We start from the raw sequence: 144,179 nt of genomic DNA on the forward strand, positions 1-144,179 counted from the left end.
ACTAGAATAGAAATATGACAAATTTTTAATGTGGAGAATGTATAAAACTTTGTCTAAAACTTTAATAACAAGGAAAAACTCCGTAACATTAGCATATAACCACTTTGTTCATCTTGACTTCTGACTTAATTTAAGAATGAGGTATCAATTAAGTTTTACTTATTACTGTTGTCTAAATAAGCAATTAAAAATATTCAATTATTTGTCATCAAAGTAATCAAGAAAGAACAACGTTGTACCTATGTCTATAATATAGGCTAAAGAACCAAGAAATCAGTTATGAGCTATTGACTAAACATCAGTAACTGACCTTCAAAAAAAAGAAAATCACCAAATTCCCATTGTTGAAATAAATTGGATAGCTACCTTCCATACCAGGGGTGAATGCTAATTATAGTTCATGGTTTGAAATATTATTGATGTTGACTAGTTTTTGTCTCATTGAAGTGTTACATCTAGTATGATATAAAAATAAATATTTGGTCTTTTCCCCTGGTTCCTGGCACATATCTCCTACAACTCTCAAGATCTCCAGGGTGATCAAAGTATCTTTTAAATAGTAATGACATGAGAGGTGGCTGGGGACCCCCAGATAGCTTCAGAATGGGAGTGGGTCACCAGAAAGACCAAGGCACGATGATTAGAGGGTTGGAGTTTTCTGTCCCACCACCTCCCGAAACCACCAGGGAGAGGAAAGGAGCTAGAGAGTAAGTTAATCACCAATTGCCAATCATTTAATCAATAAAGCCTATACAATAAAACCTCCATAATAACCCCCTAAGGGATGAGCTACTAGGCTGGTGAACACATCAAGGTGCTAGAAGGGTAGTACACCCAGAAAGTGCATAGAAGCTCCATGCCACCTTCCTTCCTAGCATACCTTGCCCTATGCATCTCTTCTGTTTCACTGTTCCTGAGTTATGTTCTTTATAATAAACGGGTAATGTCAAGTATTTTTCTGACTTCTGTGAGCCATTCTAGCAAATTATCAAACCTGAAGAGTCAGTCATAGCAACCTTTGATTTACAGCCAGTCATCTCAAGTATGGGTGACCCGATATTTGTGACTGACATCTGAAATGTGGGCAGTCTTTTGGGACTGACCCCTTTAACCCACGGAGTCTGACATTAACCTGTTGGACACGCAACTATTGTCTGGAGAATGAAAGAACTGGTTGTTGGTGGTGGAAAATGCTGAAGATCAAGTATCAAAGATTAGTCTATACAATGCAGCACTTATATTTCAAATAAACTTGGGAAAATGGGATACTGGGATGGATGCTGCTGCTGCTGCTAAGTCACTTCAGTCGTGTCCGACTCTGTGTGACCCCATAGACGGAAGCCCACCAGGCTCCCCCATCCCTGGGATTCTCCAGGCAAGAACACTGGGGTGGGTTGCCATTTCCTTCTCCAATGTGTGAAAGTGGAAAGTGAAGGTGAAGTCGCTCAGTTGTGTCCGACCCTTAGCGCCCCCATGGACTGCAGCCTACCAGGCTCCTCCATCCATGGGACTTTCCAGGCAATAGTACTGGAGTGGCTTGCCATTGCCTTCTCCGACTGGGATGGATACATTATAATAATTACATTTATAACTACACTGAAACAATAAGACAAGAGAAAGAAACATAACAAGCTGTTAGAAGTATCAGATAAGCCAAAAAGTTTGTTCTAGCTTTCTGTAAGATCTTATGGAAAAATCCAAATGAACTTTTTGGTCAACCCAATAAATGTGTTTGAATAGTTGTACGACAAGTGATTTTACCCATTTTTAATTTTTTCATTTTCTAAATATTTCTAAAATGAGCAGATATTATACTTTATTAGTGAGGAAAAAAAATCAAAGCTATATTTTGGATCAGTATGTTTCAACTGTACAGTCCCTGAGAGATTATATGTATGTCCCTGAAAAGATTAGTCTAATTAAATTGTAATCTAAAATAGAGATATTAGCTATGCCATGGTTCTAATCTATTCTAAAGAAGCATAGTGGAAAATACTAATTTGAAGAGGTTAACTTTTTTTGTCTTGATGCTATTAAATAAATCAATACTGTTTAAAAAAAGAAAAAGAAGCTCAAATATCTTAGGCAATGATAAAATAACTGTAAAAAACAATTGGGCAATACTGAATACTGAAGTAGCACATGTTTTAACATGAAAGTCTATCATGTAACTTAAAACAATATTTTATAATTTTTTAGTGGAAGCCAAATGAAAATATATCATTAATTTTCTAGTTGCCAAATGAAAGATGAACTGTGCTCCCCAAGAAATTAAAAAATTTTTGTAACCCAAGTATCTTTATTGAGAAATGTTCTTTGCTTAATTTACTTTTCAGGAATCCCTCTGGCTTACTGTTTCCAATTTGAATTACTATATTTTATAATTTAATTCTTTCTTACATCCTGAAGAAACATTGTTTTAAAAATAGTTTAATGTAAAAAATTTAATCTAAGTTTGCTTATGAAATCTGTGGTCAAACTACCTATTCTACTTGTATTCCTGCAGCTTGACAGCTGGTTTAATAAAATCAAACAAAGAACTATAAAAATTAGAGTTGAAAGGGGCTCTGGTGCTTCCTAGTCTTCCTGCCAGGATTCTTTTTTACCACTTAATTTCTGAACACAACTTGCTATGCAGTAGTATGACTTCCAATTTAAAAAACATATTCTATTTAAATACAGAATATACTTACATCAATGAAACCTAATATGAGAATACTGGTAAACACAGACTTGGTATATTTTCAGTCAAAAGTTAAGAAATTTGGTGTTTTAGTTAGACTCATCATCATAGAGACACACACAGTTTCCATTACATCTTTGGCAAAATGAAAATAATTTTATACAAATACTTTTTCCTATCTAGTACATACTCCAGAGATCAGGAGACCATTGGTTGGGAATGATTCATTTAGTTCAGTTTCCTAATTTTATATATCAAGTGTGTGACTAAAGTAACCAGCTATGTATAAACAACATAAATGAAACACAACCTCAAGTGGACAATTTCCACCAGTGATAAAAATAAGAATGTTTCACACTATAGACATTATAATTTTCTTAAGTCTTTTTTTATTTAGAGATTTTTCTGGTAAGGAGATATATCATAGGAAAGCAATTCACTGGCAGTGAGGTATGTATATATACTCTACCAAAATACTCCTTATTTTAACTGCTTTTAACTTTATTTACATACGAAGAAAAGTATCAATGCATATCCTTGTTTCAACTATAGTATTAGCCATACTACATGAAATGAAATGGTGCTTGCATACAAAAACTGTTATTTGTAAAGGAATCTGATTTCAGATTAAAAGAACTAGCCTGTTTTTGGAAGGAATTTAAAAGGAGAATCACAATTTATCATGACCAAGACATCTGCACCATATTTTCCATTCCTCACAGCACATTTATTTCAGTAATTCCATTATGTCGGTTCTTAGCATGAGCATAGTGTTACACGATTTTCGTACATATAATCACATCCAAAACAAGTTCTAAAATTTAAATTGTAAACATTCTCATCATATGTAGAAATATTCAATTGGTCTATTAAGTTTTGTTAACTGATCAAATTTGGAAGAGACTATAAATGAGAAAGCCTATTCTAAACCGTGTAGTGAGCATTGTTTATTAATTACATTTCTACAACGTTAAATAAAGAGGCAAACCTGTCCTGTAAGCATGTCAAATTTTAGGTAAAACATTAAAAAGAAACAAATCTGTTAACAAAAGGATGTCTTGCAATAAAGAATATTAGATTTTTTAAAATCTATTATGATACAAAAATGTAAAGGGTAAATAGCATCTTTGTTGACAAAGTAGGAGGTAGCATGGATGCACCACTTTATTGTCTGAGAAATGCAACTGGAGTAAAGAATATTTCCTTACCACAAATAATTTCCAGGACTATGTACATATTTCTTTTAGAAATACTTGTTTAAACAAATCTCCCTCTACTTTTTAGTATAAAAAAAAAAAAAAAACCGTTCCATGTGATTTTAAAAAAACACTTACACGTCTAGATAGAATAGTACTCTGCCCTATTTGAGTGAACAGTCTCAAACTATGAAGTACATGATATTTAATGCCCTAAGTTGAGTAAATTTAGTTAGCGGTTCCTGGTATTATACAAAACACTAAATATATACAAACAAAATATAATATCTTATTTTTCAATCCAAGTCTTGTGGGGAATAAACAGAACCATGATTCTGGTAACACTGCAGAACACATAATTTTCCAGTAAGTCTGTCTTTAAGTATCCATGTGCAACAGTTTATTAATAACTGCTTACATGTACTGATCTTTCATTGAGTGAGCACAGTTAACTGACTAAATGTAGCAAACCTTAGAAACACCTCTTCCATCCTATATAAAATATAGAGACTACTTACTGTTTGAAGTACTCAATTTGCTCTGATGTCACTGTCATTCACTTTTCCCCATTTTCCTGCTTTAGTATTTATAAATGGATAGTTTAATGTGGCTTTGAAAAAAACAGACAAAGAATTTCAAATTTACATCCAATTCAAATTTGCTATTTAAAAGGTTTCCTTGTTCTATGAAGCTGCTTCTGCCATTAGTAGAGAAAATGAAGTTTCTGTAATGGAGGCAGGCTTTTTGAGTAGTGATGTGACTTCCACCATGCCAGCTCCAGTCCGTGGAAGATTAGCGTTTACAATGTGTCGTTGTAAGTGCTTAATCCAGTCTTCCTGAACAGACAATGGTCCACGAAAGACTAGGCCACAAAACCTATAGAAGAAGTTGATAACATTTCTCTTAACATGACCAATTAATTCCCTTTACTTAACAGTTTTGTTAACATAACCAATTTCCTTTATTTAAAACAAATTCTCCCCTCCCAAAAAACCCAATTCCCATAAAATTCATAAACACAAAGGGCAAACTTTACACTGAAGATAGTACTTGACAAAAGTTTCTAAATACCTACGAGGTCAAAATGATTAAATGTAATATTAAAACTGCCAATTCATACTAACTCCAGTAATACCTGCAGAGATGGGAACATTACTATGAAAATTAATTAAAAGGTCTTAACACCTACACATCTTAATTCCAAAATGCATTATTTTTTTTTTTTCAAAAGAAAAAAATGCACTCCTCAATTTAGAATTCCTTAAATTGCATTAGGACGAATACGGAAGGAGGTGTGAATGAGTCTGTATATCTACACTCATAAGTACGAGTGGAGAGAAAATATATTTCCAATAAGTAGGAACTCAAGATAATTTGAAAAACATCAAATTAAAGGAAACAAAGAACACGAATAAAACACAACAAAAAAAAAGCCACTTTTACAAATCACAATATCATAGAGGCCCTTCAGTTCAGTTCAGTTCAGTTCAGTCGCTCAGTCGTGTCCGACTCTCCGCGACCCCATGAATCACAGCATAATATAAAAAACTTGATTAGTTGTTGAAGTACAGCATATTATGAGTCATATAAGATTTTAAGTCTGTCTCTGAAAGTTCATTTGTAATTTGATTTTTGAGAATGCACCTTCAGTCAAAAATTTAAAAATCTCAAACAAAATATACATCTCAAAGCAAAATCTGAAGAAACTGAGCAGATTTGGTAATATAGGCATATACCTGCATCGGAGAATGTAAACCTCGTCAGCACCATGAGGTAATGTTAAAAGTTTCTTCTTGCTTCCGGATCTTGACCTTGATTTCTTTTGCTTACAATCTAAGGCTAAAAAGGGGAAGAAAAAGACTTAACATTTCTTATGTATTCTAAGTACACATACATACAGATACTTCTTGGGAGGTCAGACCATCTAAATCAAGTTAGAAAAGGTCTGCATTCATTTGTATTCTCTGAAGCATGCACTAACTTGAAGCTGGTTCTCTAATAGCAGTAATATTATCAGCATATACTCTTCTTGTACTCATTTTTCAAATAATGCTTTACCATACCAAATCAGAACTGAGAAGATAAAACTAAAATAACTTGAAATTACTAAAGTGGTCAATTACCACAGCAATGGCAATCTTCTCTCTTAGAATCATATATACATTATTTTAACATCTGGTTAAATCTTACTTCCAGGGAAACTATAACATCTTATACAAGATCATCAAGTTTGCATTTGATTACTTCTCCATTAATCAGATTTCACATACTTTGAAAACTTAGTAAAAAGTTCAATGCAATTCATTTTGAATTTTACAATAATAAATAGCTCTTAAAATTATAAGCTAGCCCTACATTTGAAAGGACAAAGAATGCTCAACTTTCATTTTTAAACTCAATCTGTATTGTATATACAAGCATAAATAAATATAGATCCAGATTATCTCACATAAGTTAACAAACAGACCACAAATTAAACGATGACTATTTGTTATTATTTTCATTTTATATTTTCTATTTTAAAAATGTGATTAAAAAGGGAAAAATGTTTATGTTAAAGTGCATCAAAATTCTAGTGCTAACTGTTCTTGAAATTTCTGTTACTTGACTTCTCCTTTAATCACTTACTTTAAAAAATCTAATTTAATAAAGAAAAAAGATTTTTTTTAATAGGTAGGAACAGATGGGACACAACATTTTATTCTTTAAATACAACTACACCATTCCTTTGGACAAAGTGATGATAGTATTCCAGGGTGCTGCTGGTCAATTAGCAGGAAGAGATGGTAAGAATTTATCTCTAGGGGCCTAAGGGGGAAGGGAAACAAATGTAACAGAAGAGTTGTCCAAATGAATTTTCTTCTGTTAACCTGTCATGTGAAATGCCCTGGAAAAATTCTAGGGAAGAGAGAATAGGAACTGGCTATTCAATGATTGTGTGAAATGAGTTTTTAAAGTCCAGGTTCCAAAAGAACAGATGCTACTATTACAAAACCAGTAAACAGACTACTGTTTCTTACAGTAGTCAAGTGGCAATGCTAACAGAAATGTCATACAGAAAATTAAAAACCATGAGAAGCCTAAATCTCATTCAAGCCACTGTCTTTTCCTTCCTGTCACTTGCCTCTTTAAAAGAAAAATCTAGGTCTCACAGTCTTTCTCTGTTTATCCTCACAAGAAGAATCTAATAAGTAAAGAACTACAGGAATTCAAGTTAAGTATTTAAGAATGGCTGCTTCAAAGCTGAACATCCAAAATCTGGAACAGAAAAATCTTACAAGGTTCTCATTAGTTAGCTCATTCAAGAGCCTGGCACATGGTAGGAACTCAATGAACACTTCTGCAACGAAAAATAAAGAAAAACCCAGTAATTTAACCTTTGACATTTAAAAGGCATATGAAAAGAAATTTGTTCTACTACTGTGTAATATATACTATAGTTCCTGTAGAACACTTCTGCATCATTTGTTTAAATGAACATGTTGCTAGCAGTCACACTTTTCTTCACTTGCCAGTCTAGCTTGTATGTAGAAACTAGGTTTTTCACAACCAGTAGAAAGAATGAGGTAACACATACTCTAATCAGCACATTCTTCTTCCTAGTTGCTTTGGTGACCAATTTGAATTTAGGTGAATTTCAAATAAATTCATACACTACAAGAGTTTAAGGAACTCAAAAAGGGCTAAGTGCTACTAGATGTCAGCGCCTCTTTTCCTATCTATAAGGTAAACCAAACACAATCCCTGTCTCTGTTACATGGAACAGGGGAACCATTTGGTGTATCATGAGATTACAGCTAGAATCTTTGATGAGCTTCCTGGGTTGTCAAAATGGCCACATTATATTCAAATTTCTTCTAAAGTGTAAATAAATTACTGTAGGATACAAATAAAATATATTGTAACAATCCTTTAAATATTTGTTCACAGAGTGCTATGTTAGGTGTGTAAAGCAAATTGAGGGAGAGGGATAAAGAGTAATGGGGAAGTATGTAAAAGAATGATTTACTAGTCAGTTATAAAACATTTAAGTTACATTTAGATGCTGTGACACTTTAAAAAAATGGAACTGGAAATATTTACTCAGAGGTGTAGAAATGTTTTTCACTTTAACAGAAGGAAACAAGAATTTTTCTGACTTTTGATATTATGTGAATTCTAGAAACTCTGAAGTTTAAGCTGTCTTATGAATGATCAGATCTAAATTTTAAATGAGAATATCATATTTTTGTTGTAATTAATATTTGAAGGTATTATGACTTGGGAAAGTAGGACAACTCTGTCAGCATATTATTGAGAATCTCTAGTACTTAAGAGTTCTAAGTAAGTTTAGGGAATAACAAGTATTAGGAATCCTTGGAAACTTGTCCATAAAGTTAAAATATTAAAAACCAGGGGCCTTTGGTAATTACACCTAAATATCTTTATTATCTTAATATCTCCATCATCACTTTAAAATTTCTTATCCCCTGAAATGTCATTTATGTTAGAACATAAAATATGAATACATTTAACAGAAATTTTTTTTTCTAATAACAACATCCAACTGTCACCCCTACAATACTGTCCAAAATTTTAGAAAAATGTGTAAGAATATTTAACATATTATAAATATGCACACAAAAGGGACATCGATATGGTAATCTCTACATCAAAAAGATGATTAACGCAAAATGTTCCACTAAATGAAAAAGATGATGTACAAACAAGACAATTACACAAATGTTCTCAAAACAGATTTTATTACATCTCAAGGGAAAAGCCATTTCATTCTGGACTGCTCCAGAAATCATTAGAACAAAACAACATCACTAACAGAAGTCAGTTTTAGTATAATGGGGCTCATCAATATTTCTGACAAGAAACTAAAAGTTTATTGAAGTCATTTATATGAATAATCTGCCAAATAGATAGTTATATTAATACAAAGGCTTTCTTTACAATACAATTTTATTTGCCCTTATTTGTTACTGTCAAAAACCAAACCAGACATATACCGTTTTTCTGTTTCAAAGTATTTTAAATCTAGCATTGTTTGTATACTTGAAATTTACAAAAAATACTAAATTAGTTTTGGAAATTCTTAATTTTTTCTCCTTGAGTATAACTGCTTCTTCAGAAATGAATAAACCCAATCACTCAAATCTTCCTATGTTTGAAGTGATCAATTTTAACCATTAGACTATAAAAAAAACTTTGCAGTTATCTAATTTATAAAGGATCCACATTGCTACTGGCAGTAATATTTTACTTGTAAGAAGAATGAATTGAGTTGAGCTGTAAGATCATATAAATATTTTTTATAATACAACTTTCAGTAAAACAGCTAGCTGTTTTGATAAATAGGAATGAGACAGAAATACAACAGACTATGAGCCCTCAAAAAGAACATCCAACTGCTATACTACAAAATACAACAGTTGTGTCTAAAGAACTAAACTGGATCAGTGAAAAACAAATCAATAAATAATATGATAAATTCAGGCCTGCTCTCTGAGACATTAGCTTTATACACAGAAGAAAAGTAATTTACTTTGGGTTCTAACATAAGTCCTTTTGCCACTTCCACATTTCTGCCCATTATATACATAATTGCTTCAGTGAATTTTATTTTCAATTCACTACACAAATGACCTCAAAGAATGAAGCTTTTTTCTTAAAAACATCTGAAGCCTCTATGGTAAAGAACTAACACTGTAACTAAATTAACATTCATCACCAAAATACTGTTATCTGCTATCATCCTTCCCTACCCATTTAGTCAAAAGCCCTATTTCATCTGTTTTGTTCCTACCTGATTGTTGGCATATTTAGGGTAAAGTCAAACCTAATACAAGGGCCACGTTACACACGTCCAGAGTAAGAGGCATTCTAGAGTGTGTGTATACACACCCACCCACCCACCCACCCACACACACACACACACACACATATCCCTTCTAGAGAAAATTTCTTCTCCATCTAGTTGACCTGTATAACATGGGCAGGCCAATGGTAGCTATGAGCTCATTGAGGAAAACAGCAGGGATAAAAATGACATGAATAGATAAGTTAATATTCCTAGCACCATTAACAAGCTGATGATGCAGGTAATGCCAGTGGTGATGTGGGAAGAAGATAACAAACTCAATTCTAGTTGCTGCCATTATCCTTCAAGGCCCATAAGCCCCGAGCACACACAAGATTGTGCAAACAGCATTTTCTTCCCCTCAGCCCCAACTAAGCGGGTGAAGAGAAACATGTTAGCTTGTATAAAATAGGGATGTAGGTTTGGGGAAATCATTTGTTGAGAACCTAAGTTCTTTTTTCTTCAGTGTGTACTTTTCTCTTTGCAAAAAGTACTTATAAGACTGACTTCGTGGGTGTACAACTTGTGGCAGTCATACTGCATCCCAAACATGGTTTAATGCTCTGTTGTTACAGTCTGGATATTCCCAATAATTTCTGAACATGAGGTACTATAATTTCATTTTGTACACTATCTTGCAAATTATGTAGCCAGTTCTAGATCCTGAGTAGCAGCTACCCCAAATGAGAAGGGCTGACCTCAGTTCCACCTCTTAATCTCTGCCCATTAAAAAAAAAAAAAAACTTATTAAGAGAAAAACTGTTAAATCCCACTCTCTGTAGCCCATTAAAAATGGAAAGGACTTCCCTACTCCCAACACCAACTCTTTGGTCCTACCTACCAAAAACAAACCATAAACAAACCAGTCATTATTCCCAAAATGTACATATAAAGCAGTTTAAGTAGTTCATTGTTATGAAAGCAATGTTCCCCTTCCAATTGGAATTTAACATATACATTCACAACTAGCAACCTCAGAAGTGTATTTTCACCATCATTTTCCCTTGCTATTTTCACTCTAAAACTTGATTTATTTTTAGTGCTCTAAGTTACTTCCATTAATTTTTAAAGTTTTCATACTCAATAATGAAAAACAGTAACAGTAACTTTGGATCACAGAGCAATTATGGCAAAGTTAATTAGGTACTACATGACTTAACATTTTACTTGGAAGAGGATGAAGTGAAAAATATTTGAAAAACAGATTTCCTTTCCTTCAAGTTTATGGCTGAGTATCAGTTTAGAGGATTCAGGTGGCTTGAGTTTGCCCTACAAAGTATGAGGCTGTATTAATATTAATGGTAGCAACAGCCTTATGTGCTTGGTTCAGAGAAGTTATCTACTTGGGACAAGAAAAAGTACATATATTCGGTATCTAGAAACCTCTGCTATATCAAAGTAGAGGGAATGACTAGTAAAATAATATTTGAGTATTATCAGTGCAAAGGGGAAAGCTAAACATAAATATGAAACTTTATCACACATTTTTATAGACAGAAATTGGAGGTAGACTAGTCTTTCTAGGTTGCAAAAAGCTAAAAGCTAGTAATACCCCAGGAACAAACAGTTTATTGTTTAGTTAAGAGTAAACAGGAAAGCAAATATATTACCTCTCTGTGGTAAAAGATAAGAAAAAAACCTTAAAATTTCTCCTTAAGGTAGGTTGGATTTGCATGCTGTTTTACTAAACACAATAGGCATTTAATATCAATCTCTTATCTAACACTAAGACATCCCTAAAATTGGAATAAACATTAAAATACATAATGACAAATCTGCTGTAAATCACGTTTAGAATCACCTGAATACAATCCCATTCCCTGGTCTCTAAAAGTGTCAGTATGTTCAAATTATCATTTCATATTTATTGGGAGTAATTAAGTGATTGTTCCTGTAAAAATTAGTTAAGTAAGGAAATGACCTTATTTAAAACTTTGTTAAATTATCTTTAAAATAATCATGTTCAACATAGAGCTCAGAATAATTATAATAGTAAATCTAAATGTCACAAATCCACAATCTCAATAGATCTTTCAGCATTTTATCATTTTGAAGTATTTTTTACACTCCATCCAAAATCTGAACTATTATCAAACACAGTGCTGACTAGCTACTTTCTGGTTTAGCTAACTTCTAGTTAAGGCCACAATTAAACACACTTTATAAGTGCTGGACAGCAAGAATTAATCTTATTCCTCAAACTCTAGACACAACAAAGAAACAGTAAATCTCACTTTTCCACTTCTTACTTTAGTGAAGGACCACCAGTCTCAACAAGCCATCCTCTTGCTCTAACCTCCAAAAGAGAAAATCTGTGTATTATTTCCATAAAGTCACTTAAAGTAGATTTATCTACAGTTTAGGTCTGGCCAAGAACATACCGTGTTATTATAAAATCAACTACATTTTAATTCATATTCATATTATAAACAGCATTCAAGAGATTTATGTTAGAATAGAAATCATAGCAAACACAACATGAGAACTGAGGTTATAAAGATATCAGACAAGTTAAAAAATTCAAACTTAAAAACTGTCAGATCCAGATTAAGTCAACTGTTAAGAAAAATCAAAACTCAGAAAATGAGTAAGCCACAGAACCGATAGGAATGCTAAGAGACTAGTTAGGACTTTCATGAAAAACAAGATATAGGTCAAAAAAGATTATCAGTCAAATAGAATTCCTAAACTGTATAACCTATGACCAGTAAAAAAGAAGGCATCATAAAATATTAAATACTTTATGCTGTAATAGTACAAAACTCTTAGGCTCCATTCTCCTAAAAACAAATGTACTGATTCAGTTAAGTGTGACTGCTTTGTTAACAGTAGACAGATAGGTAATGATGTGCTGATAGATAAACGACGGCCAGAGGAGTAATGAAGGCACCAAACACGCTAGTAGCAAATTCATTAAATGTACTGGTATAACCATCTTCTCAATAACAAAGCTTAAAACTCTGCGCCATCTCCCATCTTTCCTCTTATTCTTCTACCTCTAAATAATCTGCCAAGTTCTACTTAATTAACTTCCACAATCTTATCCATGCATTTTTATTCCTCCTTTACATTCCAACTGCCATTATCCTGAATCAGGACTCTTAAAATTAACTCATCTACAATTTCTCCACTTCCCCACCAAATCCTTTAATTTTTATTTCAGTTCAGTTCAGTCGCTCAGTCATGTCTGACTCTGCGACCCCATGAATCACAGCACACCAGGCCTCCCTGTCCATCACCAACTCCCGGAGTTCACTCAAACTCATGTCCATTGAGTCGGTGATGCCATCCAGCCATCTCATTCTCTGTCGTCCCCTTCTCCTCCTGCCCCCAATCTCTCCCAGCATCAGAGTCTTTTCCAGTGAGTCAACTCTTCGCGTGAGGTGGCCAAACTATTGGAGTTTCAGCTTTAGCATCAGTCCTTTCAATGAACACCCAGGATTGATCTCCTTTAGAATGGACTGGTTGGATCTCCTTGCAGTCCAAGGGACTCTCAAGAGTCTTCTCCAACACCACAAAAAGGAGTTTTTAAAGTTTCACACAAATTTGTTTAAAAAGTCTTTACTGGCTGCTCAACAAAACTAATTCTAACACCATGGTTTAGCATTCTATTAATAGCATTCTATGTCCTTTACCTGTCCAACTCTATTCCTTTTTCTCCTGCTTCTCAGTATTTTCAATAAACGTCTCACACAGTTCCAAGTTGCTTCTTTGCAGACATGCTGCTTCCCTTCCCCAACTCCCATTTCCATTTCAATTAACAATCTTTCAAGGTCCAAATCAGATGCTAATTCCAGAAGCCTTGCTTGGTCCTAGTCTAGTTGAAAGGAACTTCTTCATCTTAACTTCCTCAAGTATTTCATGTACACTTATAACTTGGCACTTAACATGTTTTGCTTATACCATACTGTAATATCCAATTTATCTCTGTAGTACTTAGCATAATACACAAACCACCTTGAAGAAAATGTTAATTGAATTAGTGAATAAATCAGCCAATCACCTTTTCGTTTTGTGGGCAAATAGCCCAATTTTTGCTGGCATAATGGAACAATTTGCATCCGTTAAGGTGACTCTAAATACTCAAATAATTATATTATACTCAGGCTGAAATAAGAATAACAGTTTAGAAACACTACCATCGCAAAGTGGTTAGGATGAAATCAACTTTGACAATAGTCTTCCATTACCTAGAACATTTACTCAACTTGAACAAATCACTATTTGGCTAATCCTTAATAAATCATACATTACTGTGCAGACAAATATACAGATATATACCCTTAATGAAGAGTAGTACCACAGAGATAAATTATAGCCAGGAAATTTCAGAAACCCATCTTTCAGTGTCATGAAGAACACTGAAAAGAACTATCTTTTAAAAACACAAATTAGAACATGTCATTTCCTTATTTAAAATATTCTTCAGTGACTTCTTAACATTCTTAGCAAGCACTCAAAGTATCAAACCCCACCTTTCTGGCATTATCATCTTCCCAAACACCTGTAACTAATTCTCCCAAGAGAAAAACTGATTCCAAATTCCACCCCTTTCTCCCATACTGTGTTGTTTTCTCTACCTGGAAGGTCCTCACTTCATCTCTTCTTCCTCAAGCTACTCAGTCTTCAGACTCAGGGTCTAGTTGAAACCTTACAAAGCCTTCTGTAACAGTGTTATTGGTCCTCATCCTACCAGATCACCATCATTAAGTTTATGCAGTTGGAGTGCAAGTTCTTTATAGGTTCAGAGCTAGCACAGTTGTGGTATAACAGTTAATAACTAAAATTTTTGTTGAATGAATATGACTGCTCATTTTATTTTTCTTACCCATAGTAAACATTGTAAGAAATATACCGGCATGAGCTGTCTTGTCTTTTTTCTTTTTCTTTCTGAGGCGCTATCTAACAATGAAACAAATAGTAAAGGCAGCAAGGAAAAACAAAATCAATTTAATTCCCAGCTCCCCTTGAAAGGAGGCCTAGACTAAAGAACTTGAACTCCCACAGAACATAAAGTAACATACGATCCACTGGTTTGCTTAAAAGTGGATGGCATGAAAAAATAAAAGTGACTTTACTAAAAAAAGAATGTAGATACATTACATTAGTGGTATTGACCGAAAAGACGGAGTATAAATTCAAGTTATTTTTTTCTCATTGGAAAAGTGATTCTTTAATTATAATGAGTCTGTTGTTGTAGAACAGCAACGATCATGCTTTATTTTCAAAATGTTATCATGGGAAGTATTCTGAAGATAATGAAATGAAGCTTTCCTCCCAAATATCTGCATATGTAAAACTATTTTTCTTGCATTAATTTTAAGTATCTAGAAATTCCTAACTTATTAATACTTCAAATGCTAAAGGTGAGCACTTGATTAAAAAACATGATCTACAGATAAACATTTGAATATGAGTAAAGAAAATTCATTTGCTGCCACAGAGGAGTGTTATGATTTCCAAACTATTATTATTGCTGATTCTAATCAGTATTAGTTTCTAAACAAGACACTTAAGGGAAGTGTTTTCAATCTGTGGGTAGTGACTTCTCACTGGGTAGAAATCAATTCACTGGGTCATGACCAGTATTAATTTTTAATGAGAAAGAATACAACAGAAAATATCAGAGTACATCATACTCAATTCAGGTGAGTGAATGAGTGAACAAGTGTGTATATATATATATATATATATATATATATGAATGTATATATGTATGAATATACAGGGTCAAGATGTAAAATGGAATTCCAATAAAAATACTGAATACCATTCTTGTGTTTTCTTCTTTTTAGGAGATGACGGATTGCTGTTACCACAGAAAAGCATCATACAAACATGCATTCATCTTAGATATATTTCCTTTCACAACATTCTCTCTACCTGAACTCCAATTATTTTCCTTTATCTGTCAAAAATTCACTTTCACTTTGACCTCAAATTTTTTTATTTCCAAATGCAGACTAAGTTGAGAGAATTCACTTTATCTTGAATAATTTCAAATATTAAAAAATTTTAATAACCAGAGTGACCCTAAAATTTATTGTGCAATCCAGTACACTTATGAGAGTGAAAGAGGCACTATTACTCAAGTCACTCTGTTACCTTAGTAAATATACTGTTTCAAATACTGCCAGTATAAAAAAGATACCATTTAACTAATTAAAAGATTATTAAACACAAAAGCCAATAAAGTAAAAAGTCCAAAACCATTTAAAATAAATTGCATGAAATTTCTAATTTTTAATGAAAATTAATAATGTTCTTATTAGACTATACAAAGAATCAACCAGGAAAAAAATCTGTATGGATATGTAAAGCAATCTATAGAGAACAAAACCTGAAAAAGAAGTCTAGCAATAATAGTACAGTCTATATTAACTGGAAAAAAATTCTTGAATAAGAAGTATATCTTGAATTTACAGTAATGTAGGATATACAGTAACCCTTTAGAAATAGCCTCTTTAGACAAAAATCCACTAAAAAAACAGTAAAACAGCTTCATGGATGATTATCCACAACTGAAGGCACATGGAAATCACTAACAATTTATTTGAACCTGCCCAATGGATGATAAACTAAGTCAGTTCTGGGCAAAATTTAAATCTGTGAAGTTTACTCTTTTCTGACAACTGAACACTGTTCCAAGTATGGCTACCTCTTCCATGTCCTTAATTTCCAAACTTTCCTACCTTCTTCATTATTTCTTTTTACTTAAATTAGGATTTATATCTGTGATCATTGAAATGAGTGTGATGTTATATAATTCTGGCATCTTGTAACTGTTACACACACATACACATGCACACACAACACAAAGATTTCTTAGGGCTCCAGATTCCCAGTTCTGTATTCTTCCCACTTCATTGTTAGTTGGCATCTCCTCTTTCTTAGTTTTTACCAGAGGAAGGGCCCATGGATGAAAACCTTCAATGGTTATCATCTATATATAAAGCCTACATATAGAAAATATTTTATCTGTGGATGATAAAGTACATGTTTCTGGGATGGGGGTCATACTGAAGTCTCAAAAATGTCAATAACCACCTCCCCAAAAGAATCGAGAACTATCACATTAGAAGTATTTGAGTCATCAGTAAACAAATATTTGAGAAACAGAGGAGCATCCTTTTCATTCTCTTCAGAATAGCTGGAATATTTTTCTTTCTCAAAAAGCCACCAGTTCCCAGAGACAAGGCCAGGAGCTGGTGGCTTCTAAGAAGGCTTGGGAGCTTATTCTACCGCATGAATCAAAGTATGCCTTGATCATTTCATCAAGGATCTATGGTTTTTCTTCCAAAGTAGGCCACATAATTAAAAATACACATCAATCAAATCTGCTTGGACTAGGAGAATAGAGGTTTCAGTTCTACTTATTTTTGCCTTACATTGTTTCAGTTTTGTGATATACCTGGATTAAAGTAAATTAAAAAAAAAAGATTCTGTAGTTTATTCCTCAAAACAGCATCTATGTATTCTTTAAAAATAATGCCTTTTACTCATATGAATTGATGAATGCCTTACAATAACTCAATGGAACCCTCCAGAATAATAGGGTGGGACCATTATTTTATACCAGTGAAACTGATATGGAAGAAGAGAATAGGTATGTGGAGTTTATAAATGTAGTACAGAATTCTCCATTTGGAAAAAAAAAACATTAATAAAGCTGATAAAAACTTATTGGCATGAATAAGCAGCAAAAATATCTTCTATGTAGCTCTACTGGTCAAGATTTTGGGAAAATGTTTCAGTATTTCCAAGGGACTGTGTGATTTTTATATTTCCTTAAAGTGGATGGGGGCTGTGGAAAATACCACCTTTCTTCATCTTTTCATTTCCCTTCTCTTTGCCCTAGGACTGCCTAATACACACTTTTATATTTTTAACACTTCTGATAGTTGGTTAGTATTTAATAACATTTAAACATAGCATCCCCTTTCTTGATGCCCACAAAAATGTATCCCCATTCATCCTGTATTACTTTTTTCCCAACTAATGAAATTTTTTAAATGATAAAGTGTTCATGAGAATGCACCCTCAGTCAATGGAAGGTTATGATCAGTTATTTATTAGCAATTAATACTATGTTCTGAAGGATTTTCAGATAAGATAAAGGCATTTTTTAATGGACTACAAAATCTAGACTGGAGAGATCCCCCCCAGCGAATATTTATGTAATGTGCCCAAACAGAATGGAACATTTTCTAAAGTCTTCTGAAATCTAATGCAGGCCTAACTCATTTCTTGGGCTAGGCATGTATTAGACAGTATGTTCTCTCTTTCTTTATTTTTTTCCTTTCTTTCTTGATCACACCATGCAGCTTGCAGGATCTCAGTTCTTCAATCAAGAACTGAACGTGAGTCATGGCAGTGAAGCCCAGACTCCTAACCACTAGGCCATCAGGGAACTACTCTCCCTCCTCTTTCTAATTAGACTTTTCACCAGAATGCTCCTCACCTTGAACCCAACTTCACTTTTAGGATTTTTCCATTGCTATCACTCTGTATGTGGTAAGTAACAGTGATTAAAAACAAAGGCCTTGGTATAACACAGCCTTGACTGAAATTTCAAGTCTGCTATTAGCTGTGTACGTTTTGGACAACTTGCTTACGTTCTCTAAAGCTCTACTTTCCTATAAAATACAGATCATTATAACACGTACAACTAAAATGGTGGTTGTGAAGATTAAATGTTATGCATGTAAGTTGCATGCAGCATAGTGTCTAATGCATAGAAGTGTTCAATATAAATTAGTGGCTATGATAACAATAATGATTTCCTGCTTCTACGGCCTCTTATTTTCACTGTCCCCTGCCTCTAATGTCTGCAATCACCTTTCAAGACTGATGAAGCTAGAAGTAACTAAAATGTCACAGTAGGAGGACTAATTCAGTAAAGTAAAGCTCACTCTACTTCCCTCCTTTTAATATAAATGGTCAGTAGTCACCCCAAGTCAGTGATATATTAAGTCAAGATAAAGCAAAGAAGCAGAAGAAAGACACTAGTGTGACTACACGTGCTTCTTCAGTGGCAAGAACATACTGAATGTAAGCCATAGGAAGACATGAGGAAGAATAAAAAAGCTGGATAAACAACTAGAAGAAAGCAGAAGGCAGTGATCTAAAAGAGCAAGAGAAATAAAAAGACTGGAAAGAGATTTTTAGGCAAAAGGATTTATGTAGATCTATTTAGAAAAGAGAGTATTTTAAGATGTTAGAAAGATGGGGTTTGCTAAAGCAAGGTTGCTTGAAAGGCTACAAACAAAATGAGCAAGGCATTCTATAAGATTTTTAAGAAGCAGTATTACATATGAGTAAGCTAATAAAATTTTCACAAGCTAGCCACATGAGAAGGTATCTGCAAGGTTGGGCTAACCAACCAAAAATAACACAGAAATGTGCATGGTAACATTTATGTGCATAGCTATATTTATTAATGTTAAATATAGCTTAGGGGCATTAAATGAAAAATTTATTCAATCATAAACACAGGCCATTAAGGCTAGCCCCTTCAAAAAGTTGATCTGTAGACTAATGAAGACTTGTTCATTTGCTTATTTTTCTAATCTAGCTACGTATCTGAAATTTCACTATAATTTCCTTGCCAAATAAAGCATTTCCCTAAGCTAGAATTCTTTTTTACCAAAGAGAGGTGTCTTACTAGAATCTACTAACAAAAATAAACGTAAAAATAGTATAATTTAAAAATCAATAAAAATAATGTAGACTCAAAAGTTTCCACACCTCTATTGGGTTACTTTTTCCTCAAATCAAGCCAATAAGAGCTAAATGAAAAAGAATAACTTAATTAAAACTATATCCAATAGTTTACAAGTTGCTGAAATTTAATGTGTGTTCAGGCTCAACTGCTGCTTACAAAAGAAAGCTATAAATATCATCTGAATTAGCACCAGTCTGGTGAGGAAAAAAAAAGTGTATTGTATCAAACAGACTTGCTGTGTTATCTGTTCAAACATACCTGTACCAGTCAAAAGTCCAGCACTCTTCTTTCGTGCATAAGCGCGTAAGTGGTTGGACAGGCTAACAGCACTTGTAAACGTCGTATTGCAATGCACACATGTTCTAAGCTTCACAGGCATACCTATCATTCAAAAGAAAACTATAATCCAGTTCTCACTTCAAAAAGTGAAATTTTCTTAGGTAAAAGCGTGAAGAAAAGTACCACAATAAAGATGGTTTTAAAAAACGTTCATTGAATTAGCTTAAGATATGGAGGGGAAATTAAGTTAACTATTATTAGTTTGTAGTTAGTATTTAGAGGCAACCCATGCTCTTTTGGAAAGGGAGAAGAGGAATGTCTTGAACCCCTGAGTATCTCTGGATTTAATACCTATTATCACTTTCTTGCAGATTTCTGTGTTACGCAGATCATTTCCTAAACCTAAAATACAATCATGTGATTTGAATTGCACAGTTCTGTTGAGAAGTTTCAAAGTTTACAACATTATCAATAAAAAAAAAAATTAAAAAGTCTAGTTGACAAAGTGGTAATTAAAGTGTTTTACCCACAAAACCGTAAAAGGCTCAATACTAAATTAGGCTTTCTGATGAAGGCTGGGAGAAAAGGTGGTAAAACACACCACTGAACAGCTGTTAGACACAACATTTTAGTCAGGGCATTTTATGTTCATTACTCTGAATGCGCAATCAATAATGAAAGTTAATGATCTGAAGTTTTTTCCTAAAATCTTTGTGCTAAATAAATGATCAACAAGCTAACATCTCAGTCATCACAGTAAAGAAAACATGTTGAAACAATAAGAAACTCCTATCTTCTCAGACAGCCCTCATGCCCCCAACACATTTCAACTGGTTTTTTCAACACTGTTGTGATAGCCACAGATACACTTTACCCTCTCTGAAGTGTACTACAGCTTGGCCAACATAACTGCCACATCTTGCTTACATTTTATCCCTCTGAAAAATGTTGAAATATTAGCATGTTGAAAGACTCTCTTTGTACAAAAGAAAGATCCCTAATAACCAGAAGCCCATACAAGATAAATTGTTTTTCAGACCACTTACAAGACAATCTTTCCTCAAATCAAATCTGCATTACAAATATTTAGAATACCCCAATGTTTGCCCAAAGTAAACAAACCAACGTTATAGTAATTTTATTCATTATTAATTCACTGACGAGTTACTTTTACCTTCAACCTAGGGCTAAAATTATGGTATCATCTAAACTAATCTTTAGTATTCTTAACATCCAAAAGAAACCTATACAGACACAACATTTCTCTAGTCTAAAACCAGACTTAGCAATACCAAATAAAGCTTGGCAACTTTATCTGCCACATCATTTGCCAACTCATACAAAATATTCCTTTGAAAAGGAAAAACTATGGGTGCACAACCACTAGGTTAAACCATCTGTTCTATTCAAATAGAACATGTTGTAAAATCTAAAATCCCAAACAAATGTTTTATACTCACAACAGTCCTCCAATACCAAACTATCTCACAATACAATGAGGAATTAGAAAGGGAGGAAGTTTCTTTGGGTTAATGGCAACACATGACAAACACCAATCCATTCTGTTTGTTTGACCTACGCAGGAGGAAAACCTGGACAACTAAAATCTTGAAAACAAAATCACTCTGGAGCACTGGCAAAAGTATGACAGCCTTTTCATTTTCAGTAACACTATGCTTCTGAACAATGTCAACCTCCCATCCAAAGAACCATCACCCGTCCAAGACAAATTTTATTTTTATAGATCAGTTTTTTGTTTTTGCTTTTGTTCTCACCTTGAACTGTGACCAAGAAATGAGGCACAGAGACTTCAGTGTTGATGAACATCAACTGATGGTTTATACAGAAATAACAGTGTAACCAATCTCTGTTCTGCAAAAAAGCAGCTTAAATAAAGGATTCTGAAAAAGTATTTTCTAAACATATTCCACTAAGGTAAACATAATTGTGTTTACATTATTTAAGATAGTCATAAATGTCCTCTTACCTGAGTGCATAGTGAAGTCCATTTTTTGTGGTTGATACATCAATGGACTATCTTCATTTAGTGGAAGAACACATTTCTGAACAAACCTCTTTCTTGCAGTTTGATTATGGATCTTTTGAGGAGAAACAGAAGAATTCTTTTCTTCTCCCATCCTTTTATTTTTAAGTAGTTCTATCAGTGTAAGAGACTGATTCTTTTTTCCACTGGGCAGTTCTGGTTTAGTTTCATCATATTCATTTAAGAAACTCAGCCCTTCTTCCTCTGATGCAGACACTGATAAAGCTTCAGTCTTTAGGCCATTACGGTATGCTTCAAGAGGTATAACATTTTGAGATAGAAAGTCATCACTTGATGCAAGTTTTTGAGCTACAAATGGTCGAGGAATAATACGACGACTGTTCAATGCCTTTAAGATTTTTTCATATTTTTCTTCATTTTGCATCATCTCATTCAGAACACAGATTGGAGATTTGTGAGCATCCCACTTGGTCTTTCCAAGTCTTTTCAGGTGGCCTCTAACATGATTTGATAATCCAATTTTAGTATCAAACCAACCACCACAGAGCTGACAAGTGTGTTCAGAAGTGGTTTCAGACTTCTCTATAGCTAAAAAAAATTTTTTAAGAGTAATATCAGAATTTTTTAATAAATTGAACTCCTCACAACAAATTAACTCTGAAATATGAAACTACTTGATTCTAATGAAGGCCAAATTTGAGCAAAACCTTCAAATCCTTTGAATTCAAACATGGACATACTAGCCCAAATTATCCACGTGAAAACTTACCTTTTCTAACTCGCTTAACAGGTGTTCCTGTGCCAGTTCTTTTGAAATGTTGCATTTTGTCACTTGTGGCTATTTGTTCTGGTGATACAACATGGCGGGCTTCATAGCTTAATCCTGCTCTGTGAAGATGTCCCCTGACATGATTTGACAACCCAACACCTGTTTCAAATGTTGCTGGGCAGTAAGGACACGATTTCTTCTCAAGAGACAAATCAGTCCAGTGAAAAACAGAACTATGCTTTGACAATGCAGTTTCTGCATTTTCTAAATGCTGACGATCATGAATCTCATGCAAAAAGTTATTAGTTCCACCATCTTCATAATATTCAAAATAAAAGCCATCATTCTGATCATAACTAAGTGTAGCACTTTCTCCAGACTGTTGACCTTCCACCTTGCTTTTAAATAGAGGGAATAAGTTTACATGTTCTTGATTAATATCATGATAGGTTTCATCTTCTATAGTCTGTGTAGTGTAGTCACCTAGTTCAACATTGTCCCAGGAACTTTCATCTTCTGTTTCATAGCTATCTTTCTTTTCGGCAGAATTAAGTTTTTGCAAAACAACAACGGTCATTTTATGCAAGAAATCTGGATAGCTATCCAAGTCTTCTCCTCCAACAGAACTTTCCTTCTTAGATTCCTTAACTACTCTCTTTACAGCTACACGCCTGTGGTCTTTGAAGCTTTCTGGCCTTTTGGTGTCAGAGTTATGAGGGTCTGAAATAAAACTATTGTTGTGAGAATTACTTGATGAAAACGGATGTAAAGAATTTAATGAACTACCTTCCTCTTTTTTGAAATGCAGAGGATATGATTCACCAGATTTTTTGATCATTCTGTAGTTTTCATATTTATGTCTATATAAATAGTTGCTATTTGCCTTGGCATTAGATTTTTCTTTTGCTGTCTGATAGAAATACTTAGGTTTTTGGTCAACGCTGCTTTTAATCATAACAGTCTTCTGAGGAGAACTGTTTTGATTGCACACATTTACACCTGACTGGGCAATGCTTTTCCGAGCCTTTTGTATTCTGTGCGGCCGTTTATGGAATTTTGAAAAATTACTTGATTGTGAGGACGATCCAAATGTTCGCTTTACATCTTGTTTTAAAGCAGAGTTCTTTGGAAATGTTGTTGACTGTTGTTTAGTTAATGGTTTAGGACTATCAGTATCTATAGGTTCTTCAATTATGTCACTTTTTCTTTTATCAAGCCCAAGAGGACTGCCAAATGAATCAACGCATGATGATGAATGCAAGTACTCCATGTGTTTTTTAAAAATACTCCTGACTGAAGTAGTAAAAGGACACATCTTACATATATAGGTAGCTGATTTTTTGGATGATCCTATAATGGGGTCTTTCATGAATGTTTTTTTGTGTGTTTTTCTCTGGACTACATCAGAACTTACAACAGGGCATTTTACCACTGCTCCATGGGCAATTCCTCGATGACATTCCAGCTCATTTTCTGTCACTGCCATAAAGTTACACTCTTCACAGCAGTAGTACCTTTTATCTTTTTCATGGGTTTTAGCATGTTGCACAAATGTTTTAGGGCAATTGGTACCAAACACACATTGAGGGCATTGTAATCGTGCACTTCTTCCTTCATCCTGAAGTTCTTTCAATTCACGTATTTCCTCCATCAATTTCTGTCTTCTTTCTTGGTGAATAATCATATGTTTTAGCAGTGAGTTACGATCTCGAAATGTCCGTCCACATTCTCTACAAGCATATGGCCTTGGGACATTAAGATGACGAAAGTGACTATTCCCATCTAAATGATACATCATATGCCTGTGGAGATGCTTTTTCTCCCTAAAATTCACATTGCACTTTGTACAGGGGTAGAATGATGGCTCTTCGGTGCTGAAAGTAACAGGTGACTCGGAATCACTTTCTTCACATTTCTTTTTTAAGGTATTTGAAAGAAAAGTGCTAGTATGAACAGGTGAACTGTCTTCTCCACACTTATCTGAGTTAAAAATTAGATGTTGAAAAGTATCCACAGATTCCAAGTCTTCATCAGCTGACTCAGGTTTCACTTGTGATAATGCATATGTCCGTGAATCTATTGCTTGCACGTCTTCATTCTGTTCCATAAAGTCTACTTCTAGCATTTTTGACTTATTGGGTACACAGTTAGAATCACTAAAGCAATCTTCGGTATAACGAGTTATCTTGCTTACATCCATTTTTCGCTTTCTCTTTTTTTCCAGACCTACTTTAGAGTGAACTGGAGCTTTATCTACTGTGTCGTCATTAGTTATAAGAAATTGAATGAACTCTTTTTGGGGATCCCAGTTTGTATCATTGTCTGACCTAAATTCATCTGTACCTGAGGAAATTCCTGTTAATGTACTGACACAATCATTTTTTACCAATAAATCTTCACTATCCTCACCCACCTCTACTTGATTTATTAAAGTGCTATCTGACTTTATACCACTCCCTACTGAATTCTGAATGTCACAACCAATTGAAGCAGAGGTAGGTAGTTTTTTAATGGAATGGGTTGGATTCTTAGCATGTGCTACATCTGATAATAAAAATAAAACTTGGTGTTGACTTGCTTTCTGTGGTGTAGACAGCTGAAGATCGGCTGCCACCTTCAAACCTGAAGAAGATTCTGTTGTTGGCTGATCCACAGGCTGTCCAGTGGTTAATGAAACACTGCCTTTATTCATACTGGAAGTCTTAGTTAAGGAGGAGTGTGAAACTGGTCCATTAACAGCAGCTCCCTTAGGCAAGTTAAAGTTTTCACTAGAAACAGTAGGAGCACCAGCATGTACAAACAGAGTAGACTGGCCTCCACTTAAGGCTTTTTCAGATTTGTCCTTTGACAGTTCTTCAGGCAAAGTGAATGTACTGTTTTTCTGAAATGATGCTTGACAATCTTTTGGTTTATGAACTCCACTCTCTTTGTCTGATATAAAACTGCTGTCATCTAGGAGTTCTTCTTTAGCACCAGTAACATCGGTGTTTATCTTCAAATCATCCATATTGTTGGTAAGCCCATTTAACACATTTAGTCTAGAAAATGGAAAAAAAAATTTTAGATTTGCATGAAAGAAAGATTATCCTTAGAACGCATGGAGAGTTGAAATTATACATTTTTAGTAGCTTAATTCTACTCATTATATTAAGACCCTAATAATTTTTCAAGAATGAAGAAACACTTTAAGAAACTGAAAGATTTTTAGTGTTGCAGAGGTTAATTTTTCCTTTGTGTTAGGCAACAACACCCCCCAAACTGTATATATACAAAATGTGTAGAGCAAAGCAACATAAACACATACACAGACAAACACAATATAAATGAATATGCTACAGACTGAAAAAAATCTAAAATCTTATATATGAGATTGTTAATAAAATTATTTTACCTAAGTAAATGTACTATGGACATTCTACACTAGAGAATAATGTAAAGTGTTACATATTACAGAAAAGTAAAACTTTTGTTACTTAAAACCCCATTTCCAGAGGAAGGTAACAAAACACCAATCAGTAAAGAAGCTTACTTGAATGTACTTATATGCTATCAACTACAGTGACTAATGTATGAGACTGAATTTTTTAATTTAAAATAAGACTGTTCTGCTCTCAGTATTTCACATTCTCCTAAAATTCTACTAATTTAAAAAACACTTCATTCACTGGATTTCATTCTATCCTTATGTAAATTATCCTTCATTCTAAATTTGTAAAGTTAAAATCAAGGAAGTTTTATGTTTCTTTAAACTTTTATAACTTGAGTCCCCAAATTCAAGGCATTCCCTAACAGGAAGTTATCCCATTTTATGATCTGACGGTCTCCTGCAATGATCTGAAAGTTTTTACTCTAATCTGAAAACATCATAAATGTATGGTAAATTCTTCAGTTTATTTCATATAAAATGTAGGTAATATTTTCTAGGCATTTAAATTTTTTTTTAATTGAAGGATATTGTGGTTTTCTGTCATACATCAACAAGAATCAGCCATATGTATAAACTTTTTTGATAATATATTTAACTGTTTTGAGAGGACAGAAGAATATTTTAAAAGAAGACTTCTGAAAGTTTGGAAGACATACATTCCATGGCTATAAATACTGCCCCTACTATTTAGAATTTCCTTGTACCCTGTTCTTATTTTGCTCTTAGAAATGGCCACACTATATAGGCATTACCTTGGAAGAATGAAAGCTCTTTGAGGGTAGGGACAGTGAACTCTTAGAACCTAACAAGATACTTGGCATAGGTGCTCAGGAATATTTGTTGAATAAAGCACTACTGTGGTAAAGGAATAAAAACACAACTGCAATTATCAATTCAAAAATTTCTGAAAACTAGTTTTCTTCCTATGAAATCTGGGTATCTCATTCAAATATTGGAAATTCCATTAAGTTTCTGATTTCTTTACTCAGCAGTTATAGCAAGGCTTTCAAAATACCTAAGAATCATCAAGTGCAATTTACAAACCTGCTATTTGGCAACCCCACATATTTAATTATTTGAAGTACTGGCATAATATTTCATATTTCTTTTCCTTTTGTACCTAGTATTAAGTATAATTTATTAACGCTACAAATATTTATTAAGCCCCTACTATGTGCCACACACTGCTCTAGTAATAGGGGTTCAGTAGCAAACATGCCAAAGTTCCTGCTCTTAGATAAAGAATAAAGTCTATCATTTTTATTTTATAATATTGTTATTTGCATAATGAGTAATTTTATTTAGAACAGCAGGAACTTTAATTGCTATTTAGAAATGAAAACATTTTCAATGAAGTTCATTATTTCTAATTTATTTTATGGTACCAAGTATATATTTTGTAAAACATTAAATCTAGTTAAAGAATAAAAGAACTGCTTCTAAGTATTTTCTTCTTATTTCACAACTTAAAGCAGCTCTTATAAACATGACCTTATACTTTCCACAAGATATATTCTTTAATACAACAAATACTACAAATATCTTTCTTTGGCATTCTCACTTATACAAACAATTATTCTCCTGACCTTCATAGGTCTTAGAATTCTGTTTTGAGATTGGCAAATTTCCACAGTAATAAAAACAGACTTCAAATAAGATCATATTCAATGATATCACTCCAAAATGGTGCTAATGCAGCACCCAGCAGGAGTTTCTACATCACATACACAGAAGCTAAAAATGGGCAGCACATAAACATGTGTTAGGAAGGAGTGTGCAAATGTCAATGAAAAGGAAAGCAAATCATGATGCTATACTACTACTCATTAATAATGCTTCTTATTAAGTAGAAAAAGTAAAACACCCAAATAGGAACAACCACATAAATAAGAAATGGACAACAAATCTTTTTCTAAAAAATTAGCCTGTAAGACACTTACTTTCTATTCTAACTTATTATAATCACAGAGGTAGACAAATATATGCTCAGTCAATCTGAAAGCCTATATTAGCTTTTCTCAACAGGAAGCAACGTTGCTAACAAAGTGGTAAATTCAGTGTTAATGAGTGGCTTCACTGTTACCACCTCAGAGGTAAAACCTTCCATGTTCCATGTTCCACCCATCTGTTCTGGTGTTAGAGGTTCAGAGATGGAACAGACGCTTCCCATTTAAAGCAACTTCATTGGTACCCCCTGAACAGCAGGGTGACAAACTATGAGAATATCATGTCTGCTTGGAGACTGCATTCTCATTACGAGAATGGCTTTATAAGAGCTTCCATAAATTGGAAGATATCAAAGTGTTCTGCTCAAAAACAGAGTATATATGTATAACAAAATTTTTAACATACAAAATACATGGAGTAAAAGAAAAGATAAAATTAAATATTGTGAAAATATAAAATGAGGTCTTTAACAATCAAAGTTTTCCTTTACCTCTACATAGTGAAATGCACCTTACTTGTCTTACAGACTATCTCTGCTCAAAAACAGAGTTATTCTTTTTCAGAAAAAAATTTTATTAATACATTAATGTTAAAACTCTATCACATCAGTCTAAAAATATGCTATAAGAAAAATATGCTATAAGAAACTGAAAAAGTAAGCTAGTATTTTAGCAACCATAAAAAATTTTCCTGGCTTAATTTTCAGAATATTTCTAGAAATGAAAAGATACATTCAAGATACATTTTTTTCTTAACAGCATTCAAAGACTCAAAGCTATTGCATTGAGATACAATAATGAACAATGGATCATCAATATGTGTTGCACTGATCCAGAATTTTGACATCATAAATTATTTCCCTACATTCAGGACATTTATGGAGGAGAATCCAGGCAAGAAAACACTTTTTGACCATAAACTAATTTCACAGACTCTCAAACAGATTTTTCAACAATCTCTATATAGTTAAATACATATAACAGAGTTATAAATACCAGCTTATGTCAACAAAACAAAGGAAGGGACATAACTGAAGGTAGGCGTTATTCATTAAGTTTAAAAAAGAGAAACTACTAAATTAAAATAAACAATGTTATATTGTTTGGCCTCCCTAAATTTCAATGAAATTGCTGTATCAATTAGAATCTTTTTATTAAATGTTTAAATACTATCACTGTGTCCTCCTCCATGTAATCATACAGCTACAGAATTTTTCTTTTAACTGAATTGTAAACTGGTATTTAAAAAATTCACACACTTAATGAAAAGCTGCAAATGGAATTTTAAATCTACATAAAACATATTTCAGGTTCTAGGAAATCATAATGAGTTCTACAACTATAACTGCCTGTAGTTATATACTACTAAGAGCATTAAAAAAAAAAAGTACAAAGGTCAGATCTGTCTTCAAGATGACAGATCATCACTTATATGCCTCAAGCTAGACTTATTGTCTCAGAAATCTCAAACATCAGTATTTTTGCAAACTATCAGCACTTGCTATAACACCCTCACTACACTACATCTTGAGGTTACTACAGAAGAAATGAGGTGATAATTGCATATTAACATAATTATTCTGTAATCCCTCTGAGCAAGCTTCCTAGGTCACTCAGTAATTCAGATTAGATACAACCTTCCTGTCATCAAATCTATGCTGTCCACTTTCTGTTCATGAATAATTCTTTTTTTGATAGAAAATCAGCTTAATTTCATTCTTTTATGTACATTATTAATTGTATTTATTGTAAGTAGGTTAATATTTTGTGGGTACTTATTACATAATGCCAACCTTTGTCGTAGTATGATTTCTCACAAAATATAGTAAATTTGCCCTCATTTCTACATTAGTTCATTAATAAATATATTGCATAGCTATAAATAAATTATAATGTTGCCCATTAGCTGAGTTACAGTTAGGATCTGTCAGATTTTTACAAATCCCATGTTCATTGAAATTATCCTTGAGAACACATGACAACTTCAGTTAGACATACATGAGGTTGGGTCAACTGCCATTCTAACTGCAAAACAAATCTCAATTAACTGAAACATTAGATCTAAAATTACTTCAGTATTTAAGCTTAGATATACTATACACAATATACATATACATATATATATATATATAACTGTCTCACCTAGTTTACAATCAAGTGAAGACAGAGTGTACTGTATATAACCATATTATCCAGGTAGTATCCTAAGCAGGATGTCACATTGAGAGGAAACTCTTAAAAAAATAGTGAACATTCGTAAAGGTATCCAACATATAATGAATGAAGAGGAAACTTGGTATGTTTAACCAATTTGCCAATACAATTAACAATCTTCAAATGTTTCAAGGTTTGGCATATAGAAGGAATAATATATAATCAATATGCTTGAGTCATAAAGATGCGGTTTTATCTCAGGATTACGAAGGAGAAACAGGAACCATTCAGCATTTCAAATGGCTGTCTGACACAAGAGTGAACTGAATGACTCAGCAGGCTGGACTATTTGTCAGAACACTGTAGAAGAAAATATGGCATTGGAGATTGGACAAGATGTTTTCTAAGGTCCTTTCTTATATGTACTATATGCATGTTTAATGTTCAGTTATTACACTATTAACAATGTACATTATTTGAAATAATGAACTAAAAACAAAAGTTAAATATATACTATTAAACTTTAAAAATATTCTCTAAATTCAAAATTACCTGAAATAATCCTTCAGTTAACTTGCAATATGTTGATAAGCTGATTCTTCAACAATGAATTATGGCATTAAATGACTAGCACATTGAGGTCACAAAGCTATATGCATCATGAAAACTCCACTTACAGAGGTATTTTCTATTGACACCACCAATAATAAAAAACATTGGGTACATAATGCTTTCTTGACAGCAGCATGTGGCATTGCCATGACAAACTAATGCTATAATTCTACCACCAAACACAAAATTACACTGAACTTGCTGAAGAGTTATGTTCCTGATACCATGTATTATCCTGATTATTTAATAGGAAGATATTACAAATAGTAAGGTACTAAGCCATGCTGCTGCTGCTGCTGCTAAGTCACTTCAGTCGTGTCCGACTCTGTGTGACCCCATAGATGGAAGCCCACCAGGCTCACAAACACCTAATAATACAAAGCAATTCTTATTGCAAAGTACACTAAATATTACACATAGTCCGACACATCTCAAGAAGCTGCTATATGGCAAACGGAAGCAGGTTTATGCAAGGAGGATAAAAGAGGGCCCACAAAGGTGTAACTTTAACAATCCGGTAAAATCATATAATAATGAGAAGCAACAGTAGTAGAAAAAAATGCATATTTACTAATAAAAGATTAATTCTGTAATGAAGAATTCTGCAACCGGAAGAGGCAAGGTAATAAACTGCAGCTGCAACCAAAGGAGAGCATTAAGTCATATTCAGCACAGAATGACTGACTGTCATGTTGTTTGGGCTTTCATATACAGTCGGAACAAGGTAAGTGATCATATCAGTTTTGACAGGGTAAAGGACACACATATTCACATAGCTCCAACAAGAACAAGTCATGTCTTTTTAAAAATTAAAATGAATGAGTTCCTTCATATGACTTTCAAACCAATCAAACTTTTGACCACAGTTTCACACTAATAGTTAACAGGAGTCAAAAATGCGTCAATGTCACACTACTAGATAATGTGTTAACTCTATCCTCCACCAAAAGAGTGTTAAACTGCCATAAATCATTTTACTTTGAGTCTTTCAGTATTCTTCAGTCTATGATGAGCTTCCTATTTCTGCTTAATTTTGAGATATTTTATAAACCCACCATATCCAATAAGTGCAAAAGAAGTACAAGTGTTAGAAATCCTAGGAAGACAGACATATAATTATAAGAAGTGAAAATATAGATAATAAAAAAAATACCCAAAGTGGTAAGATTAGTATTATAGATGCATATGGAATGCTTCAGAAAAGAATTCTTCAAGGGCAAAGATAAATTTACCATTAAAAAATTACTGTGCCTACACATTTGACAACAATCAGCAAGAGACAAGGAATATGAGAAAGGAAATTTTTGAGGACAGAATCATAATCAATGTCAGATGTCTTTTTGTTTAGTGGTTATTAGAAAAGCCTAGGAATTTGTTCAAACACTAAAAAATTAAGAATATTCTGGACTTCCGTGGTGATACAGTGGATAAGAATCCACCTACCAGGGCAGGGGACACGGGTTCAATCCCTGGTCCAAGAAGATCCCACATGACACAGAACAAGTAGGCCCGTGTGCCACAACTACTTAGGCCGTGCTCTAGAGCCCTAAACCCACAACCTACTGAGCCTGCATGCCAAAACTACTGAAGTCTGTGCACGCTAGTGCTCCACAACTACTGAGCCTGCGTGCTGCAACTACTAAACTCCTGTGCTCTGCAACGAGAAGCCACTGCAATGAGAAACCTGCACACTGCAACCAAGGGTAGCCCCACTCACTGCTGCTAGAGGAAAGTCTACAGGCAGCAACGAAGACCCAGTGCAACCAAAACATAATAATAAGGAAGACACAAATAAAAAAGAATGTTCTATGGGCTGCTGTTGAAACTTCTGCTCCAGCAACATACGATTCTACAGGATTAATGTCCACTGAAGTAAGCACATCAAAGTTAGTGACATGACTGCAAATGCAAACAACTGTGGCTTTAAAAGAATTCCTTACAACAGTTGAAAAAATAATTTGTACCTTAATATACTGCCTGGAACACAAGAAATGTTATGTTAGTTTATTTCTAATGCTCAAACTGGAGAAGGGCATGGCAACCTACTCCAGAATTCCTGCCTGGAGAATCCTTTGGACAGAGGAGCCTGGTGGGCTACAGTCCATAGGATCGCAAAGAGTCGGACATGACTGAAGCAACTTAGCAATACTCAAACAATTTTGATAACTCTTTCAAATTTCAAGCTTCACATACTCAACTGTATGTATATTAAAAAAAATTGTGAATTTTAATGGTTAAAGTAAAACTCTCATTATAAAAGTTCCATTAATTCATTTGGCAATAATATATTAATTAATCATATTTAAGAAGCACAAAATTATTTAAGGTCTAGTGGGAAGTAAACATGAATATTTGCACATCTGGATAATAAATTATTTCCCTGAGTTACAATTTAATTTTATTGAAAGAGGAGTTCAGATCATAAAATAATTCTGTAATAAGCACTTAAGCTTTCACCTATATTATAATACATTTAAACTCTATTAAATAAATTCAAATTTACATATATTTAGATGGGAAAGTGTCACATTTTCATTGAGAACTAGAAAAATGAAACAAAACTATAAGTTTTATCTTCTATAAAATAATATTTTTATTAGACATGAATTACTGAATTTACCATTTACTCAACTTATCATTTTTGTTTTCTCTGAAATCAGCCTCGAGGGACTTCTTCAGTGGTCCAGTAATTAAGAATCTGCCTTTCAATGCAGGGGACACAGGTTTGGTCCCTGATCCAGGAAGATTCCACATGCCATAGGGCAACTAGGTCGGTGCGCCACAACCACTGAAGCCCATGCGCCCTAGAGCCTATGCTCCGCAGCAAGAGAAGCCACCGCAATAAGAAGCTCATACAAAGCATCTAGAGAGTAACCCTCACTCACAACTAGAGAAAGCCTACACACAGCAGTGAAGACCCAGTACAGCCAAAGGCAAATAAATAAAATTAGCCTTCAAGATTCCAATTATTTTCTGAGAAAAATATTCCAAGGTAATCACTACTCTATAATTATCTTCATTCAGGATAGTAAAAAATCCAAACGTAAGAAATTTGCTTTCCTTAAAACAAGGTATGCACCTACATTTTTTCAAAATATTTTAATTATTTTAATTGGAGGATAATTACTTCACAATATTGTGATGGTTTTCACAACAACATGAATCGGCTACAGGTATACATGTGTCCCCCCCATCCTGAATCCCCTCCCACCCACCCCCATCCTATCCCTCTGGGCTGTCTTGTCCCAAAGCACCAGCTTTGAGTGCCCAGCTTCATGCCTTAAACTTGTCCTGGTCTCTCTTATATCACTATCTTTAAAAAAGAAAAGAAAAGAATGTATTTTTGTGAAGGCAAATCACAAACCAGCCAGAGTTTCTTTTCTGATTCTGTATCTGAGTTGTTAACAAGTTCTTGCTTATTACATACTCAATTCTGGAGTTTTCATTATAAAAACAGAAGCATTTATTTACTGCGAATTTAAGTAACTACAAAATTTCACCAAAATGTTACAGAAAACACTCCATTATATTTAGAAAATGTAAGACTTATTAATGATCAAACGTAGAACTATTTTCAAACAATTATGATTTAAAAGAAATTCCTGGGAATTTCCTGGTGGTCTAGTGGTTAGGATTTGGCACCTTCACTGCCGCAGCCAGATTCAGTTCCTGGTGAAGACTGAACCAGGTTACTCATCTTACGTCATGGTCAAGGTAGTAATTTTGAATCATAAGAGACAGAATGCATAATTTCCAATTTATCCAAACCATTAAACCAAAATGTTATCAGTAGTACACTACTGTTTTATGAAAGGTGACTGAAACAGATTTTGAGGTATTTCAGGGAAAATTCTAGTTATTCCTTACACCAACTAATCAAAACTATCAGTATTGCTGATAGTTTTTTTTTTAACTGCACTGTTATCTGAGGAAGATTATATGCAACACATGCATATACAAAACTGTTTATATCAATAAACAGCAACACATTATTTCCCCAGTGCATAATTTGAATTATACAGTCTACAGTTCAAAGGAAGTAGAAGGTTCTATAAAATAGCATGGCTAAGAAAAGCCTCACAGAAAAGAGAGGGTTTCAGCTAAATTTTATACTGCGGTGCTGAGACAATTACTCTTGAGGCAGATCTGCCTCAGTTTGAAAAACAGCTCCACAATGTTTAGCTTCAGACAAAATTACTCCACTTTCCTTCAACTTCATGTTGCTTTATCGATAAAATAAGAGTGAAACCTTCTGTAGGACTGTGAAGATTAAGTAAGACCATGTACATAAATTATGGCAGAAAATGAAGAAGAACAAAAGAACCTCTTGATGAAAGCAAAAAGGAGTGAAAAAATTGGTTTAAAGCTCAACTTTCAGAAAACTAAGATCATGGCATCAGGTCCTATCACTTCATGGCACACAGATGGGGAAACAGTGGAAACAGTGGCTGACTTTATTTTTGGGGGCTCCAAAATCACTGCAGATGGTGACTACAGCCATGAAATTAAAAGACGCTTACTCCTTGGAAGGAAAGTTATGACTAACCTAGACAGCATATTAAAAAGCAGAGACATTACTTTGTCAACCAAGGTCCGTCTAGTCAAGGCTATAGTTTTTCCAGTAGTCATGTATGGATGTGAGAGTTGGACTATAAAGAAAGCTGAGTGCTGAAGAATCGATGCATTTGAACTGTGGTGTTGGAGAAGACTCTTGAGAGTCCCTTGGACTGCAAGGAGATCCAACCAGTCCATCCTAAAGATCAGTCCTGGGTGTTCACTGGAAGGACTGATGCTGAAGCTGAAACTCCAATATTTTGGCCACCTGATGTGAAGAGCTGACTCATTGGAAAAGACCCTGATGCTGGGGAAGATTGAGGGCAGGAGGAGAAGGGGTCGACAGAGGATGAGATGGTTAGATGGCATCACCGACTCAATGGACAGGAGTTTGGGTAAACCTCAGGAGTTGGTGATGGACAGGGAGGCCTGGCATGATGCAGTTCATGAGGTTGCAAAAGAGTCAGACACGACTGAGCGACTGAACTGATGTACATAAAACATGTACATAAAATATGTGGCAAAAGGTCTGGTATTTAGTGACTACTCATTAAGTATTCATTCCCCATAACCCTGGCCATTAACTTGCTTCATTTAAGAAACCATGACACTGAATTTCAACACATGCTCCTAACCATAATGAAGACCCTTCCTTACGCAGAAATTGATTCTGAGAGGAGAGACCTGGGACCTTACAGCACTTTCAGGGTATAACAAACAGGATAAATGAACAGAAGCTAAAGAGTGATAGGAAGAAGCATATTTTAAGAGTCGTTGAAGCTAGGAAAAAATCAGTCTTTGGGGGATAAAGCAAGGCTTCAGTATTCCTTGAAATAAGCAATAAAGAGGATAAGTACACTGCCTGATCCAGTACTCTAAGGAAAAAGGACGTGAAGTAGCCACAAAGGATCTCAGAGTTTGTAAGAGTTCCTGATCCCTTAGAGAATATCCAGGACATGAATTTATCTCTCGTCCCTTATAAAATGCCAATGAAAAGAAAGTAGAAAGATTAGGAGAGAGACATATCTAGGCAAATAAAACTATAACCACAACTGTCATAGACAAGGACTCTGGAAAAATTGGAGACAACAATGTCAAGTTTAAAAGAAACAAATATTAATAAACAAAAGAACTAAAACCAGATTTTATATAAAAGATTATGAATCAGAATAGCATCAGACTTTTCCCTAACAAGACTTATAAATATTACATCAAAGGAGTAATAACTTCAAAGTTTGGGGTAAAAATTATTTTGACTGTACAATCCTACCTACTCAAAGACAAAAACATTCAGGGTGAGGGTATACAGTGTGTAACTTTTGTTGTTCAGTCACTCAGTAGTGTCTGACTCTTTGTGACCCCATGGACAGAAACAGCCAGTCTTCTCTGTCCTTCACCATCTCCTGGAACTTGCTCAAACTCATGTCCATCAAGTTGATGATGCCATCCAACCATCTCATCCTCTGTCGTCTCCTTCTCCTCCTGCCTTCAGTTTCCCAGCATCAGAGTCTTTTTCCAATGAGTCACTTCTTTGCATCAGGTGACCAAAGTATTGGAGTTTCAGCTTCAGTATCAGTCCTTCCAATGAACATTCAGGACTGATTTCCTTTAGGATTGACTGATTTGACCCCCTTGCTATTCAAGAGACTCTCAAGAGTTTTCTCCAACACCACAGTTCAAAAGCATCAATTCATAGGCACTCAGCCCTCTTTATGGTCTGACTCTCATTTCCATACAAGACTACTGGAAAAACCACAGCTTGCACTTTATGGACCTTTGTTGGTCCATTACAAAGCTATGTCTCTGCTCTGTAATATGCTGTCTAGGTTGGTCATAGTTTTTCTTCCAAAGAGCAAAGGTTTTTTAATTTCATGGCTGCAGTCATCATTGCAGTGATTTTGGACCCCAAGAAAATAAAGTCTCTCAGTGTTTCCACTGTTTCCCCATCTGTTTGCCTTGAACTGATGGGACTGGATGCCATGATCTTAGTTTTCTGAATGTTGAGTTTTACGCCAGTTTTTTCACTCTCACTTTCATCAAGAGGCTCTTTAGTTCCTCTTAGGTTTCTGCCATAAGGGTGGTGTCATTTGCATATCTGAGGTTATTGATATTTCTCCCGACAATCTTGATTCCAGCTTGTGATTCCTCCAGCCCAGCGTTCCTCATGATGTACTCTGCATATAAGTTAAATAAGCAGGGTGACAATACACAGCCTTGACGTACTCCTTTCCCAATTTGGAACCAGTCCATTGTTCCATGCCTGATTCTAACCATTGCTTCTTGTCCTGCATACAGGTTTTTCAGGAGGCAGGTACGGTGATCTGGTATTCCCATCTCCTTAAGAATTCTCCACAGTTTGCTGTGATCCACATAGTCAAAGGCTTTAGCATAGTCAATGAAGCAGATGTTTTCCTGGAATTTTCTTGTTTTTCCTATGATCCAACTAATGTTGGCAATTTGATCTCTGGTTCTTCTGCCTTTTCTAAATCTAGCTTGAACATATGGAAGTTCTCGGTTTACCTACTGTTGAAGCCTAGCTTGGAGAATTTTGAGCGTGTGAACTGACAACTGTGTGGTAGTTTTGAACATTCTTTGGCATTGCCTTTCTTTCAGGTTGGAATGAAAACTGACCTTTTTCAGTCCTGTGGCCACTGCTGTTTTCCAAATCTGCTGGCGTATTGAGTGCAGCACTTTCACAGCATCATCTTTTAGGATTTGAAATAGATCAGCTGGAATTCCATCACCTCCCCACTCATTTATCATTTCAGAAAAATTTTCCAGAAGGTTATGTATGTGAATGGATCTGAAAATAGCTGAAACCCATGTGCTAAGTATATTTTACAAAAATAGCATTATGAATACTTATTAACAGTGATTGAAACATAAATTTACATGTTTGTTAAAATTATAAGGTTAACCACTGGAAGAATAAAGAGAAATAATAACATCAGATCCTACGAATAACTGTTTTATTCTGAATATTTATTTTTATCTATGCTGGGTCTCTGCTGCTGCATGGACCTTCTCTAGTTGTGGCAAGCAGGGGCTACTCTCTAGTTACAGTGTGCAGGCTTCTCACTGTGGTGGCTTCTCTTGCTGTGGAGCATGGTCTCGGGTTCTAGGGAGCTCAGGCTTTAGTAGCTGTGGCACGTGGGCTCAGTAGCTGTGATTCCTGGGCTCGAGGGCACAGGCTCGGTATTTGTGGCACATGAGCTTAGTGGCCCAGTGGCATGTGGGATCTTCCCCGACCAGGGACTAAACTCATGTCTCCTGCATTGGCAAGCAAGTTCTTTACTGATGAGCCACCAGGGAAGCCCAACTATTGTGTTTTGAATAAAGAAGTACAATATGCTTTGAGCAGGAGGGTGACAAAAAACTTTGAAATGATAAATTACTTTTAAAAATCCCCCAAAATAAAAATAACTCTCAACAGGTGAGGATAAAGAAGATTTATTTTTTAACAAGGGAGTGGGAAGAGCATTGAAAAAAATAACAGAAAAGTTAAGAGACACAAAGTCTAGGCCCACAATTTCTAATGAATATAAACTATAAATGAAAACTAGGGGAACAAGGAAAAGGACACAATAGAAAAAAATATTTCTAAACTCAAGAAACACAGAAATCTTCAGATTAATATCATTTAATGAGTGCTCAGCAGGATTAAAAAAAAAGACATGTCACTTGAGAAGTCCTGGGGGAAATTTCAGAATTCTAATAAAAGGAAGAATTCTACTCATTTCAAGAAAACAAAACATAAACAAGACCATCTGTAAGGGAAAAAGAATACATAATACATCATCAATAGTGTCACTTTTGTGGACTTTTAAGGAAACATTTTTAAAACTCGAATTTATTGGAAGAAATTACATAAGTATTACAAAACATACCTGTTGCAATCTCCTCTACCTTTTCTACTCTATCTTAACTTCAATTACCAATAAAATAGTCTGGTATTACTTATTCATACACACATACACACATTTGTTGTTGTTGTTCAGCTGCTAAGTCATGTCTGACTCTTTGTGACCCCATGGACTGCAGCACACCAAGCTCCTCTGTCCTCCACTATCTCCCAGAGTTTGCTCAGATTCATATCCACTGAGTTAATGATGCTATTTAACTATCTCATTCTCTGCTGCCTGCTTCTCCTTTTGCCTTCAATCTTTCCCAGCATCAGCTTTTTCCAGTGAGCTGACTCTTCGTATTAGGTGGCCAAAGCTTCAGCAACAGTCCTTCCAATAAATATTCAGGGCTGATTTTCTTTAGGATTGACTGATTTGATCTCCCTGCAGTACCGGGGATTCCCAAGAGTTATCTCTAGCATCACAATTTGGAAAACAATTCTTTGGTACTCAACTTTCTTCATGGTTCAACTCTTGTATCCATACATGACAACTGGAAAAAAAAATAGCTTTGACTACATGAACCTCTCTCAGTAAAGTGATGTCTCTGCTTTCTAATATGCTATCTAGATTTGTCATAGCTTTCATTCCAAGGAGCAAGTCTTTTAATTTCATGGCTGCAGTCACTATCTACTGTGATTCTGGAACTCAAGAAAATAAAATCTGTCACTGCTTCCAGTTTTTCCCCTTTTATTTACCATTAAGTGATGGGAGATATTTATCTGTTTTTGCACTTATCCTCACAGAAATGTATTATAGAATGCTATAATAAATATCCTTATATAGAAAGCTCTATGGTAGTGTTTTTATTTTGATAATGTGGATCCCTTGAAGTTGCATGTGTATTTTACTTTAATACACATTTTCACATCATTTCCCCAAATCTTTATCAATGCACAGATCTATCTTCAAGGTATAAAAATGTGTGTTTCCTCATATTCTTACAATTTTTGCCAGTATCATGGTAAAAAATGTAAAAATACTTTTCAACACAGAATTTTATAACTAGCTAAACTAGCATTCAAGTATAACAACAAAATATACACATTACTGGGCAAACAAGGATTACAAATGTCTACCATCCACAGATGAAAGAATTACTCATAGTCAGGCATAGATAGAAAAGAATATGTAGAAAAAATTCAATAAATGTTAGTATGCAATTAAACTACTAAAGCATGCAACCAAATCTAATAACTGCTGATAACTGTTCAAAAAGGATTCCTGTGAAATGAGAATCATGATTATTTAAAAACAGGGGAATTAAAATTCCCAAAAGATTCCAACATGGGAGTTTTTACTACTGGAAAATGATCAAAACAAAATCTTTCAAAATGTGTTAAAATGTTAAGATTAACCAATTAAAATAGTGAAATAAGATATATAATTTCAAATCTATAGAATTAAAAAATGGAAAAATTTGATTGGTCCAATATAAAAAGTAAAAACAATGAAACAAAGAGAAAATAAAAAATAAGAAAGCAGAAGTCCAAACAGCATTCACAACAGAGGTGAAAAGTTCATATATTAAGAAAAAGGCATTCATATGTGTTTTGTTCTCTTTTAAGGATGCTATATGTTGTTTACAAAAAGAAAGATTAAGATGATGAAAAGATAAACTAGGCAAATGTTAATGAAAAGAAAACAGATGTTTCTACCACCAGAAAAATCAAATGGAATTTAAGGCAAAAGCACTAGACCTCCTTAAAATGAATATTATTTATTAATAAAGTATATAATCCACCAGGAAGATATATTACTCATGAACCTCTCTATGAACACAACAAAATTGCTCCAAAATTTACAAATCATAAGATTACAAGAATTAGGAGAAACTGATAAATAGACAGTCACAAATGGATGCTTTAAAACTTCTCTGCAGAAGTCAAAAGGTCAAGGAGAATATTCATTTTCCTTACCTATTGCCTTCTTCCAAGATCACCTTTCCTTTACTTTATTAAAATAAAGATTCCCAAACACGAATCTGCAGCCTTCTCCATCTCCGTCAGTCATACAGATCTATAACCTTTGAGTAAGCTTCGTTATTCTCTTTTATTCACATTTCAGATCCTGATTGTGGCCATCATCTTCAAATTAGATCCAGAATGCAGTCACTTCTCACCACTGCTACCCCCAGGTCCACTGTCATCTCTCCCTCATATTATTTCCAAAGCTTCCTAATCTGGTCTTAGTGCATCTGCTCTTGCCCACCTACCATCTACTTTTAACACTACAACCAAACATATCATTTTAAAACCTAGGACTTTACCTCGAACCTGTCAATTGCTCCCTGTTTTCCCCTCTAAGGAAAATATCCAACATCCTTATAACACTTTGTAAAAGGTCTTACGAAGAACCCTCCCAGTAACTCTTTGACCTCATTTTTAACTCCTCTCCCCACTCACTCACCAGTTACAGACATACTGGCTTTCTTACTATTCCTTGAAAACATTCTCTCTCACATTAAGGCCTTAGCACTGACTATTTCTCAGTTGGAATGCTCTATCTCCCAGGTATTATGGTAAACTTCCTCATCTAATTTGGGTTTGCTAAACTATTTTCTTTTGAATAATGCCTACGTGGACCACTCTGGTGAACATGATATCCAAAACTCACTTCTTTCCCTACTCCTGACATTCTTAAATACACTTATACTAGTTTATACATTTTTCCTCCCACAGCATTTATCACCTTTAACATACTATGTAATATACTTATTAATTATGGTCATTATTTGTGCATCATTCCTATAGAACTAAGTTTCAAGGGCACAGATCTTTGTCTTGTCAGCTGAATATTTCATAGATTTAGAAGGGGACTGAGCTAAAAACACCTGGTGGCTCAGACGTGAAGAATCCACCTGCAATGCAGGAGACCTGGGTTTGTTCACTGGGTTGGGAAGAAATACAAAAGGCAAAATGATTGTCAGGGGACGCCTTACAAACAGCTGAGAATAGAACAGAAGCTAAAGACAAAGGAGAAAAGAAAAGACATATCCATCTGAATGAAGAGCTCCAAAGAATAGCAAGGAGAGATAAGAAAGCCTTCCTAAGTGATCAATGCAAAGAAGTAGAGGAAAACAACAGAATGGGAAAGACTAGTGCTCTCTTCAACAATATTATTTCTTTTTTTTCCCTATGGGTGTACATGTGTTCCCCATCCTGATCCCCCCTCCCACCTCCCTCCCCATCCCATACCTCTGGGTCATCCCACTGCACCAGGCCTGAGCACCCTGTCTCATGCATCGAATCTGGCCTGGTGGTCTGTTTCACATATGATAATATACATGTTTCAATGCTGTTCTCTCAGATCATCCCACCCGTGCCCTCTCCCACAGAATCCAATAGACTGTTCTATACATCTGTGTCTCATTTGCTGTCCTGCATATAATTACAGATATCAAGGGAACATTTCATGCAAAGACAGGCACAATGAAGGACAGAAATGGTATGGACCTAACAGAAGCAGAAGATACACTAACTAAGAAGAGGTGGCAAGCCCAGAAATAAACCCAAGCACCTATGAGTACCTTATTACTGACAAAAGAGGCAAGAATATACAATGGGGCAAAGACAGCCTCTTCAATAAATGGTGCTGGGAAAACTGGACAGCTACATGTAAAAGAATGAAATTAGAACACCTCCTAACACCACACACAAAGATAAACTCAAAATGTAACCCAGACCTAAATGTAAGATCAGAAACTGTAAAGCTCTTAGAGGAAAACATAGGCAGAACACTTGATGACATAAATCAAAGCAAGATCCTCTATTAAACCTCCTAGAGTAATGGAAATAAAAACAAAAGTAAGCTAGTGCGACCGGATTAAACTTAAAAGCTTTTGCACAACAAGGGAACTATAAGCAAGATGAAAAGACAACCCTCAGAATGGGAGAAAATAATAGCAAATAAAACAACTGACAAAGGATTAATTTCCAAAATATACAAGTACCTCATACAACTGAATACCAGAAAACAACCAACCAACACAATGAAAAAGTTGGAAAAAGACCTAAACAGACATTTCTTCAAAAAGACATACAGATGGCTAACAAACGCATGAAATTATGCTCAACACTGCTCATTATTAGAGAAATGCAAATCAAAACTACAATGAGATATCACCTCACACTGGTCAAAATGGCCATCATCAAAAAGTCTATGAACAATAAATGCTGGAGCGGATGTAAAGAAAAGGAAACGCTCTAACACTGTTGGTGGGAATGTAAACTGATACAGCCACTATGGAAGACAGTATGGAGATTCCTTAAAAAACAGGAATAAAACCACCGTATGACACAGCAATCCCACTCCTAGGCATATACTGCAAGGAAACAAAAATTGAAAATGACACATGTATACCATTGTTCACTGCAGCACTATTTACAATAGCTAGAACATGGAAGCAACCTAGATGTCCATCAACAGATGATGGATAAAGAAGCTGTGGTACATAGACACAATGGAATATTACTCAGCTATAAAAAGGAACACTTTTGAGTCAGTTCTAATGAGGTGGATGAACCTAGAACCTATTTATTATACAGAGTGAAGTGAGTCAGAGAGAGAAAGTTAAATATTGTATTCTAATGCATATATATGGAATCTAGAAAAATGGCACTGAAGAATTTACTTACAGGGCAGCAACAGAGAAACAGACACAGAGAACAGACTTATGGACATGGGGAGAGGGGAGGAGAGGGTGAGATGTGTGGAAAGAGTAACCTGGAAACTTACATTGCCATATGTAAAATAGACAGCCAACGGGAATTTGCAGTATGGCTCAGGAAACTCAAACAGGGGCTATGTATCAACCAAGAGGGGTAGGATGGGAGGGAGATGGGAGGGAGGTTCCAAAGGGAGGGGATATTATGTATACATGGCTGATTCATGTAGAGGTTTGACAGAAAATAACAAAATTCTGTAATGCAATTATCTTTCAATAAAAAAATCAATTAAAAAAAAGGTGGCAAGAATAAACAGAACTATACAAAAAAGCTCTTAATGACCCAGGTAAGCATGATGGTGTGATCACTCAGCCAGAGCCAGACATCTTGTAGTGTGAAGTCAAGCAGGCCTTAGGAAGCATCACTATGAACAAAGCTAGTAGAGGGGATGGAATTCTAGATGAGCTACTTCAAATACTAAAAGATGATGCTGTCAAAGTGCTGCACTCAATGAATGCCAGCAAATCTGGAAAATTCAGCAATAGCCGCAGGACCGGAAAAGGTCAGTTTTCATTCCAATCCCAAAGAAAGGCAATGCCAAAGAATATTCAAACTACCACACAATTGCACTCAGTTCACACACTAAGTAATGCTCAAGATTTTCCAAGCTAGACTTCAACAGCAGGTGGACCGAGAGCTTCCAGATGTTCAAACTGGATTTAGAAAAGGCAGAGGAACCAGAGATCAAATTGCCAACATTCGTTGGATCATAGAAAAAACAAAAGAATTCCAGGAAAACACCTACTTCTGCTTCACTGACTATGCTAAAGCCTTTGACTGTGTGTATCACAACAAATTTTGGAGCATTTTTTAAAGAGATGGGAATACCAGACTACCTTACCTGCCTCCTGACTGGACACGGAACAACAGACTGGTTCCAAATTGGGAAAGGAGTACATCAAGGCTGTATAATGTCACCTGACTTATTTAACTTATATGCGGAGTCTGTCATGAGAAACATGAGAAACGCTGGGCTAAATGAAGCACAAGCTGGAATCAAGACTGCCGGGAGGAATATCAATAACCTCAGATATGCAGATGACATCACCTTTATGGCAGAAAGTGAAGAGGAACTGAAGAGTCTCTTGATGAAATTAAAAGAGGAGAGTGAAAAAGCTGGCGTAAAACTCAACATTCAGAAAACTAAGATCATGGCATCCAGTCCCATCAGTTCAAGGCAAACAGATGGGGAAACAATTGAAAGAGTGAGAGACTTTATTTTCTTGGGGTCCAAAATCACTGCAATGATGACTGCAGCCATGAAATTAAAAGACCCTTGCTCCTTGGAAGAAAAGCTATGACCAACCTAGACAGCACATTACAAAGCAGAGACATTGCCAACAAAGGTCCATATAGTGCAAGCTGTGGTTTTTCCAGTAGTCTTATATGGATATGAGAGTCGGACCATAAAGAAGTCTGAGTGCCTATGAATTGATGCTTTTGAACTGTGGTGTTGGAAAACACTTGAGAGTCTCTTGGACAGCAAGGGGGTCAAATCAGTCAATCCTAAAGGAAATCAGTCCTGAATATTCATTGGAAGGACTGATCCTGAAACTGAAACTCCAATACTTTGGCCACCTGATGCAATGAAGTGACTTATTAGAAAAGACTCTAATGCTGGGAAAGATTGAAGGCAGGAGGAGAAGGAGACGACAGAGGATGAGATGGTTGGATGGCATCACCAACTTGATGGACATGAGTTTGAGCAAATTCCAGGAGATGGTGAAGGACACAGAAGCCTGTCGTGCTGCAGCACATGAGGTCACAAAGAGTCGGACTCAACTGAGCAACTGAACTGAATAAATACATAGAGAACTCTACACAACAATAAATAGTCATTCTTATTTCAAAACAAAGATTTGTAAAATCTAACTATATATTAAATATAGTCAGAAAAAGAGAAATTTCCAAGAGATAGAAATCACAAAGAGCAGATTCTCTGACAATAAAAAGTAAAAATGAGATACAACTAAGAGTTAATCAGTGAACTAGAAAAATGATGAATAAAGTATATCCAGAATGAAGCAAGAAGAGACAAAATGATGGATAATGAAGAAAGAAATCCAAAAAAGGATACAATGAATAGATCGAGCATATGTTTATGGGAACTTTAGAAATAAACTAAAGAGAAAATGGGGCAGAAGCGATACCTGAAGAGATAATGGGCTGAGAACTTTCTAAAACTGACAGGAAACATCAAGCTGCACTTCTGGAAGTACCAGGAACTCTAAGATACATAAATAAAAAGAAAACTACACCTGGATACCTCACAGTAAAACTGATGACAATAAAAGACAATATGAAAATCTTAAAAGTAGACACAGAAAAAAGAACATCTATGAAGAGACAATAATTAGAGTGAGAAAAACACAAAAACAAGGAGCTCCTAATGTCTGAGAACTTATCTGATACTTCCAACTAAATCAAACTGTTCTCCTGTTGAACATAGAAATATCTCACAGAATATCCACTTCAGATCAGCTAACTGTAATATAAACTACCAGATATCCCTTTCCCTTGCTAAATGAACTGACTGCTACCTTCTTTACCAGCTATAAGTAAGCTTTTCCCAGCTTCAGGTTGCCTTCCCAACAGATGAGATTTATTAAGATGGCAAACTCAAGATGAATTAAAGCACAACATACCAAAACTTATGGAATGTTGCAAAAGCAGTATTTGGAAGGGAATTTATAGCTGTAAATACCTACACTAAAAAAAGAAGAAAGATCTCAAATCACTTACCTATTCTTATACCTCCAGGAACTGGAAAGAGGGCAAACCAAACCCAAGGCAAGAAGGAAGGAAACAATAAATATTAAAGCACAGATAAGAGAATTAAAAAAACAGAATAAAAAGTTTTTTTAAAAAAATCAACAAAATTCACAAAGAAATTCACTAAGAAAAAAGAAGATGCAAATAACTAAAATCAGTAACAAAAATAAGGATATTACTACAGACTTTAGAGAAATTACATAGATTATAACAAAATACTATGAGCAATATACTGACAAATTAGATAATTTAGATGAAATGGACAAATTCCTAGAAACACAAATTACCAAACCTGACTCAAGAATAGAAAATCTGAACAGATTTATAATTATGTAATGAGATTTAATAAGTAATCAACCTCCCCAAAAGAAAAAGTCTAAGATTAAATGCTTTCATTGGTAACTTCTATCATTTAGAGAATTAACATCAATATTTCACAAACTTTTGCAAAAATAGAAGAGAGAATACGTCTACTTACTAACAAATTGTATGAGGCTGGCTTTATCTGAAAACCAAAACCAGACAAAAATATCCAGTGAAAATGACAGAACTTTATGAAGACAGATGCAAGAAATCCACAACAAAATACTACCAAGCTGAATCCAACAGCACATTAAAAGGATTATAAAGGACAATTGCTCACTTCCTCTGCAAGAGTACAAAATAGCAACTAGCTGTTGAACAATTATCAAAAGGAGGATGATTGAAATCCACCAAAAAAAAGACAGCCCACATCCAAAGACAAAGAGAAGCTGCAACGAGTTGGTAGAAGGGGCACAATCATGATAAAATGAAATCTATACCTGCCGGGTGGGCGACCCACAAACTGGAGAACAATAGTACCAAAGAAATTCTCTCACTGTTGTGAAGGTTCTGAGGCTTCCCTGTCTGGGGATCCAGCAAAGGGACTAGGAATCCCCAGGGAATCTGACTTTGATGAGCAGCGGGATTTGATTGCAGGACTTACACAGGACAGGGGGAAACAGACACTTCACTCTAGGAGGGCACAAACAAAATCTTCTGTGCACCAGGATCCAAGGTTAAAGAGCAGTGTCTCCTCAGAAGACTGAACCATCTACCTGCTAGTGTCGGAGGATCTACTGCAGAGGCATGAGTTGGCAGCGGTTTGCCACGGGGATGGGAGCACTGACAGTAACAGTTCTGGGAGGTTCCCCTTGGCGTGAGCCCACCTGGAAGTCACCATTAGCCCTACCATGGATCCTGTATACTCCAGGGGTAGGTCACCTCAGGCCAAACAATAAGGAGATGGTGCAGTCTGGTTTTTCCAGTAGTCATGTATGGATGTGAGTGCTGGACTATAAAGAAAGCTGAGCGCCAAAGAATTGATGCTTTTGAACTGTGGTGTTGGAGAAGACTCTTCAGAGTCCCTTGGACTACAGGGAGATCCAACCAGTCCATTCTTTTTTTTTTTTTTTTTTTGATACATTTACATTTTTTTTTATTTTTTTCCAATTTTATTTATTTATTTTTTTCAAGTTGAACAGACTAAATTTCTTTAAACAAACTTACTTATACTCCAGAGTCCTTTAAAAACTTAATAGCATTTATACATTGAAGGTATTTGATTTTCTTGTAACTAGCACTTCAAATGCAACAAGCATTTGAAGCAACAAGCATTTGACCCAACAAGTAAAACTTTCTACAGTTCATAACTTTTATAAATAAAATAAATTAAATGTACAGTGAATAAGTTCTCTGAAATATTTCAATATTTCTGCAGGTTTAGTAACATCGTAAAATACATTTCAACTAAAATTCACAAATCTAAAAACCTGTTAGGCATTTTTAGGCTTTTTAAGATGGAAATGAAGACCAATGTTACATCGTAATATGCCAATTACAAATAGTACTTCAAATAGCAAATACTACAGTTTGTCCCAAACTTTAAAAACTATTCATGAACTCAACACTGAACTATTGATGGCTATGAAGATTGTTTCCTAGCCTTTTTGAAAATTTCAACCCATTTACGTTTAAGGTAATTATTGGTAAGTACGATCCCGTAGCCATTTTCTTTATTGCTTTGGGTTCAAGTTTATACACTCTTTCTGTGTATCCTGTCTATAGAAGATCCTTTAGCATTTGTTGGAGAGCTGGTTTGGTGATGCTGAATTCCCTCAGCTTCTGCTTGTCTGTAAAGCTTTTGATTTCTCCTTCATATTTGAATGAGATCCTTGCTGGGTATAGTAATCTGGGCTGTAGGGTATTTTCTTTCATCACTTTAAGTATGTCTTGCCACTCCCTTCTGGCCTGAAGAGTTTCTGTTGAAAGATCAGCTGTTATCCTTATGGGAATCCCCTTATGTGTTATTTGCTGCTTTTCCCTTGCTGCTTTTAATATTTGTTCTTTGTGTTTGATCTTTGTTAATTTGATTAATATGTGTCTTGGAGTATTTTGCCTTGGGTTTATCCTGTTGGGGACTCTCTGGGTTTCTTGGACTTGGGTGATTATTTCTTTCCCCATTTTAGGGAAGTTTTCAACTATTATCTCCTCAAATATTCTCTCATGGTCTTTCTTTTTGTCTTCTTCTTCTGGGACTCCTATGATTCGAATGTTGGAGCGTTTAACATTGTCCCAGAGGTCTCTAATATTGTCCTCATTTCTTTTAATTCGTTTTTCTTTTTTCCTCTCTGTTTCATTTATTTCTACAATTCTATCTTCTAGTTCGCTTATCCTGTCTTCTGCCTCTGTTATTCTACTGTTTGTTCCCTCCAGAGTGTTTCTGACCTCATCTATTGCATTATTCATTGTATATTGACTCTTTTTTATTTCTTCTAAGTCCTTATTAAATCTTTCTTCCATCTTCTCAATCCTTTTCTCCAGGTTATTCATCTGTAACTCCATTTTGCTTTCAAGATTTTGAATCATTTTCACCATCAAAATTTGAAATTCTTTATCAGGTAAATTCCCTATATCTTCTTCTTTTGTTTGTGTTGGTGGGCAATTATCTTGTTCCTTTACTTGCTGGGTATTTCTCTGCCTCTTCATCTTGCTTATATTGCTTTGCTTGGGGTGGCCTTTCCCTCTTCTTGCAGTTTGTGGAGTTCTCTTTATTATGTAGTTTCTTCGCTGTGTGTGGGGTTGGACGGGTGACTTGTCCGGGTTCCCTGGATAGGGAAGCATGTGTCGGTGTTCTGGTGGGTGGAGCTGGATTTCTTCTCTCTCCTTTAGAAGACAATGGGCTGCTTTTCTGGGAGCCTGATGTCCTCTGCCAGTATTCAGAAGCTGTTTTGTGGACTTTACTCCGCGTTCAAATGTTCTTTTCATGAATTTGTGGGGGAGAAAGTGGTCTTGCCATCTTATCCCTCCGCCATCTTGTTCCTTCCTCCCCAGAACACTGGATTCTTATATTCCACTTCGTCGTGGAGTATCTCTTCCCAGCTCCTCCAGCAAGGTGCAGCCGCTGTACCTTACCAACCAGTCCATTCTAAAGGAGATCAATCCTGGGTGTTCATTGGAAGGACTGATGCTAAAGCTGAAACATGCGATGAGTTGACTCACTGGAAAAGACTCTGATACTGGGAGGGATTGGGGGCAGGAGGAGACAGGGATGACAGAGAATGAGATGGCTGGATGGCATCACCAACTCAATGGACATGAGTTTGAATGAACTCTGGGAGTTGGTGATGAACAGGGAGGCCTGGCGTGCTGTGATTCATGGGGTCGCAAAGAGTCGGACACAACTGAGCGACTGAACTGAACTGAGGAACTGGTGATGGACAAGGAAGCCTGGTGTGCTGCAGTACATGGGGTCGAACAGAGTTGGACATGACTGAGTGACTGAACTGAACTGCAGTCCCTCTCCTCAGCAGACAACTGGATTAAAGTCTTACTAAGCATGGCCCTACCCACCAGAGCAAGACCCAGTTTTTCCCATGCCAGTTCCTCCCATCAGGAAGCTTGCACAAGCTTTATCCACCAGAGTGCAGACAGAAGAAACAAGAATTACAATCCTGCAATCTCTAGAACAAATACCAGAATCACAGAAAATTAATCAGAATGCAAAGGCAGAGGATTATATCTCAGATGGAACAAGATAAAATCCCAGAAAAACCACGAAGATGATTGTATATCATAAGTGAGTGGAATTACTCCACGAATGCAAAGCTAGTTCAGTATAAGTGAAGTGATCAATGTTATATATTAATAGAAGAAAGGAATAAAGCTAAACAATCAGCTCAACAGCTGCACGAAGATCACCTGACAAAATCCAACACTGTCTCATGATTAAAAACACTCAGCAAACTAGACTAGGAGTGAATTTCCTTAAAATGGTAAAAGGTATCCATGAAAAACTCACAGCTAACATATTCATCAATGGTGAAAGACAAAGTTTTCCTCCTAAGACAAGGCTGCCGGCTTTTACCACAGCTATTCAACATTGTAATAGAAGTTCTAGGCATAGCAATTACGCAAGTAAAACAAGTAACAGGCACCCTAATTGGAAAGAAGTAAAACCACCTATCTTCAGATGGCATGATTCTACACACAGGAATGCCCTGGAGATGTTGGGTGTACAGTTCCAGACCATTATTTTAAAGGGAATATTGTAACAGAGAGAGACAAATTTTTGATTTCCCAGTAAATATGAAAGTTATCATCACACTAAATAGCTGACCCTTGAACAACATGGGTTTGAACTGCACAGATTCACCTGCATGCAAATTTTTTTCAATAGTAAATACTACTATTTACTAGTAAATACTACAGTACTACATAATCCAAGATTGGTTGAATCTGTAGAAGAGGAACCTCGGCTATGGAGGTCCAACTATAAGTTATACTAGGATTTTCAACTGTGCAGATGATCAGCACACAAATTCCCTGGCTTTTCAAGGGTCAATTACAGTCGATTAAATGTAACACAGCATTATGCCTCAAAGAAAGCAATGAATATATCTTAATTAAAAAACACCATTGCTTAAAAAAAAAAAAAAAAAAAAGGTAACCATCATCTCAGCCTTTAGCAAACTGTAACCTTTTTACTCTTTCCTAGAAAATCCCATGGATGGAGGAGCCTGGTAGGCTGCAGTCCATGGGGTGTCTAAGGGTCGGACACGACTGAGCAATTTCACTTTCACTTTTCACTTTCACACACTGGAAAAGGAAATGGCAACCCACTCCAGTGTTCTTGCCTGGAGAATCCCAGGGACGGGGGAGCCTGGTGGGCTTCCGTCTACGGGGTCACACAGAGTCAGACACGACTGAAGTGACTTAGCAGCAGCAGCAACCTTTTTACTGGTAGACGGTCTTATCTCAGTGTTGATGGGGGCCGACTGATCAGAGAGGTGGCTGCTACAGGCTGAGGTAGCTTCAGCCTTTCATGAACCATTTCTTCCTTTCATGAACCATTTCTTCCTTTCATGAATAATTTCTCTGTAGCATGCAATGCTATTGGATAGTTTGAAATATCCCCAAAATTACCAAAATGTAACAGAAACATCAAATGAGCAAATGCTCTTGGTAAACTGGTGCCAACAGACTTGCTCAACACAAGGTTGCCACAAACCTTCAATTCGTAAAAAAACACAGTATCTATAAACACAATAAAGCAAAATGTAATAAAACAAGTTATGCCTGTATAGAAAGTTCAGAGTACACATGCACACACACAAACTTACTAGAGTTAACATATTACAGAAATTCAGCAAGCTTGCAGGTATAAGATAAACAAATATAAATCAATTGTGTTTCCCTATGTCAGCAATGTATGATGCAAAAAGGAAATTAAGAAAACAATACTATTTACAAAAGCATTCAAAGTAAAATATCTAGGAATAAATGTAACCAAGAAGGTGAAAGTGTTAATACACTGAAAAATTACAAAGTATTGCTGAAAGAAATTAAAGGAGGCCTAAATAAATGGAAAGCCATCCTATGTTCATGGATTAGGAAACAAAACATTGTTAATATGGCAATACTTTCCAAAGTGATCTATAGATTTAATGCAATATCTATAAAAATTCTAATGGCTTTTCAAAATAGATAAGCTGATCTTAAAATTCATATTAAACTGTGAAGGGCCCTAAAGAACAAAAACAATATTGAAAAAGAAATAAAGTAAGGGAACTTACAATGATTTTAAAATTTATTAACATAGCTAAAGTAATCAGTGTGGTACTGGAACAAGGGCAGACATAACAGACCAATGTATATTTGAGAATCCAGAAATAAGCCCAAACATCTGTGGCCAATCGATTCTTAACAAAGGTGGCAAGACCATTCAGGGAGAAAGAACAGTCTTTCAACATTTGGTCCTGGGAAAACTGGATGATCACATGTTAAAAAAAAAAAAAATGAAGCTGAACCGCTCATTTTGTGAACAAAAACTAAATCAAAATAGGACAACTATATGAATATAAGAACTAAAACTATTATGTTCTTAGAATAAGGCATAAGTTATGGATCTTTATGATGTTGTGTTTGGCAATGGATTCTTAGATGTGACACCAAAAGCATGATGAACACATGAAAAAAAACAATAGGTAACTTGGACTTCACCAAAACTTTTTTTGTGCAATGGATATTATCAAGATATATTTGATAAGGGTTTAATGTCCAGAGTACATAAACAGCTCAACAACAAAAAGAAAAAAAACCATTTTTAAAATGGGCACAGGACTTTATGCAGACATTTGTCAAATGAAGATAAACAAATGGCTAACAAGACTAAGATGTTCACTATCTTGGTCATGAAGAAAACACAAATGAAAACCACAGTAAGGTACCACTTCACAGCCATAGGGCTTTCGTTGTAGCTCAGATGGTAAAGAATCTGCCTCCAATGCAGGAGACCCGGGTCCAATCACTGGGTTGGGAAGATCCCCTGGAAAAGGGAATGGCAACTCTCGCCAGTATTCTTGCCTGAAGAATCCCCTGAACAGACCATGGGGTTTCAAAGGGTCAGACATGATTGAGAGACACACTCATTAGAAAAAACGCTTAAATAAAAAAAAAAAAAAACAAAGCTAGAAAACAACAAGTGTTGATGTGAATGTGGAGAAACAGAGACCTCATACACTGCTGGTGAGAAATAACACAGTGCACCTGCTGTGGAAAACCATTTGGGTTCTTAAAAAAAGGTAACACAGAATTACCACATAACCCAGCTATTCAAATCCAAGACATATATCCAGGAGAAATGAAATTTACATACACACAGAAAACTGTACATGCACGTTTAGAGCATCACTATTCATAACAGTCAAAAAAAGAAACAAAGTACATGCTTCAACTTGGATGAATCCTGAAAATATGCTAAGTGAAATAAGCCAGACACCAAGAATCATTCTAAGATTCCTTTCATTTGAAATAGTGAGAATAGGCAAATCCATAGAGACAGAAAGTAAAGAGTACGTAGTGATACTGGAAGAAGGGAATTGGAAATGATTACTTAACAAGTACAGGGTGTTGAAACACCTTTAAAATGAGAGAGCTGGTGATTGCATAACACTGTGAACATACTAAATACCACTGAATTTTGTGCACTTAAAATGATTAATTGTATGTTATGTAAATTTCACCTGAATTTTAAAAAAGTTGGCAGTTATAATCTGAGAAGGCAATGGTAACCCACTCCAGTACTCTTGCCTGGAAAATCCCACGGATGGAGGACCCTGGTAGGCTGCAGTCCCTGGGGTCGCTAACAGTCGGACTGCAGTGACTTAGCAGCTGCAGCAGCAGCAGTCATAATATGTGCCCATGTTCTGACAAGATCTAAGTTAGAGCAAACTTCTATTTCCTTCAGTTCAGTCGCTCAGTCGTGTCCGACTCTTTGCGACCCCATGAATCACACGCCAGGCCTCCCTGTCCATCACCAACTCCCGGAGTTCACCCAAACCCATGTCCATCGAGTCGGTGATGCCATCCAGCCATCTCATTCTCTGTTGTCCCCGCCTCCTCCTGCCCCCAATCCCTCCCAGCATCAGTCTTTTCCAGTGAGTCAATTCGTCGCATGAGGTGGCCAAAGTATTGTTAACCAACCAAAGTCCAATCCTGTAATAGTTTCTAATACCCTCTTAAAAAGACAGCCCAAAATTCCCTTTAGTATGAGGAATCTCTCACTTCAACAAACAAAAACCATGTTCAACTACAGGTTTTCTTTGCTGGTCCTTTTAGTTGGAAGGTATTGATGAGACTGTTTCTCAATAGAAATAACAGAAGCCAGAACACAAAGGGATAATAGCCTAGTTAAAAGAAAATAATGATCAACCTAGCATTCTACTGCTACTGCTGTTAAGTCGCTTCAGTCGTGTCCGACTCTGTGTGACCCCAGAGACGGCAGCCCACCAGTCTCCCCCATCCCTGGGATTCTCCAGGAAAGAACCCTGGAGTGGGTTGCCATTTCCTTCTCCAATGCATGAAAGTGAAAAGTGGAAGTGAAGTCGCTCAGTCGTGTCTGACTCTTAGCAACCCCATGGACTGCAGCCTATCAGGTTCCTCCGAACATGGGATTTTCCAGGCAAGAGTACTGGAGTGGAGTGCCACTGCCATCTCCGAACCTAGCATTTTAATCACTAAAAAAAAACTTTATCAGTCAAAAGTGAAAGTGAAATACAGAACATGACCAGAAAACAAAAACGGGAATTTCCCAGCACAAACCTACACCAAAGTATATACTAAAGGGAGTTGTTCAAAAAAGGGAAATGACTGCAGACAGGTAAATCTAAACTAGATTTAAAAGCTAAAATCTGAAATGATACAGTCTCATGTGCTTAAAATATATATGGAGTTAAACATAGATGAATATCATAGCAAATAAATGGAGCAAGAGGTGACAGGGTGATTAATGGAATTCCTCACACTATCTGGAAAGATATAAGGTAACTTAATTAGACTCTTACAGGTCAAGGATGCATGTTGCAATCTCTAAGGCTGCTGCTGCTGCTGCTAAGTCACTTTAGTCGTGTCCAACTCTATGTGACCCCATAGATGGAAGCCCACCAGGCTCCCCCGTCCCTGGGATTCTCCCGGCAAGAATACTGGAGTGGGTTGCCATTTCCTTCTCCAATGTGTGAAAGTGAAAAGTGGAAATGAACTCGCTCAGTCGTGTCCGACCCTCAGCGACCCCACAGACTGCAGCCTACCAGGCTCCTCCATCCATGGGATTTTCTAGGCAAGAGTACTGGAATCCCAAAAGCATGCTCTGTGGACCCCTGGGTATTCCTATCAGGAGATTTTCACAATCATAACTATTTTCACAATACTAAAGACCTTACTAAAGAGCAAAAGCAAAACCAATACCCAGTTGTGGATGTGACCAGTGATAGAAGCAAGGTCCGGTGCTGTAAAGAGCAGTATTGCATAGGAACCTGGAATGTTAGGTCCATGAATCAAGGCAAATTGGAAGTGGTCAAACAGGAGATGGCAAGAGTGAACATAGACATTCTAGGAATCAGTGAATTAAAATGGACTGGAATGGGTGAATTTAACTCGGATGACCATTATATCTACTACTGTGGGCAGGAATCCCTTAGAAGAAATGGAGTAGCCATCATGGTCAACAGAAGAGTCCGAAATGCAGTACTTGGATGCAATCTTAAAAACGACAGAATGATTTCTGTTCGTTTCCAAGGCAAACCATTCAATATTACAGTAATCCAAGCCTATGCCCCAACCAGTAATGCTGAAGAAGCCGAAGTTAATCGGTTCTATGAAGACCTACAAGACCTTTTAGAACTAACACCCAAAAAAGATGTCCTTTTCATTATAGGGGACTGGAATGCAAAAGTAGGAAGTCAAGAAACACCTGGAGTAACAGGCAAATTTGGCCTTGGAGCACGGAATGAAGCAGGGCAAAGGCTAATAGAGTTTTGTCAAGAGAATGCACTGGTCATAGCAAACACCCTCTTCCAACAACACAAGAGAAGACTCTACACATGGACATCACCAGATGGTCAACACCGAAATCAGATTGATTATATTCTTTGCAACCAAAGATGGAGAAGCTGTATACAGTTAGCGAAACAAGACCAGGAGCTGACTGTGGCTCAGATCATGAACTCCTTATTGCGAAGTTCAGACTTAAATTGAAGAAAGTAGGGAAAACCACTAGACCATTCAGATATGACCTCAATCAAATCCCTTATGATTATACAGTGGAAGTGAGAAATAGATTTAAGGGACTAGATCTGATTGATAAGAGTGCCTGATGAACTCTGGATGGAGGTTCGTGACACTGTACAGGAGACAGGGACCAAGACCATCCCCATGGAAAAGAAATGCAAAAAAGCAAAATGGCTGTCTGAGGAGGCCTTACAAATAGCTGTGAAAAGAAGAGAGGCGAAAAGCAAAGGAGAAAAGGAAAGATATAAGCATCTGAATGCAGAGTTCCAAAGAATAGCAAGGAGAGATAAGAAAGACTTCCTCAGTGATCGATGCAAAGAAATAGAGAAAAACAACAGAATAGGAAAAACAAGAGACCTCTTCAAGAAAATCAGAGATACCAAGGGAACATTTCATGCAAAGATGGGCTCGATAAAGGACAGAAATGGTATGGACCTAACAGAAGCAGAAGAGATTAAGAAGAGGTGGCAGGAATACACAGAAGAACTGTACAAAAAAGATCTTCACGACCAAGATAGTCACGATAACGTGATCACTGACCTAGAGCCAGACATCTTGGAATGTGAAGTCAAGTGGGCCTTAGAAAGCATCACTACTAACAAAGCTAGTGGAGGTGATGGAATTCCAGTTGAGCTATTTCAAATCTTGAAAGATGATGCTGTGAAAGTGCTGCACTCAATATGCCAGCAGATTTGGAAAACTCAGCAGTGGCCACAGGACTGGAAGAGGTCAGTCTTCATTGAAATCCCAAAGAAAGGCAAGGCCAAAGAATGCTCAAACTACCGCACAATTGCACTCATCTCACACGCTAGTAAGGTCATGCTCAAAATTCTCCAAGCCAGGCTTCAGCAGTATGTAAACCGTGAACTCCCAGATGTTCAAGCAGGTTTTAGAAAAGGCAGAGGCACCAGAGATCAAATTGCCAACATCCGCTGGATCATGGAGAAAGCAAGAGAGTTCCAGAAAAACATCTATTTCTGCTTCATTAACTATGCCAAAGCCTTTGACTGTGTCAATCACAATAAACTGTGGAACATTCTGAAAGAGATGGGAATCCCAGACCACCTGACCTGCCTCTTGAGAAACCTGTATGCAGGTCAGGAAGCAACAGTTAGAACTGGACATGGAACAACAGACTGGTTCCAAATAGGAAAAGGTGTATGTCAAGGTTGTATATTGTCACCCTGCTTATTTAACTTATATGCAGAGTACATCATGAGGAACGCTGGGCTGGAAGAAGCACAAGCTGGAATCAAGATTGCTGGGAGAAATATCAATAACCTCAGATATGCAGATGACACTACCCTTATGGCAGAAAGTGAAGAGGAACTCAAAAGCCTCTTGATGAAAGTGAAAGAGGAGAGTGAAAAGGTTGGCTTGAAGCTCAACATTCAGAAAACAAAGATCATGGCATCTGGTCCCATCACTTCATGGGAAATAGATGGAAAAACAGTGGAAACAGTGTCAGACTTTATTTTTTGGGGCTCCAAAATGACTGCAGATGCTGACTGCAGCCATGAAATTAAAAGACGCTTGCTCCTTGGAAGGAAAGTTATGACCAACCTTGATAGTATATTAAAAAGCAGAGACATTACTTTGCCAACCAAGGTCCGTCTAGTCAAGGCTATGGTTTTTCCCGTGGTCATGTATGGATGTGAGAGTTGGACTGTGAAGAAAGCTGATCGCTGAAGAATTGATGCTTTTGAACTGTGGTGTTGGAGAAGACTCTTGAGAGTCCCTTATACTGCAAGGAGATCCAACCAGTCTATTCTAAAGGAGATCAATCCTGGATGTTCATTGGAGGGACTGATGCTAAAGCTGAAACTGCAATACTTTGGCCACCTCATGCGACGAGTTGACTCACTGGAAAAGACTCTGATGCTGGGAAAGGTTGGGGGCGGGAGAAGGGGACGACTGAGAATGAGATGGCTGGATGGCATCACCGACTCTGTGGACGTGGGTTTAAGTGAACTCCGGGAGTTGGTGATGGACAGGGAGGCCTGGCGTGCTGTGATTCATGGGGTCGCGGAGAGTCGGACACTACTGAGCGACTGAACTGAACTGAACTGAACTGAACTAAAGACCTTACTTGGCTTTTTCACTCTCATTCTCTCACGGGTATACAACAGTTTTCCAGAGTCTATATATGATAGACTTCTGATAACCCAACAGATTAAAGCAGAAGCAGATATGAGAATCCAGCCGTCTTTCATTAAGCTAGAAAGGAAAGCAATTTGAAATAAAAAAAGGTACCTTTCTCACTATATTTTACAATGTATATTTTTCACAAAATTGTATTATTTATGTTAGCATTTAAAGGGACATTCTCGCTCTCCAAAACAAACCATTCAGTTCAGTCGCTCAGTCGTGTCCGACTCTTTGCGACCCCGTGAATCACAGCACGCCAGGCCTCCCTGTCCATCACCAACTCCCGGAGTACACTCAAACTCATGTCCATCAAGTCGGTGATGCCATCCAGCCATCTCATTCTCTGTCGTGCCCTTCTCCTCCTGCCCCCAATCCCTCCCAGCATCAGTCTTTTCCAGTGCTCTTCGCATGAGGTGGCCAAAGTATTGGAGTTTCAGCTTTAGCATCAGTCCTTCCAATGAACTCCCAGGACTGATCCCCTTTAGAATGGACTGGTTGGATCTCCTTGCAGTCCAAGGGACTCTGAAGAGTCTTCTCCAACACCACAGTTCAAAAGCATCAATTCTTCGGCGATCAGCTTTCTTCACAGTCCAACTCTCACATCCATACATGACAACGGGAAAAACCATAGCCTTGACTGGACGGACCTCAGTTGGCAAAGTAATGTCTCTGCTTTTTAATATACTATCAAGGTTGGTCATAACTTTCCTTCCAAGGAGTAAGCATCTTTTAATTTCATGGCTGCAATCAGCATCTGCAGTGATTTTGGAGCCCAAAAAATAAAGTCTGACACTGTTTCCACTGTTTTTCCATCTATTTCCCATGAAGTGATGGGACCAGGTGCCATGATCTAGTTTTCTGAATGTTGAACTTCAAGCCAACTTTTCATTCTCCTCTTTCACTTTCATGAAGACTGACAATATTCAATTTCTTGAATCTATGGTGGTCATAGTGTTTATTTTTTTTTTTAAGCAAAATAATAGCTAATATTTATTGAGACCTTATTATTTACCACAAATGACATTAAGCATATTATCTGTATTATCACATTTAATCCTCATAATAATCTTATAAACTAGGACCTTTATTATCCCCATTTTAAAGATGAGGAAACTGAAGCTTAGTGAGATTAAATAAGTTGCCCAAGGTTACAGAGTAAAATGAGTCGTTGTGACCATGGAATTTGTAGATTGTAACATTATTAAACACAGAATATCTATATTAAGAATATTTTTAAAAGAGCAATCTTTCAGGAATTTTCAAGAGATTTTGTCGTACATTGAGGCTAATATCTAGAATCAGGCTTCATTTTTTAATCCAAATAGTTTACTTGGAAAAAATAAATTACTCTGGACACCTGCTACATTTTGAAAATGAAAAAAGCTTTACTAGCAGGGTTTCATAATGTGCTAGGAGAAGTAATTTGATGTTTTAATAATCAAATGTTAAATATATAGAAACAGGAAAATGTATAGGAACATAAAATTACTCCATGTCTAAATTTGCACATACAAAAAAAGTACTTGTTAACCCTTCTTTCCTTTTTGAACTTTTTGGATTATTATACATGTGTATTGCACTATGTTTCAGTCACACCTGCCCTTGCAGTTCAGTTAACATACTGCATTACAATCTCAAGGTCATTTATATATCTTTGACTGTACTTGTATACAGAACAAATATCAATGTATGGGTATACTGTGATTTGGCAAATAGTGTTTACTTTGTGATGATTCAGTCAGCTGTAAACTTTGTACAGTTTCCTTTATGTATTACATTTCAATTTTTAAAAAGACATGGAGGGTGGGGAGGAATCCCCTGATGGTCCAGTGGTTAAGACCTGGCACTTTCACTGAGAGGGGCAGGGGTTTGATCCCTAGTCAGGGAACGAAGATCCAGCAAGCCGCACAGTGTGGCCAAAAACTAAAAGACGTGGGGCATTATCTTTTATATGCTGTACATGCAACCCACAAAACAATAATTACACAAATATTTTAGCTATTACAGTACTACGTATCAATTATATAAGAGTAAAAATCATGTCTGGAGACATCATAACCTTCCACATCTTACACTTCAAGATCCTTTGCCTAAATAAATAAAATAAAATATATTAAAAAGGACTGCATGAGTTTTCAGTATGTTGCAGGAAGACAAAATATATTTGTTTGTTTTCCTCTATGTGTCATTTATCATAATCACCTAAAAAATCTAATTTCTTAGCTTTACATATGACAAAATAAAATACATGTCTTGGAAAATATTAATATTAAAGGAAAGTTGAAGATGTTTGTTTTTCTAATATTAAAAATATTTTTTAATCACATTTAAACACATAGAAGTTTAGGATAGAATATAAATAATGCCTGAGCTAAAGGAGGTTTCTATCAAAAATTTGCATGCTTCCCTCACCATCAAACTAAGACTTGGGTTGTTTTTATATTCCATACAACATTTTAATAAAATGTAGTTTCATAATACCAATTATTATTTTATTTACAAAATAAGAATTAAACATTTATAATATTAAGTTTCTTAGTATCAAATAGAGTCCCTCTGAATTTAATCATTTAAGTGGAACTGCATACAGCACACAATCTGATTCAATTTTAAGCCAAGTAGTGCCACCAAGTGGTAGCAAGTTCTTTTTTCAAAACACCAGTCTGAAGCAATAGAAAACGTTACACTGGAATATAATACTGGTATGGAAAAATCAATCTTAATAAAGTAAATAAGACTGTGAAATACCTTAGTATAAAAGTTTAAAAACAAAACAGGTCAATCTTTTAAGAAAAAAGTTGTACATACTACTGCAATGGTCTTACACTTGCAAACTTGTATTTTTCACAGAAAGTAAGGAACTGTGAATACAGGGCTGCAGACTTCCCTTGTTGTTGCTTCTTAAAATTTTTTATTGGAGTAGAGTTGATTTACAATGTTGTGTTAGTTTCAGGTGTATGCTGCTTGTTTTTTAATTCCATATTTTCTTAAGAGACTTATATTGCTCTAGAAACTAACAAAAACACACACAGTAAAAGACCTGAAGGTTTCATAATCTGCTAACCTTGTGATTCTGGACTTTCAGTCCAAACTCCCTCGCCTCCAGGTAAGGGAATCGGTGCTGAAAGATGGATCCAAAATAACAGTGAATGATTTAATCAATCATGCCTATGTGATGCAGATTCCGTAAATACACAAAAGGATGAGGTAAAGAGAGTTTCTGGGCTGTTGAACACATGGAGGTGCTGAGAGAGGAGCACCTAAAGCATGGAAGCTCTGTGCCCCTTTCCCACATACCTTACTCTATGCATCTTTTCCATCTGGTTGTTTCTGAGTTGTATCCTTTTATAATAATCTGGTAATCTAGAGAGTAAATAGATTTCCTAAATTCTATGAGCCACTCTAACAAATTAATTGAAACTGAAGGAAGGGGTCAAGAGAAGCTCTGATTTAGAGCCAGTTGGCCAGAAGAACAGGTAAAAACCTGGACTTGCAACTAGCATCTGAAGTCCAAGGACAGAATTGTGATAAGAATTGTGATAACCTCCAATCTGTAACCAAACAGTCCGCAGCATAGATGACAACCTGGGCACCTGGCCTCTGAAGAGAGAGAGGGAGTGAGAGTGTGTGTACTGCGCAGGGGTGGGGTGGGGTGGGGTGTGTGTGTGTGTGTGTGAAGTCCAAGGATAGAATTGTGATAAGAATTGTGATAACCTCCAATCTGTAACCAAACAGTCCGCAGCATAGATGACAACCTGGGCACCTGGCCTCTGGAGAGAGAGAGAGAGTGTGTACTGCGCAGAGGGGGTGTGGGTGTGTGTGGGTGTGTGTGTACTGCGCAGAGGTAGGGGTGTGTGTGTGTGTGTGTGTGTACTGCGCAGAGGCAGCTGTGTGTGTGTGTACTGCGCAGAGGTAGGTGTGTGTGTGTATGTGTGTGTGTACTGCGCAGAGGTAGGGGTGTGTGTGTGTGTGTGTGTGTGTACTGCGCAGAGGTAGGTGTGTGTGTGTGTATACTGCACAGAGGTGTGTGTGTGTGTGTGTGTGTACTGCGCAGAGGCAGCTGTGTGTGTGTGTACTGCGCAGAGGTAGGTGTGTGTGTGTATGTGTGTGTGTACTGCGCAGAGGTAGGGGTGTGTGTGTGTGTGTGTGTGTACTGCGCAGAGGTAGGTGTGTGTGTGTGTTGCACTTAGTCCTAGACTGCATCTCCTAAACACTCTCCCGTTTCTCACTGTATCTCACCTACACTGGCCTTCCTGTTATTCCTTGATCAGGACCAACATACTTTGCATTTAGCACTTAATATTCTCTGCCTGAAGTTCTTCCTCCGAATATATGTGTAAATCCATTTCTTCAGTTCCAGTCATCTCCTTCTCAGTTCTTCTCCAGTTCAGTTCAGTTCAGTCGCTCAGTCGTGTCCGACTCTCCGCGACCCCATGAACCACAACACGCCAGGCCTCCCTGTCCATCACCAACTCCCGGAGTTCACTCAAACTCATGTCCACAGAGTCGGTGATGCCATCCAGCCATCTCATTCTCTGTCGTCCCCTTCTCCTTCTGCCCCCAACCTTTCCCAGCATCAGAGTCTTTTCCAGTGAGTCAACTCGTCACGTGAGGTGGCCAAAGTATTGCAGTTTCAGCTTTTTAGATCATCCTTAATAACACAGCACTCTTAGTCACTCTTTATCCCCTTATCTAATTTTACTTTTCTTCATAATACTTAGGGCTTTCCTGATAGATCAGTTGGTAAAGAATCCGCCTGCAATGCAGGAGACCCTGGTTTGATTCCTGGGCTGCCCATTCCAGTATTCTTGGGCTTCCCGTGTGGCTTGTAAAGAATCCGGCTGCAATGTGGGAGACCTGGGTTCCATCCCTGGGTTGGAAAGATCCCCTGGAGAAGGGAAAGGCTACCCACTCTAGTATTCTGACCTGTAGAATTCCAGGGACTGTATAGTCTATGGGGTCACAGAGTCGGCCACGACTGAGCGACTTTCACTTCATACTTCTTCATACGTACGTCATAATACTTACAAATACCTGAAAGATTATATATAGTTATTTGACTATCTGTTTCCTCTTCCCCACTGAGAGTAGAGGCTAATGTTTTGTTCACTTGATACACCCCTGGCATCTAAAACAGTCCTTGAAGTGACTACTTTGTGGTCTACCATAAGCAGAATTTTACAAAATTAATGCATCTGTGCCTTCTAATTGGACTTCTTGGTTAATTTCTAACCAATTATTCACACATATAGGCAAAACGATCTTTTCAAGCTTATTACTCTTCTGTGGAACATGACATTTCCCCCTCTACCAGGACATAGTCCCAAATCTTTAACAGCTAAAATGGCTACACTGGGTCCTGCCTACGTTTCCAGTTTTGTCACACACTCTCCTCCTAACAGTTCTTAGGGATTCAACACACTGGCCCTCTCAAATTTCCCAATATCTTTCTTCTCATCACAGGACTTCTGAAGATGCAGTTTCTTTGGTCTTGAATTCTCTGCTCTCCCCCCACAAGCATGCTTTCACATAAATTTAATTAACTTTAGCTCATAATCTTCTTTCAGATCAAAGCTCTAAATATCACTTACTCGAGGAAGTTTTCCTCAAACACTATGTCAAGTTACTTTATCATATGCTTTTGAAGAACTGATCCTTTCAGAGCACTAATGTCTTTCAAATATTCTACTGATTATGGTATAGCCCCCACTGAACCGAGGCAAGAGAATGTGCATCATGCCTTCTGCTATACGTGCTGTGTTTTTAAACAACGAGAAGGTGCGTGAATACTGATAAAGGGATACAGACAAAGCAAGCTAACTATAAGTGAACAATAAAGTCAGCAATCAACCAATTATTTAAATTAAAGCAATTTTTCTTTTTATTAACTTCAATTGTCTTCTCTAGTCATATTGCATGTTTCTGGGTAGACTCTCCCTGGCCATCATTGTGTACACAACAGATAAAAAGCTTACTGAATATTTCTACTAACAATTCTACCGTTTCAACTAAACATGAATAATATAAATCTCCACAACATATACTGTCCTATTATTAGCTTTCAGGTGCCTAAATAGTAAGTATCTCTGGATTGAATTGTATAAATTTGGCATATAGTACAAACATTTACTGTTTCCTTATGACAATGTCATAAATGGTAATAGGTCAAAACTCATTTTTAAAACAAATTTATATCATAAATGATATAAAAGACTACAACTCTTTCCCAGATTAAAGAACTTTGTTCTAAGTCTTTTAATATACCTCTCAGATGACACAGATGCATACCTATCTACCACAGTTAACTGCAAGGTACATATCTGACTTGATGCCTTACATCTTGTTATTACACTCTGAATGGTTAAAAATTCGTTTAAAAAATCCAAGTAATTTCACTTAACTCTTTAATTCAGTTATAAAAGAGAATATTTGGAACTTACTGTTATAGACTAAATTATGCCTCCACCCCACCTTCCTCCATCATATACTGAAGCTTTAAGCCCCAGTGTCTCAGAATTTAGCCACATTTGGAGACAAGACCTTTAAAGAGGTAAGTAAGTTTAAAAGAGGTAATGAGGGTGGCCCCTAATTTAATCTGGTGGTGTCTTTATAAAGAAAGATTAGGACACACAGAAGGACATCAAAAATGTACTGCACACGGGAAAACAAAAAGGAATCCTTAAAAAAATGTTCTTATGTAAACCATAAGGCAAGAAAAGAAAGAAGAACAACAACCTGAGAAAACATATCAAAAATTACTTCACATGTAAATAATCTAAATATATCAGTCAAAACAAAGAAAATGACAGATTAAAAGAACCACAGCCCTACTATATGCAGCTTACAAGAAGCTCATTTCAAATTCAATGACATAAGTAGGCTGAAAATAAAAGAATGGAAAAAGATATGCCATGCAAACATTAATAGCTGGTAAAATAGCATCACAACAAAGAAAATTACCAGTGATCAAGAAAACACTAAATAAAAATAAAAGGGTCAAACCCACCAGGAAAACAATGATCCTAAATGTATATATACCAAACAACAGAACCTTGAAATACACTAAACAAAAGCTGATAGAGAGGAAAGAGACAATCCATAATTGTTGCAGAGACTTTAACACTCTTCTCCCACAACTGATACAACCACTAACCAGAAAATCAGCAAGAATAAAAAAACTCTGAATACAATCAACCAGTAGGATCTAACTGACACACTTAAAACACTACCAAGCAACAGAGGAATACATATTTTATCCAAGTGGCTATGAAATATTTATGAAGATAGACAATATCTTTAGCAATAAAATAAACCTGAACAAATTTAAAAGATTGGTAATTAAACTAGAAACTGATTCTAGAAAAATAAAAGGAAAATCCCTAATAACTGAAAACTAAACGAAATACTTCTAAATAATCCATGGCTCAAAAATTTTCAAAAAATTTTTTTAAAAAGAGAACTTAATGAAAATAGAACTTGCCAAAATATGAGATTAAGCTAAAGCAATGCTGACAGAGATATTTAAATTTATACCATTAACTGCTAAATTTTAGAAGAAAAAGGACAGAAATATAAATCCATAGCAAGCAAAAAGAAGGAAATAATAAATATAACAGCAGAAATAAATGAAACTGAAAACAGAAAAAAAAATCACTGAAACAAAAAGCTAGATATATGAAAAAAATCAATAAAATTAACAAACTTCCAGCAAGAATGATAAAGATTTTTAAAAAACAAAAATGATCAATTTAATAATGAAACAGGAGATAACACCATATACCCTATAGACACTGTAACAATTAATAAGGGTATACCAGCATATTAAAAAGCAAAGACATTACTTTGTCAACAAAGGTCTGTCTAGTCACGGCTATGCTTTTTCCAGTGGTTGTGTATGGATGTGAGGGTTGGACTATAAAGAGGGCTGAGCACAGAAGAATTGGTGCTTTTGAACGGTGGTGTTGGAAAAGACTCTTGAGAGTCCCTTGGACTGCAAGGAGATCCAACCAGTCCATTCTAAAGGAATGGGTGTTCATTGGAAGGACTGACGTTGAAGCTGAAACTCCAATACTTTGGCCACCTCATGCAAAGAGCTGACTCATTTGAAAAGATCCTGATGCTGGGAAAGATTGAAGGCAGGAGGAGAAGGGGACAACAGAGGATGAGACGGATGGATGGCATCACCGATTCAATGGAGATGAGTCTGAGTAAACTCCGGGAGTTGGTGATGGACAGGGAGGCCTGGCGTGCTGTGATTCATGGGGTCGCGGAGAGTTGGACACGACTGAGTGACTGAACTGAACTGAACAACTGAACTGATGAAGAACTTTATAAAACTAACTTTAACAATTTGATGAAGTAAGTCCAATATCTTGAAAAACACAACATACCATAACTCATTCAATATGAAATTAATTTTAAATAGCCCAATAGCTATTAAGGACATTGCATTTAAATTGTAAAACTCCCCAAAAAGAAACCTGGTTTCACTGGAGACTTCCAAACTGGAAAATTATTTTAAATAACATGAGCGTATCAACTGAAAACATGACAGTCATTCATGGTAAGAATTTTCAGCAATGTGGAATAAAGGGAAACTACTTCAATTTGAAAACCAGCATCTAAGAACACCTACAGCTAACATATAGTTAATGGTACAAAGCCTGAAGGCTTTCCTTCTAAAATCTTCTAAACGCAAGAATGTCCAATCTTACCACTCTTACCACTTCTAACCACTGCAAAAAGGCAAGAAAAGGAAACAAAAGCATATACATTGGAAAGGAAAAAAATAAAACTGTCCCTATTTGCACATAACACCTCAATGCCTATACAAAAAATTCCAAGAAGTAGACAAAAAAAACTTGTGCAACTAAGTGAGAATAGTGAGGTCACAGAATACAAGATAAAACACACACAAATCAATTGCAGGGTGCCAGTTAAAATGGAGTGATGGCTAATTTTATGTCTACTTGGCTGGACCATAGTGTCCAAATATGTGGTCAAACATTCAGGAAATTTCAGTGAAGGTTTTATATATGAAATTCACATTTAAATTGCTATACTCTGAACAGATTATCTTCCATAATGTGAGTGGGTCTCATCTAATCAGGTGAAGGCCTGGATAGAATGAAAAACTGACTTCCCTTGAGCACTGGGGAATTCTACAGCATATGGCCTTTAGACTTGAGCTCCAACATCTGCTCTTTCCCAAGTCTTTAGCCTGAAATTCTTCAGATTTGAATTGTAATATTGGCACTTCCCTGGGTGTCCAGCCTGCTAGCCTACCTTATAGACTTTGGACTTCCAGCCTCATTTTCAAATGAGCTAATTTCTTGAAATAAATCTCATACACACACACACACTCTCTCTCTCTCTCTCTACTGGTTCTGTTTCTCTGGAGAACTCTGATGAATACAATAAGGAAATTCAACTCTGACAAATACAGTAAAGAAATTCAAGGGTCTGTCCTTTCAAAGAAAGATCAGAAGGAAAATAAAATAAAAAACCCAAACTGTCAGAAACAACTTTTTCCAAACTCTGGAAAACAGTAAATGGATTGAAGCAACAAAGTGAATGCTGAATCAAAAAAAACCAATTTTAAAACGGTAGGAGATGGAGAAGGAAATGGCAACCCACTCCAGTATTCTTGCCTGGAAAATCCCATGGACAGAGGAGCCTGGTGGGTTACAGTCCATGGGGTCGCAGAGTCAGACACAACTGAGCTCACAAGCACAGATGGAGCATATCTGATACTGTAAGTTAGCTCTATGAACTTGCAGTATATCCTCTTCTAGCTCAGAGACATATCCAGAATTCTATTACATAAAAAAACAATGCTCCCAAATATCTGTCTTTATGATGACAAAGACAAAATAATGGCTCCTCAAACTCATGATATTTATTTCTTGTGAGTCAGTTTCAACTGATCAATTGATTTTTAAATTAGGATTTTAGTTTAAAATTAAAATCAATTATAAATTTAAAATTCAGAATAAAAATGACTAAAAACTTAAAAAAAAAATGGTAGGAGAGCTTTGTGACATTTAAACTTAGCTTAGCTCCAACCTCCTGCATAGCAAAAGTCAAAAAGACATTACTCAGCATTACTGTTTTAAGGACATGGTTCTCCAAAGAACAGAGCAGACTTTGTTCCAAAAGAGTATGTGTATTTGCTTTGGCCAGTCTAAGGGTTGGACAAAAGACTTAAGAAATGCCCATCTTTGTTTCATCTAACTCAAAAATGCCTCAAAACATAAAAGCAGCAAATCAGAGGATGTTAGAAAGATTGGGAGGAAAAGCTGAAAAGAAATACACTGGTGAAGAGGGCTGTGAAAAGTCTATGTATAAAATTGGGAATCCAGAAATTCATGCCAATGCCTAGAGCAGAATGCTAGTTCAGAAAAGACCTGAAAAAACCCTAAGCTTCCACCTCTTGCTAATCTTCAAGCTCAATGGGAGCAGGAAGTGAAGGCTAATGCAGAGTTATAAGTAACCTGGCTAAGAATTGGAGAAGTACCTAAAAATAGTCAATCTGCAATGACTGGAAAAAGTTTTATCTTCTTACATTTTTTTTCTCTATTTTATTTTTTTCCCTTTTCTTGGTTCCAGGCGTTTTAAGGAAATTTTTTGTTGGGCCAGCAGGTGATCGGAAACTAAAGGAACAGAGACTTCAGAGACACATGACAAAAATACAGTTAAAAATTTAGAGAAACAATATAAACCAAATTAAATAACAAGAAGCCATGAAAGAAAGGAACCTGATTTCTAGAGCTACCACATTATATTATTTCAAAAGTTCAACATAAGGCATGTTAAAGAAACAAGAAAGAATGTCCCATTCAGAGGGAAAAAAATCAATAGAAATTGTTTATGAAGGAACTTATTGGACAAAGTTTTTAAACTGGCAGTTGTAACATGCTAAAAAAGATAAAAGAAATCATGGTGAAAGAACTAAAGGAAACCAGGAGAACAGTGTGTCAATATAGAGAATATCAATAAAGAGAAATAAACAAAATACTTATAAAAAGGAACTAAACAGGAAGTGCACTCAGCAGTCCAGTGGATCTGTCTCGTTTCAACAGTGCTTGGACAGAACAAACCCAGGGACGCTCCTGTATTCCAGCCTCTGACCATCCTCCAATGGCCTTTTTTCCATGTGTAACCTTCAGATGGACATGAGTTTGGGTGAACTCCGGGAGTTGGTGATGGACAGGGAGGTCTGGCGTGCTGTGATTCATGGGGTCACAAAGAGTCGGACACGACTGAGCAACTGAACTGAACTGAACCTTCAGAAGCTGTCCATGATCACCATGACCAGCCACCATTTTTGAGCTTAACTCCTTATTACCAATCAACCATGAGTTCCCAGATTTGTCAGAATTATTTCACTGAGGTGAAGTCTGCCTTCAACTGCCTGGTCAACATGCATCTGTGAGCCTCCTACAATTCTCTCTCTCTGGGCTTCTATTTCGACTGTGAGGATATGGCTCTGAAGGGTGTGGGCCACATTTTTCCACAAATTGGCCAAGGAGAAGCGGGAGTGCATGGAGCACCTCTTGAAAAGGTAAAACAGCATGGCAGTTGCGCCTCTGGACTTATAGAAGCCATCTCAAGACAGGTGGGGTAAAACCCAGGACGCTATTGAAGCCGCCCTTCTCATAGAAAAGAACATGAACTAGGCCCTTTTGCATCTGTGTGGCCTGGGTTCTGCCTATGCAAACCCCCTCATCTAGATGAGGAGGTGAAACTCATCAAGAAGATGGGTGACCCCTTGACCAACCACTGCAGGCTGACTGGTCCCCAGGCTGGGTTGGGTGAGTATCTCCGAAAGGCTCACCCTCAAGCATGCCTCTAAAGCCCAGTGGCCTCTGAGGAGCTTCCCTCATATCAGGGCTGCCTGAAGGCCCTCTTTGCAGCCATTAGGCAACATTTTAACACCCTGGAGCCCTCTCAAGCCTTGGACCAAATGGAAACAATAAAGGTTTTTGCAGCCAAAAAAAAAAAAAGGAACTAAACCAAAATTCTAGGGCTGAACAATAATTAAATTGAAAAATTCACTAGTGGGCTTTCAAAAGTAGATTTGAGCAACCAGAAGAGACATTCAGTGAATGTGAAAGTAGGTCAACTAAATTATGCAGTCTGAGAAGTAGAAAAAAGAATAAAGAGTAATGAACTGCAGTTAAGAGACCCGTGGACACTACCAAGTGTACCAACACATTTATAATGAGAGACAAAGAAGTAGATGAGACAAGAGGCAGAAAGAATATTTCAAAAATTAATGGCCATAAACATATAAAACCTGAGAAGCAATGAATTTAATCAAACAAAATCCAAACAGGATAAATACAGAGATCAAGACAAAGTCATATTTATATACAAGAGGTCTATATTAAGATTAGAAGGTAATTCCTCATCAGAAACTATGGAGGCCAGAAAGCAATGACATGATATTTACAAAGTGCTGAAAGAAAATACTTGTCAATCAAGAATTCTATCCCCAGCAAAATTATACTTCAAAATTGAAAGAGGAGGTAAGACAGTTCAAGATTAAAAGCTGAGAAAGTTCATCACTGTTAGATCTACCGTATGAGATATGTTAAAGGGAGTATTCCTTAATGTATGGACTGTTACATACAAACACTAACTGATTATTCAACAAACATTTATTGAGTTCCTCTGTGCGAAGAGCTGCTCCAGACGGTGAGTATACAATGGTGAACGAAGGAGGCAAAGTCCTACTGTGACATATACCTTTTTTCTTAACAACTTGCTGAATCACAATTAACCTAAAGACTTCATGACCATTTTAACCTAAACTGTTACACAGGCAGGAAAATACCTACTTACATAATCAAATATCAGAATTAGCATTTATGTATTAGACACTATTAATGGACACCCAAGATTCAACATGTTTAATATATCCTCAGGCTGTTCAAGTATCTTTGGTAAGACTATTGCAATCAACAGTATGATTAATTGTTCATTAACGATATTAAATCTTGTTTAATTAAGAATAAGCACAGACCAGAATCTCTAATAAAAATAGCAGCTCATAAATGTATACAGAGCAAGTCATTTTCAAAAAATTTTAGGTCAACTGAATTATTTCACATACAAAGATGCTTTGCAGAGCTATCTTACAAAGAGATACCAAAATAAAAAATTAATTCTTGAGAAATTATGAAGATTTAATGCTGATGAGTCTCACATCTCTTCAAGTTACAGGCCACTTGTAACTAACTGCCACATGACATTTCCACTCAAATGTCTTGAGCTACTTAATGCTCTTCAAGTTAAATATAGCTAAAATTTCACTCTTGTTCTCTATAAACCTGCTTCTTCTCCACAGTTCCTATCTGTGAATATTGTACTACTGCCAGGCCAGAAACATGGATACTATCCTCAACTCTTTCCATACTCTCCTACCACCAAAATTTCATTACAACTAACACCAAAGTTGACCTATTTTCTCATCTAAATCTCTCTGAAATTGAATTACAACTTTTCCATTACCACCACCCTAAAGACAGGCCAGCAGCCTCCCCCTACAAACTGGTCATCCTGATTCCAATCTAGTTACTTCACTAATTTGTTCTCCATTTTAATTCTCCACATTTCAAAAACCCATATCTGACCACAGCACTTCCTCATATTTAAACTCCTTGAATAGGAGTCCGCTAATCCAAATTCCTTAAAGTGATTGGTAAGACCCTCGATAAAATAGCTCAGGTAACGCAAATACGAAAAAATGTCCACGATGTATCGGGAAACAGTCAGAAAACACTGCAGAATACATACCAGCCATTTTGAGTATGGGGAGTATGACGCTGAATGAGAGGAGAGTTTAACTTCTTATTTCAAGCATTTCTATACTATCTGCTCACACATAGAAGAAAATGTGGCTTTTATATACAAAATAAAGCTCTGAAAATGTTACTTGGCAATATATCTGGAAAAGGTCTAATGTATATTGTGCAATCTTATTTAGAATGAGAAACAATTTTATTAATTAACAAGTTTTCTTTTTCACAGTACAACAATGGGAAGCACATCCACAGTGCTACTAAAGAAAGGAAGCACAGAAAGGTTAGTTACAGAAACAAAGCTAATATAAGACATTCATAAGGAACTTTAAATCCCTGGATTCAAGAATTATCCAAAATGAAAAAGCTTAGCACTGTCTGACTGTGTTAAATATTGAAGTACAAAATGAAGAGGAAGAGTCTGAACCCAAGGTACACCTGTCAGCTTCTGAGAAGAAAAGCTGGTCTAAAACCTCTAGAGACACATAAATCAAGCAATCTCAAGAGTAAACTTTTATCAATAAGAGAACTAAACATACTTCACATCCAGGATGAAATAAAAGAAACAGCCAAGGTTCTACATTCAATAAGAATCTGTGTCTAAGAAAAATCCTTACAGGTAAGAAGACAGAAGGAACAGCATGAGATGGGGTCAATGCCCAACTCTGTGTTCAAGCTTAATGGCAGAAGCTGCAGAAAGAGAAAGCAAATTGATCCCAGTGGGGGAGAAACTCTCCTTCCTTTGGACTTGCTAGAAGGCAAGAAAGCTTCAGGCATAATAACCCCCCAGGTGACTATGATAGCCAACCCAACTAGCCCAATTTCAAACCTCAATTAAGAAAACTAATGCAAAATGCTTTAAATTTTTTTAAAGTTTTATTTAAGAAAGTAAAATGTTTATATCAATTACCAAATATAACGATAAGACAAAATCTTTAAAAATACTTCTCAGCAAATAACAAGCTTCCTAAGCCACAGGAATCAATAATGTTATTACAATTCCAGACGATGATTCAATTTTTTTCCTCCTCTCCAGTAGTTTTTTACCCTCAGGAACATGAGGAAAAGTTTTATTCACTTCTTAAAGATGTGATCAGGATTTCTAATCTTCTATTTGTATTAGTCTATCTAGCAGAAACTCACAAAGAAAATATTAGTAGCAAACACTCCAATTTCCATAACATGGATTAATGTCTTTATTTGGAAAGAATAATCAAAATCAACAATGACACTCAATATTCCTTAACATCTGGACAAATAACATTATTAGTCATTTTATTCCAACTGGACTGAAAGAAAACTAGGAGGATATTTTACTTCTCTTTCCAAAATGCCTATCTTGGGATTGCCTTCATTGGCTCCTTCTTATAGTCTAACAGCAACTGAAGTGAAACGCCCTCATCCCATTCCAGCCAGTACTCTGAACCCCTATTTCTTAGACAGAGAACTCTACTGGCTGCTCTGTGTGTAACAAATCATTAGGTTCACACAGTATTCTGACACTGTGCTACTAAGATAAATAAGATATAGATGGTTCAGTTCAGTTCAGTTCAGTCACTCAGTCGTGTCCGACTCTTTGCGACCCCATGAATCACAGCACGTCAGGCCTCCCTGTCCATCACCAACTCCCAAAGCTCACTCAAACTCATGCCCATCGAGTCGGTGATGCCATCCAGCCATCTCATCCTCTGTTGTCCCCTTTTCCTCCTGACCCCAATCCCTCCCAGCATCAGGGTCTTTTCCAATGAGTCAACTCTTCACATGAGGTGGCCAAAGTATTGCAGTTTCAGCTTCAGCATCAGGCCTTCCAATGAACACCCAGGACTGATCCCCTTTAGAATAGACTGGCTAGATCTCCCTGCAGTCCAAGGGACTCTCCAGAGTCTTCTCCAACACTACAGTTCAAAAGCATCAATTCTTCGGCGCTCAGCTCTCTTCACAGTCCAACTCTCACATCCATACATGACGACTGGAAAAACCATAGCCTTGACTAGATGGACCTCTGTTGACAAAGTAATGTCTCTGCTTTTTAATATGCTGTCTAGGTTGGTCATAACTTTCCTTCCAAGGAGTGTCTTTTAATTTCATGGCTGCAATCAGCATCTGCAGTGATTTTGGAGCCCAAAAAATAAAGTCTGACAATGTTTCTCCATCTATTTCCCATGAAGTGATGGGACCAGATGCCATGATCTTAGTTTTCTGAATGTTGAGCTTTAAGCCAACTTTTTCACTCTTCTCTTTAACTTTCATCAAGAGGCTCTTTAGTTCTTCTTTACTTTCTTCCATAAGGGTGGTGTCATCTGCATATCTGAGGTTATTGATATTTCTCCCGGCAATCTTGATTCCAGCTTGTGCTTCTTCCAGCCCAGCATTCCTCATGATGTACTCTCTCTGCATAGAAGTTAAATAAGCAGGGTGACAATATACTGGCTTGACATACTCCATTTCCTATTTGGAACCAGTCTGTTGTTCCAAGTCCACTTCTAACTGTTGCTTCCTGACCTGTATATAGATTTCTCAAGAGGCAAGTCAGGTGGTCTGGTATTCCCATCTCTTGAAGAATTTTCCACAGTTTACTGTGATCCACACAGTCAAAGGCTTTGGCATAGTCAATAAAGCAGAAATAGATGTTTTTCTGGAACTCTCTTGCTTTTTCCATGATCCAGCAGATGTTGGCAATTTGATCTCTGGTGCCTCTGCCTTTTCTAAAACCAGCCTGAACATCTGGAAGTTCACAGTTCACATATTCCTGAAGCCAGGCTTGGAGAATTTTGAGCATGACTTTACTAGCATGTAAGATGAGTGCAATTGTGCAGTAGTTTGAGCACTCTTTGGCATTGCCTTTCTTTGGGACTGGAATGAAAACTGACCTTTTCCAGTCCTGTGGCCACTGCTGAGTTTTCCAAATGTGCTGGCATATTGAGTGCAGCACTTTCACAGCATCACCTTTCAGGATTTGAAATAGCTCAACTGGAGTTCCATCACCTCCACTAGCTTTGTTCATAGTGATGCTTTATAAGGCCCACTTGACTTAACATTCCAGGATGTCTGGCTCTAGGTGAGTGATCACACCACCATGATTAACTGGGTTGTGAAGATCTTCTTTGTACAGTTCTTCTGTGTATTCCTGCCTCCTCTTCATATCTTCTGCTTTTGTTAGGTCCATACCATTTCTGTCCTTTATTGAGCCCATCTTTGCATGAAATGTTCCCTTGGTATCTCTAATTTTCTTGAAGCAATCTCTAGTCTTTCCCATTCTATTGTTTTCCTCTATTTCTTTGCATTGATCGTTGAGGAAGGCTTTCTTATCTCTCCTTGCTATTCTTTGGAACGCTGCATTCAGATGCTTATATCTTTTGCTTTCTCCTTTGCTTTTCGCTTCTCTTCTTTTCACAGCTATTTGTAAGGCCTCCTCAGACAGCCATTTTGCTTTTTTGTATTTCTTTTCCATGGGGATGGTCTTGACCCTCAAAGAACTCACAGTCTAGTAAAGAAAACAGACTACTGTGGAATGGACAGGTCTGGCTCAAACAACAAGATGATGCTCGAGATAAACTATTTCAAGAGATAAGCTGACAACCAGGAGAAAATATACTGGCAGTTGGAGAAACAAGAGGGTGGGGGAAGAACGACAACATATACATGGAACTAAAACTAAGAATATAAACATCATGCTTAGTTTATTCAGATAATTCTAGAATAGCTGCAATGAGATAATTATATAACATGTTATGAGTTTACATTTTACTGTGCAGGTGATGGGGGACAAAGAAGGAGACAACCAGTGGAAAGAAAGCAATGTAGAAAGTTGGCAAGTGAGGTCAGAGACATGGAGAATACAAAAAACAAAATTATAGAGAAAACCTAACTTTATGTTAACACAATAGAATATTACTCAGCAATAAAAAATAAACGACTAACACAACAACATGGATGAAACTCAGAAACATTTGTGTTGAATGAAAACAGCCAGATATAGGAGTATATATTATATAATTCTATGTACATAAAGTTCAAAAACAGGCAAAACTAGGTTATACTGACAGAATTTAGAAAGATGCTCACCTTCGGGGGAAGGCTATTGTGTTGGAAAGGAAAGAGCACGAGGAATTTTCTGAGACAATGACAGTGTTCTACATCTTAAATTACACAGTGGTTATACATGTAAAAAACTTATTTAGCTCTACACTTTAAATTTTCCACATTTTACCATACATAATATTCAGAAAACAAAGATCATGGCATCTGGTCCCATCACTTCATGGTAAATAAATGGGAAAACAGTGGAAACAGTGTCAGACTTTATTTTTTTGGGCTCCAAAATCACTGCAGATGCTGATTGCAGCCAGGAAATTAAAAGACGCTTGCTCCTTGGAAGGAAAGTTATGACCAACCTTGATAGTATATTAAAAAGCAGAGACATTACTTTGCCAACAAAGGTCCGTCTAGTCAAGGCTATGGTTTTTCCAGTGGTCATGTATGGATGCGAGAGTTGGACTGTGAAGAGAGCTGAGCGCCGAAGAATTGATGCTTTTGAACTGTGGTGTTGGAGAAGACTCTTGAGAGTCCCTTGGATTGCAAGGAGATCCAACCAGTCCATCCTAAAGGAGATCAATCCTGGGTGTTCATTGGAAGGACTGATGCTAAAGCTGAAACTCCAATACTTTGGCCACCTCATGCGACGAGTTGACTCACTGGAAAAGACTCTGATGCTGGGAAGGATTGGGGGCGGGAGGAGAAGGGGACGACAGAGAATGAGATGGCTGGATGGCATCACCGACTCGATGGACATGAGTTTGAGTGAACTCCGGGAGTTGGTGATGGACAGGGAGGCCTGGCGTGTTGTGATTCATGGGGTCGCAGAGAGTCGGACACCACTGAGTGACTGAACTGAACTGAACTGAATGCCTTAACAAAAAAGAAAATGCATATGTAATTGTGCTGGAATAAAATGGTGGTGCAGTGGTAAAGAATCTGCCTGCCTATTCAGGAGACACAGGAGACTTTGATTCAGTGCCTGGGTGAGGAAAATCCTCTGGAGGAGGAAATGGCAACCTACTCCAATATTCTTGCTGGAAAATTCCATGGACAGAGGAGTCTGATGGGCTACAGTCCATGGAAACACAAAGAGTCAACATGACTGAGCACACACAAAACCAGAGTAGGTTAAAACCAGTGTCATCTCATGAGCAATATCTAACTTGTAAGAAATCAGAATAAACACCCTAATAGACACTGTATTCAACTAGCTTCAGAAAGATATATAGGCAAGTGTTCCTTATAATAAATTTTGTGAAATAGTTTCTTAAAAAAAAAAAAGAAACAGTTCATTATTAACCAAAAATAAAAATTTTCTAGACATCAGTATCTACCTTATAAGATGTACTGTAAAGACTAATAAGGCATGAGAAGCAGTTAATATAGTAAGTATTCTCCAAATTACCACTATTATTACAGCATAATACCAATAAAATGGAAACGTCCCTTCAAATTATGACTAAACCACTAATTGAGAATACACTATTTAACTGCACATTACTCAACTACAGCACTTCTCATCCTCGGCTTTTTTTTAAACCACTAGCTCAGCAAGGTTTTGACAGCTGAAACATCTAGTTAGATTCAGAAAGACCCAAGTTAATTTTAATGTAATCAAAGTATTCTTTTTCATCTGTTTATATCCTGAAGCCATGTTCAGTTACCAACAGATTAGTAAATGTATCCTTTTAACACCTCAATTTATATTATTAAAGAAGCAATCTTTCACATATCAGACCAAAAGTACAGGATCACAATTCAATTTTCTAGTCAACAGTCTTAAAAAATTAAAATAAATATGAATGCTAAATCAGAAGTCATTCAGTAGAAATAAAAAAAATATTAAAACAATCATTTATAACTCTGAACATTACATTAATGTAAAAAGTCATAATTTGACAAATTTAAATAACTGTGGAAGTGTTTTGTTAATGGAAATAAGAAAGCAAATTTTACAAAAGCAAAGATGACTCAAGAAGTTTAAGAAGGGAACACTGAAGAAATCTAAGCAAATCTCTTATTGAGCTGTATTCCAAGTAGGTAAACCAAATATCAACCTGATTTTCGAACATGTTTAAGGGTCACTGGAAACTGCATACTTAAGTTAATCACAACATAAAAGGAGGAAAATTAAGAATGTAGTTCTACTATTTGACAGCTGTGATTTTACTTCCATCAAATCAAATGGACCAAGTGCATCAAAAAGCTATTTCTTTGTATTTCAAAATTTTATTTAAAGACTCATTGCTTTTGATTTGGCGATATGCTTTTTAAACATAAACTTCTGTATTATTCCTATTTTGATCTGTAATATTTAACAAAGTCATTTTCTACTTACCTAGATTTTGTCTTATTAACATCTCGCTGCAAGAACAATCTCATTCGAAATTAAAACAAACCTGAAAGAATACATGTAAAGGCAATCATTTAGTTTTTCTGCTCAAGTATGAATATATCTATACTATTTTTTAAATTAAAAACTATAAATTAAATCATTACAGTAACTTTCAAGAAACTATTGCCAGCTACCTTTACTTGAGGAATAATTATCTATTCAAATGAGAAACAAACTTCTTAGTGCTCTTGTTTCCATTAATATTAATAGTATGGCAAATAGCAATAATTAAAATACTTCTGAATAAAACACACACTTCTATGTCAATGCTTATCTAATGTTACATACATGCCAAAAATACACCAGAAAGTTTAAAAAAAAAGATGTCATAAAAGTATATATTAATATTAGCCATAATAATGGCTAACATTGATTAAACATTTACTAAATGCCAGGGAAGATTACTGTAGAGAATAGTGAATATTGATACTCTCTTGCTTCCTCAATTTAACCTTCAATCCAGTATAATGTGACCTTCAGCCTAACACTCCACTGAAAATTTACTTGTCAAAAGTCTACCTACCCCTAATTTTATCACAATCCACAAATTCTAAAAGTTAATATATCCTACTCTGAATTCTACACTTCAGCTTTCTCCCTTCCTGAAAATCAGCTTGTTACTCTTCTGAATTTTTATTTTCAAAAAATAGCACCCCCACAGTTATTACTATTCTCACCAGATTAGTGTAACTGTTGTATTTCTAGACTCACTATCCACTCAATTTATCCTTCCCAAATGCTGTAAGCTAATCATTTTCCAATGGCTACCCTGAAGAATGACATCTATGCCTCAAGTCCTTCACAGTACTCATCAGTGACCTCAGTCTCATCTATCTCTCCAATCTTTACTCTCTTCCTCACTTCATGTTTCTACTAAACCCCTTCAACTCCCAGTAGACCTCCTAAGCTCTCTCAGCCTTTTCACATGGTCAACTACACTTACTTTCTATTTCTCCTTAACCTTGCTAACACCCTTATACTACTTTTTCGATATTTAGTTTAGTCTCCCGGGCAGATCCTTTTTTAATTTTTTCAACTATGTAAAGCTGTGTTTCTCAATTACAACTAGTGATTTCTCAAATAGCAACTAGTGATGGCTCTATATAAACTGTTTACTTGTGGGTTTTCTGAGCTACACTGTGGACACATTGAGCAAAATAATTACTTTATCTCACTTCAGTACTTTCACTGGATAGCACAAAATAAAAGCCTAACAATGTAGTGTAGGCAAAATGAAAGATTAGAAATTTTACATTGTATTCCCACATGTACATAGGATACAGAAAGTAGGAAAGTAAAATTCAGTGTAATGAATTTAATTCACATGTTTAAAGACTAGAGAAAAAATTCCTATCATTTCTGGATGTCAGTAACGTTACTTTATAAAATGACTACATACTGAACTAAACTGAAGTAAATATACAACTGACAAGAATGAGTCCCGTGCAACCTTTTATTGAGTAAATGAATTAATTTCACTGAGGAACAGTACTAAGATTTGGTACTACATGGTTCTGTCTCCACAGAAAACAGTTTGTGGATGATAATGCTAGACTAATTTAAGTGTTACCATTAAGCAGAAAAAACACTGGAGAGGAAGGTGAATATGGTTTTAACATTAATAATTTCTACAGTCTAGAACTGTGGTGCTGGAGGAGACTCTTGAGAGTCCCTTGGACTGCAAAGAGATCAAACCAGGCCATTCTAAAGGAGATCAGTCCTGGGTGTTCACTGGAAGAACTGATGCTAAAGCTGAAACTCCAATACTTTGGCCACCTCATGCAACGAGTTGACTCACTGGAAAAGACTGATGCTGAGAGGGATTGGGGGCGGGAGGAGAAGGGGACGACCAAGAATGAGATGGCTGCATGGCATCACCGACTCAATGGACATGAGTTTGAGTGAACTCCGGGAGTTGGTGATGGACAGGGAGGCCTGGCTTGCTATGATTCATGGGGTCGCAAAGAGTCAGACACGACTGAGCGACTGAACTGAACAGTCTAGAAAATTGGTTCTCAAACTTCAATGTACATAGGAATCATCCAAAAGGCTTATTATGCAAACATGAATAGGCTCTACTCTCAGAGTTCCTGATTTAGCAAGTCTAGGGCTTCCCTGATGGCTCAGAGGTTAAAGCGTCTGCCTCCAATGCGGGAGACCCGGGTTCGATCCCTGGGTCGGGAAGATCCCCTGGAGAAGGAAATGGTAACCCACTCCAGTATTCTTGCCTGGAGAATCCCATGGACGGAGAAGCCTGGTAGGCTACAGTCCACGGGGTCGCAAAGAGTCGGACACGACTGAGCGACTGAACAGAACAGAACAGAACAGAAGATCCAACCAGTCCATTCTAAAGGAGATCAGTCCTGGGTGTTCGTTGGAAGGACTGATGCTAAAGCTGAAACTCCAATACTTTGGCCACCTCATGCGACGAGTTGACTCACTGGAAAAGACTCTGAAGCTGGGAGGGACTGGGGGCAGGAGGAGAAGGGGACGACAGAGAATGAGATGGCTGGATGGCATCACCGACTCGATGGACATGAGTTTGAGTGAACTCCGGGAGTTGGTGATGGACAGGGAAGCCTGGCGTGCTGTGATTCATGGGGTCACAAAGAGTCGGACACGACTGAGCGACTGAACTGAAGATTGTGAAAGTGAAAATCACTCAGTCCTATCCGACCAACTCTTTGTGACCCCATGGACTCTATACAGTCCAAGGAACTCTCCAGACCAGAATACTGGAATGGGTAGCCTTTCCCTTCTCCAGAGACTCTTCCCAACACAGGAATTGAACCCTGCATTGCAGACAGATTCTTTACCAGCTGAGCCACAAGGGAAGTCCAGCTGACCATTTTGGATTTCTGAAGTTCCTAAGGTCACGCTGATGCTCATACTTCTTGGACCACCCACTGAGAACACAGACGTCCAGTTTCTCACATAATGTTTAGAAGAGATGAAAATATTCTGCCACCAGCCTTCACCCATCCAAAACTGTATAGAGACCTATTACAAAGTAAACCATAAATCAAACTGAGAACATCAGAAGTCTACTATGAGATGCTTAGCATGATAGGCTATTAACTGTCCTACGAAAGATATCCACATCCTACTCCCTCAAATCTGTGAAGTTGATCGCCGAAGAATCGATGCTTTTGAACTGTGGTGTTGGAGAAGACTCTTGAGAGTCCCTTATACTGCAAGGAGATCCAACCAGTCTATTCTAAAGGAGATCAATCCTGGATGTTCATTGGAGGGACTGATGCTAAAGCTGAAACTGCAATACTTTGGCCACCTCATGCGACGAGTTGACTCACTGGAAAAGACTCTGATGCTGGGAAAGCTTGGGGCGGGAGGAGAAGGGGACGACCGAGAATGAGATGGCTGGATGGCATCACTGACTCTGTGGACGTGGGTTTGAGTGTGCTCCGGGAGTTGGTGATGGACAGGGAGGCCTGGCGTGCTGTGATTCATGGGGTCGCGGAGAGTCAGACACGACTGAGCGACTGAACTGAACTGAACTGAACTCTCTCAAATCTGTGAAGTTTATTTTATATGTGGCAAGAGGGAAAAAAAGGTCTTTGCAGGTGTGATTTACGTTAAAGATTTTGAGATGGAGAGACTATCCTGGATTATCTACATGGGCCCTAAATGCAATCACTTACAAAGTGGGAGACATGGAAAAATCTGATGACACACAGAAAAGGTGAAGTCAGAGCAGAAAGATTAGAAAACACTGGCCTTGAAGACTGCAGCCATAGCCAGAAATTGGGACAAGGAAAGGAACAGATTCTCCTATACAGAGAACATCACTGATGACACCTTGACTTCTGCCCAGTGATACTGATTTCAGACTTCTGGCTTTCAGAACTGTGACAGAATTAAATTTCTGTTATTTCAAGCAGTCTAGTTTGTGGTAATTTGTGAGAGCAGCATAGAAAATAAACATACTGAAAATGGCAAGTTCTCTGGGAGATAAATCAGAAGCACTACATAAAACTTGTTACAGACTGAACTGTGTCCCTATAAAATTTGTATGTTGAAGTTCTAACTCCCAATATAATTTATCCTTGGAGAAAGGGCCTGTAAGGAGCTAATAAAGGTTAAAAAGGGTCATAAGGATGGGGCCCTAACCCAATATGACTGGTGTTCTTACATTAATTAACAAGAAAGAGATACCAGGGATATAAGCACAGAGGAAACGCCCTATGAAGACATAGTGAGAAGACTGACATCTGCAAGGAGAGAGGCCTGAGGGGAAACCAAACCTAACATTCAAATCTTGGACTTTTAGCCTCTAGACTTGTGAGACAATAAACTTCTGTAGTTTAAGCCACCTAGTCTGTGGTCTTTTATTACAGTAGCCCTAGCCAACTAATACAAAAAGATATGCATGTTTTCACAAAAGCACATACAAATATTACACACAATAACTAATTTTTTGAATTTGTGTGCTAGTCACTCAGTTGTGTCTGACACTTTGCAACCCCATGGACTGTAGCCTACCAGGGTCCTCTGTCCATGGGATTATCCAGGCAAGAATACTGGAGTGGATAGCCATTCCCTTCTCCAAGGGGATCTTCCCAACGCAGGGATTAAACCCAGGTCTCTTACATTGGCAGGCTGATTCTTTGTAACAGTTGAGCAGTTTAATTTCTTTATCTTGCTCTGTTCATAGTTATATTTCAAAGTTTGGGAAAAACACACTTTTAACTGTATTTGTTCCTCAAAGAGACAAACCAGGCCATTATAAACACTATCTTATTTAAAGGGAGTATCTTATAAGGAAGTTTAATAAGAAGTAGGCTTCCCTGGTGGCTCAAATGGTAAAGAATCTGCCTGCAATGCAGGAAACCGGCATATGATCCCTGGGTTGGGAAGATCCCCTAGACAAGGTCATGGCAATCCACTCCAGTATTCTTGCCTGGAGAACTGCATGGACAGGGGAGCCCGGTGGGCTATAGTCCACGAGGTCGCAGAGAGTCAGACAGGGATAAGTGACTAACACTAGACAGAAAGTTCCCTTTAAATCTGTACCTAAAGTATAATATAATTAGGATATTCTTTAGGTGAATACTGGAAGGGGATACAGAAAAAACACTTAAGTAACTGATAGAGCTGGTTTTATCTTATAAAGTACATTTTAAGAGAAAGCTGCAAACTAAAATGTCAAATATGTCCTCCCTAAAACCCACAATCCTACTCTAATCATGAGAAAAGCATCAGACAAATTCTGATAGAGGAAAATCCTATAATATACCTAACCAATATTCCTCTAAACTGTCAAAGTCATCGAAAATACAGTCTTAAAAAGTCTAATGAGAAATGATAACTAAATGTAATGCAGTATCCTGAATGGGATCCTAGAAGAGAAAAATAACATTAGGTAAAAACTAAGAAAATCTAAATACACTATGATCTTTCGTTAATAATGAGGTAACAATATTGGTTCACTAATTTTAACAACTGTACCATATTAAAGTAAATTGTTAATAATACAGAAAACAAAGTGTCCATGGGGGAGGAAGGGTAGAGTGGGAACTCTATACTTTCTATTCAAATTTTCTATAAATCTGAAATTTCCAGTAAGTAATGTCTTCATTTTTCAAGTATTTTCAGTGTGCAGAAAAGGCATGAACTTATTTTAGAAAATTAAACACTGACAAATTAGAAACGGCTTCAGAATGAAACCCCAAATGCAGATAACAGCAAAAATATATGTAAGGTAGGCCACAAAACAAGTCTTACCAAATTTAAGACTGAATTCAAGCCAACTATCTTCTCTCACCACAATGGAATGAAACTAAAAATCACCAGCAAAAGGAAAAGAAGAAGATCCATAAATACAGCAAATGAAACAACTAACTCTTAACCAATGGGTCGAAGAAGAAATCACAAGGGAATTAAAAAATATTCTGAAAACACAACATACCAAAACTAATGGGATACAGTGACAGCAGTACTAAGAGGAAAGTTCATATGCTCACATTAAAAAAAGAAGATCTTAAATCATCAGCTTAACTTTATACTTAAGTGAGAACTAAACCAAAAGTTAGTAAAAGGAAAGAAATAATAATAAAGCAGTGATAAAGAACAGAAATAGCAGGGGGAAAATGAGCTGTTTTTAATCAACAAAACTGACAAATTCTTATTCAGACTAAGACAATAAGAGAGATTATTCAAACAAAATCATAAAATAGGGGACATTATAATGAATGCCAAAGAATTATGAGATTGCTATGAACAATTATATACCAATAAACACACAATCTATGATGACCAAATCATGAAGCACTAAAAAATCTGAACAGATCTATAACTAGGTAAGGAGACTGAAGCAATAATCAAAACCCTCTCAATGAAGAAATGAAGAACCAGATTTCACTGAGTAATTCTACCAACTATTTAAGCAAGAATTCTCCTCAAACTCTTCTAAAAAACTGAACACAAAAGAACATATGCAAACTCATTCTCATTAAGGGTAGTAAGATCAGCATTATGCTAATACCAAAGACAAAAGACACAAGAAAACTACAGATATATATGAGCATTTGCAAAACTCCTCAACAAAACACCAGCAAACTGAATGATATTCACCATGACCAGACTGGATTTACTCCTGGAAGGCAAGGATGGTTCAACAGACAAAAATCAATTGATGAAATGCATTACATTAACAGAAAGAAGGACAGAAACTATGTGACCATCTCAACTGATGGAAAAAAAAACATTTGACAAAACTCAAAATCATTTCATGTAGGAACATGCAATAAACTATTAACAGAAGGAAACCCCTTCAACACATGAGAAAAGTCCACCGTTAATATCATACTCTAGTGAAAGATTGAAAGCTTTTTCTTTGAGAGCAAAAAGAAGGTAAGGATGCCCACACTTGCTACTTCTAATCAACACAGTACTGGAAGTACAAACCAGAGCAATTAGACAGGAAAAAATTAAAATAAAAGGTACACAAATGAAGAGGTCAGTCTTCATTCCAATCCCAAAGAAAGGCAAGGCCAAAGAATGCTCAAACTACCGCACAATTGCACTCATCTCACACGCTAGTAAAGTCATGCTCAAAATTCTCCAAGCCAGGCTTCAGCAGTATGTAAACCGTGAACTCCCAGATGTTCAAGCAGGTTTTAGAAAAGGCAGAGGCACCAGAGATCAAATTGCCAACATCCTCTGGATCATGGAGAAAGCAAGAGTTTCAGAAAAACATCTATTTCTGCTTTATTGACTATGCCAAAGCCTTTGACTGTGTCGATCACAATAAACTGTGGAACATTCTGAAAGAGATGGGAATCCCAGACCACCTGACCTGCCTCTTGAGAAACCTGTATGCAGGTCAGGAAGCAACTGTTAGAACTGGACATGGAACAACAGACTGGTTCCAAATAGGAAAAGGTGTACGTCAAGGTTGTATATTGTCACCTTGCTTATTTAACTTCTATGCAGAGTACATCATGAGGAACGCTGGGCTGGAAGAAGCACAAGCTGGAATCAAGATTGCCGGGAGAAATATCAATAACCTCAGATATGCAGATGACACTACCCTTATGGCAGAAAGTGAAGAGGAACTCAAAAGCCTCTTGATGAAAGTGAAAGAGGAGAGTGAAAAGGTTGGCTTGAAGCTCAACATTCAGAAAACAAAGATCATGGCATCTGGTCCCATCACTTCATGGGAAATAGATGGAAAAACATTGGAAACAGTGTCAGACTTTGTTTTTTTGGGCTCCAAAATCACTGCAGATGCTGATTGAAGCCAGGAAATTAAAAGACGCTTGCTCCTTGGAAGGAAAGTTATGACCAACCTTGATAGTATATTAAAAAGCAGAGACATTACTTTGCCAACCAAGGTCCGTCTAGTCAAGGCTATGGTTTTTCCCGTGGTCATGTATGGATGTGAGAGTTGGACTGTGAAGAAGGCTGACCGCCGAAGAATTGATGCTTTTGAACTGTGGTGTTGGAGAAGACTCTTGAGAGTCCCTTATACTGCAAGGAGATCCAACCAGTCCATTCTAGAGGAGATCAATCCTGGATGTTCATTGGAGGGACTGATGCTAAAGCTGAAACTGTAATACTTTGGCCACCTCATGCGACGAGTTGACTCACTGGAAAAGACTCTGATGCTGGGAAAGGTTGGGGGCGGGAGGAGAAGGGGACGACGGAGAATGAGATGGCTGGATGGCATCACCGACTCTGTGGACATGAGTTTGAGTGAACTCCGGGAGTTGGTGATGGACAGGGAGGCCTGGCGTGCTGTGATTCATGGGGTCGCGGAGAGTCGGACACGACTGAGCGACTGAACTGAACTGAACTGAACACAAATTAGAAACAAGGAAGTAAAGTTACCCATTTGCTGATGATATGATCTTAAACACAGAAAATCCTGAAGAGTCATTAAAAATGTTAAAGCTAGTAAATGGTCTCAGCAATTTTGCAGGATATAAAAACAACACACAAATATCAGTTTTGCTTCTACACATTAAGTCTCACACTTCCTTATTTCAAAACATATTACAAAGCAACAGTAAGCAAGACAGTGTGGGACTGACATAAAGTCAGACATATAAACCAAAGAAAGAGAAGAGTGAGTCCAGAAACAAACCCATGCAACACTACACAACAGGGAAAGGATGTCTCTTCAACAAATAATGGTGGGAAAACTGGATCAAAACATGCAAAAGAATGAAGTTGAATCTTTACCTACACAACATTAAAAAATAAACTTAAAACAGATCAAAGACCTAAACATGACAGCTAAAATCCTGAGAAGAAAAAGGCCAAAAGCTTCATGACACTGACTTTTGGGCACTGATTTCTTGAATATGACACCAAAAGCAAAAATAGACAAGGCAGACTACCTCAAAATTAAAAATTCCTCTTCATCAAAGGAATCAATCAATACAGTGAACAGGCAATCTACAGAATGAGAAAAATTTTTTACAAATCATATTTTTGGTAAGGGGTTAAATATCCAAAATATGTAAGTAACATTTACAACTCAACAACAAAAATACAAAAACAATCCTATTTAAAAACAGGTAAAAGATCTGAATAGACAAATATACAAATGTCCAAAGAATATATGAAAAGATGTTCAACATTGCTAATCATAAGAAAAATGCAAATCAAAACCACAATGAGATTTCTTGTCTCAACAGAATGGCCACTACCAAAAGAACAGAAAATAATAAGTGCTGGAAAGGATACAGAGAATTGGAACTCTTGTGTAATGTAGGGCAGAATGTAAAATGGTACAATTACAGAAAATAGTAAAGCAGTATATCAAAAAATTTAAAACAGAATTAGCATGTGACCCAGTAATCTTAGTTTCGGGTATATACCAAAATAATTCAAAGTACAAAAGGATCTCAAAGAGATATTTATATACTCATGTGTCCTGTAGCATTATTCAAGAGATAGAAGTAAACTCAATGCTCAGCAGCAGATGAATGAATAAAGGAAATGTGGTATTTACATACAATGGAATATTAAGTAGTCTTTAAAAATGAAGAAAATCCTGTTACATGCTACATCATGGATGAACTTGAGGACATTATACTAAGTGAAATAAGCCAACTACAAAATAAATATTGTATGATTTCACTCATACAAGGTACTTAACATAGTCAAAAGAGCAGAAAGGTGGCGGCCAAGGATTAAGGGTTGGGGGGGATGAAAAATTGTGCGTTAATGGTAGAGTTTCAGTTTCACAAAATACAAAATTCTGCAGATCTAGATCATACCCAAAAGGGGGATGCAGCTGAAAAGAAAGAATTACGAAGTGGCAAGAGGAAACTTTAGGGGATGATAAATATATTAATTATCTTGGTTGTAGTGATGACTTCCTGAGTGTATGTTATGTGTGTGTGTATATATATAAACTTATCATACTATACACTTTAAAAGTGTCAATTATATCCACCAATAAACAAATCTGTTTTTTAAACCTCAATTATAACAAAGAAACAACTAAATTATAAAACAGGCAGAAGACTGAAGCAGCACTTCATCAAAGATACATGAATGAAAACTAAGTACATGAAAACATGCTTAGTATCATTTGTCAATATGGAAATGCAAGTTAAAACCACATCGAGTTATCACTACACAACTGAAATGCTAATACACACATGCAGGAAGATAAAATGGTACAATCACTTTGTAAAAACAGTTTATCACCATATCTTAAAATATCAAACACTTAGTAGGTGTTTACCCAAAGAAACAAAGCATATGTTCACACAAAGGCTTACATACAAATGGTCATCTTTATTTACAACAGCCAAAAGCTGAGAGGAAAAGATCAACATATAAAGCCTTAAGTTATATACAATGAACAAAGTAGAATTTAACTAATGACACATGCAACACAGATGTATGTGAAAATAATCATGCCGAGTGGAAAAAAGCAGACAAAAAGATCTCACAATGCACAGCTTCATCCACACAAAATTCTAGAGAATTCAAACTAATGTATCAAGTGACAGAAAGCAGATCAGTCATTGTGCATTAGGGAATAAGCAATAAATAGGAAAAGATTACACAGGGGCACAAGGAAACTTCGGAGGATAAAGGATATGTTTATTATCTTGTGATGACTTCATGGGTATATACAGATATCAAATCTATTCAAATTACACACTTTAAACCTGTGTGATTTATTACATATCAATTGTACTTCAATAAATCTGTTTAAAATATCACAATATGCAAAGAATAATATGCAGGGCAAAATAAAGTCAAATTAAGAAGGTTAGAATGATAATAATAAACACACAAGAAACTGTCATTTATAATCAAAAGAGTAACAGTATAAATTAATCATCTATTAATACTAAAAACAGGTATTACAATTACCTACAATTGATAACTCAGTCCATGAACAATGCTTACAAAACCCATCAGACACATTCCATGAAACAAGTATAAGTCATCTTGACAGATGGACAGATCAATGTATTTAATTTACACTTGTCACAACTTCTATTCTTAAACATAATTCGTAAGGAAATATAGTGGGGATCAATCTAGAACAAAATAACATAAAAAATTCTACAGCATGAATCAAAAGTCTATCTGCAAAAATAACCCCAATTCTGTACCATCCCATTCATTATTCATGCACTTGGCAATGAGACTTTGCAGTTTCCCCTACTAAGAGATGGGCTTCCCTGTCACTCAGACTGCCTGTAAAGAATCTGTCTGCAGTGCAGAAGACTTGGGTTCAATCCCTGGGTCAGGAAAATCCCCTGGAGAAGGGAATGACTACCCATTCCAATATTCTCGCCTGGAGAATTCTATGGAGGGAGGAGCCTGGTGGATTACAGTCCATGGGGTCACAAAGAGAGTCAGACATGACTGAGCGACTAACACTACCAAGAGATCTTTCCACAGCCCTGTTTACTCCAGGCCTGACCTTTTAAGGAAGATCAATAGAATGCAGCAAATGTCACAGTTTGTCAGTTCTGAGCTAGGCTTCAAGAGGCCATGTATGTCGCTGCTCTCTTGCAATCCTGCCACTACCATGAGAACAAACCCACTCTAATCTGCTAGAGGACAAGAGGAAAGCCCAGATGTCCCACACCAGTCCATCCTAGAGAACCCCCTTCCAATAGTGGCAGAATCATTCTCCTGACCTGGTTCTGAATGCAGACTTAAACGAGCCCCACCAAGACGAGAAATACTGCCTGATTCATAGACTTACTCTAATAATGTTTGTTTTATGTCAAGTTCTAGAGTAATTTATTACACAGCAATAGCCAACTGATGCAACCCTATTTTAAAGATACCATATTATTCTTATCCCTAGAAAGAGTCATTGCAGATTAACAACTGATGTAGGTCTCTCAACTTTTGAAAACAACAGGAAAAGGAGGCATAAAAGTCTCTTTTATTCTTTTACTAACAGTGACTCTAGAAAATACCTGTCACAGTTTGTCAGTCTCAGAGATACACAACTGAGCAAAATAATTTTAACAAGTTATCAGTCAAGCAAAATTCTCATGAAATTGTGTTACAAGGTAGTTTTACTGGATCCAACAATACAATCAAATCTTTCAGGATATGCTATAAATCTATAAAAACTGTTACAGAACAATCTGCTTCTTTGCCTAACATTTTTTTTCCTATTTATGCTAATGGTATCTTCCTTTGGGAAACAGTATTAATATGTAACTGTTACAACTGCACCAATCTTAAGCCCCTGGATCAAGGGATCAACAAATGATACCTCGACTGATCAGAGTACCTCTTGCTCCTAGCTAACATTATTATATTATGGATAGCAACATAGCCAGAATGGGAAATTTGAAATCCTTCTTATGATACCTGCAAGGACTACTGGGAAAGGTATACTCTTCAGTGGAAATAATCGCTATGACAATGACGTAGATCACAGCAGGTAGTGCCCATCTTTGCCACCTCGTGGAGAAAACACACTTAGGAATGAATTCACCACAGAAAAAAATCAAAGCCAAGGGATGGAGACATTATCCTATCATTTACATCCACTGATTCAAACATGTCAATTCAAAAAGCTGCAATAACAGCAGAATAGGAAATATTTATCAAATGACTCACTGAGACCTACTAGAAAAAAACAGCAAAATATTAAAAACTGTCAATTTGGTGGCATCAAAAAGCTAATACAATAGTAAAGAATGATCAGGTCAAGATCCAAGACAAGATGGAGACCTAGAGATATAAACCTAGCACCTAAGGATGCTTTTACCTTGGGCTTATTTGCTAATCCAGATGATGCAGTTGAGAAACTGATCACTATTTCTGACATTGCTCTAGAGCTAGTGGGATCAAACAGAGATCGCAAGTTTCAGAACTGGTTAAAACCAAACTAAATGTTGCCCACTCTTTGAGTCAAGATCCTAAAGGATTATACTCTAGTGAACCAGAAGTAAAAAAAGTTCTTGCATACACTGCAACCCCACCTGAAGACATCTAAGTAGCCAGATTAAAAAAAAAAAAACCCTCAATCCTTAGCATGTAATTAAGGTTATCCCAGAATGTTAGAGACTCCAGAAGTGGCATGAACAAACAAAAATTATCTCTGGAGAAAGATAACATCATCTCAGGGCTCAGAACTGAGGCACAGAAAAGCAACTGAAAATTTAAATGGAGAAAGCATGGCAGTGAGAGAACCAAAAAAGAAATGTAACAAAAATTCTCAGGATAAACTTTGCCTAAATCACTGAATGACTGATAAAGCTATGTATGCACACAGGAAAACTGAAGGAAGTTGAGGGGAAAAAGTTGACAGAGGCCAGAGAGAAAGCTCACACTTGAACAGAGCTTTACTGTGAGTGTGATGTTTTTTCAACAGAGTACATTCGACTGTGTACAGTTTTGGCAGCAAAAGCTGAAGCCCTACAAGGTTGAAATGTCAGAGGACAGAATCCAAGTCCAGCAGAACAGTTGGGAATCAGCAGACTCTCTAGAAATATGTAAACCATAAGCAAGCTTCAAAATCTGTCTATAAACTTCACCCAAGAATTCTCAGAACATTAAGAGTCCAGTCACTAAAACATAATCATAAAGTTCAGTTTTCAGTCAAAAACTACACAATTTGCAAAGAAACAGGAAACAGTGATCCATATTCAGGGAAAAAAGGGGTGTTAAGAGATACAATTCTGAGTACTCTGAATATAGAATCTAAGTGTTAGTATATAAAGATCTCCAAGCAGCTATTTTAAGTATATTATGAGAAGTAAAAGAACACACATTCAAAGAGTTGACAGAGACTATAAGAAAGAAAAAGCTGATTAAAAAAAAATAACTAAAATAAAAAATTCACCAAAAGGAGGTGATTAGAGATGAAAGAAGAAAGAATTGGTGAGCTTGAAGACAGACCAATAAAACTATTCAATCCAAAAAACACAGAGTAAAACTACTGAAGAAAAATTAAGAGTCTCAGAGACCAGTAGGACCATATCAGGCAGTTCAAAATAGATGACACTCAATTCAACATGTATGTACAATAAGATGTAACAAAGAGAGCAAGAAGAGTAAAAAAGTACAAAATAATTTTTCCTAAAGAAATAATGAACAAACGTATCTCAAATCTGGTATAAAATATAACCTTGTAGATCCAAGAATCTCAACAAACCCAAGTATGATGACTATGAAAGAATCACTTCTACATATATATCATACATAGTCAATCTACTAAAGGCCAAAAAATACCTTGACTGCAGCCAGAAAAAAAGTGACTGGTTATATATGAGAAATGACAATGCAACTAATGGCTGACTTATCACCAGAAAAAAAGTGGATACTGGAACATCTTCATGTTCAGTGATGCTATTCTTCAAAAATGAAAAACAGGCATTTTCCAATAAACAAAAATTAGATTTGTGGCTACCAGAGAAAATAGTTTTAAAAAAAAGCGGGGGGAAAGGAACAAGTAATAAAAATAGTGAACAAAAAAAGACAGTATTCGTTGGTGAGAAAAATAATACAACAGTCACAATAAATAGAAAGCACATAATAAGGTAATTTAAATCCTGATAACCATTAATTTATGAAATATGAATGAATTTTTATGTTATAATTAAAAGACTAAGTGTTAGATGGAACTGAAAGTAAAACAACAATGATATGGTGTATAAATAAAACAGTTGTAAAACATAAAGGGGCAGAAAAATTTAAAATAAATAGTTGCAGGGAGAAAACGAACCACACAAACACTAACTGTAAGAAGGTTTGTGTAGCTATGTTATTCGCAATAAAAGTAGACTTCAAAGCAAAAAGTATCACCAAAGATAACAAGAATCAACAATGGCAAAAAGTTTTAACTCATCAGAAACATGAAACATTCTAAATTTATGTTCCGCAACCATACAGATTCCAATATATAAACAAAAATGGACAGCAAAGCAAATCCATAACCACAGTAGAAGATTTTAATGTCTCTCTCTAATAGATCCAGTATGCAGAAATTAACCTGGTAGGGATGCAGAAGTTTTGAACAACATGATTAACAAAATGACTGCACCCAAAAACCTGAAGATTACACATTCTTTTGAAATACACACAAAGTAATTATGAAATCAGAAACACATTAAAAAGGTATTCAATCACATTTGCAATCAGGGAAATAGAAAGTAAAACCACTAAGAGACAGTGCAACATACCCTCTGCTGCTGCTGCTGCTAAGTCACTTTAGTCGTGTCCGACTCTGTGTGACCCCATAGACGGAAGCCCATCAGGCTCCCCCGTCCCTGGGATTCTCCAGGCAAGAACACTGGAGTGGGTTGCCATTTCCTTCTCCAATGTGTGAAAGTGAAAAGTGAAAGTGAAGTCGCTCAGTCGTGTCCGACCCTTAGCGACCCCACGGACTGCAGCCTACCAGGCTGCTCCATCCATGGGATTTTCTAGGCAATAGTACTGGAGTGGCTTGCCATTGCCTTCTCCGAACATACCCTCTAGTATGGCTAAAATTAAATATTAACAATATAAAGTGCTGCAGAAGATACAGTACAAAAGGAACTCTGCTGATGATTATAAACTGCTACAAACACCTCAGGAAAAAAAATGTTGAATAGCCTCTGAAATAGAACATAAATGTACTCTGTGTGCTTAGTCACTTCAGTCATGTCTGACTCTTCGTGACCCTATGGACTATAGCCCACCAGGCTCCTTTTTCATAGGGTTCTCCACTCTAAAACCAAGCTATTAAACTCCTAGGTATTTACTAAACATACAGGTGTACATGTGTGTACTAGGAGACAGGTACAAGTAAATGCACAGCATTATTTACAACTATCTAAAAATGGAAACAAGTCAAATTTCCACCAAAACCAGAATAAACTATGGAGTATTAATATACTGTACAGCAACAAAAATTAATCAGCTACAGTCATATGCAACAATAGGACTAAATCTCATAAAGCTGGAAAAGCCAGAATCTGTATAAATTTCATTAACAGAAAAAATAATGTCAAAAATGTGTTTTTTGATGGCAAAAATATAAGGCAAAAAAGTTAGTACCAGAAAACATAGTAGGGTAATTCCCCAGCAGAGACAGAGAGCAGAGGATCTGGCAATACTTTAATTTTTGACAGGGGTGATTAAGCACATATGTACTTTTGAATACTTAAGTTGGACCTTTTTTCCATGTACTATTCTGAGCATTCTTTCCACAGTAAAAAATGTTTCAAAACTGACAATATAGACATTTAAGGCTTTGGACATTCCCCTAAGTAAGGTGTTAGCATTATCCTATAGTATTTTGTTTTAATTTTAATCAAATATATACAAATACATATTTTAAAAATCAAATAAAGCATGATATGAAAAACAACCAGTGAAATCCCACCCCAATTTCTAAATACATTCATATCTTGATTTTTCATTTTGGATCTACTTATTTTCCTATATAAGAAAATGATTTTTATCTTCTTATATCCATCCCTCTGTAACCTCCCCCAAATTATACCACAGTCCTACTTGAAGATGGCTAACTGATTTCTTGACAAAATTGCAAAAGCGATTCAATAAGAAAAAAAGTCTTTACAACAAATGGTGCTGGAACAACTGGATACATGTGGAAAGGAAAAAAAAAACACTGACTCAAATCTGACATTCTATATCAGTGTTGATTTCAAAGATTATAGGTTTACATGTAAAATATAATAGTGTTAATCTTGTAGAAGATAGAAAAAAATCATTGGGCTCTAAAGATAGAAAAGTGTTCTTAGAAATAACAAATGCATGATCCTGAGGATTAAAATCTGATATACTAGACTTCATCAAAACAAACTCTTTTAGTTGGTGAGAGATTCTACGAAGTGGATTAAAAAGCTAGTGACAGATTTGGAGAAAATGTGTACAAATCACATACCTGACAAAAGACTCATATTTAAATAGAAAAGTACCTTGAAAATTCAGCAGTAAGACATCGGTACAAATATCAAAATAAGGACATTTGAAAATCATCTCCGTAACACAAAAAATAAAACTGACAAAACAGTCAACATTTTTCTAACACTAGAAATTAACCAAAGGCTTGCAGCAATCTGGGGAGAGCTTATTCAAGAAAGATGGCTAATCTTGATGAGACCAGCAAACTCTGTGGCATCGATTCTGCCCTATTCCCATCCTCCCACCTCCGTAGACTTGAAAACCAACAGTCCACAAGCCTGGTGAAAACCAGGAGCCTGGCAGTTTCCCAAGAGGGGCAGAAAAGGGTGACAGTTCCTTTACTACTGAATCCTCAGAGGACTGTTCATTATTTGACACGTCTGGTAGTTTCCTGGAAGACCCACTCCCAAAGCTATCCTAAGAGTGTACTCAGTGCAAAAAAAAAAAAAAAGCCTTTTCCCCAAAGGCATTTGTCAAAAACAACTGCAAGCAATTGTACCATGTTATAGCTGATTGAGGCAGAGGATAACAGATGAAACCAACAATAGACTAACCAAGAAGTTTAAAAAGAAAAAAAGGGACTTAGAAAAGCTCTAAAATATCCCTGACAATCTATATGGTCAAATGTATGCCCAGAGCCACACAGGCACGTGCACGTGCTCAGGAAGGGCCTGAGAAAGTCCCAAGTGCTCACCTCTGGCTAACCTGGAAGCTCTGCACTATCAGGGAACAAAGGGTAAAGCTAAGTAACAAATTTCCTGGTCGAGTGCTAAAGCTGTGCCCCAACAAACATACACACAGAGCCTCTAAACAAAACTGGGAAACGTACTCTTCTCAGACACTAAAGGAAACCACTGTCCAATTATCAGCTGACCACGAAGCTAACTGAGTAGAGACATTTCAGTGGCCACACAATGTAAAGAATATATATTTTACAGAATTAGTTCTGAAAAATTACTAAACTAGCTAACAGCAACAAACAGTAACAAAAACAAATGCTGGGAAAGAAAGAGTATCTAATCAGCAGAGCTGCCATATTATTTAAAATGTAGCTTTCAACAGCAACAAAAAAATGACATTTAAAAAATGTATGGCTCATACACATGAAAAAAAGGCAAGTGAAACTGTCTCTGAGGAAACTCAGACATTGGACTTAGTGAACAAAGCTATAAATCAGTCATTTTAAACATGTTCTAAGAACTACTAAAGGAAATCTATGTCAAAAGAAGTAAAGAAAAATATAAGATGGATGTCTCACAAGCAGAAAATATGAATAAGGAGACAGAAATCAGGAAAAAGAACAAAATAAAAGCCGAAAAATACAATCATGAAAATGAAAAATTCACTACAAGGTTTCAGCAGCAGATCTGTTGTACAAGAAATACTGAAGAGTATACTTCAGGCTGGAATCAAAGGACAATGGTGAGTAACTTGAATACACATGAAGAATTAATGAGCATGGTACCCAATGTTCACTGCAGCATTATTCACAATAGCTAGGGCATGGAAGCAACCTAGATGCCCATCAACAGATGAATGGATAAAGAAGCTGGTTTATACACACACACACACAAAATGGACTATAACTCACCCATAAAAATGAATGCATTTGAGTCAGCGCTAATGAGGTGGATAAACTTAGAGCCTATTATACAGAGTGAAGTCAGTCAGAAAGAGAAAAACAAATATCATATACTAATACATATATATGGAACCTAGAAATATGGTACTGATGAACCTATTACAGGGCAGCAATGGAGATGCAGGCATAGAGAACAGACTTACGGACATGGGGGGCAGGGAAGGAGAGGGTGAGACAAATGGAGAGAGCAGCATGGAAGTATATATGCTGCTGCTGCTGCTGCTGCTAAGTCACTTCAGTCGTGTCCGACTCTGTGTGACCCCATAGACGGAAGCCCATCAGGCTCCCCCTTCCCTGGGATTCTCCAGGCAAGAACACTGGAGTGGATACTATATATGCTAGCATATGTAAAATAGATAACCAGTGGGAATTTGCTTTATGACTCAGGGAATTCAAACCAAGGTTCTGTGACAACTTAGAGGGCTTGGATGGGGTGACAGGTGGGAGAGAAGTTCATAAGGGAGGGGACATATGTATACCTACGGCTGATTCATGTTGATATATGACAGAAACCAACACAATATTGTAAAGCAATTATCCTTCAAATAAAATTTTTAAAAAAAGCATGGTAAAGGTAACTTGATAATATAAAAGTCTAATTTTAAAAATTGTGACTTTTTTTCTCTTGTTGGGTTTAAAAGCCATGGAAAAACAATTTGCATGGCACAATGAAAAGCAACAACAGAAGAAAGCCAGGAAAAAATTTTAAGACATATAGAAAACAAATAGCAAAATGGAAGACACAAATTCTACATTATTGGAATTAAATGCAAATTAATTGTGTATTCCAATCAAAAAGCAGACATTTGGTAGAATGGGTAAAAGAACACAACCCAACTATATGCTGCTTACAAGGGACATATTTTAGGAACTTCCATGGTGGTACAGTGGGTAAGAATCTACCTGCCAAAGCAGACTGCACAGGTTCAATCCCTGGGCCAGAAGATTCCATATGCTGTGGAGCAACTAAGCCCACTGTGCCACAACTAATAGAACCCGCCAGCTGCAACTACCAAGCCTGCACACCACAAGTACTGACACCCCGTGCCCTGAGCCTGCACACCACAACTACTGAGCCCATATGCAGCAACTACTAAAGCCCATGAGCCTAGAGCCTGTGTTCCACAAGAGAAGCCACCACAATGAGAAGCCCTTGCAACACAACAGAGTAGTCCCCACTCACCACAAATAGAGAAAGCCCACACAAAGCAAGGAAAACCCAATGAAGCCAAAAATAAATTTTTAAAAGGAGACAGATTCAAAGAATTTAAAAGTGAAAGGATAGAAAAAGATATCCAGTGCAAACAGTAACCAAAAGACAGCTACTCTAGCGGTTATATTCTTTTCAGACACAAGACACGAACGGAAAAAAATCATTACTAAAGACAAAGAACATTTTATAAGAAAAAAGGTTTAATTATGGATAAACTGTAAATATATACACTCCTAACAAAGCCACAAAATATATGAAGAAGAAACTTACAGAATTGAAAAGAAAAATAGACAACAGACAAAAACAAAAACAGATGGAGACTTCTGTGCCTCACTTTCAGTAACAGAAAGAATCAGATAGGAGACCAATAAGAAAACAGGACTTAAACACTATAAACTAACCTAATCTAACAGATAACTACAGAATACTCAAAGAAAGCAGAAAACATTTTTCTCAAGCATACATGGAACATTCGCCAGTATACTGACCGTATGTTAAGCCATAAAACAACACATTTAAAAGGAATCAGATCATACAAAGTATGTTCTCCAACCACAATGGAATGAAACTAGACATCAGTAACAGAAGAAAATTTGGAAAATTAACAAATACGTGGAATTTAAGCAACAGATTCCTAAATAAAGAAATAACATGAGAAACTATAAAACACGTTGAGATGAAAACAAAAACACAACACACTAAAACTGATGAGATGAAGTAGCAGCAGTGATTAAAGGGAAATTTACAGCTATATACATCTACTTTAAAAGGAGATATCAATAATCTAACCATCCATCTTAAGAAACCAGAAAAAGAGCAAATTAAACCCAAAGCAAACAGAAGAAAGGAAATAATAAAGATTACAGCAGAAATGAAAGAGAATTTTTAAAAATAAAAACAATGAATTCAAAAGTTGGATTTTTAAAAATACCAACAAAATTGACAAACCTTCAGGTAGGGCTTGATCAAAAAAAAAAAAAAGACAAATTAAACAAGCTAAACCACCACCACCACACCCTATTTTATTGAGCTTCACAGATACTGCTTTTTTTTTAAAAACAAGTTGAAGGTTTATAGTGACCCTGCATGAAACAAGTCTATCAGCACCATTTTTCCAACAGCATTTGCTTACTCTGTGTCTCTGTGTCACACTTTGGTAATTCTTGCAATATTTCAAACTTTTTCCACTATTATTTTTTGCTATCTTTGATGTTACTATCATAATTGTCTGGGGGCACCAGAAACCATGCTCATGTAAGATGGTGAACTTATTATTGTGTATTCTGGTGGCTCCACTGATTGTTCTCATCTCTCTCTCTTCTCAGGTCTCCCCATTCCCTGAGACACAACAATACTGAAATTAGGCCAGTTAATAACCCTACAATGGCCTCTAAGTGTTCAAGTGAAAGGAAGAGTCAATCAGTGCGGCAAGCTTCACTGTTACTTTAAGAACCACCACAACCACTCCAGCCTTCAGCAACCAACCTCCCTGATCAAACTGAGGCAAGACCATCAACACTGAGGCAAGACACTCAACCAGCAGAAAGGCTGCAACTTGCTCAATGATAATGGTTATCACTTTTTAATAATAAAGTCTTTTAAAGTATGTATACTGTTTTTACAGAGAAGGCAATGGCACTCCACTCCAGTACTCTTGCCTGGAAAATCCCATGGATGGAGGAGCCCGGTAGGCTGCAGCCCATGGGGTCACAAAGAGTCAGACACAACTGAGCAACTTCACTTTCACTTTTCACTTTCATGCACTGGAGAAGGAAATGGCAACCCACTCCAGTGTTCTTGCCTGGAGAATCCCAGGGATGGGGGAGCCTGGTGGGCTGCTGTCTATAGGGTCGCACAGAGTTGGACACGATTGAAGCGACTGAGGAGCAGCAGCAGCATACTGTTTCTAAGACATAATGCTGTCACACACTTAATTCACTTCAGTATAGTATAAACATAACTTGTATATGCACTGTGAAACCAAAAAAGTCATGTTACTTGCTTTATTGTGGTGATCTGGAACCAAACCTAACTATCTCAAGGCCTGTATTACAATCAAGAATGAAAGGCCAGTTTTAATACAGGCTTTATAACAAGAAATACAAAGGATTATAAGGGAAGGGAACAAACAACTGAATGGCAAAGAATAAAGTAACCCATGTGAAATGGATGAATTTCTGGGGGTAAAAAAAGCAAACTGCCAGAACTGATTCAAGAAGACACTGGAAATCCCAAATAACAAGAGATTAAGTGATGAAAAAACCTCCCACTAAGAAAACAAGGACCAGATGACTTCTCTGGTGACAGCTACCTTTGAACCAAACATTCCAAGAATTGACACCGATCCTTCTCAAACACAGGAAAACAAAATTACAAATAAATATCCCTTACAAATAAACTCACAAAAATCTTTTTTCTTGTGTGTGTGTTTGTTTCTTGAAGATATATCATCTACATCCTTTTGTCCTCCTGATGAACTAATTATTCTTCAGACCTGCTGCACAGCCACCTTCCTTGCATCTCCCTGCACTATCATCATTTTCCTGTACTAAATGTTATTTCCTGGATCCCTCCTCTTTTTGACTCACACAATCATTCTGATAGAGCCCGGGTCCTCTAATAAATTATTGAGAGAGATGGTGCATTTGAAGTAAATATTCTAACAACCTCATATGTTCTGTGTATTGACTCCCACATCTGACAGCTTTGGGAAGAGTACGGAGTTAGTAGTTTGGAAATAACTATTCCTTTAGGATTCTGAGGCATTATTTCATTATTGATTATTTTCCAAAGACACTGATTCCTAATCTCTTTTATATGCTCCATAAACAAAAGCTTTTAGGAATTTCCCTTTGTTTCTGATGCCTGAAATTCTATCATGTAGATTGTTTTTTTTTTCGAGTCACTATGCTGTGAATGCTATGAATCCTTTTAATGTGGAAACTCAAGATTTCTGTGGAATTATTCTTAAATAACTTCCTCCATCCATTTCCTCCCATTCTGTAATTCTGATTTTTCATGTTGAACTTGCCAAGAGTGATCCTCTAGCTTTATTTTCTCTTACAACTCACAACTCTTTTGTCCTGCTTTGTGATGGCTTTTCTCAATTTTACCTTCCAACCTTCTACTAGAAATTTAACATCCTAAATTTCGAACTCTTCTGTTAAGTATTTCATATTCTAAATGTCTAAGAGCTTGTTTTCTAAGGATTGACTCTTCATAATATCCTTTTTCATTTCAAAGATATAATTATCCCCTTATTTCCAAAAATGTCGGTAACTTTTTAAAGAAGTTTTCTTTTAAAACTTAAGTTTTAAAACTATTATAATAAAGTTTCTACTTACTTCCTCTTATTGAGTCATCCTTAATCTCATATTTTAAAATGAAAAAAGGTTTAAAATGAAAAACCTAAAAGTTGTCTAGCCAACGAACCCAGAGATTATCACACTATTATAAATGAAGTCTAATACAGATTGATACCATCACTTATATGTGGAATCTTAAATATAATACAAATGAACTCGCTTACAAAATAGAAACAATCCCAGAAACACTACAAAAAAAAAAAAATTTACAGGTTGCAGCAGGGAAGGGAGGAATAGATTGAGTTTGGGGTTGGCAGAGGCAAGTTGTTATTATGGAGTGCATCAACAGAGTCCTATACTATGTAGCACACAGAACTATAGCCAATATCCTGTGGTAAACGATAATTAATGGAAAAAAAAATTTTAAGTTGCCTTGAAATTCTGTTAATAGGTAGTGTCAATGTGAGATGATCAGTCTGATGATTTGCCTGGTGTATCCCCATCTGTTATTATCTGTTGGTCTCTTTTCCTCATCAGTTTGCTACAGTAGAATGAATCTTCCAATCTTACCTTTGGGGGCAGAAGCTTGATGTCTAGTACTTTCAGAACCAGGAGGAAAGAGGCTCGATGATTCCTAGTTCAACACGTAAAATTCTTCTCAATTCTGTTTCTGAGTATGACACTCTTAACCTGAGCTTGCCTACTGTTCAAGAACACAGTATCAGAGAGGAAACCTTGATAAAGGTAAGAAACATCTTCTTGGCACCATGAGGGTTGTTAATTTGTTATTAACTCTTAGACAATTCTTTTATGGTCCCGAAGCACCATAGGGTTCAACTGCACAATTCTAGACCATTCTAGGCCTTTCCCATCAAAAGTGGAAAGAGTTTGAGTTTTCTTAGTGATACAAAGTTGCTGCTTTCCAGCTTCCAGAGTTTTCCTTCTGTGATCAACTGTCCAGTTTTTTCCTTGATACCCTAAGCTTAAAAAAAATTATTATAATTCTACAAGGGGGCTGCTTTCAAAATAAATGGTTATTTAATGCACCATGTTTAAAAAGATATTCATCTCACCAGTTTTGATGTGGCATGTCTTCTTCAATATTGCTCCTTTTTAAATAGTATGAAATTTAGGCTCAAGTTTGAATAGGATACAGTTTTAATCACCCAAATAGTTAAAATCATTTTAGCTTTAACAACTAGCTTTTCTATAATGTAGTCAAAATATATTGACTTATACAATTTCTCTTATTTAAAATTTCAAATTCTCTTCAAACCCCAAGACATTAAAAAAATTTAATTCACACAAATTGGAAAAATGTGTATTTATTGGGAACAAAGTTTGACATATACCTGTTAGATAAAGCATATTGCTATCCAAATCTTCATAGCCTTAATTTCTGTTTACTTGATCTATTAAATTCTGAGAGGTAAATTAAAATCTCCTGAAAAAGACTGATGTTACCAATTTCTCTAAAAACACTACTTCATATATTTCAGTGCTATTTGAGTTTATCACACAAACACTCAAGCCTAATATTGTTTAGTGGTCTAATTTTTTATTAATTAAAAAATTCTTTTTCTCATTCAAAGGTTTTGGACTAGAAAAGTTTTAGCCTTTGCTTGACATGAATGTCTAGTATTATTTTTGCCATTCACTTCAAACATTTGCTATGTTTACTTAGATGAAACACTTATAAAACCACATAACAAAAATGTTTAATTCAATTTATAAAGGGGAGGAGAGTGGGAAAGAAATCTATTCCAATTAAATTAAGAAAAAGCTGTGAGAAGGTACTGGGTAACCAAACTAGACAGAAAGCTGGGAAATAAGGCATGGAAAATGCAAAGAGTAGACTCACTGGAAAAGACTCTGATGCTGGGAAGGATTGGGGGTGGGAGGAGAAAGGGACGACAGAGGATGAGATGGCTGAATGGCATCACCGACTCTGTGGACATGAGTTTGAGTGAACTCCGGGAGTTGGTGATAGACAGGGAGGCCTGGCATGCTGTGATTCAAGGGGTCGCAAAGAGTCGGACACAACTGAGCGACTGAACTGAACTGAACTGAAAGGAGATAATCAGGCAAGCAATATCACACCAAAGGATATCTACTTAGGATACCATTTGTATCACTCTAATGGCAATGCCACCATTAAGACATTCACTGCCATAGCATAAGACTGATTCCACCACAGCCAGAGAGATACCTCTATCTCCTCTTCTACCTCCCTCCTGTATAAGCTGTTTCAGTAGGATCAATATAGACGGAATAGTCAGTTTGGTTTCCCAGTTTCCATCCTATTTAAACTGCTGGCTCTCCTTGTTTATGTTGTGTTTTTTCACTGCTTATGAGCATACAGAGGCCTATGGCAGAGAACACAGGTAAGGATGGGTCTATTTCCAGTAAGTTTGCAGTCACAAAAAGAGTATAAATAGGGAACTATTCAAGAATGAGGTTCAGGGCAAGGTTTTCAGGCAAGTTTCCTATTCCCAAACCACTAGATCATCCAATATTCATGGAACAGTAGATAGTTCTGCTGGCATCCTCTACCACTCTGTCTACACAGAAACTCCAATCTCAGCAATACAGATAAAAATGCTTTTTCCCACTGACAGTAGGGGACAAACTATTGTCCTTTGCTTTAGCTGATTTGTCTCAACAGGTAACTTGGATGAAGTCAAATGTACCTCCCTATTTTACCATGGTGCCAGAAACCACAGTAACTTCTTTACTAACTAAAGTTAAGCCTATATTAACTATGAGAATGGTTAAAATATAAACTTGTTATAAGACTAACATACTCTCTTAAAACTCCAAGACTCTATTAACTCCTAAACTCTGTTCTATTTACTATTTCTAAAAGAGGCAGAAATATACTTTTAAAACTATATTATTTTTATCATTCTTCATATTTTCTAATTCTATTTTTCTTATTTTCTAGTTCTAATTCATATTTTCTAATAATTGTACTCATTGTAAGACGATGAATGCATGCTCTATTGTGTCCAACTCTTTGCAACCCCCTGGACTGTAACCCGCCAGACTTCTCTGACAATAGAAGTTTCTAGGCAATAATACTGGAGTGGGTTACCATGCCCTCCTCCAGAGGATCTTTCCGACTCAGGGATCAAACCCACGTCTCTTGCATCTCCTGCACTGGCAGGTGGATTCTTTACCACTGAGCCACTGGGGATACCCCTTCTAAAACAACAGTATATGTTCAATTTAAGAACTCTTAAAAACTCCACTGAAGACAAACATCTCACATCTTAAATACCAGCAACTACTATTGCCTAGCGGGAACTACATTTTAGGGATTCCCCTAATAAGAGCTGTGCGTTCACAACTGCTTCCAAATTTTAAAACAATATCTATTTCTAAAAAATTTAAACACTGGTAGTCCAGATTATTAATTTTTATTATCTTCTGGTTTCACACCAACTCCCATTCCAATTAGAATATCTCTTAAGGCAACCCTTAAATGTACTATTATAACTCAAAACTCAGCAATACAATTATAATCTCTTACTATTGATCTCAAATATTTCTGTAGTTGACAGTACTAACAATTTATAAAAAAATACCACTATAGCATAACTTTCTTGGTCTTAGCTGTCAAAGTTTTTGTTAAAACTCATAAATTAAAAAAAAAAAGCTCCTAAGTTTTTTAATAGGATAAGGCAAATTTCATCTCAATTAGTAACTCATAGGTACAGTGTCTCCACATAAGTTTATTTTCAACACCAAAAGATAGTATTAATAAAATGGTTCCATTCTTATATTAACTTTACACTACAAACTTATGAGCCACATTTTCACCTGTTTTATTTTAAAACTATCCATTTCCCTCTCTACCATTCACCAAGATAATAACCCCTAACTGGCCCTTCTCACTTTAATCCTTTCTCTAATCATATATTTGGCTGCTGATCTTTCTTATTTTTCTTCATGTATTTCTGTTCAATGGCCTTTAGTAGAACTCCTTACTTCTAACACAAACTTTTTTAGATTCCTCTAGCTCAGGTCACAACCTTATAAGCTTTACTTTTTATCACGTTCACTTAAAACAGACTCTACTTCAAACAAGGAAAATACTTGCATTCCACAGTTCCCATCTCTGTGCTTTTAAACAAACCTTCACCCTAGCTGATACTCCCTTCCCTCTCCACCAATCTATAAATATCACTTATTCAAAATCTAGGTTAAAATGTACTTTTCCCAGGAAGCTTTCACAGTCTTACTACACACTGTTCATATCATCTTGTGTAAATCCAGGAATTCAAATATTTCATTATTAAGCACTCTTCAAGTCGTATCTTAGATAATGACCTCTCTGGAGCAGGAACCACATCATTTGCTTTATATATCTGCATTCTTATCCTAGTGTGATACTAAATGAATTTTATACAATAATTAACCCAGTTAAAACAAGAGAAGGCTGGGAGAAATACAACCACAGTTAAAAGGTTTTTCTGAATACAAAAAAATTACATCTCCCAAAACCAAATTCAAATATAACATTCATTTTTTCAAAACACAAACAGAACTTTCCCTTATATTATTTTTCTACACACAAAAAGCTATAACAGCATACTAATTATTTTGTTTGTAATATTCTAAATCTAGCCCCCAGAAGCTATTATATAAACTCTCAATATTTTAAGGAAAATCTATTTTTCAATGTCTGATCAATTTTGACCTCTATACTTCACAAATACAAAACCTACATAATAAATTTCACAGATGAGTTTTATTTCTTCAAGATAACAAAATTCTTCGAGCAAGGAATTATTAAGCAAACTTGGTACAAATTCCAAACAAGAAAACTTCATAAAATACTTTCATTCATAAGCTCAAACACATTCATAATCCAAACATTAATGAGAAAGTATTTTCATGTCCATAGCTGCACAATTTACAAAACACATCTATTCCTCAAAACTCAGCATACTAGAATGTGAAGATACATATTTTCATTGTTATGTACTTTTTATAACTTTATTATAAGAATACATGTTTCAGAAAAAAATCTTTCTCCCAAAATCACCAATTGTTACACTACAATAAGGTTTACAGTGCTCAACAGTCATGAAAAACAATGCTGTAACCATTAATCCCATTTGCAAAAAAATTATTGAAGCACAAGTAAAAACCATGATCAATAATTCCATTGAAGATCAATTTACAAAGTGTCCTTCATGGATTTTAACCATTCAAACTTTTGTGCATCTCTCTTTAGGTAGCATTCTCCTTCTTTACACTTAAATGGCAAAACCTTTCTGGTTGAGATTGGATACTTGCCTGTAAACGTAAATACAAAAATTTATTTCTACCCCTACAATCACAATCAGAAATACCCAAATACCTTATTAAACAACCTGAAATGCCTGAAAGCTAACTTACATAATGTCTAGAAACTACTAATAAAGAGGTTCCAAAAAGCAGCTATATAAGGAGGTAATCCAAGACCTCTTCTATCTACTTCTTGGCTATATGCCTAGAGGATACTGTAATGAAAGTAAGCCAGACAACCATGTTACCTACGGAGGCAATTCAAATCTCTGCATTCTAAACAAATTTTGTTATAAAACCTCTGATGGGTTACTATTAATGAAAACTAAAAAACATCTCTGATGTTGATATATATCACACTGGGGAAAAAAAGGCCTACGGTACAAACTACCTATCATCTAATTTATCTCCAAATTCATCCAACAATGCCCATAATTGTAAAGAGACAGATTCAGGCATCAACTCTCACTACACTGGGAAAGGATGAATATGCCATTAGCAAGTTTGAAAACAAGCCAAACCTATTTCTGATGATGGCGGTCAGAAAAGTGGTTACTTCTTTGAGGGAGAAGAAAGAGGAAGGGGCACAAGGCACCTTTTTCAGCACAGAAAATGTTTTGTATCTTGATCTAGGTTGAAGTTACTGGGTGTATTTATTTGTGGAATTTCTTTTACTTGTATTCATAAGATTTGTGCACTTAAATATATGTAAATTATATATAAGTAAAATATTTAAAACCTAAAAACCTAATGGTAAAATCTAAAAACCTTTTAAATAATGGTAAAAATCTAAAAACCTTTTCTCAATTCTCATCCTTTTCCATCATTCTCCATCATATCTCTAATCACAGACCACCAATAGTCCCTAAATGCAACTCTTTCCCGCTATAAGACCCACAAGGCTTTGTTAGTATTTTGCCAGCACTTTTCTTAAACTCTGCCTCGTATTAATTCACTTAAATAATAATTCAATATTCATTAACTGCTCATGTGCAAAACACGGGATTAGGCAACCTCCAACATTTACCGAACACACGCACACAGAAAAACCAAATTCCCTAAGCTGGATTCAAGCCACCCTATTATCTGGTTTCTAATAATGTCTCCTCTTTTAATTCCCATCACTTCTTTACGGGAATGTTCTTTCCCCAGCATACTCTTTTCTCAACTCTCCTTAAGGCACAGTTCAATTTCTACTTTATCCTTTCTCGGTACTTGTACAGAACTTACTATCTGTATCTGCACTGTCCAAAACACGACTAATGAGTGCCTGAGTCTGGTTGGTCTGAACCGGGATGTCCTTTAAGGAGGTAACACACTGGATTTTGAAGACTTGGTGTAAAAAAAAAAGAATGTAAAGTATCTCAATAATGTGTACATGTTGAAATGACAGTATTTGGATATATGGGGTTACATAAAAGAGTCAAAAATGTTAACTTTACTTATTTTTTTAATCTTTTAATGTGGCTATAAAAAAATTTAAATCACATTGTGGCTCAACATATTTCCACCTGCCAGTAGTGACCTATACAACCTATTTATAGATTATAGATTTATTTGGCATCCACCCAATTAGTGCAAGAAATTCAGTATTAAGCCCATTCTCTTTTTATATACTAAAGATTATATATATACACACTAAACATTATATACATATACTAAAATCAACTAGTATTCTGTTAGGTGCCTATTTAATTTTAATATCAATTTTAAAGATTTTTAACAAGGAAGCTTAAGACACTTCAGAGTATAAAAATGTTTTTAAAGTTCTGTTTCCATTTGGCTATAAACTGTTAAAATGTTACCTACATTTTATACATATCCATTTTGTGTTAAATGTCTCACCAGGCAGACAGTACTATTAAACTCATAGAATTTCTAATCCCAGAGTATTAGTTCTAATTAAGGTAGATTATTTTTCATCTTAGTCACTCACTAAAGAAAAAAGCAGCTTCCATTTTGACCAATATCACTGTACCAACGTCCAGCAGCCAAGACAAAGAACCTTTATTTGGGGGTATGAATAAACAATGTGAGCAATAAGACACCAACTGAAATGAGGGTAGGCAGAAAAATGCCTTCATAATGTTAAGTTTCATAAGTAGGAAACAAAACTTAAAAATTATATAATAAGGTAAAATGGCAGATATACAGAATGAAAGGATAGGAAGTCAAAATATACCTACATTCAAACTTTGCTGCTCTACTGTTTACTGTCTATATGACCTAAATCTAAGTTTGTTTCCCTGCATATGAAATGAGAACATATACTATAAATGTATATATTGTAAGGTAGCATCATTATAAGGAATAATAATAGATGCTTAATTAATGTCAGTTTCATCTTCCTTTCCTTTAATACGAATGATTATACAGTGGTGACAAGATTATGGGTGACTTCTCCTGTCTTCCTTTTCCAAACTGTTGAAAGTATTTTTTAAACAAATATTAAAACTCTAATATTTCAAATCACACTTCTCCTCATGTGAACTTAAAAAGTACTTTTACTAGCTGCCTTTTACAATTGTCTTTAAAGTTTAAAATTTGCATTGGTAGTGGGGGAAGTAGGTGGTAGAAGAAAAACTTAAAAGACTGGGAAATAAGTTTAAGATTAAACCAGCATGCTGCTGCTAAGTCACTTCAGTCGTGTCCGACTCTCTGTGACCCCATAGACGGCCTCCCCCGTCCCTGGGATTCTCCAGGCAAGAACACTGGAGTAGGTTGCCATTTCCTTCTCCAATGCACGAAAGTGAACAGTAAAAGTGAAGTCGCTCAGTCGTGTCCGACTCTTAGCGACCTCATGGACTGCAGCCTACCAGGCTTCTCCGTCCATGGGATTTTCCAGGCAAGAGTACTGGAGTGGAGCGCCACTGCCTTCTCCGTAAACCAGCATAGACATATATAAAACAAAAAGTGTGGAGAGGAAAACAGCAAAAGGAAATGCTATTTGAGGAAATTCCCCTGACCAAGTCAGACCAAGCAGTGAGAAGGTAACATTCTTCTCAATCCTGCTTCTGCTGAAGCCACTCCTCACTCTCATCTGGGGTTTATATGTACTTTACATACAAATATACACAGCCACTCTCACTCTTCTCTCTGCTAATACTCACCACCATCCTCATGGTCAAAAATTAAAGGGGAGTGAAGAAACAGGATGTTTTAACAAAGTAAACCAACACACTGGCTGGGAAGAACTAAAATGCACTCTTTCCCAAATGCATTATTATTTTCATCACTTGATAGTCATAAAAGAAAATGTGTTCCTGATATATTAACGCTGGTTATAGCTTTAGCTGCTAGAACTGAAGATGCCACAGTTTGGTGCCTATCTTCCTTTGCAGACATAAGCCTCAAAATGGAACACTAAAAAAAGTATATAGCTTCAGATCACTGACAGGTGAAAATTTCAAGATACTGTTACGTCGCTAAGTTGTGTCCAACTCTTTACCACCCCATGGACTGTAGCCTGCCAGGTTCCTCTGTCCAAGGGATTTGCTAGGCAAGAATACTGGAGTGGGTTGTCATTTCCTTCTCCAGTCAAGCTACTGCAGAAAAAACAATAAAACAATGGTGATAATAACTATTATTATTATTTCAATAGTTAATATTTATTCAGCATTCATTGCATACCAGAAAGTTAAGGGCTTTACTACATGAATTATGTAATATAAACCCAAACCTCTATGAAGATATTATTATTCAATCTACTTGCCTAGTGCTCACAGAGCTAGATCTTAACACCACTAGTTTTACATCAATACTTCCTCTTTTTAAACCTTATCCTCCCATCCTCCACAAACTATTCAACAATAATTAGGATTCATCCCCCTCCCCAATAATTGTGGTGTTTTGAAAGTACTAGTTATGTTTAACATCTTCCTCAAGAAACTGATGAAAAAAAACATTATGCTTTCAAGTAAAAGGGTTAAATACTCTGGAAAAAAGGATAAAATTTTTCATCTTTTATAAATAATAGAAAAATAATTGTTATAAAACAGGTAAATACACTTTAAAAACGGTGTTTTAATCACAACACTTTATTAGGCACTTTAAAATTTTAAATTATCCTTTTGACTCATAACATATTTAGTTTCCTGACTTTGTACAAAGTCTTTTAAAAGCTGTATTTTCCCGTAGATACAAAGAATAGAGTGATTGCAAGCGTGGGGAAGGGGATGGGCAAAATAGGCGAAGGAAATTAAAAGGCACAAACTTCTAGTTTTAAAATAAGCAAGTCATGGGGAAGTAGTATACAGCATAAGAAATATGATCAATAATATAATAACTTTGTATGCGGTCTGATAGATACTAGACTTATTGAGGCGATCATTCCATAAATGTTGACCACTAGGTTGTACACCTGAAGCTAAAATAATACAGTACATCAATGTTTCAATTTTAAAAAGTAAAACTGCATTTTCAACCTCAATGAATAACATACATACTAAAAAGGCTAATATCTAAAACCTTATGTGCATTACTCTAACCAACTTCACTTATACCACAATTTAGACTAATAGGAATCAAATTTCAAGGAACAAATCACTCATCTATACTCTTCACAAAGTTACTTACAAAATCAGAATTCCAAGAATTCCAAATAAAATGGGAAGGTTACAGCTCACAGACAGGTAGGGCAAAAGACTGGTAGAGGAAGAGTGCAAGGGCAATCGCTTTGAAACACTAATCTCAATACAGTCTCACTTTCCCTCATCTAAGAGAAGTATGCACTGCTGCTGCTGCCCTAGAATTCTTCTTCTCTTCCTCTTGAAATCCTCTTGGAAATTCCTCCTGGAAAGTTATCTCACAGGACTGCTAACATTTCTTAGTAGTCTACCTTTTATTTCTAACTAAATGGAACAAAAACACACTAACTCCTTCTAATCACATAAGAGTTTCTAGTAAATTCAAAGAAAATAGTAAACTTAGCAGTTTAGCTTCAGCAGATCTAAGAAAAAAATTAAACAGTACAGCAAGTGAGGCCCCAGAGAGAAGAATACACTTTTTTCATATAGGCTCCATCTATCTGAAGAAAGACCACGAACTGAATTTAGTGTTCTGGCTTTGAGATTTCAAGGGATCTTTCTCTTGGTGCTTCATTTTAAGAGTGGGAAGAAGAAATACTTTAGTCAACCAGCAGGGTGAGCTAGTGCTAGAATCAGTTTGATTATTCTCAATTTGATTCCTCTCAGTTCTCTCAAAATTCAGTGGTGCAAATGGCACTATCAAAAGCAGCTATTCCATTTATGTTATAAACCATGAGCACCCCATCAAAACCTCATGGTTTGTAACATAAATGGCATTATTTTGAGAGAGGGATAACTTAGGTATGGTATTGGGCTTTTTTTTTCTTTTTGCAGCTTGAGACAGTTGTAAAATAACTTAATGTAGCTTTTTACAACTGCGTATTCTATAGTATTTTTTCATTTGGTGAAATTTTAACTGTTAATGTTTTTGGCATTGTGCTTTGTACCATTTATTAAATAAAAATTAAAAACAAAATAAAACTGGAAACCCCAAAACAAAAAACCGGCTATTCCCACCTAACAAACCTCAATTAAGACTTTACTTCTAGAATTGCTTCAGTCAGTGCTACATAATTTTAATATTTACGAAGCAGATTATACCAGAGAGATTAATAACAAACGTTTTAAAAAAGTTTATCTGAATATCTAAAATATTATATTATCCATCCTTTATTATGTTTTACAAACTATAAATTAAAAACTTTAAAAAAAACCTGCTAAAACTAGTGTTCTATAAAATTAGGGCAAGGTAATTCAACATTCCAATTTCTGGATTCAGCTTGCTACAGCTACCTGCTTTAATATATGCCTGAAAAGCAGGCATGAGAAAAGCATCTCCACAAGAATGAGATCCCCTGCTTTCCCTTAGAATCACATTCTGAGAAGAGCCTAAATAAGTAACCCTATATACTAGCAATGCATTTGGGGTGAAAGAAAGATGAACCTGATCTCTTCTAATAACCAATTTCTTTAAACTGTTTAAATGATAAGTAACTTCACCACTTCAAGTAACTGTCCTTGAGTCTATATTTTCCCCTCCTGTTACCCAATACAGTTCTCAACTACAAAAAAATTCTCCCTTTCTTATAATTCAAATAACAAATTAAACCTGCAAAAAGTTTAACCTTTGCGGGCAACAGACTCACTTCATAATTACAAATAATCCAGAAGTAATCCTAATTATCACAAGACCAAAGTATATTTAAATCCACTCACATAGTGTTGCAAATTAATATATCAACTTTCCTAGAAGAATCAATAATTTAAATGAGCCTTAAATGACCCATAAAAGCTTTAAAACCTAAAGATAATGTACCTGTTGTTGTTAAACATGATATCCAAAGACATTAAAGATAACTGTGGGACCCCATCATAAATGATTTTACTACTTGTTGAATTTCCTAACAGATCTTACAGATTCACTATTCAACAGTACACTAGTTAGTCTTAAGTTGCTTTTAACGTGGTCAAAGTGGCATGTCCATTTATCCAACTAAAATGTTATTAGAAAATGAAAGGCATTAGTATCTACCTCATTTCTTACATAATAACTGGTAGTTAACTGCAATTACTTCAAACTTTCCAGAAGTTTATCAAGCTACCTGTTTTGTTAAGTTTCTAAGTCAAGATTATTTTGAAAACCTCAAAATTCAAAAGCAACATTGCTTTGAAATTATCTGATGTCTGTATTTTGTATCTGAATTTGTTTCACTTTGGAAGTCCCTTTAAAACGTCACCATATCAAGTTAAATACACGTTTTCAATTACCATCACAGAATTTCTCATCAGTATAACAGTATCTAAATAACAAGTACTCTCAAACATACCCCCTTGTTTTATAACCATGATTAGTTGCAGATGGTCACCTCCTTATCCCAGCAATGTGACCAATGAAAAGACCAACGAGATGGAAGTTGAGAGATGATTTTCCATCATGCCCTTAACTTAATCATCTTTGGCCCTCAAAATATTGTGAGAGAGGGTAATACTAGTTGTTCTCGAAGATTCCTTCTAAGCTAAAACTATATGATTCAATAATAATTTTGCTGATAATAATGTATCTCTCATTAATACAAGATTGTTCTCTATTAGAAGAAAAGTTAAAAGAGGGGGCAACATAAAACAAGGAAAATCAAAGTTTTAAGAAATCCTGAAAAGTTCAAATTTCAATTCAAACAGATCTAAAGTTAGTTATAAGTATGTTTAACTATCCCTTCAATAAAGTAATTTAACTTGTTAATGTGACCTGGTCAAAACATTAGTTGTTTCCAAATTTTGTATTGAGAATATTACAAATATACCAAGTATGTTGTAGATGTAGGTGCCATATAATTTTAAATGTTAGAAATTCTAAAACTCACACCACCATCATGATTTTGACAGCAATGTAAATATAAACTAGCAATGTACATTAATACTAGTCAAGCTACTAGTACTAAAGCTTCATGCTTTACCTATTAAAATATCTAAATTGTAACTTCTTTATAAACACTAATTTTTCCTTACAAAATCTATGGATGTAAATATTGTTGCCATCAAGTTTCCTGGATACTTACACATATGACTGAAGGCAAACAGCAGGTTTCCTTTCTTTGAGAAATTTGAGTTGTCTATGTTTTGAAATGCTCTTTTTCTTGTAGGACCAAAACTATGTAGCTAAACTACTGCAGAGAGGCAATATACTATTAAGGCAAATCTAATCTATCATCCGGATGCAACAAGCCTGGCATTAGTCAGGACTGGCCAGAATAGATGATGGTGTTTTGGTTATTTCTGCTGACGATATTATTAACTTGTATAAGGAACAGGACCATCAAGGACCTCAACTGTGTTTTTCTCGTTGAGTACTTCTCAAGGACCACACAAAATCTTAACTCTAGACATGAAAGTTTTATAACAACTAGATTTGTATCAGTATTATTTAAACAGTTCAAGAAAAGTTTTCCACTAATGTTGCTAAACCATGGATGGATCCCAACACGAGAGTCGTCTGTGGAAGTCTCGTAACAAGAAACCGTTAGTTCCACCACCTAAGTTTCCAATCACTGAGAAGGGTCTGGGACAACTCATCTTCAGGTTCACGGGAGAAGTGGAGCACACCTGCTTTCCTCTGGCAGAGATTAAGCTCCCAGGGACACAAAGGCCAGGGAATCAGACCTGGAGAAGCAAAAAGCTTTAGCTGGACACCCACCAAGCCCCTGGCAACCCACTTTGAGCGATTTACCTCTTGCTGTTACTTCCCAGGCACCTAGCGGCATAAGATCTTGCAGAACACGGGGAGGGGAGGGCTATGCGGTCCAGGTCCCACGTTAGGGGAGGGGTGTGTACAGTTAACGCCAGAGCCTACGCTTCTGGCCGAGACGGAGCAGCCCCGAGGAGAGGGGGTTGGTGACTGCTCTCGGACCGCCCCGTTACTCAGTGCATTGCAATGGCGACCGCCAGGCTCCCCAAGCCGCCTGATCTCGGCCCCCTTCCCCCTACTGCTCACTGGCTGCTCGGCTTCATGTGACTATACAAAACCCCCAAGTCTAGTGCCCAGCTCAACCCCTTTGTGTCCGCTACCGGATCCTCCGACGCCGCCGTGGTGAAGTCCCCCCTCCCCACCTCCGCCGAGTCCCGCCCCGCGGCGGCGGCCGCCGCTCACCTCAGGTTCCGCCGCCCCCTGCGGCCGCCGCCTCCCCGAACCCGGGGCCCGGGCTCCTTGTGTAGCACCAACTCCGCCTCCTCGGCCGCCGCCGCCATCTTAGCCTGTGCGGCAAAATGCGTCCTTTTGGATGGTTGGGACCCAGCCTAGGGCGTAGCTCCCCGGGCCCGAGCGCCGAAGGCCGGGTCCCCCAAGTTCTTCCGCCACCCCCAGTCCCGCGCCGCCACAGCCCAGAGGCCCGAAACCCACACGGGTCCCGGCGATTCCGACCAAATAGCCCCTGAAACTCACAGTTTGGTGCCGTGTGCGTCAAACCGGGGCGACGTTGGGAGCGCGCGGCGTCCCCGCGTCACACGCCGCTCTGTACGCTACTCGGCTCCAACGGCCCCCCTCCGCTCCCCGCTTTTCGCCTGCGGCCCCGGTTCCCACGGCGCAGGCGCGCTGCTTTCCCGCCTCTTACCGACCTACGGGCCGCGGGGGCGGCCAGCGAGGAGCTCCCGGGCGGCCTAGCGCTGGTGGAGCGTCTAGGCCAATTACACCAACCCGGGCAGCAGAAACAGTGCACTACTGTTCTCGGGTGCCAGAAACCCAACAAGGTCACCTCCCCCAGCGCTGACCTAATCACTCTCAAGGAGGTTCCCGCCCCAAAGTAGGCACGCTCCAAATATGGTGGTGCCCAAACTCTGCAAGACCCAAACACTTAGGCAAGCCTAGGCCCTTTAAGGTGGAACAGACCCATGTTTGAGTTCCACGATCACGAGAGTGGCACAATTCCTTTTCTCTTCCTACTGTTGAGGAAAACAGCTGAAGAACCCAAGATTGCCGGCCACAACCGTAGAGTCATGGCAGAAGAAGTTTTCTGGATCTTAAGGGGACCAATTGTTGGGAGATGCTTGATGAATAAGCACAGCATCAAACGTAGTATCTCAGTTCGGGTAGGAAGGCCTGCCCTAAAAGGTGCCCTGGCTTGGGTCCAATTTGATTCAGGGAGGATACTTTCTCCCTGTATTACTGAACATGCTGTGAGTCTCCAAATTAAAGTTATATAAGAAACACCTGATATACTGGTTATCCTTCAAACAATTAGTAGCCTAGAGAGTTCTAAAAATCTTTAAACAAGCATCCACCTCAGAGTCTGAGGACAGCCTCATAAACCACACTTTAAGAAACACTGATGAGCAGTTATTCTCTTTGCTTCTAAACTGAGCCAACAAAAAGTTGCTAATGTTTGATATGCATCAAAAGTCCCTGAGAAATCTACTAGTCCTGCCTTACTAAGTTCTTTGGCCGTTCTAAATCTCTGGGTTCTCACTTGAAAAAAAAAAAAAAAAAGCTTTCATTCGATGTTATTGGCATTCAGAGGAATATACTGTAATTGCAGATATTTGACAAGAATGAGAAATGTTCTCTTTCCTATAGATGGTGACTTCATCATCATTATCAGCAAACACAGATTCCAAATGACAGGTATTTATACTTGCTGAATTAGTTAATAATAATAGCTAATACTTTGGAGTGCTTACTATTTACCGAGCATTGTTCTAACTCATTTAATTTCATTAAAACCTAATGAAGCAAAGAGATGTTAGGTAATTTTCTCAGCGTCACACAGCTCTTGGACTGGACTCGTGAAAATACAAATTTCTCTTCTTCATTTTCACAAATGGGTAAGCAATAAAATGTATATTTTCGACCAATTTGGGGGAGTTGCCTTGTGAGTTATTTCATTTGCAGAATCCATTAAAATTGGACATTCTCAGTTTACTATTGGACTTACAATAAATAAAATTATAATGTACTATGGAAATTCTTATAACATTTATCACTGCCAAAGCAGTTACCAACAACAACAATAAAACTCTGTTGTGAATGTACACCCCTGACTGACTGATGGGCATCAGATCACATTACCAGCAAATAGAGTCACTTAGAACTCAACCATGATCAGAAACTTGTCTCATTAATGAAACTTGTTTATATTAGAATTAAGCAACTAAACTGTACTACTATATAAATAATATTAGTAGTATAAGTAATAATAACAATTGTAATAGTAAAAGTAGTAATAGTTGATGAAATTATGAACAAAATAGATGTCAGAAAACTTTCTATTAGTGGGAGAAACCTTGAAAAGGGCAAACATTTTGAATAAACTATTGCAAAAAAGAAAAAAAAATTGCAAGTCGAAAAATCAAAGGATCAGTTATGTGGCTCTAAGCCAAAATATTTAGACATTTTTTTAAAAATTGCAGTTGAGAATGAAAATCAAGATGTGGAAAACATCTCAGGAGAAAATTCACAAAGCACAGATGAACACACCTGGTAAAGAATCCTTGAAAACAAGGAAGAAAGGAAAAGCAATACTGGCTATTGGTAATTAGTGTTAAAACCTGACAGTATCAGCACAATATATGAATGTGTTAGTTATTCCAGTGAATGGGATTACCCAATAAAAGATACAAAGTAAAGATACATATGGTCTCAAATGAGCTAAGCAAAAAGAAAATGGAATTTAATGGTAGATAAAAACAGTTAATTCTCCACATTCCAATACTTCTGAAATATAGGCAGAAAGAAAAAAGAATGAAACATCAATTAATCTACTATTTACAGCAGAAATTAACACAACATTGTAAACCAATTGTACTTTAATATAAAAAAGAAGTATCCTAGTAATAAAATCAAGTCAAAGTTTGGATTTATCTTAGGGCCTCAGTCTGAGAGAACCTACCTCTTAGTACCAAAATTGTAAGGCAGTCTCTTTTCTGGAACTGCAAATGTTAGGAAACATTTGCTAATTGGGGTGGAAGTAAGAGGATGTTTGACATAGAGAGAGATGAAGAGAGTAAACAGAGATCAAGCCATCTATTTATTTTTGTCTCATACTAGCCCCAGCAAAGAGATTTTACATAGCAAGTATGTAATAAATGTGTGTGCATGCTTAGCTGCTCAGTCGTGTCCAACTCTTTGTGACCCCATGGACTGTAGCTCGCCAATAATCCATGCGGATTCTCCAGGCAAGAGTACTGGAGTGGGTTGCCATGTCCTTCTCCAGGGGATCTTCGCAACCCAGGGATCGAACCCAGGTCTTCTGCATTGCTGGAGGATTCTTTACCGTCTGTGCCACCAGAGAAGCCCATGCAATAAATAATTTTTTTTCAGTTCAGTCAATATTCACCAACTGCCTGCACCATGCAAGGCACTGTACTAGGTGCCGTCAGCAAAAAAGGGGTAAGACAGTTCCTTGCACATATTCAATAAATAATAGTTGAGTAGATGAAGAGCTTTTATAGTCCAATAAAAGAACTAGAAAAAAGATGATAAACTCTCAATTTATCAAGTAATGGGGGAGATGAGGAAATAGATAATAAAGATTTCAAAATCGTTAAAGCTTCATAAAATGATACAAAATAGATTTAATATACACATATTTAGTAAAAATTGTATCTAATATTTGTGAACACGTTTACTACTCTAACTCACTAGCATATCAGAAGTAAACCAGGAGAGTATGTGAACTTGTTCGCAGAACATATGTAAAGGAAGAAAACAGTGGGCTAGGGAAATGCAGATTAAAAAATATTTTAGGAATGAGTAGAGCAGTCCAAGAAAATAAGAAATGAAGGGATAAGGGGATATGAGATTTAGGCAAGAGTGTAGCATCACAGAAGCCAAGGAAGTATTGGTAACAGCTTACTACTATGATAATCTCAATGGCTTAACATAGTAAAGTTTCATTTCTTATTCTCATCACACTCCACTGAAGTTATTAGGAAGGGGAGGGCAAGCCTCAAAGCAGCTATTTAAATAGCTAGGTTCATTCTGTCATCTGGCTTTGCCCTCCCCTAAGGTCTTAGCATCTTCTACCAGATCCCCTGGAAAGAGAGAGAACACACATGGAGAATCATGAGTGTAGAAAGTTGAAGGGCCAAGCCCAGAAGTGGCACACATCACTTCTCACTTTCCACTAGTCAGCATCTAGTCACGTGGCCCCACTTAACTGCAGGCAGAGGCTGAGAAGTGTAGTTGAGCTGTATGCCCCGGAGGAAAAGGAAATGGGACTGGTGAGCACAAAGCAGGGTCTGCACGTCCTGAGTAAATGCAGCAGAGAGGTTACATAAGTAAGCGGAATTTATTGGGTGTCCAAGATCATTGGTGACCTTGGTAAAAGCAAGGTCAGTGGAGTGGCTCAGTCCACTGCAGTGGGTTCAGGAACAAATGAAAAGGAAAAAGGGGAAATAGCAACAGTCTGATCAACTCTGGAAACCTGACAAGATGAAGAGATTAGACTAATCTCAAACTATAGATACCACCGCTTAAGGATTCTTGACAACTAACTTGCCAGCGTTCTCCTGGTAAGCAGACTTTCTCTACATCGAACTTTCACACACATTAAACTTGAGAAATGCTTTTATTGTTTATTTTTTCTAGAGTGAGAGATTCCAGATGTTTCAGAATATTTGGTTGAGATCCATCCAAGCAAAAAGGGCATCCATAATTTCAGCCATCTCATGTGTTTTACTAAAGAAAATGAACATAAAATAGCACGCCAAAGTATTGTGCTATATGTATTCATTTACTTTGTAATCAATAACTGGGAGATGTAATTATACAAATGTGTTTCTTTAGCTACACGGTAATAAATAGAAATTGGGCTTTGATATTTCTAGTCAACTGTAAATGAATTTAAATATCTTCAAAATGAACATTATAATCTCTATCATGTGTTATTTACTTAAATTTTCTAAACATGTAAGAAGGAAAAGAATGGTTATTGCAACCTTTAAAAAATAGATTGACAAAACACTAAGTTCAAATTAGAAATGCAGGTCTGAAAATAGAACATGATAGTGCTGTGCTCAGTCACTCAGTCATGTCCGACTTTTTGCAACCCCGTGAACTGGAGCCTGCTACGCTCCTCTGTCCATGGAATTTCCCAGGCAAGAATACTGGAGTGGGGTGCCGTTTCCTTCTCCAGGGGATCTTACCGACCCAGAGATCAAACTCGTATCTCCTGCACTGCAAGCGGATTCTTTACTACTGAGCCTCCTGCAAAGTCCCCATAACATGATAATGTCATCTTCATTTTTTTCTTCACTTTTTTATTCCAAGACATTAAAAACTCTCTTGTAAATTCATATTCAGGTTCATTGCTGATTGTCATACATCACTGTCAATGTAGAATGACTGTGGCCGGCCTCCAGGCATACCTGAGAGACGCACTGAAATGTAGAGCCATCTCTCTTCTAATATCCATGTGGTACCTTCAGTTTTGAGCATTATACTGGGCCCTGTGGGAGATGTGAAGGTAAACAGAACACACTCAGCTCTCAAATATATTCTGGTCAAATAGATCAAAAGTCACATGCTCAAAGTGCTATTTGTGTTTTAAAGTTGACAAAGAAAGAGCTTCAACTAGTGCCTCACATGGTGATAATGCTGTGGAGTCATTTCCTCTAGTTTAGCTCTTAGCTTTGCAGGTTGAGAATCAGCTAGAAAAGAATTGATTGAGCTCAGATGCATGAAACTTTGAAAACTAATGTATCAATCACGTGGTGATATATTAATTTACAGTAAAAGTTGTGACTGCCGAGTGTAATGGAACACTCTGGCAGATTGGTCAACTTAGTCTTTCCCCTGTAGAGAAGGGTTCCAGGAACACCAAATTACTTGTTCAATGAGCATGGAATTATATGAAAATGATCTTAACAGATGGTATTATGAAATTTTGATAGCAAACTGTACTCTGCCATGAAGATGTAGCTGTCAAGGGAACTTGAACCGTTACTTTACTCTCACAGGGAAATAATTTATGTTTTCCTTAAAGATATATAGCAGTGTATTAGAAGTACAAAAATGTGATTTTATAATCTATAGTTCACCAATTCTGTAACACTTTTTAAAAATTACTGTAACGTTTCTGAAATCGAGATATGTTTTAAAAATCATAGTTTGGATTGGCATTTTTTTTGCTTGCTTCAGTTCAGTTCAGTTCAGTCGCTCAGTCGTGTCTGACTCTTTGCGACCCCATGAATCACAGCACGCCAGGCCTCCCTGTCGACCACCAACTCCTGGAGTTCACTCAAACTCATGTCCATCGAGTCGGTGATGCCATCCAGGGGTACATAAAAAAATGGCATGCTTTTCAGTGAGTGATATCTTAGAATAATTAGCAGACATTTTTTTAAGAAATTCCCCTCTGTTTTGGTAAATCAACTTTCACAAATTTAGTTGTTGCTGCAGTATATTCTAGCTTACTGTCTGAGTTCGAACCTATATCAAAGTTTAGTCTCCTCAGTTCACTCTGAACAGGCTGTTATAATTGAGCTAAGTTCCCAAGAGATATAGAACATTGGAGGATAGTTTATACACAACTGCATTCTTTCCTTCTAAAGTAACCTGGAAGAAATCTTCACTGGCCTGGTCACACTTTTTACTGCAGGACCCTAAAACCCCTGCAGATTTCCTTGAAATTTTCTCGTGTAAACTAGGAACAGGTCCTACCAGCTACTTCATTACTCCTTGATATAATAAACTATCTTCAGTGGCTACTGGTGAGCCTTCTGCTTGACATGACTGCCTCCCATGTGACACAACCATTTTTTGCCAGGCACCTCCATAGTCATTAGCTGATAATACACATCTGGAATATACACTGGTACTAAGGCAGTCCTAGGGGCCCTAATCTAAGTTTTTATCTTTATGAGCTGCTTTTTAATATTTACCTGTTGTGCGTCACGCCCTTTACTAGTCGTTGCTGAGAACGTAGTGAAAAATCCAGTTGTAGTGAAAAGTGCAGTTGCGGAGTTTCTGCCCTGCACAAAAATTCTTAGCCAAGGTGCATAGAGGCTAAATTTCAGCCAGTTCTCCACTCACCAGTTCTTGTCCCTTAGAACAGGGCTAAATTTCTCTTCAGGAAGGGATGGCATTTTCTTCCCACAAAGTGCCTTTTCTTGTGAAGCAATTCTTGCACAGGTGGGCCTGTATCAGCCTATGCCTAATTCTTCTGCACAGAGTATTAACTTTTTCAATCTCTTTGCTCAGACAGGATCTTTGTTGAACTACTCTTTCCTATTTCACACAAAGGGAGTTCATAGGCGACTAGGTCCAAGTGCCTTGAGAACCCCATGAACAGTATGAAAAGGCAAAAAGGTAGGACACTGAAAGATGAATTCCCCAGGTCAGTAGGTGCCAAATATGCTACTGGAGATCAGTGGAGAAATAACTCCAGAAAGAATGAAGGGATGGAGCCAAAGCAAAAACAATACCCAGTTGTGGATATGATTGGTGATGGAAGCAAATTCCAATACTGTAAAGAGCAATTTGCATAGGAACCTGGAATGTTAGGTCCATGAAACAGGGCAAATTAGAAGTGGTCAAACAGGAGATGGCAAGAGTGAACGTTGACATTCTAGGAATCAGTGAATTAAAATGGATTGGAATACATGAATTTAACTCAGGTGACCATTATATCTACTACGGTGGGCAGGAATCCCTTGGAAGAAATGGAGTAGCCATCATGGTCAACAAGAGAGTCCAAAATGCAGTACTTGGATTCAATCTCAAAAACGACAGAATGATCTCTGTTCGTTTCCAAGGCAAACCATTCAATATTACAGTAATCCAGGCCTATGCCCCAACCAGTAACGCTGAAGAAGCCAAAGTGGAACGGTTCTATGAAGACCTACAAGACCTTTTAGACTAACACCCACAAAAGATGTCCTTTTCATTATAGGGGACTGGAATGCAAAGGTAGGAAGTCAAGAAACACCTGGAGAAACAGGCCTTGGAGTACAGAATGAAGAAGGGCAGAGGCTAATAGAGTTTTGCCAAGAGAATGCACTGGTCATAGCAAACACCCTCTTCACAACACAAGAGAAGACTCTACACATGGACATCACCAGATGGCCAACACCAAAATCAGATTGATTATATTCTTTGCAGCCAAAGTTGGAGAAACTCTATACAGTCAGCAAAAGCAAGACCAGGAGCTGACTGTGGCTCAGATCATGAACTCCTTATTGCCAAATTCAGACTTAAATTGAAGAGAGTGCGGAAAAACACTAGACCATTCAGGTATGACCTAAATCGAATCCCTTACGATTATAAAGTGGAAGTGAGAAATAGATTTAAGGGACTAGATCTGATAGAGTGCCTGATGAACCATGGACAGAGGTTCGTGACATTGTACAGGAGACAGGGATCAGACCATCCCCAAGAAAAAGAAATGCAAAAAAAGGAAAATGGCTGTCTGAGGAGGCCTTACAAATAGCTGAGAAAAGAAGAGAAGTGAAAAGCAAAGGAGAAAAGGAAAGATATAAGCATCTGAATGCAGAGTTCCAAAGAATAGCAAGGAGAGATAAGAAAGTCTTCCTCAGTGATCAATGCAAAAAAACAGAGGAAAACAATAGGATGGGAAAGACTAGAGATCTCTTCAAGAAAATTAGAGATACCGAGGGAACATTTCATGCAAAGATGGGCTCAATAAAGGACGAAATGGTATGGATCTAACAGAAGCAGAAGATACTAAAAAGAGGTGGCAAGAATACACAGAAGAACTGTACGAGAAAGATCTTCACGACCCAGATAATCACGATGATGTGATCACTCACATAGAGCCAGACATCCTGGAATGTGAAGTCAAGTGGGCCTTAGGAAGCATCACTACGAACAAAGCTAGTGGAGGTGATGGAACTCCAGTTGAGCTATTTCAAATCCTGAAAGATGATGCTGTGAAAGTGCTGCACTCAATATGCCAGCACATTTGGAAAACTCAGCAGTGGCCACAAGACTGGAAAAGGTCAGTTTTCATTCCAATCACAAAGAAAGGCAATGCCAAAGAATGCTCAAACTACCACACAATTGCACTCATCTCACACACTAGGAAAGTCATGCTCAAAATTCTCTAAGCCAGGCATCAGGAATACATGAACCGTGAACTTCCAGATGTCCAAGTTGGTTTTAGAAAAGGCAGAGGAACCAGAGATCAAATTGCCAACATCCGCTGGATCATGGAAAAAGTAAGAGAGTTCCAGAAAAGCATCTATTTCTGCTCTATTGACTATGCCAAAGCCTTTGAGTGTGTGGATCACAATAAACTGTGGAAAATTCTTCAAGAGATGGGAACATCAAACCACCTGACCCACCTCTTGAGAAACCTGTATGTAGGTCAGGAAGCAACAGTTAGAAGTGGACTTGGAACAACAGACTGGTTCCAAATAGGAAAAGGACTACGTCAAGGGTATATATTGTCACCCTGCTTATTTAACTTCTATGCAGAGTACATCATGAGAAATGCTGGGCTGGAGGAAGCAGAAGCTGGAATTAAGACTGCCAGGAGAAATATCAACAACCTCAGGTATCTGGATGACACAACCCTTATGGCAGAAAGTGAAGAAGAACTAAAGAGCCTCTTGATGAAAGTGAAAGAGGAGAGTGAAAAAGTTGGCTTAAAACTCAACATTCAGAAAACTAAGATCATGGCATCGGTCCCATCACTTCATAGCAAATAGATAGGGAAATAATGGAGACAGCGAACGACTTTATTTTTGGGAGCCCCAAAATCACTGCAGATGGTGGCTGCAGCCATGAAATTAAAAGATTCTTGCTCCTTGGAAGAAAAGCCATGACCAACCTACACAGCATATTAAAAAACAGAGACATTACTTTGCCAACAAAGGTCCATCTAGTCAAAACTATGGTTTTTCCAGTAGTCATGTATAGATGTGAGAGTTGGACTATAAAGAAAGCTGAGCCCCACAGAATTGATGCTTTTGAACTGTGGTATTGGAGAAGACGCTTGAGAGTCCCTTGGACTGCAAGGAGATCCAACCAGTCCATCCTAAAGGAAATCAGTCCTGAATATTCATTGGGAGAACTGATGCTGAAGCTGAATCTCCAATACTTTGGCCACCTGATGTGAAGAATTGACTCATTGGAAAAGACCCTGATGGTTGGAAAGATTGAAGGCAAGAGGAGAAGGGGACAGCAGAGGATGAGATGGTTGGATGGCATCACCAACCTGATAGACATGAGTTTTTAAGTAAGCTCCAGGAGTTGGTAATGGACTGGGAAACCTGGCGTGCTGCAGTCCATGGGGTTGCAAACAGTTAGACACGAATGAACAACTGAACAACTGAACTGAACTGAAAGAAAAAGACATTGTTATATGTGTGATAAGTGTTAGGTAGTAGAAGCACCAGGAGGGCCTTAGAAACATGGAGGAGGAGTATCTAAGTTGGTGTAGAGGACAAAGGAAGACTTCCTGGAGGGTCTTCCTCTGCTGAGGGCCATCTTCTTACTCCACCTGGGTTAACTCCTATTCATTCTTCAAGTTTCAGTTAAATATCCCTCTGAGAGGCTTCCCCTCGCTCCCTTCCCTCATACCACATCTAGCACACATGCTCTTCTTTTGTTATGCTAGTCTTATGTGTATAGTAAAACCCACTAAAACTGAACAATAGGGCCCAAAAATTCAATTTCATAAATTACAAGGTCATATTATTATGAAGTTAATGGAATGACAGAAGTAAGCCTACCCAGTTTCTGGCTAGAATTCCAGGGATCTGGCTGTGTGGTCAATATCTATCCTGGTCTCAGAGTTTGGAGCAAACTACTGATGCTTGACCGTTCCAGTTTAAATATATTGGGAATGATTCCAGGTTCAGTGACAAGCTGGGAATTCTAGGATCATACCACTGATTCCAGTCACCTGAGCTGACTAATCCAGGAAGATTGGGTTGGGAGAATAATGAAGAATTATTCTGGTAATGCAGAATTCCACTTCTTCCCTTTTACCTTGCCTCTTTCCATCCCAAGGCAAGAACGTTAGCCCACCGCACTGGAAAATGGGAACAGGGCAGAGGACAGGATGAATGGCCAGAATTATGATAGTTGGTTTTGCATTATCAGGAATATGATTTTACTACATGCTATTTTCTTCATCATTGTAGATTTAGATTTAACTGTAATTGTTGCTTAATGTCATCTCCTTATTCAGGCTATATACAATATGAGGGTATATTAGATGTTCATATTATATTCCTTATTCATAACAGAGTTGTTAACTCATATTAGTTACTTAATAAGTATTTATTGAACTAAATTGATGTTATATCTAAACTGAGATCTAGAAGACTTATAAAAGCTAGCTGAGAAGAAGGAGTTGAGAGAAAGTACCCTATGCAGAGGAAGCAGCATGAAAAAAGTCTAAGAGTGAGAGAGTGTAGCACATTTGAAGAACTGTGAGTAATTCACACGGGAAGCATATAGCACACAAGTGGAAAGTGGAAAGTAGTAAGTATTGAAACTGGAAAGGGAAGCAGAGTCGGATTGCAAAGGACAAGCACTTGGACTTTATCCTAAAGACAATGGGAAACCACTGATGGATTTTTCAAAAGAAATTGTATGATCAGATTTATGTTTTAGAAAGATCTACAGTATTAGAAATTTATCGAAAGGAGTAAAACTGGATGTAGAGAGAGAATGGAATGTTTGCAGGATAGACTCTGATGCCTGCATGAGCATGACTTATGTTGAAGAAAACTTTCCTGCTCTCAGCCCATGTGGAGAGGTGGTCCTTAGCAGCCCTGCTTTGTACTTTGCAGGCCAACTCCCTCCAACATTCAACTGTAGCTGACTGGATCATGGATGGGAACCGGATACAAAGAAAAGAAATCTGTAAGCTGGCAAGTAGTCTATGACATAACTGTCATGGAAAATAATGCTCAAGACACTGTGACATTAATATAGACAAATAGATTGATGGAAAAGAGTAGAGGACCCAAGATATACACCCATGAATGCATGGTCAATTGAATTTTGGCAAAGGTGAAAGACAATTCAGTGGAGAAAGAGTATTATTTTCAACAACTGATACTGAAGAATTGATTATCCATAAGCAAAAAATCAAACTTTGATCAGTAAATAAAAATTAACTCAAAATGAATCACAAAAATATTATAAAATATAAACTGAAAACCTTTTAGGAGAAAAGCATTTGAGCTAGAGTTAGGCAAAGTTTTCTGGAATATGACACCAAAAGCATGATTCATAAAGGAAAAAAATCTGATAAAATAGACTTTATCAAAATTAGAATTATTTTTCATTCTCCAAAAGACTGTTAAGAGAATGAAAAGACAACCCACAGACTAGGAGAAACTACTTGAAAATAATTTAATTAATAAAGAACTTATATCTGTAATATATAAAGAATGATCAAAACTCAGCCATTAAACAAATGACCTAGTGAATATAGGGCAAAATAATTAACAGGTAATTCACCAAAGATAAAGTGAAAGTATTAGTCACTCAGTTGTGTCCAACTCTTTGTGATTCCATGGACTCTAGCCTATCAGGCTGCTCTGTTCATGGGGATTCTCCAGGCAAGATTACTGGAGTGGGTTGCCATTCCCTTCTCCAGGGGATCTTCCTGACCCCTGGATCAAACCCAGGTCTCATGCAATGAAGGCAGATTCTTTACCATCTGAGCCACCAGGGAGACTAGCCACCAGGGAAATGCAAATTAAAACCACAGTGAGCTATCAATACACACCTGTAAGAATGGCTAAAATTAACAAGACTGACCATGCCAAGTATTGGCCAGGTTGTATAGAAATTGAAACTCTACTACACTGCTTATGAAAGTGTAAAATGGTACAACAACCTTGAAAAAAACTTGGCCATTTCTTTAAGATGTTAAAGAATATGATTTATCCCTTTCGCCTCTGGGTATTTCCCCAAGATAAAAAATATACACCCACACAAAGACTTGTACAAAAATGCTTACAGTAGCTTTATTTATAAAAGCCTTAAACTGGAAACAATCCAAATATCCATCAATTCAGTTCAGTTCAGTTACTCAGTCATTCCAACTCTTTGCCACCCCACAGACTGCAGCACATCAGGCCTCCCTGTCCATCACCAACTCCTGGAGTTTACTCAAACTCATGTCCATTGAGTCGGTGATGCCATCCACCCATCTCATCCTCTGTAGTCCCCTTCTCCTCCTGCTTTCAATCTTTCCCAGCATCAGGGTCTTTTCCAACGAGTCAGTTCTTCGCATTAGATGGCCAAAATATTGGAGTTTCAGCTTCAGCATTAGTCCTTCCGATGAATATTCTGATTTCCTTTAGGATGGACTGGTTGGATCTCCTTGCAGTTCAAGGGTCTCTCAAGGGTCTTCTCCAACACCACAGTTTAAAAGCATCAAAACTTCGGGGCTCATCTTTCTTTATAGTCCAACTCTCACATCCATACATGACTACTGAAAAAACCATCCATCAGTAAGTGAATAAATAAGGCCAGCCCCCAAGAGGAATATTTACTGTGTGATTCTCTTTATATGAAACTCTAGAAAATACAAATTAATCTACAGTGGCAAAAAACCAAACAGATTAGTGATTGCCTATTGTGGAGGAAAAAGAAAATAGGAGTGGGGGTGGGGATTAGAGAGGGGCACATGTATATGTTTGGGGTGATGGATATATTCATTATCTTGAAATGATGTCTTCAAAAGTATAGATATATGTAAAAATTCATCAAACTGTACACTTTAAATATTGAGTTGTCCAAAAAGGTTCATTCAGTTTTTCCATAAGATGGCTTCATTTGTACTATGACAGCTGTCATATCAGTGTGCATTTTAAAAGTACTTATCAAAACTGGTGAATTTTTGTGTAGCCATTTTAACATTGAAGACGGAAGAATAAAGTAACATTTTGGCATATTATGCTTTATTATTTTAAGAAAGATAAAAGTGAAACTGAAACGCCAAAAAAAAAAGGATTTATGCAGTATATTGAGAAGGTGCTGTGACTGAATGTGTCAAAAGTAGTCTGTGAAGTTTCATGCTGGAGACTTCTTGTTGGATGATGCTCCACAGTCGGGTAGACAAGCTGAGGTTGATAGTGATCAAATCGAGATATTAACTGAAAAAATGTTATACTATGCAGGAGATAGCCAACATGCTCGAAATATCTAAATCCATCACTGTATTTGCACCGGTTTGGTTATGTTAATCATTTTGATGTTTTCATTCCATGTAAATTGAGCCAAAAAACCTTTTTGGCCATATTTCCTCATGTGATTCTCTACTTAAATGTAAAGAAAATGTGCTGTGTTTAAAACAAATCATTCCAGGTGATGAAAAGTGGATACTATATAATAATATGGAATAGAAGAGATCTTGGGGCAAGCTAAATGAACCACCAGCAATCACACCAAAGGCCAGTCTTCATCCAAAGAAGGATATGTGGTGGGATTGGAAGGGAATCTTCTATTATGAGCTCCTTCTGGAAAATCACTGCAGCACTAGATGAAAAGCATCTGGAATTAGTCAACAGAAAGTGCATTATCTTCCATCAGTAGAATCTAAGACCTCATGGTTCTCTGATGACCAGGCAAAAACAGCTTGGCTGGGAAGTTCTGATTGACCCGCCATTCACCAGATATTGTACCTTCAAATGTCCATTTATTTTAGATAAAATTATCTTAATAGAGAAAATTTCAATTCCCTGGAAGACTGTAAAAGGTACTTTGGAACTTTCTTTGCTCAAAAAGATAAAAAGTTTTGGGAAGATGAAATTATGAAGTTGACTGAAGAATGGCAGAAAGTTTTTGTTCAATTTTGAATTGAATTTGAATTGTTTTGTTCAATAATGACCCCATGAACTGTAGCCTACCAGGACCCTCCGTCCATGGTATTTTCCAGTCAAGAGTACTAGAGTGTATAGCCATTTCCTTCTCCAGGGGATCTTCCTGACCCAGGGATAGAACCCGAGTCTCCTGCATTGTAGGCAGACGTTTTACCATCTGAGCCACCAGGGAAGTCCTTTAATAATGTTGAACAAATGACATTGTTCAATAACGTTCTTTGTGAAAATGAAAAACGTGTCTTTTATTTTTACTTTAAAAATGGAAGGATTTTTTTGCTTGTTTTTAATTAATTAATTATTTGGCTGCATCAGGACTTAATTGTGGCATGCAGACTTTCTAGTTGTGGTGCATGGGGCCAGCTGCTCTGCGGCCTGCAGGATCTTAGTTCCCTGATTAAGGATCAAACCTATGTCCCCTGCATTGAAAGGCAGACTCCCAAACACTGGACCATCAGGGAAGTCTTCCAAAGAAACATTTTGGCCAACCCAATACATACAGTTTATTGTTTCAAAAATAGGGTTTCAATAAGACTCATTTTAAAAATTTTTAAAGAGAACAATAATGGAAATAGTGAGCCCCTTGAAGGGGTAGAATGGAGGGTATTCAAATTAGGCTTGGACAGGGAGAAATAATATTTCTATTTGACACGTTTCTACTTGTGAGGTCAGGCAGATGAAATTATTTCTTTTGCTTAGGTGCTATCCATTTTCTCCATAAAATTGGCAGCATTCTTTCTGTACAAATTGATCTGAAGGAGGTAAACAGAAGGCTTGTGGATAGTGGAGCCATTTTGAAGTAGCTGTTGTGAAAAGTGGATCGTCTAGACCCTTTGCATTTGGGCAGTATTGGGGTTTTTCCTTGATATTGGAAACCAAGAATCTGTAGTGACACCACTTCTGTATCATTATGTAATTTTCTCCAGCACATGTCAGCAGTACAAATGAAGGAAGAGTCAGTCCTCTCACTTCTTTGAACACGTCTTATGTTCCAGAAGCTTCTTTAATCTTTTGAGCGCTCAGATTTCTACAGCATCTGCTTCACCATTTTGCCATACATGCCAAGACTTTTTTTCATTTATTCATTCATTCATCCAATAAATATCTCTTGAGCCCCTTTGACTCAGGTGTGAGGTGCTAAGACACTGAATACACAGTCGTCTAAATGTATATGGTCCCTGCTTTCAGGCTTCCATGCCTAAATAAGCAACTCGTTCTTCCAAACTCCACCCTGCAGACATCAGGGCACCAGACACTTCCCAATTATAGGTCACTCCTGGAACTCATACAGATCATTTGGCCACCTATCATCAAGATGGCTCCATTGAATGTTCCATTTTCATGCTGGGCCCATTCTCCTTTTGAGAATGTATTGTGAGCTGAGAAAGCTCACTGAATTCCTAGGATTTATAGCTAGGATCTATAGGACCCATGCTATGTTCCTCCTTTTGAGAATGTATTGTGGGCTGTTAAAGCCAACACGGAATTTCTAGGATCTATAACTAGAGACCCAAGGGCCAGACCCAAGCAAATGCACACAGCACCTAGTACTTGGCTTCCCAGGTGGCACTTGTAGTAAAGAAACTGCCTGCCAATGCAGGAGATATAAGAGATGCAGGTTCAATCCCTGGGTTGGAAAGATCCCCAGAAGGTGGGCATGGCAATCCACTCCAGCATTCTTGCCTGGAGAATCCCATGGACAGCAGAGCCTAGTGGGCTACGGTTCATAGACTCGCAGAGAGTCGGACACGACTGAAATGATTTAGCAGCAGCAGCACGAGATATTTATGTTCATACCTATTATTCTTCTCCCTGGTGGCCCAGTTGGTAAAGAATCTGCCTTCAATGTGGGAGACACAGGTTCGATCCCTGGGTTGAGAAGATCCTCTGGAGAAGGGAATGGCAACCCACTCCAGTATTCTTGCCTGGAGAATTCCATGGATAGAGGAGACTGGTGGGCTCCAGTCCACGAAGTTACAAAGAGTCAAACATGACTGAGTGACTAACACACACAAGAAATCTTTACATATTAAAGAAGGTAGCACTACTGCATCAATTGGAGGTAACATTTATTTCTTTAACCTCTTAAAAGAGAGCTACCAGTTGCCAAGCAGTTCAATACACATATGTGTATTTATATATAAGGAATGTTGAGTTAGGAATCACGTTATGTATGCTTTAAGGGGAGATAGAAAAGTAAGAGGTTTTTTCCCCTACTTTTGTAAGTCTGTTTTGAATAGTAAGAAATTCCATATGAGATTACAGTTTGGGGCCAGAAGCCAGTATACAATGTAAAAAGATGATTGTCAATATTCAGTCAGTGAGGACAATACCAGAAGAGACAGCTAAACAGCAATAATAAGGGGGAGCAAAGGGTATAAAAAAGATATATGTGTGTTCTTTCCTCTACTGCTGTTGTGATCCAAAAATTTAAAATAAAAAATATGCACAAATGCATAATGGATGTTTCTTTTAGTGAAAAGGGGAAAAACATCCCTAAGGGTTGGGAATAGAAATTGATGAGCTTGGCAGTAGGCTTTGGAAAAGAGCAGTGATAGCCAACCTGACTAATAAGAAAAAAATGTTGCAAATAAGCACTAGTACCAAAAAGCAACAAATTTTGAATTGTGCAGAAAAACAAAATGGTCTTGTAATAGCCCCCGAGGGAAGATTTCTTGTGACAATGAAGTTTTCGTAAGTAACATAATGGAAAAAGGGGACTCTACTTGCAAGATCCATTAAGAGATAAAGTATTAATCTCTCTATCCCATGGGAAATAATGGATATTTTTTATAGGAAAACTAATCATGTGCAAGATATTTCCACAAATCACAGGTCAATGCATTTTATTCTCCACGTAGTCATCTGTGATAAAGAATCTGACTGGTGATTCCAGAACGGTCAGTCTTCATAATGAAGGGTAAAGGTTACATCTAGCTAACTATTAATATTTTGCCTGCAAGCATCTTGCCAGAAGAAACTGTTGAAATGCCCACTGAAAATAAGAGAAGATCCATGAATTTATTGTAATTTGATCAAGCCCCTTCCCTGCAATGAAGATTTGTTTTGGAATTCATAATTTCCCCCAGCTTTTTGGAGCCCTAACTGTTAAGACAGGAAATTCTTAGAGCTTATTACTTACCATGTGTGCTCTCCCTCATTATTATTTAGATAAATAATGAGAGTATACTTATATAAATAACTTTAATTCGTTCTTAAAACAGATTACTTTGTGAATTTTCTTTGGTGACTTGTGAAGAATTTCCCCTCCTCCCAAAGCCAACTCACTCTGTCTCCCCTCATGGATTCCTTTTGTATCTAGAAGCATTGACCAGCAGAGCCTTCAGGCAAACCTTCATGAAAACGGTTTTCCTCAGTTGAGCTTTTGATAGGTACTTGGCATCCATGACTCTGTGATTTTACTCTGTAAAGCGCCAGAGCACAGCATGTCTATCTTGCTGTGAAAGCCAAGTTTGGGACCACACCACCATCAGATTGATTCAGTCAACTTTTATCTATCATATTCCCACTGGATGCTGGAAATTACACTTATTCATGACACTGGGCACAGTTCTATGAACAAGATTGACCACGTCCCTGCCCTCATAAAGCTCACATTCCAGTATGTTGACTACAGTCCAAAACTAGGAGTTGCTATGTAGGAAACCACTCTGAGCCCTTCAATAAGGATTCTTAGATATTCCTATGAATCAAGTAGGATAAGAACTGTAAGGAAGGGGAAAAGAGAAGTAGGGTATTGATCCCAAGAGAGACCTCCTGCTTAGGAAGCCAGGGTTTAATCAAGCAGGCAGCCTTAGGTGAGGGAATGAAAGAAAATCTTACTGTTTTTCAGGTAGGGAGGGTGACTCAGTAGGGGCTCAAAATAAAGCATTCTTGGAACTAGTGCAGGCTGTTGATTATGTGCTATGATTTGAGATGAACTGGGAAAGCTGCCAGTTGAAAAATGTCTCCTCCACAGATGTCTGTAAAATGTGAATGTTTACTTCTCTTGGGAGAGATGGCAGTTAAAAGAATGGACTTTGGAATCAGGCAGGCTTGTTTGTGAATTGCAGCTCGGCAACTTAAGAACTATGTGACTTTGAAGAAGTTACTTCTCTCTCTTACCCTCAGTTTTGTCATCTATGAAATGGGGATAATCATGCACCTTCATAGGGTTTTTGTAAGGCTTAAAAGAGTTATTATAAATCAAGCATTAGCACAAGTGTCCAGAAATAGTAAATATTCAAAAAGTGATAGAAATCCTTAATACTATTTATATGATTGATTCAGTCATTCATTCATTCAACTAACATTCATTGAACTCCCACTGTGTGCCAGTTTTTGTCCTGGTCATGAGGAAACAAAGAAGCAATTGACTAGTAAATTGTGAAAGGTGCCTTAAGAAATAATAATAAAAAAACAATTTAAAAAATACACAAAACTTTTTTTTTCTTTTTCCAAAAGCAGAAAAAGAACATTCCAGGAAGATGGAACAAAAAAGTCTCAGTATATGAAAATATTTTAGATCTGTTTCTTTCTAGAAACTGAGATGTAAATGGTAGAAATTGGACCATTAGTATAAGAGGGTATTTCATCTTAAAAACAGAGTTCCCTTGACTTCTGTGGCACTGCACACTCCTGGTTTTCTGCAGTGTCTCTGGTAGGTCCATCTCAGTCTCCTTTGTGGGGTCTTTCTCCTTTACCACTATTTGCTGGAGTTCCTCAAGATTGTATAAGATGCTTTTCTCAATTCATCTGCTCTCCTTAAGCATCTCATTCATTATCAATAATTTTATTCGGGTTTAAGTTGCTATCTAAATTATAACTCCTCAATTTTTATATACATGTCAGCTCTCTCTTAAAAACTCATTTCCAACTGACTCATATTTGCAGTTATTTAGTGAATATCTTCACTTGGTTGTCTTAAGAACACCTCAAAATTAGAATGTCCAAAACCAGCTTATCTCCTTCCCAAAGCCCCTTCCAGTGCTCCCTTTCCCAGTAAAGGTACTCTCATCCTCGCAAGTGCCCTACAAGTGAAAAACCTGGCAGTCATTCCTGACTCTACTCTCTCCCTCAATCATCACATCACTAAGTCTATTCTCTCTACCTCTTAGATATAGATGGCTGTCTGTTTGTTTCACTGTCCTCACTGATACCCTCATAAAGCATGACTTTCATATTGTCTCCCGACATTTCGTCTACTGCTTTCCCACCTAATCCAGAATCCACAGAGCAGTCAGAAAATGCAAATCCATCTATGTCATTACCTTATTTAAAGCCCTTCAAAGCCTTCCCACTGCCCTTCGGAAAAATTCCAAACTCTTTACCAAGCTGTCTGCTTATCACTCTCCTATTTCCAGTCCTTTTGAAACTTTCTTTTGCCAGGACACTCTATCCAAGCAACTGCTTACCTTTTACATTTTCCTATTTGTTGTTCCCTGGGCCTGCAATGCTTTGCTCTCTTTTTTTTTTTCACCTAACTATACTTAGTCATTCTTATGGTCTCATTTAGAAGTCACATCCTCATTGCAACCTTCTCAACCCCCTACTCTAGGTCCAAGAACCATGGATAAGGGAGAAAGAAGAAAGGGTGGGGAGAAAAAAATATGATCAGATTTGCCTTGTGAAAATCACTTTGGGTGATGTGTGGAGAACAGATAGGAAAGAGGTGAGAACAGTTGTTTCCAGTAGTAAAATGGTAAGAAGGCTATTGCAGAGATCTAGCTGAGGGATATTAGCTTGAATCAGGGAGGTGGTAATAGAAATGGAGAGAAGGTAATGCTGTCAGAGATATTTTGGACATGAAATCAATAGGCTTTGATATCGCAACATATGAGGAGAGTGATGCCTCCCTACTCCTCTGGTTTCCACGAAGAGGTATTTTCCTTAAAATTTCCTGGCTTCTTGCCTCATCTCATACTCCTTTCACATGATTGATGAGTTTGGGTGAGTAACTGGGCTTGCAAGTTTCAGCCTTTCCTCTTTTCTCTTTAAGCCTGGACTGCCTTCAGGGAACATGGGCTCTTGGTCTGCAGAGGGGCAAGTTTTTTTATAAAGAGCCTGTCCTTGTAAGGAGAGGGCTCCAGGGCTCTGGTGCTATCAGGGACAGGGTAGGTAAATCTTCCTAATGCTGGAGTTTGGAAACTCATTTTTGCCACACACTTATACCACATTCTTCAGTCTGGCCTTCATCAGTAGGAAAGCTGACACATTGATTTCTATTTTCCTTACTCTTATTTCTTAATTTATTCAGAGCTCAGATGGGGGTTGAAGGAGAGGGGAGACAATGAACAATGATGACTTAGATTTCCAGGTTATACAACTGCATGGATTATAGTGCTATTCTTTCCTTCCTTCTATTTTTCTCCTTTTTCAGATGGGGCAGTAAGAACTCACACATTCAGAATCTGGAGCAAGCAAAGTTTGAGATAACTTTAAGAAGAGATATGGAAATGTCAAGTTGACAGTTGTACATACAGATCTGAGGCTCAAGGATGCAGCCTGGGCTGGCGATAGACATTTGAGAGCTATCAGCAAGTAGATCACTATTATAGTGAGTTTGAGGAGGATAAATCCAGTTTCACAGTACCTGCCACCTATTCAAGGCCCTGGTTTGGGCAGCAGATCTGATGCAGGATATAGACAAACCAGCATTAATGGCAGGATGGATACCTTTCTAGAATAATTCTGTTTCCAAGAAGATCTGTCCATCAGTGATGAAAATTATATTCCTTGGAATGTAAGCAGACACATCACCAGTTTGTGTTTCTGTGACTGGTAAAGCGGTCAAGGAGCAGCCACCAAAAGCATCATCATTCATTTCAGCTGCTCTCTAGCAGACTGGAGTATAGGTAGAAGACATCACCAGGATAGGCATCATGACAAGTGGGTCAGCAGAACAGCAGAGACATCGATGATAAACAACAGCCTGTTTGGATAAGTCGTCATAAGTGATCAAAGCATGTTCGCCATTATCCCTAAAATATTCTCCCATGGGACATCCAAAATAAGAAACCAGGTACTGAAGTGGGCAACATCTGAAGCAGTAGCTGACACCACAATGGTGTACTTAATAGTATATGCATCTGTAAGTGTCTTTATTAATTGTGGATCTCTTTTGACCAATGGCAATGTAGATGCAGTATAGCTTCTCCTTTTCATTATTTCCATTGTTGAATCATTTCTAGTTAATGATTGTGTCAATAGCAATGACGTTTTGCCAGTCTGTTGGTCACCAATAATCAGCTCATGCTGACCATGACCAATCAGCACCAAGCTGTCCACAGCCTTATGCCAGTTTGCATTGGTTCCCACACAGAGATTTGAGGAATGATCCTAGGGGCTTTCAGGCCAATTTGCCTTTGGACCTTGGAACCAACTGGACCCCTTCCATCAATGTCATTACCAAGGGCATCTACTATAGGATCCAACAGCTCCTCACCAACTGGAACATCTACAATAGCTCCCAGTTCTCATCACAGTATATCCTTCCTTTATTAGTTTATCATTTCCAAACACAACACCACCAATATTATCAGCTTCCAAGTTCAGAGACATACCCTTTAACCTGAATAAAACCCTACCACTTCTTTTGCTTGAACATTTCTTAGTCCATGTACATGGACAGTATTGTCACCAATATGTAAAACTTGCCCAGTCTCTTCAAGATCAACAGAGGCATCAGCTGCAAGAATATGCTCTTCAAGAAGAGAGGACACCTCAGCAATGCCAGTAGTCTGAAGACGAGAACAAGAAGCATGAAGGCTCCTTGCAGCAATGAAGGATCACCCCAGAGCATGTTTGGAGACCAGCTCAGTCTGCCAAGGGAGGGCCAGGCCCACCGCTGTAGTGACCCACACAGACAACATCCTTGGCTGCTCCTTCTCAAGTGCCTCCTCTGGACTTGCAGCCTAGAGACCGACTATATAGTAACTTTAAAGAAACTGCTAAATTGTTCCAAAGTAGTGTGTGATGGCTCCAGTTTTTTCAAATCCTTTTTAACACTTGCTATTGTCAGTTTTCTGCTTTAGCCATTCTGGTGAGTGTGTGGCAGTATATCATTGTGATATTAATTTGCACTTGAAGGATTGGGGGCGGGAGGAGAAGGGGACGACAAAGAATGAGATGGCTGGATGGCATCACCGACTTGATGGACATGAGTTTGGGTGAACTCCGGGAGTTGGTGATGGACAGGGAGGCCTGGCGTGCTGTGATTCAAGGGGTCGCAAAGAGTCGGACACGACTGAGCAACTGAACTGAACTGAACTGAATATGGCTAATGGTTCTGGGCACCTTTTCATGTGTTTATTCAGTCTGTACATCTTCTTGAGTGAAGTGATTATTCAAACCTTTTGCCCATGTTTTGTGTTGAATTATCTTTGTTGTTGAGTTGTAAGAGTTTTTATGTATTTTGGATACAACTCCCTTATGAAACATATGTCTTACAAATAATCTCTCTCAGTCTATGGCTTGTCTTTTTAATTTTTAAATGGTGCCCTGAGAAAAGCAAAAAATTTTAATTTGGATAACTTGAAATTTATCCATTTTTAAATTTTATTATTTGTGCTTTTAGTGTCATATCTAAGAAATTATTGCTTACTCAAGGTTACAAATTTTTTCTCATGTTTTCTTCTAAAAGTTCCAGAGTTTTAGCTCTTATAGCTAGGTCTATTATATATTATAGACTGATATATTTTGAGTTAAGTTTTGTGTGTGAGTAAGAATCAAAATTTTGTTTTGTTTGCATAAAGATTTCCAACTATACTAGTACCATTATTTGAAAAAAAAAATTTTTTGTTTCCTATTGATTTAGTTCAGCACCTTTGTAAAAAAAAAAAAAATCAGTTAACCTATGTCTAATTGTGACTTTCTATTTTGTTGCATTGATCTGGATGTCTATCCTTATGCTGAAACCATATTGTTATGATTACTGTAGCTTCATAGTATCATCCTGAAATAAAGTGTGAAAGTCTTCCAACATGTTTTTTATTTTTCAAAATTGTTTTTGCTATTCTAGTTTCTTTGCATTTTCACATAAATTTAGGGTCAGCTTCAATTTCTACTAAAAAAAAAATGCCTCCTGAGATTTTGTTAAGGATTGCTTTGCACTGAATCTATAGATCAGTTTGGAGAGAATTGCCATCGCAACAATATTTAGTCTTCCAATTCTTGAACATAGTATTTAGATATCTATGAACATCATTTTTATTATCAAAAAATAATCAACAACACTTTCCCCCTTTTTCTCAAAAAGTTTATTATTAATTAGTACCATAATCTTAACAGAAAATGGATTTCTCCTATAGCTACTAGTTACAGGTGAATAAAGGTGTCATAGGCAGGTGAGGGGCTGCTCTCAAGGAAATGCTCTGAGCTATTCAGAATATACTGACACTGGTAGTTTACTGTGGGAGAAAGAGATACAGTGAGAGTGCTGTGAGTAGGTTGCAGAGGTCAATGGGTCAAAATCACTCTCAGCTGTGCTTCTTTTCTACTTGTTTGCTGCTGCTAAGTCACTTCAGTCGTGTCCAACTCTGTGTGACCTCATAGACAGAAGCCCACCAGGCTCCCCTGTCCCTGGGATTCTCCAGGCAAGAGTACCGGAGTGGCTTGCCATTGCCTTCTCCGTTCTACTTGTTTAGGATACTTATAAGAAAGGGTCATTTAATTTGTCCATCATCATTAGTACTAAATATATAATCTTGGGACTTTCATGGTGGTCCAGTAGTTAAGAATCTGCCTTCCGATGCAGAGGACATGGGTTTGATCCCTGGTCACAGAACTAAGATACCACGTGCCTTGAGGCAACTAAGCCTGCAAGCTACAGCTACTGAGCCCGTGCAATGCAAAAAAATATCCTGAGTGTTGCAACTAAGATCCAATGCAGTCAAAAATAAATAATAAATATTAAAAATAAAATAAATATATATATAATCTTATAGAAAATAAGTGCTCAAGTGCTGGATAGATTTTAGTTATCGAAAGATCATTAGAAAATTCTGGAAAAATTATTTATGATAGCATTTTCAATACATGAAGAATAACAGGTGAACATATTGCTGTTTTTATAGATCATTGTTTAAGCCTTTTCTTGCTGAATTTTATTGATAAAGTAAATTATCATGAAATGAATATAATTATCCAAACCAGATAGTTTACATAAATTAATGAATGTCACTCAAATATCAATCCCAGTAAATACTGGAAGATTTTAAGAAATACTGTTGTCTGTTAATATTGAAAAATACTGGATGGAAAAGATGGCTTTAATGAATGAAACAGCAACAACAGTGAACCTTCCTTATGAAGAGTGAAAAACAGTTTTTCTTTAAAATTTTTCTATTTGAGGAAGCAAAACACATTTTCACTAAGGTACACTAAACGAAAGAAAAAGAGCAAGTAGTAGCCTGCAGAAAATAAAATGTAACACTCTGCAGCTCCAATTACAGAACTGAAGAATGAGAAAGAAAGAAATCAGACACAACAAATATAAACACTTTATATCTGTTATATTCATGTTATCAGCTTCATTTACAAAGAAAACATGAAGAATTCACTGTAAATAAAAAGAAAAAGATATAAAGCTAACCCAATTACATTCATAAATCTCTAACACTTCTTAAAATATAAATGGACACATTTCAAAAAAATCAACTATGATAATGCTACTCACAGTAGAATTTATTAGGGTTAAAATATTTTTTTCATATTTAATAATTTATTCAGCATTAAAGGGAATTTAATAATAGCCCAATGGTAACTAACATTTATAGGTAAAAAGAAATTTTATATATAGAAAGGAGAAAGATAAATGGATAGACATGAACAAATATAATACATGTTCTAGGTATATTTTTCCATTGTACTTTGCCTCTCTGAAGGGAACTACAGATCTTTCAGTGGGCACATAAAAATTTTTTGAATGGATGAATGAATTCATCTGCCATGATTTCTTCGTTTTATAGATGAACAGATTAGCGGTCCAAAGAAGTTAAATCACATTCAATTATTCATTAATGTATGCATGCATATATTTACCAAAAAATCCATTTTTGATCATCTACTATGTGCTGAGCCCTCAGCTAAGAACTGGGAATTCAAGAATAAACCAAAATCAAAGCAGTACCTAGTCTATGGAACTTATGGTTTAGTGGGAGGAGACAGACTAATTACTCAACAACTAACAACTGAGACTAAGTGCCCAAAAGAGGTATATTTGGAGCTAATCAGAGACAGAAGCGGAGAAGGCAACGGCAACCCACTCCAGTACTCTTGCCTGGAGGATCCCAGGGACAGAGGAGCCTGGTGGTCTGCAGTCCATGGGGTCGCTAAGAGTTGGGCACGACTGAGCGATTTCACCTTCACTTTTCACTTTCACACATTGGGGAAGGAAATGGCAACCCACTCCAGCGTTCTTGCCTGGAGAATCCCAGGAACAGAGGAGCCTAGTGGGCTGCCGTCTATGGGGTTGCACAGAGTCGGACACGACTGAAGAGACGCAGCAGCAGCAGAGGTAGAAGAAAAGGGGAAGTAACTTACCCCAGGTACACAGATGTAACTATCAGAGAGAATAACCCAGAGCCATTATCTTTCCAAAATTCATTTAGTTAAATGGTTGAAAGTACTTAGTACTAACATTAGAGGACATCTCACAAAAAAATTAAAACATAATCAGAAACTGTTAGTATATCATCCCATTGTATGAATAAATTAGATATACATATACAAACCTTTAAAAAGAACTTAATTCTTAAAAATCAAATGAACTGTTTGGTAAATGGTGCTAGGTAAATTGACTGTTCTTTTGGCAAAGTAGATTTTTCACTTACATATCACAGAAAAATAAATTCCATTTGACTTAAATATCTAAATGTATTTTAACAAAACTAAAAAGTATTATAAGAAAATATAAAATCTAAAATGTATGGGGATAGAATGAACTTCTTAAAGAAGAAACAAAATTCAGAAGCTATAAAGGAAAAGAGTGACTAAATAAAAGTTAAATAGCTAGTCACAGAAGAAATTATTCTGTCTACACACATACACACACCCACACCTCTATCACTACCACCACCACGCAATTATATCTGTAGAATATGAAGAACTCTAGCCATTATATTAAAAAAAAAAAAAAGAACTCTAGCCAGTCACGTAGCCCTACTGAAAAATGGGCAAAAAATACGTGGTGCATGCAACCTCATGGACTATAGCCCTATAGGCTCCTCTATCCATCAAATTTGCCCAGGCAAGAATACCAAAGAGGACTGCCACTTCCCTCTCTAAAATGGTCTACAATGATCTCTGTCTCTGGATACTCACACCCCTTGTGTAATCTCATACACATGTCAGGATCCAATAAAACACAGCAATGATGATGGGAAATCATTTCTGTGATTAGGTTCCACAAGACTGTGACCTCTGTCTTGCTAGCTGTCTATTGCCTGTCAGCTCACACACTGATGAATTGAGTTGCCATGTTAGAAAGGCCCACATAGTAAGGAAATGAGAGTGGTTTTTGGCCAACAGAAGTCAAGGAACTGAGACCCTCATTTGAGCAGTTCCTGAGGAGTTGAATTCGGCCAACAACCACAGGAGCTTGGAAGTGGATCCTTCCTTAGTTAAACTTTCAGATGAAACCATAGTCTTGTAAAGAGACTTAAAGCAGAGGACTCAGTTAAGCCATGCCAAACCCTGACCCACAGAACTATGAGATAATAAATGTGTGTTGTTCGAGCCATTAAATTTGCGGTACTGCAGCAATAGATAACTAACAAAGGTTACGAATAGGCAATTTATAGCAAAATATACATATATATACAAATGATCAACAGATATACTTTAAAAATGCTTAATCTTGGGTGTCCCTGGTGGCTCAGTGGTAAAGAAGTGCTCAATCTCTGGTCCGCGAAGATCCCACATGCATGGAGCAACTAAGCCTCTGTGCTACAACTATTGCGCCTGTGCTCTAGAGCCCAGGAGCCACAATTACTCAGTCCATATGCTGCCCTAGAGCCCAGGCTCCACAACAGAGAAGCCACCTCAGTGCGAAACCTGAGCACCACAACTAGAGAGTAGCCCCTACTCACTGCAACCAGGGAAAGCCCATGTGCAGCAGCCAAGACCCAGCACAGCCAAAATTAAATAAAAATTTTGAAAAATGCTTGATCTCACTAGTGGTTAGGAAAACAATACAGAAAAATTACGGTGAGATATCAATTTGTACCTGTCAGGCTAGGAAATATGTTAAAGATTGATAGTTTCTAATAAAAGCAACAGTAGAGGGAAAAAAGAGTACTTTCACACAACACTGAGAGAAGTTTAAACTGATACAGTTTCCTCCTTGGAGAGCAATCTTGGTAGCACCTTTGAAAAGTTTAAGCAACATAGACTGTTGATGCCATTAAATCCACCTCTGGAACAGAAAGAATAGAGAGGTATCTCAATGTTCATTGC

The 144,179-nt window shown here is 36.9% G+C and overlaps 1 protein-coding gene and 1 pseudogene across 12 annotated transcripts; both read right to left on the reverse strand.

Moving 5' to 3' along the window:
- Nucleotides 1-3,162: 3,162 nt before the first annotated feature.
- On the reverse strand, nt 3,163-116,670 carry ZNF644 (zinc finger protein 644). Of its 12 annotated transcripts, XM_088835474.1 has the most exons (9): nt 116,365-116,670; nt 116,074-116,177; nt 114,986-115,586; nt 79,014-79,074; nt 22,505-25,542; nt 21,718-22,323; nt 19,710-19,832; nt 5,616-5,718; nt 3,163-4,755 (listed from the first exon to the last, which is right to left on the reverse strand). In XM_088835474.1, exons 4-9 carry the CDS (start codon nt 79,055-79,057, stop codon nt 4,563-4,565), a joined length of 4,107 nt encoding a protein of 1,368 aa, XP_088691600.1. In that variant the 5' UTR covers nt 79,058-79,074; nt 114,986-115,586; nt 116,074-116,177; nt 116,365-116,670; the 3' UTR covers nt 3,163-4,562. The 12 variants fall into 12 exon arrangements, with proteins under 12 accessions (XP_088691600.1, XP_088691601.1, XP_088691602.1 ...); XM_088835475.1 differs by lacking the exon at nt 116,074-116,177; XM_088835476.1 differs by lacking the exon at nt 114,986-115,586.
- A 20,507-nt stretch (nt 116,671-137,177) lies between these two features.
- On the reverse strand, nt 137,178-139,525 carry LOC129540382 (ATP synthase F(1) complex subunit alpha, mitochondrial pseudogene; annotated as a pseudogene).
- Between the last annotated feature and the right edge of the window lie 4,654 nt (nt 139,526-144,179).

The sequence above is a fragment of the Moschus berezovskii genome, chromosome 4 (assembly GCF_049115385.1).
Source record: "Moschus berezovskii isolate FMDL1 chromosome 4, NW_MosBer_1.0, whole genome shotgun sequence".
NCBI lineage: Eukaryota > Metazoa > Chordata > Mammalia > Artiodactyla > Moschidae > Moschus > Moschus berezovskii.

Bases quoted from the DNA above. Each gene is read 5' to 3' on its own strand.
- ZNF644 (XM_088835473.1), bottom strand. From the start codon at position 79,057: ATGAGATTGTTCTTGCAGCGAGATGTTAATAAGACAAAATCTAG. The intron at 22,324-22,504 runs GTAAGTTTTCAC...AATTTTTTTTAG, and splicing joins TGTTAAGCGAGTTAGAAAAG to CTATAGAGAAGTCTGAAACC. The intron at 4,756-5,615 runs GTATATGCCTAT...CTTCTTCTATAG, and splicing joins GTTTACATTCTCCGATGCAG to GTTTTGTGGCCTAGTCTTTC.